The 144,179-nt window shown below is 45.0% G+C and overlaps 5 protein-coding genes and 1 pseudogene across 7 annotated transcripts in view; all 6 read right to left on the bottom strand.

The window, feature by feature from the left end:
* The window catches only part of LOC106594717 (ADAMTS-like protein 4), an 82,082-nt gene extending 48,439 nt beyond the window's left edge, over positions 1-33,643 (bottom strand). Inside the window, exons 1-4 of one of the 2 annotated variants that reach the window (XM_045718869.1) lie at positions 33,210-33,643; positions 31,620-31,683; positions 24,324-24,976; positions 23,130-23,955 (exon numbers count right to left, since the gene is read on the bottom strand). In XM_045718869.1, coding sequence (XP_045574825.1) covers positions 23,130-23,955; positions 24,324-24,976; positions 31,620-31,683; positions 33,210-33,232 — 1,566 coding nt within the window. In that variant the 5' untranslated portion in view covers positions 33,233-33,643. The remainder of the gene's footprint in view (positions 1-23,129; positions 23,956-24,323; positions 24,977-31,619; positions 31,684-33,209) is intronic. The other variant, XM_045718870.1, reaches the window with a different exon arrangement.
* Positions 33,644-46,059: 12,416 nt separating this feature from the next.
* On the bottom strand, positions 46,060-65,501 carry LOC106605803 (threonine--tRNA ligase 1, cytoplasmic-like; annotated as a pseudogene).
* A 2,653-nt stretch (positions 65,502-68,154) lies between these two features.
* LOC123743168 (regulation of nuclear pre-mRNA domain-containing protein 2) lies at positions 68,155-72,252 on the bottom strand. Its single transcript, XM_045718867.1, has 2 exons — positions 70,427-72,252; positions 68,155-70,228 (listed from the first exon to the last, which is right to left on the bottom strand). The coding sequence occupies exon 1, from the start codon at positions 72,250-72,252 to the stop codon at positions 70,507-70,509; it is 1,746 nt and encodes a 581-aa protein (XP_045574823.1). The 3' UTR covers positions 68,155-70,228; positions 70,427-70,506.
* Positions 72,253-72,295: 43 nt separating this feature from the next.
* On the bottom strand, positions 72,296-87,220 carry LOC123723768 (regulation of nuclear pre-mRNA domain-containing protein 2). 2 transcript variants are annotated; one of them, XM_045718865.1, is made up of 10 exons: positions 86,965-87,220; positions 76,067-76,196; positions 75,696-75,853; positions 75,496-75,548; positions 74,880-75,006; positions 73,872-74,047; positions 73,470-73,773; positions 73,113-73,391; positions 72,790-72,969; positions 72,296-72,577 (listed from the first exon to the last, which is right to left on the bottom strand). In XM_045718865.1, exons 1-10 carry the CDS (start codon positions 87,149-87,151, stop codon positions 72,420-72,422), a joined length of 1,752 nt encoding a protein of 583 aa, XP_045574821.1. In that variant the 5' UTR covers positions 87,152-87,220; the 3' UTR covers positions 72,296-72,419. The 2 variants fall into 2 exon arrangements, with proteins under 2 accessions (XP_045574821.1, XP_045574822.1); XM_045718866.1 differs by having other exon boundaries at positions 72,790-72,966.
* Positions 87,221-87,459: 239 nt separating this feature from the next.
* On the bottom strand, positions 87,460-100,460 carry LOC106575056 (PRP3 pre-mRNA processing factor 3 homolog (yeast)). Its single transcript, XM_045718868.1, has 17 exons — positions 100,248-100,460; positions 99,718-99,865; positions 99,378-99,508; positions 98,247-98,414; positions 98,016-98,099; positions 97,587-97,870; positions 97,350-97,471; positions 95,627-95,814; positions 95,308-95,474; positions 95,077-95,153; positions 94,466-94,618; positions 94,251-94,350; positions 93,911-94,024; positions 93,634-93,752; positions 93,330-93,407; positions 88,772-88,827; positions 87,460-88,560 (listed from the first exon to the last, which is right to left on the bottom strand). The coding sequence occupies exons 2-17, from the start codon at positions 99,860-99,862 to the stop codon at positions 88,411-88,413; spliced, it is 2,136 nt and encodes a 711-aa protein (XP_045574824.1). The 5' UTR covers positions 99,863-99,865; positions 100,248-100,460; the 3' UTR covers positions 87,460-88,410.
* Positions 100,461-121,674: 21,214 nt separating this feature from the next.
* LOC123743167 (uncharacterized) lies at positions 121,675-129,744 on the bottom strand. The gene is made up of 6 exons (XM_045718863.1): positions 129,496-129,744; positions 126,783-127,135; positions 126,531-126,606; positions 125,495-125,573; positions 125,034-125,214; positions 121,675-124,947 (listed from the first exon to the last, which is right to left on the bottom strand). The coding sequence occupies exons 2-6, from the start codon at positions 127,131-127,133 to the stop codon at positions 124,402-124,404; spliced, it is 1,233 nt and encodes a 410-aa protein (XP_045574819.1). The 5' UTR covers positions 127,134-127,135; positions 129,496-129,744; the 3' UTR covers positions 121,675-124,401.
* Positions 129,745-144,179: the final 14,435 nt, after the last annotated feature.

The raw sequence follows: 144,179 nt of genomic DNA, 5'->3' as shown, positions 1-144,179 counted from the left end.
TCAGTATGGATAGCATGGCTGATAATAATTACACACACACTCCACTGTTTCAACACAGCACAAACCAATCTCGACAAAGTGTGTGTGTGTGTGTGTGTGTGTGTGTGTGTGTGTGTGTTGGTCAGCGGGGTGGTGGCACTGGAATCCTCATCTCTCCCAAGTGGACATTCTCTCTTTCTTCCCTGACCCATCTGTCTATCTCCTCCTTTAAATTCCATGCTGTTGTAACAGTGTAGGTTCCGTCCCTCTCTTAGCCCCAACCTGGGCTCGAACCAGGGACCCTTGCACACATCAACAACTGACACCCCACGAAGCATCGTTACCCATTGTGCCACAAAAGCCGCTGCCCTTGCAACGCAAGGGGAAACCCTACTTCAAGTCTCAGAGCGAGTGACGTCACAGATTGAAACGCTATTAGCACGCACCACCGCTAACTAACTAGCCATTTCACATCGGTTACACTCACCCCCCTTTTGACCTCCTCCTTTTCCGCAGCAACCAATGATCCGGGTCAACAGCATCAATGTAACAGTGTAGGTTCCGTCCCTCTCTTCGCCCCAACCCGGGCTCAAACCAGGGACCCTTGCACACATCAACAACTGACACCCCATGAAGCATCGTTACCCATCGTGCCACAAAAGCCGCTGCCCTTGCAACGCAAGGGGAACAACCACTTCAAGTCTCAGAGCGAGTGACGTCACTGATTGAAACGCTATTAGCGCGCACCACCGCTAACTAACTAGCCATTTCACATCGGTTACACTGTCACAGTCACTAGCCCATTCAAGCTTAACATCCTTATCATTTATCGCCCTCCAGGTTCCCTTGGAGAGTTCATCAATGAGCTTGACGCCTTGATAAGTTCCTTTCCTGAGGATGGCTCACCTCTCACAGTTCTGGGTGGCTTTAACCTCCCTACGTCTACCTTTGACTCATTTCTCTCTGCCTCCTTTCCACTCCTCTCCTCTTTTGACCTCACCCTCTCACCGTCCCCCCCTACTTACAAGGCAGGCAATACGCTTGACCTCATCTTTACTAGATGCTGTTCTTCTACTAATCTCACTGCAACTCCCCTCCAAGTCTCCGACCACTACCTTATATCCTTTTCCCTCTCGCTCTCCTCCAACACTACTTACTCTGCCCCTACTCAGGTGGTATTGCACCGTCGCAACCTTCGCTCTCTCTCTCCTGCTACTCTCTCCTCTTCCATCCTATCATCTCTTCCCTCTGCTCAATCCTTCTCCAACCAATCTCCTGATTCTGCTTCCTCAACCCTCCTCTCCTCCCTTTCTGCATCCTTTGACTCTCTATATCCCCTATCCTCCCGGCCGGCTCGGTCCTCCCCTCCTTGCGACTTGTGACGGCCGGCCGCCCAACAACCTGCCCGCTTGACCCTATCCCCTCCTCTCTTCTCCAGACCATTTCCAGAGACCTTCTCCCCTACCTCACCTCACTCATCAACTCATCCTTGATCGTTGGCTACGTCCCTTCCATCTTCAAGAGAGTGAGAGTTGCACCCCTTCTCAAAAAACCTACACTCAATCCCTCCGATGTCAACAACTACAGACCAGTATCCCTTCTTTCTTTTCTCTCCAAAATTCTTGAGCGTGCCGTCCTTAGACAGCTCTCTTGCTATCTCTCTCAGAATGACCTTCTTGATCCAAATCAGTCAGGTTTCAAGACTGGTCATTCAACTGAGACTGCTCTTCTCTGTGTCACGGAGGCTCTCCGCACTGCTAAAGCTAACTCTCTCTCCTCTGCTCTCATCCTTCTAGACCTATCTGCTGCCTTTGATACTGTGAACCATCAGATCCTCCTCTCCACCCTCTCCGAGTTGGGCATCTCGCTCACTCTTGGATTGCATCCTACCTGACAGGTCGCTCCTACCAGGTGGCGTGGCGAGAATCCGACTCCACACCACGTGCTCTCACCACTGGTGTCCCCCAGGGCTCAGTTCTAGGACCTCTCCTATTCTCGCTATACACCAAGTCACTTGGCTCTGTCATATCCTCACATGGTCTCTCCTATCATTGCTACGCAGACGACACACAATTCATCTTCTCCTTTCCCCCTTCTGATAACCAGGTGGCGAATCGCATCTCTGCATGTCTGTCAGACATATCAGTGTGGATGACGGATCACCACCTCAAGCTGAACCTCGGCAAGACGGAGCTGCTCTTCCTCCTGGGGAAGGACTGCCCGTTCCATGATCTCGCCATCACGGTTGACAACTCCATTGTGTCCTCCTCCCAGAGTGCTAAGAGCCTTGGTGTGACCCTGGACAACACCCTGTCGTTCTCCGCTAACATCAAGGCGGTGACCCGATCCTGTAGGTTCATGCTCTACAACATTCGCAGAGTACGACCCTGCCTTACACAGGAAGCGGCGCAGGTCCTAATCCAGGCACTTGTCATCTCCCGTCTGGATTACTGCAACTCGCTGTTGGCGGGGCTCCCTGCCTGTGCCATTAAACCCCTACAACTCATCCAGAACGCCGCAGCCTGTCTGGTGTTCAACCTTCCCACGTTCTCTCACGTCACCCTGCTCCTCCGCACACTCCACTGGCTTCCAGTTTAAGCTCGCATCTGCTACAAGACCATGGTGCTTGCCTACGGAGCTGTGAGGGGAACGGCACCTCTTCAGTCCCTACACCCAAAGAAGGGCACTGCGTTCATCCACCTCTGGCCTGCTCGCCTCCCTACATCTGCGGAAGCACAGTTCCCGCTCAGCCCAGTCAAACTGTTCGCTGCTCTGGCAACCCAATGGTGGAACAAGCTCCCTCATGATGCCAGGACAGCGGAGTCAATCACCACCTTCCGGAGACACCTGAAACCCCATCTCTTTAAGGAATACCTGGGATAGGAGAAAGTAATCCTTCTAACCCCCCCCCCCCCCAAAAAAAAAAGATATAGATGTACTATTGTAAAGTGGTTGTTCCACTGGATATCATAAGGTGAATGCACCAATTTGTAAGTCGCTCTGGATAAGAGCGTCTGCTAAATGACGTAAATTTAAAAAGGTAAATGTGTGTGTGTGTGTGTGTGTGTGTGTGTGTGTGTGTGTGTGTGTGTGTGTGTGTGTGTGTGTGTGTGTGTGTGTGTCCTACCCAGCACATCTGGGTCTGTTCGGGACATCATAACTACTCTAAACAATGATAATTGAGTCATTGCTGGACTTTTCAGAGAACAATACTGCCGTTATCTCAGCCAAGACACTCTGAGAGAGAGGGCAGGATACGTCTCTCTCAACATCCATCTCTGTTGTGTGTGAGACCATTAACCAGGATAATACTATGCTCTGGCTGTTCAGACAGTACATACCCATTTTGTAGAGTAATTGTTGCTTCAACTACATCATATGATACATTTGACAGTACTTGGATCATGCTGTAAATCAGGGTGGATGAAGTTGCCTCCAGAAACTGACCTAAGATCAGTGGTTTAGCAACGGTAAGCTGATCCCTGATCTGTGCCTAGCAGCAACTTCTACCAGCAGTGTAACTCAAGCGGTACTTATCTTAGATCATACAGTAAACTGGACTGCTCTTAATATAGATCCTGTGATAAAGCTGTCATACATCTCTCATTATAGCACTCTCTGTGGATTAAGCTGACTGTTATAGATGCAGTCATACAGTATAGTATATTATATACATGGCCAGAAGTATGTGGACACCTGCTCGTTGAACATCTCATTCCAAAATCATGGGCCTTATTATGGAGTTGGTCCCCCCTTTGCTGCTATAACAGCCTCCGCTCTTCTGGGAAGGCTTTCCACTAGATTTCATTTCATTTTCATTTTAGTCATTTAGCAGACGCTCTTATCCAGAGCGACTTACAGTAGTGAATGCATACATTTCATACATTTTTTTTCTGTGCTGGCCCCCCGTGGGAATCGAACCCACAACCCTGGTGTTGCAAACACCATGCTCTACCAACTGAGCTACAGGGAAGGAATACCTGGGATAGGAGAAAGTAATCCTTCTAACCCCCCCAACAACAAAAAAAGATATAGATGTACTATTGTAAAGTGGTTGTTCCACTGGATATCATAAGGTGAATGCACCAATTTGTAAGTCGCTCTGGATAAGAGCGTCTGCTAAATGACGTAAATTTAAAAAGGTAAATGTGTGTGTGTGTGTGTGTGTGTGTGTGTGTGTGTGTGTGTGTGTGTGTGTGTGTGTGTGTGTGTGTGATCCAGACCAGCTCAGTATTATCATATCTCTCTACCTCAGATAAAGCTCCTCTATGGGGAATACAGTCAGCAATGTATAGCTAGATGTTGGAACATTGCTGCAGGGACTTACTTCCATACAGCCACAAGAGCATTAGTGAGGTTGGGTACTGATGTCGGCGTTCCAATTCATCCTAAAGGTGTTCGATGGGGTTGAGGTCAGGCCTCTGTGCAGGCCAGTCAAGTTCTTCTACACCGATCTCTACAAAGCATTTCTGGGGCCTCCCGAGTTGCACAGCGGTCTAAGGCACTGCATCGCAGTGCTAGAGGCATCACTACAGACCCGGCTTCGATCCCAGGCTGTGACGCAGCCAGCCGCGACCGGGAGACTCAAGAGGCAGTGCACAATTGGCCCATCATTTGGCCGCCCGGGATGTTCTTGTCCCATCACGCTCTAGCAACTCCTTGTGGCGGGCCGGGTGCATGCACGCTGACTCGTGTTGCCAGTTGTACGATGTTTCCTCAGACACATTGGTGCGGCTGGCTTCCGGGTTAAGCGAGCAGTGTGTCAAGAAGCAGTGCAGCTTGGCAGGGTCGTGTTTCGGAGGATGCAAGGTTCTCGACCTTCGCTTCTCCCAAGTCCGTACAGGAGTTGCAGCGATGGGACAAGACTGTAACTACCAAAAATCTAGAGTGTCATTGTATGCTGTAGTGTTAAGTTTTCCCTTCACTGGAACTAAGTGGCCTAGCCCGAACCATGAAAAACAGCCACAGAACATTATTCCTCCTCCACCAAACTGTACAGTTGGCACTATGCATTCGAACAGGTAGCGTTCTCCTAGACTCGTCCGTAAGACTGACAGATAGTGAAGTGTGATTCCTCACTCCAGAGAACGCGTTTCCACTGCTCCAGAGTCCAATGGCGGCAAGCTTTATACCACACCAGCGGACGCTTGGCATTGTGCATGGTGATCTTAGGCTTGTGTGCGGCTGCTTGGCCATGGAAAGCCATTTCATTATGCTCCAGACGAACAGTTCTTGTGCTGACGTTGTTTCCAGAGGCAGTTTGGAACTTGGCAGTGTGTTGCAACTGAGGACAGACGATTTTTACGCTCTACGCACTTCAGCGGCGGTCCCGTTCTGTGAGCTTGTGTGGCCTACCACTTCGCGGCTGAGCCGTTGTTGCTCCTAGACATTTCCACTTCACAATAACAGCACTTACAGTTGACCGGGGCAGCTCTAGCAGGGCAAAATTTTGACGAACTGACTTGTTGGAAAGGTGGCATCCTATGATGGTGCCACGTTGAAAGTCATTGAGCTCTTCAGTAAGAGCCATTCTACTGCCAGTGTTTGTCTATGGAGATTGCATGGCAGTGTGCTTGATTTTATACACAACGGGTATGGCTGACATAGCAGAATCCACTAATTTGAAGGGGTGTCCACATACTTTTGTATATATAGTGTATATTAGATACAGTAGACAAGGCCTAGGTGCTTGTTGTGTGGAGGCATGCTCCCTTGACACTGAGTAAATATTGACTCTAGAGTAGATGTGGGAAAGAGAGCAAGGGAAGAATGAAAGAGAGAGAAGACAGAGAGAGGGTGTGTGAGAGAGAAAGGAAGAGGTGTAGTCTTTCTTAATAGTTCCTTTCACTCAGAAGTCTGGTCAAAGTGTACTCCTCTCGCTTTTTTCTCCTTCAGTCGGTTTCTCTCCACATTCCACACTTTACTCTCCTCTCTTTCTCTCTCTCCTCCTAAAACCTCTGCTCTTCTTACACATGCACACACTCTCTTTCCGCTTGTGTACTTTCCCATGAATCCTTCTCTTCCTCCTCTGTCATATACTTCCCTTTCTCTTCATGCTGTCTCTCTCTCTCTCTCTCTCTCTCTCTCTCTCCATCGATCTCTGTCTCTCTGTCTCTATCTCTCCCTCTCTTTGTATGTCTCTGTCTCTCTCTCTCTCCCTCTGCCTCTAGCTATATTCCCCATTAACCCCAGTAACTTTCTGACCCCTATCGCTGACCTTCTACACTCATACAAAAAAAAGGGCTATCTAGAACCTAAAAGGATTCTTCGGCTGTCCCATAGGAGAACCATTTTGAAGACCCTTTTTGGTTCCAGGTAGAATCCTTTTGGGTTCCATTTCCACAACAACAAAAAATCTAAGAGTGTACTGCATTTCTCTACCCACTCTCTTTCTTTCAGCACCTTTATCTCTTTCTCTCTCTTTACCTCTGTGATCTATCTATCTATCTATCTATCTATCTATCTATCTATCTATCTATCTATCTATCTATCTATCTATCTATCTAACTATCAATCTACCTCTGTGAGTCCCCCATCTCTCTCTCTACCTCTATATCTATATCTATCTATACCTCTCTGTGACCTCTCTCGCTCTCTCAGGTCTCTCTCCCTCTCCCTGTGTTTGCTATGCCCTTCTCTCCCCATCTCCCCTCCACCCTACCCCTGCATACAGATTTCTATACACAATACCTTCTTTCACTACTACTTAAATGAGTCACTCCCCCCCTACTTTTCTCCTCTCCCTCCTTCCTCTATCCCTCTCTCAGTTCCCCCATTGCTTCTATGCAACAGAGTAAACACATGCACACACACATGATCGGGCTTAAACATAGAATGCTGTGACACACATTCACATAGTACACCCACACAAATATGTTTGCCTGGTGAGTGAACCATCACAGGACTGTTGTTAATGCCACGGGTACACATGGACAGCTGCCAACAGCTGTTTAACACTAGGAGTATAACTGTGTGTGTGTGTGTGTGTGTGTCTGTGTCTGTGTCTGTGTCTGTGTGTGTGTGTGTGTGTGTGTGTGTGTGTGTGTGTGTGTGTGTGTGTGTGTGTGTGTGTGTGTGTGTGTGTGTGTGATCCAGACCAGCTCAGTATTATCATATCTCTCTACCTCAGATAAAGCTCCTCTATGGGGAATACTGTCAGCAATGTATAGCTTTGTCACTTAATGAGCCTCAGAGAGACCTCCGGCTGGCCAACCAAACACTAACCAGGGGATCCCCCTCATAATACAATATATACACACACACACACACACACACACACAGAGAGAGAGAGAGAAACACGCACACACATACACACAAGATACACACACACAGCTCCTCTCTGATAGTTAAAATCACACAGGACAATCCATCATGATTATGTCATATTGACTGTAGAATGAGATGTGGCTGGATCAGACAGTGATGTCATACATTCCAAGGTTCCTCAGGAAGTATGTCCACACTAGGAGCCAGATGGACCTCCTCCCGGTAAATAGAACTCCATGGATTTGACTGGGACTGAGTGAAACAACACGAACCGTTGGCTCCAGGGAACACTTCCTGGTCTCTTTTATGACATTCTAGGGTCAAATCCCATCCAAAGATTGTTAACCCATCTGGTACTTTGTGACTGTACCACACTCTAAGGCTACAGGTCACAGCCATAACCCCACCCCACACACACCAACACACAACAGCTACTATACAGAGAGTAATCCAGTCGATAACACTACAATCACAAGACCTGCAAGCCCATAAGGCCAGATCTGACATTACACACACACACGCACACACACACACCACACCACACCACACACACCAGACACACACCACACCACACACACCACACACACACACACCACACACACCAGACACACACCACACACACACACACCACACCACACCACAAACACCAGACAAACACCACACACCACACACACACACCACTTTGCTTGTGTAAGCGTGAAGGATATTCCGATCATAACAGTAAAAGCCCAGAGCAGTACAAGCAGCCAGACAGTTTCCATATGACTGCCCATACACAACTTACTACTGTACAGCCAGCCGTCAATAACACAGACACTGTATCACTATGGCCATAAAGGAATCACCTCCGAGTTATCTACTGGTGTTACTAACTCTACACTCATACAGGATCCACCTCCTAGTTAACTACTGGTGTTACTAACTCTACACTCATACAGGAACCACCTCCTAGTTAACTACTGGTGTTACTAACTCTACACTCATACAGGAATCACCTCCTAGTTAACTACTGGTGTTACTAACTCTACACTCATACAGGAACCACCTCCTAGTTAACTACTGGTGTTACTAACTCTACACTCATACAGGAACCACCTCCTAGTTAACTACTGGTGTTACTAACTCTACACTCATACAGGAATCACCTCCTAGTTAACTACTGGTGTTACTAACTCTACACTCATACAGGATCCACCTCCTAGTTAACTACTGGTGTTACTAACTCTACACTCATACAGGAACCACCTCCTAGTTAACTACTGGTGTTACTAACTCTACACTCATACAGGACACCTCCTAGTTAACTACTGGTGTTACTAACTCTACACTCATACAGGATCCACCTCCTAGTTAACTACTGGTGTTACTAACTCTACACTCATACAGGACAGACCTCCTAGTTAACTACTGGTGTTACTAACTCTACACTCATACAGGAATCACTTCCTAGTTAACTACTGGTGTTACTAACTCTAGACTCATACAGGAACCACCTCCTAGTTAACTACTGGTGTTACTAACTCTACACTCATACAGGAACCACCTCCTAGTTAACTACTGGTGTTACTAACTCTACACTCATACAGGAACCACCTCCTAGTTAACTACTGGTGTTACTAACTCTACACTCATACAGGAACCACCTCCTAGTTAACTACTGGTGTTACTAACTCTACACTCATACAGGACAGACCTCCTAGTTAACTACTGGTGTTACTAACTCTACACTCATACAGGAATCACTTCCTAGTTAACTACTGGTGTTACTAACTCTACACTCATACAGGAACCACCTCCTAGTTAACTACTGGTGTTACTAACTCTACACTCATACAGGAACCACCTCCTAGTTAACTACTGGTGTTACTAACTCTACACTCATACAGGAACCACCTCCTAGTTAACTACTGGTGTTACTAACTCTACACTCATACAGGAACCACCTCCTAGTTAACTACTGGTGTTACTAACTCTACACTCATACAGGAATCACCTCCTAGTTAACTACTGGTGTTACTAACTCTACACTCATACAGGATAGACCTCCTAGTTAACTACTGGTGTTACTAACTCTACACTCATACAGGAATCACCTCCTAGTTATCTACTGGTGTTACTAACTCTACACTCATACAGGAACCACCTCCTAGTTAACTACTGGTGTTACTAACTCTACACTCATACAGGAATCACCTCCTAGTTAACTACTGGTGTTACTAACTCTACACTCATACAGGACAGACCTCCTAGTTAACTACTGGTGTTACTAACTCTACACTCATACAGGAACCACCTCCTAGTTAACTACTGGTGTTACTATCTCTACACTCATACAGGAATCACCTCCTAGTTAACTACTGGTGTTACTAACTCTACACTCATACAGGAATCACCTCCTAGTTAACTACTGGTGTTACTAACTCTACACTCATACAGGAACCACCTCCTAGTTAACTACTGGTGTTACTAACTCTACACTCATACAGGAATCACCTCCTAGTTAACTACTGGTGTTACTAACTCTACACTCATACAGGATCCACCTCCTAGTTAACTACTGGTGTTACTAACTCTACACTCATACAGGACAGACCTCCTAGTTAACTACTGGTGTTACTAACTCTACACTCATACAGGAACCACCTCCTAGTTAACTACTGGTGTTACTAACTCTACACTCATACAGGAACCACCTCCTAGTTAACTAGTGGTGTTACTAACTCTACACTCATACAGGAACCACCTCCTAGTTAACTAGTGGTGTTACTAACTCTACACTCATACAGGAACCACCTCCTAGTTAACTACTGGTGTTACTAACTCTACACTCATACAGGAATCACCTCCTAGTTAACTACTGGTGTTACTAACTCTACACTCATACAGGACAGACCTCCTAGTTATCTACTGGTGTTACTAACTCTACATTCCTACAGGAATCACCTCCTAGTTAACTACTGGTGTTACTAACTCTACACTCATACAGGACAGACCTCCTAGGTTAACTACTGGTGTTACTAACTCTACACTCATACAGGAACCACCTCCTAGTTAACTACTGGTGTTACTAACTCTACACTCATACAGGAATCACCTCCTAGTTAACTACTGGTGTTACTAACTCTACACTCATACAGGAATCACCTCCTAGTTAACTACTAGTGTTACTAACTCTACACTCATACAGGAACCACCTCCTAGTTAACTACTGGTGTTACTAACTCTACACTCATACAGGAATCACCTCCTAGTTAACTACTGGTGTTACTAACTCTACACTCATACAGGAACCACCTCCTAGTTAACTACTGGTGTTACTAACTCTACACTCATACAGGACAGACCTCCTAGTTAACTACTGGTGTTACTAACTCTACACTCATACAGGAACCACCTCCTAGTTAACTACTGGTGTTACTAACTCTACACTCATACAGGAATCACCTCCTAGTTAACTACTGGTGTTACTAACTCTACACTCATACAGGACAGACCTCCTAGTTAACTACTGGTGTTACTAACTATACACTCATACAGGAATCACCTCCTAGTTAACTACTGGTGTTACTAACTCTACACTCATACAGGAATCACCTCCTAGTTAACTACTGGTGTTACTAACTCTACACTCATACAGGAATCACCTCCTAGTTAACTACTGGTGTTACTAACTCTACACTCATACAGGAACAGACCTCCTAGTTAACTACTGGTGTTACTAACTCTACACTCATACAGGAACCACCTCCTAGTTAACTACTGGTGTTACTAACTCTACACTCATACAGGAATCACCTCCTAGTTAACTACTGGTGTTACTAACTCTACACTCATACAGGAACCACCTCCTAGTTAACTACTGGTGTTACTAACTCTACACTCATACAGGAACCACCTCCTAGTTAACTACTGGTGTTACTAACTCTACACTCATACAGGAACCACCTCCTAGTTAACTACTGGTGTTACTAACTCTACACTCATACAGGAACCACCTCCTAGTTAACTACTGGTGTTACTAACTCTACACTCATACAGGACAGACCTCCTAGTTAACTACTGGTGTTACTAACTCTACACTCATACAGGAATCACCTCCTAGTTAACTACTGGTGTTACTAACTCTACACTCATACAGGAAACCACCTCCTAGTTAACTACTGGTGTTACTAACTCTACACTCATACAGGAACCACCTCCTAGTTAACTAGTGGTGTTACTAACTCTACACTCATACAGGAACACCTCCTAGTTAACTACTGGTGTTACTAACTCTACACTCATACAGGAATCACCTCCTAGTTAACTACTGGTGTTACTAACTCTACACTCATACAGGACAGACCTCCTAGTTATCTACTGGTGTTACTAACTCTACATTCCTACAGGAATCACCTCCTAGTTAACTACTGGTGTTACTAACTCTACACTCATACAGGACAGACCTCCTAGGTTAACTACTGGTGTTACTAACTCTACACTCATACAGGAATCACCTCCTAGTTAACTACTGGTGTTACTAACTCTACACTCATACAGGAATCACCTCCTAGTTAACTACTGGTGTTACTAACTCTACACTCATACAGGAATCACCTCCTAGTTAACTACTGGTGTTACTAACTCTACACTCATACAGGAACCACCTCCTAGTTAACTACTGGTGTTACTAACTCTACACTCATACAGGAACCACCTCCTAGTCAACTACTGGTGTTACTAACTCTACACTCATACAGGACACGACCTCCTAGTTAACTACTGGTGTTACTAACTCTACACTCATACAGGAATCACCTCCTAGTTAACTACTGGTGTTACTAACTCTACACTCATACAGGAATCACCTCCTAGTTAACTACTGGTGTTACTAACTCTACACTCATTCAGGATCAGACCTCCTAGTTAACTACTGGTGTTACTAACTCTACACTCATACAGGAATCACCTCCTAGTTAACTACTGGTGTTACTAACTCTACACTCATACAGGACAGACCTCCCTAGTTAACTACTGGTGTTACTAACTCTACACTCATACAGGAATCACCTCCTAGTTAACTACTGGTGTTACTAACTCTACACTCATACAGGAATCACCTCCTAGTCAACTACTGGTGTTACTAACTCTACACTCATACAGGAACCACCTCCTAGTTAACTACTGGTGTTACTAACTCTACACTCATACAGGAACCACCTCCTAGTTAACTACTGGTGTTACTAACTCTACACTCATACAGGAATCACCTCCTAGTTAACTACTGGTGTTACTAACTCTACACTCATACAGGAACCACCTCCTAGTTAACTACTGGTGTTACTAACTCTACACTCATACAGGACACACCTCCTAGTTAACTACTGGTGTTACTAACTCTACACTCATACAGGAACCACCTCCTAGTTAACTACTGGTGTTACTAACTCTACACTCATACAGGAATCACCTCCTAGTTAACTACTGGTGTTACTAACTCTACACTCATACAGGACAGACCTCCTAGTTAACTACTGGTGTTACTAACTCTACACTCATACAGGAACCACCTCCTAGTTAACTACTGGTGTTACTAACTCTACACTCATACAGGAATCACCTCCTAGTTAACTACTGGTGTTACTAACTCTACACTCATACAGGAATCACCTCCTAGTTAACTACTGGTGTTACTAACTCTACACTCATACAGGAACCACCTCCTAGTTAACTACTGGTGTTACTAACTCTACACTCATACAGGAACCACCTCCTAGTCAACTACTGGTGTTACTAACTCTACACTCATACAGGAACCACCTCCTAGTTAACTACTGGTGTTACTAACTCTACACTCATACAGGAACCACCTCCTAGTTAACTACTGGTGTTACTAACTCTACACTCATACAGGAATCACCTCCTAGTTAACTACTGGTGTTACTAACTCTACACTCATACAGGAACCAGCTCCTAGTTAACTACTGGTGTTACTAACTCTACACTCATACAGGACAGACCTCCTAGTTAACTACTGGTGTTACTAACTCTACACTCATACAGGAACCACCTCCTAGTTAACTACTGGTGTTACTAACTCTACACTCATACAGGACAGACCACCTAGTTAACTACTGGTGTTACTAACTCTACACTCATACAGGAACCACCTCCTAGTTAACTACTGGTGTTACTAACTCTACACTCATACAGGACAGACCTCCTAGTTAACTACTGGTGTTACTAACTCTACACTCATACAGGAACCACCTCCTAGTTAACTACTGGTGTTACTAACTCTACACTCATACAGGACAGACCTCCTAGTTAACTACTGGTGTTACTAACTCTACACTCATACAGGAAGCACCTCCTAGTTAACTACTGGTGTTACTAACTCTACACTCATACAGGAATCACCTCCTAGTTAACTACTGGTGTTACTAACTCTACACTCATACAGGAATCACCTCCTAGTTAACTACTGGTGTTACTAACTCTACACTCATACAGGAACCACCTCCTAGTTAACTACTGGTGTTACTAACTCTACACTCATACAGGAATCACCTCCTAGTTAACTACTGGTGTTACTAACTCTACACTCATACAGGAACCACCTCCTAGTTAACTACTGGTGTTACTAACTCTACACTCATACAGGAACCACCTCCTAGTCAACTACTGGTGTTACTAACTCTACACTCATACAGGAACCACCTCCTAGTTAACTACTGGTGTTACTAACTCTACACTCATACAGGAACCACCTCCTAGTTAACTACTGGTGTTACTAACTCTACACTCATACAGGAATCACCTCCTAGTTAACTACTGGTGTTACTAACTCTACACTCATACAGGAATCACCTCCTAGTTAACTACTGGTGTTACTAACTCTACACTCATACAGGAATCACCTCCTAGTTAACTACTGGTGTTACTAACTCTACACTCATACAGGAACCACCTCCTAGTTAACTACTGGTGTTACTAACTCTACACTCATACAGGAACCACCTCCTAGTTAACTACTGGTGTTACTAACTCTACACTCATACAGGAACCACCTCCTAGTTAACTACTGGTGTTACTAACTCTACACTCATACAGGACAGACCTCCTAGTTAACTACTGGTGTTACTAACTCTACACTCATACAGGAACCACCTCCTAGTTAACTACTGGTGTTACTAACTCTACACTCATACAGGAACCACCTCCTAGTTAACTACTGGTGTTACTAACTCTACACTCATACAGGAACCACCTCCTAGTTAACTACTGGTGTTACTAACTCTACACTCATACAGGAACCACCTCCTAGTTAACTACTGGTGTTACTAACTCTACACTCATACAGGAACCACCTCCTAGTTAACTACTGGTGTTACTAACTCTACACTCATACAGGAATCACCTCCTAGTTAACTACTGGTGTTACTAACTCTACACTCATACAGGAACCAGCTCCTAGTTAACTACTGGTGTTACTAACTCTACACTCATACAGGACAGACCTCCTAGTTAACTACTGGTGTTACTAACTCTACACTCATACAGGAACCACCTCCTAGTTAACTACTGGTGTTATTAACTCTACACTCATACAGGACAGACCTCCTAGTTAACTACTGGTGTTACTAACTCTACACTCATACAGGAACCACCTCCTAGTTAACTACTGGTGTTACTAACTCTACACTCATACAGGACAGACCTCCTAGTTAACTACTGGTGTTACTAACTCTACACTCATACAGGAACCACCTCCTAGTTAACTACTGGTGTTACTAACTCTACACTCATACAGGAACCAGACCTCCTAGTTAACTACTGGTGTTACTAACTCTACACTCATACAGGAATCACCTCCCTAGTTAACTACTGGTGTTACTAACTCTACACTCATACAGGAACCAGACCTCCTAGTTAACTACTGGTGTTACTAACTCTACACTCATACAGGAACCACCTCCTAGTTAACTACTGGTGTTACTAACTCTACACTCATACAGGATCCACCTCCTAGTTAACTACTGGTGTTACTAACTCTACACTCATACAGGAACCACCTCCTAGTTAACTACTGGTGTTACTAACTCTACACTCATACAGGAACCACCTCCTAGTTAACTACTGGTGTTACTAACTCTACACTCATACAGGAACCACCTCCTAGTTAACTACTGGTGTTACTAACTCTACACTCATACAGGAACCACCTCCTAGTTAACTACTGGTGTTACTAACTCTACACTCATACAGGAACCACCTCCTAGTTAACTACTGGTGTTACTAACTCTACACTCATACAGGAATCACCTCCTAGTTAACTACTGGTGTTACTAACTCTACACTCATACAGGAACCACCTCCTAGTTAACTACTGGTGTTACTAACTCTACACTCATACAGGAATCACCTCCTAGTTAACTACTGGTGTTACTAACTCTACACTCATACAGGAATCACCTCCTAGTTAACTACTGGTGTTACTAACTCTACACTCATACAGGAACCACCTCCTAGTTAACTACTGGTGTTACTAACTCTACACTCATACAGGACAGACCTCCTAGTTAACTACTGGTGTTACTAACTCTACACTCATACAGGAACCACCTCCTAGTTAACTACTGGTGTTACTAACTCTACACTCATACAGGAATCACCTCCTAGTTAACTACTGGTGTTACTAACTCTACACTCATACAGGAACCACCTCCTAGTTAACTACTGGTGTTACTAACTCTACACTCATACAGGAATCACCTCCTAGTTAACTACTGGTGTTACTAACTCTACACTCATACAGGAACCACCTCCTAGTTAACTACTGGTGTTACTAACTCTACACTCATACAGGAACCACCTCCTAGTTAACTACTGGTGTTACTAACTCTACACTCATACAGGAACCACCTCCTAGTTAACTACTGGTGTTACTAACTCTACACTCATACAGGAACCAGACCTCCTAGTTAACTACTGGTGTTACTAACTCTACACTCATACAGGAATCACCTCCTAGTTAACTACTGGTGTTACTAACTCTACACTCATACAGGAACCACCTCCTAGTTAACTACTGGTGTTACTAACTCTACACTCATACAGGAATCACCTCCTAGTTAACTACTGGTGTTACTAACTCTACACTCATACAGGACAGACCTCCTAGTTAACTACTGGTGTTACTAACTCTACACTCATACAGGAACCACCTCCTAGTTAACTACTGGTGTTACTAACTCTACACTCATACAGGAACACCTCCTAGTTAACTACTGGTGTTACTAACTCTACACTCATACAGGAATCACCTCCTAGTTAACTACTGGTGTTACTAACTCTACACTCATACAGGAATCACCTCCTAGTTAACTACTGGTGTTACTAACTCTACACTCATACAGGAATCACCTCCTAGTTAACTACTGGTGTTACTAACTCTACACTCATACAGGAACCACCTCCTAGTTAACTACTGGTGTTACTAACTCTACACTCATACAGGAATCACCTCCTAGTTAACTACTGGTGTTACTAACTCTACACTCATACAGGACAGCACCTCCTAGTTAACTACTGGTGTTACTAACTCTACACTCATACAGGAATCACCTCCTAGTTAACTACTGGTGTTACTAACTCTACACTCATACAGGAATCAACCTCCTAGTTAACTACTGGTGTTACTAACTCTACACTCATACAGGAACCACCTCCTAGTTAACTACTGGTGTTACTAACTCTACACTCATACAGGAACACCTCCTAGTTAACTACTGGTGTTACTAACTCTACACTCATACAGGAACCACCTCCTAGTTAACTACTGGTGTTACTAACTCTACACTCATACAGGAATCACCTCCTAGTTAACTACTGGTGTTACTAACTCTACACTCATACAGGAACCACCTCCTAGTTAACTACTGGTGTTACTAACTCTACACTCATACAGGAACCACCTCCTAGTTAACTACTGGTGTTACTAACTCTACACTCATACAGGAATCACCTCCTAGTTAACTACTGGTGTTACTAACTCTACACTCATACATGAATCACCTCCTAGTTAACTACTGGTGTTACTAACTCTACACTCATACAGGACGACCTCCTAGTTAACTACTGGTGTTAATAACTCTACACTCATACAGGATCCACCTCCTAGTTAACTACTGGTGTTACTAACTCTACACTCATACAGGAACCACCTCCTAGTTAACTACTGGTGTTACTAACTCTACACTCATACAGGAAACACCTCCTAGTTAACTACTGGTGTTACTAACTCTACACTCATACAGGAACCACCTCCTAGTTAACTACTGGTGTTACTAACTCTACACTCATACAGGACAGACCTCCTAGTTAACTACTGGTGTTACTAACTCTACACTCATACAGGAATCACCTCCTAGTTAACTACTGGTGTTACTAACTCTACACTCATACAGGAATCACCTCCTAGTTAACTACTGGTGTTACTAACTCTACACTCATACAGGAATCACCTCCTAGTTAACTACTGGTGTTACTAACTCTACACTCATACAGGAATCACCTCCTAGTTAACTACTGGTGTTACTAACTCTACACTCATACAGGAACCACCTCCTAGTTAACTACTGGTGTTACTAACTCTACACTCATACAGGAATCACCTCCTAGTTAACTACTGGTGTTACTAACTCTACACTCATACAGGAACCAGCTCCTAGTTAACTACTGGTGTTACTAACTCTACACTCATACAGGACAGACCTCCTAGTTAACTACTGGTGTTACTAACTCTACACTCATACAGGAATCACCTCCTAGTTAACTACTGGTGTTACTAACTCTACACTCATACAGGACAGACCTCCTAGTTAACTACTGGTGTTACTAACTCTACACTCATACAGGAACCACCTCCTAGTTAACTACTGGTGTTACTAACTCTACACTCATACAGGACAGACCTCCTAGTTAACTACTGGTGTTACTAACTCTACACTCATACAGGAACCACCTCCTAGTTAACTACTGGTGTTACTAACTCTACACTCATACAGGACAGACCTCCTAGTTAACTACTGGTGTTACTAACTGTACACTCATACAGGAATCACCTCCTAGTTAACTACTGGTGTTACTAACTCTACACTCATACAGGACAGACCTCCTAGTTAACTACTGGTGTTACTAACTCTACACTCATACAGGAATCACCTCCTAGTTAACTACTGGTGTTACTAACTCTACACTCATACAGGAATCACCTCCTAGTTAACTACTGGTGTTACTAACTCTACACTCATACAGGAATCACCTCCTAGTTAACTACTGGTGTTACTAACTCTACACTCATACAGGAACCACCTCCTAGTTAACTACTGGTGTTACTAACTCTACACTCATACAGGAACCACCTCCTAGTCAACTACTGGTGTTACTAACTCTACACTCATACAGGAACCACCTCCTAGTTATCTACTGGTGTTACTAACTCTACACTCATACAGGAACCACCTCCTAGTTAACTACTGGTGTTACTAACTCTACACTCATACAGGAACCACCTCCTAGTTAACTACTGGTGTTACTAACTCTACACTCATACAGGAATCACCTCCTAGTTAACTACTGGTGTTACTAACTCTACACTCATACAGGAATCACCTCCTAGTTAACTACTGGTGTTACTAACTCTACACTCATACAGGAACCACCTCCTAGTTAACTACTGGTGTTACTAACTCTACACTCATACAGGACAGACCACCTAGTTAACTACTGGTGTTACTAACTCTACACTCATACAGGAACCACCTCCTAGTTAACTACTGGTGTTACTAACTCTATACTCATACAGGACAGACCTCCTAGTTAACTACTGGTGTTACTAACTCTACACTCATACAGGAATCACCTCCTAGTTAACTACTGGTGTTACTAACTCTACACTCATACAGGAATCACCTCCTAGTTAACTACTGGTGTTACTAACTCTACACTCATACAGGAACCACCTCCTAGTTAACTACTGGTGTTACTAACTCTACACTCATACAGGAATCACCTCCTAGTTAACTACTGGTGTTACTAACTCTACACTCATACAGGAACCACCTCCTAGTTAACTACTGGTGTTACTAACTCTACACTCATACAGGACAGACCTCCTAGTTAACTACTGGTGTTACTAACTCTACACTCATACAGGAATCACCTCCTAGTTAACTACTGGTGTTACTAACTCTACACTCATACAGGAACCACCTCCTAGTTAACTACTGGTGTTACTAACTCTACACTCATACAGGAATCACCTCCTAGTTATCTACTGGTGTTACTAACTCTACACTCATACAGGAACCACCTCCTAGTTAACTACTGGTGTTACTAACTCTACACTCATACAGGAACCACCTCCTAGTTAACTACTGGTGTTACTAACTCTACACTCATACAGGAATCACCTCCTAGTTAACTACTGGTGTTACTAACTCTACACTCATACAGGAACCAGCTCCTAGTTAACTACTGGTGTTACTAACTCTACACTCATACAGGACAGACCTCCTAGTTAACTACTGGTGTTACTAACTCTACACTCATACAGGAATCACCTCCTAGTTAACTACTGGTGTTACTAACTCTACACTCATACAGGACAGACCACCTAGTTAACTACTGGTGTTACTAACTCTACACTCATACAGGAACCACCTCCTAGTTAACTACTGGTGTTACTAACTCTATACTCATACAGGACAGACCTCCTAGTTAACTACTGGTGTTACTAACTCTACACTCATACAGGAACCACCTCCTAGTTAACTACTGGTGTTACTAACTCTACACTCATACAGGACAGACCTCCTAGTTAACTACTGGTGTTACTAACTGTACACTCATACAGGAATCACCTCCTAGTTAACTACTGGTGTTACTAACTCTACACTCATACAGGACAGACCTCCTAGTTAACTACTGGTGTTACTAACTCTACACTCATACAGGACAGACCTCCTAGTTAACTACTGGTGTTACTAACTCTACACTCATACAGGAATCACCTCCTAGTTAACTACTGGTGTTACTAACTCTACACTCATACAGGAACACCTCCTAGTTAACTACTGGTGTTACTAACTCTACACTCATACAGGAATCACCTCCTAGTTAACTACTGGTGTTACTAACTCTACACTCATACAGGAACCACCTCCTAGTTAACTACTGGTGTTACTAACTCTACACTCATACAGGAATCACCTCCTAGTTAACTACTGGTGTTACTAACTCTACACTCATACAGGAACCAGACTCCTAGTTAACTACTGGTGTTACTAACTCTACACTCATACAGGACAGACCTCCTAGTTAACTACTGGTGTTACTAACTCTACACTCATACAGGAATCACCTCCTAGTTAACTACTGGTGTTACTAACTCTACACTCATACAGGACAGACCTCCTAGTTAACTACTGGTGTTACTAACTCTACACTCATACAGGAATCACCTCCTAGTTAACTACTGGTGTTACTAACTCTACACTCATACAGGACAGACCTCCTAGTTAACTACTGGTGTTACTAACTCTACACTCATACAGGAATCACCTCCTAGTTAACTACTGGTGTTACTAACTCTACACTCATACAGGACAGACCTCCTAGTTAACTACTGGTGTTACTAACTATACACTCATACAGGAACCACCTCCTAGTTAACTACTGGTGTTACTAACTCTACACTCATACAGGACAGACCTCCTAGTTAACTACTGGTGTTACTAACTCTACACTCATACAGGAATCACCTCCTAGTTAACTACTGGTGTTACTAACTCTACACTCATACAGGAATCACCTCCTAGTTAACTACTGGTGTTACTAACTCTACACTCATACAGGAATCACCTCCTAGTTAACTACTGGTGTTACTAACTCTACACTCATACAGGAACCACCTCCTAGTTAACTACTGGTGTTACTAACTCTACACTCATACAGGAACCACCTCCTAGTCAACTACTGGTGTTACTAACTCTACACTCATACAGGAACCACCTCCTAGTTATCTACTGGTGTTACTAACTCTACACTCATACAGGAACCACCTCCTAGTTAACTACTGGTGTTACTAACTCTACACTCATACAGGAACCACCTCCTAGTTAACTACTGGTGTTACTAACTCTACACTCATACAGGAATCACCTCCTAGTTAACTACTGGTGTTACTAACTCTACACTCATACAGGAATCACCTCCTAGTTAACTACTGGTGTTACTAACTCTACACTCATACAGGAACCACCTCCTAGTTAACTACTGGTGTTACTAACTCTACACTCATACAGGACAGACCACCTAGTTAACTACTGGTGTTACTAACTCTACACTCATACAGGAACCACCTCCTAGTTAACTACTGGTGTTACTAACTCTATATTCATACAGGACAGACCTCCTAGTTAACTACTGGTGTTACTAACTCTACACTCATACAGGAATCACCTCCTAGTTAACTACTGGTGTTACTAACTCTACACTCATACAGGAATCACCTCCTAGTTAACTACTGGTGTTACTAACTCTACACTCATACAGGAATCACCTCCTAGTTAACTACTGGTGTTACTAACTCTACACTCATACAGGAACCACCTCCTAGTTAACTACTGGTGTTACTAACTCTACACTCATTCAGGACAGACCTCCTAGTTAACTACTGGTGTTACTAACTCTACACTCATACAGGAATCACCTCCTAGTTAACTACTGGTGTTACTAACTCTACACTCATACAGGAACCACCTCCTAGTTAACTACTGGTGTTACTAACTCTACACTCATTCAGGACAGACCTCCTAGTTAACTACTGGTGTTACTAACTCTACACTCATACAGGAATCACCTCCTAGTTAACTACTGGTGTTACTAACTCTACACTCATACAGGACAGACCTCCTAGTTAACTACTGGTGTTACTAACTCTACACTCATACAGGAATCACCTCCTAGTTAACTACTGGTGTTACTAACTCTACACTCATACAGGAATCACCTCCTAGTCAACTACTGGTGTTACTAACTCTACACTCATACAGGAACCACCTCCTAGTTAACTACTGGTGTTACTAACTCTACACTCATACAGGAACCACCTCCTAGTTAACTACTGGTGTTACTAACTCTACACTCATACAGGAACCACCTCCTAGTTAACTACTGGTGTTACTAACTCTACACTCATACAGGAACCACCTCCTAGTTAACTACTGGTGTTACTAACTCTACACTCATACAGGAATCACCTCCTAGTTATCTACTGGTGTTACTAACTCTACACTCATACAGGAACCACCTCCTAGTTAACTACTGGTGTTACTAACTCTACACTCATACAGGAACCACCTCCTAGTTAACTACTGGTGTTACTAACTCTACACTCATACAGGACAGACCTCCTAGTTAACTACTGGTGTTACTAACTCTACACTCATACAGGAATCACCTCCTAGTTAACTACTGGTGTTACTAACTCTACACTCATACAGGAACCACCTCCTAGTTAACTACTGGTGTTACTAACTCTACACTCATACAGGAACCACCTCCTAGTTAACTACTGGTGTTACTAACTCTACACTCATACAGGAACCACCTCCTAGTTAACTAGTGGTGTTACTAACTCTACACTCATACAGGAACCACCTCCTAGTTAACTACTGGTGTTACTAACTCTACACTCATAGACGAATCACCTCCTAGTTAACTACTGGTGTTACTAACTCTACACTCATACAGGATCCACCTCCTAGTTAACTACTGGTGTTACTAACTCTACCCTCCAACCACTGAGGCATTTGAAGACCCAAGGCCTCTTCTCTTACCTGTGAGAAGCACCGGCGATACTCATTCTCTGCTCCCGAACACCTGTAGTTCTGGGGGGGTAATCTCTGTCCCCCTGTCTCCCCCTCGGCCAGGGGGTGGGGGTGCTGCTGATGTTGCAGGGGGTAGATGTTGGGTTGGGGGGGTCCAGGGTGAGGGGATTGGAGCTGAGGGTTGAACCCATAGGGGGACTCTCTCTCTCTGTGCTGGGGGGAGGAGTGGTGGAGAGGGGGGGAGTAGGGGTGAGAGAGAGGGGGGGAGTAGGGGTGAGGCAGAGGGGGGTGGGGAGGAGGGGCGCGTCTATCAATGATTCTGTCTTGGTTGGGATGGAAGGGAGAGGGCCTGTGTGAGTGAGGGAGTGTCGAGGACACTCTCTCTCTTTCTCTCCCTCTCTCCCTCCCTCGCTCCGCAGCAGCTTGTCTCTGTCTGTCCATCTGTCTGTGAGTATCCGTGTCCCTCTGTCCATTCCTTTCTGGTTTAGCTATGGTTGTCGATATTAATGCCTTAGCGACAGGTGACTCCGTACTCTCCCCTTCTGTCTTCCTTTCCTCCTCTCTCCTCTCATGCTCCCTCTCTCCCCTGTTCCCTTTGTGGTTTTTGCCTCCCTCCCTGTCCTTCTCTCCCCTCCTCTTCTCTTCTCCTTCTCCAGTTCTGTCCATTTGGTCAATGTTAACAACAGTTCCTTCCTGCCCCTCGGTCTCTAGAACCAGGGTTGGTATGGTAGCATTGCCGTGCTCAGTGTGGCGGGCCTGCCGGTTTTGCCGGTGTAATGGCAGAGAGAAGGGAACCCTGCCGTAACCAAACTGACCCGGACGGATAGAAGAGGACCTGAGAGGGGGGTAGACAGGGAAATATTACACATGATGACAGAATTCTTATCTGCTCTTAAAATGATTGACATTCTCCACAACTGGAGCCAACAGCTTACAGCCTACAGTGAGAGTTAGAGGCAGAGCACACGAGAGTGAGAGCCCTAAGGAGTCTCTCTGTATCAAGGTTATGATACTGAGCAGAACTAGTGATGTAATGGCACAGCAACTCACACTCCCATGACTCACATCAACCGACTGACTCAACTCATACTACTAACGCCTTAACAACAACGTCTTAACATTTACATGACGTCTAAAACAACATTTACGCAACATCTACAGTAAACAGTTTCCTTGCCAACACGATCATCCAATCATACTTACCTACTAGCAGGCAGAGCCCCCCTATTGGGCAACACTGACCTTCTGCTCCCACTTCCTCCCGCCCTCCCTGTTCCAGGATTGGCTGGCCGGCGGGCGGCCTGTGCTGGTTGGCTGTAGCTGGATGGGGGGGCAGGAAATGAGGGGGAGCGGTAAACAGAACCTGGCTCCTGATTGGGTGATGAGAATTCAGGGCGATAGAGGGGAGACGTGGGATTGGAGGACTGCGCTGGCACAGCTCCTGCCCCTCCTCCTATAGGAGTGTCCCGATAGAGAGACAGTCCTGGGTTCTGATTGGATGATGGGAGTGAGGGGGGATAGAAGGGGGCTGGCTGTCTCTCTGTCCCTCCCCCACCTCCTCCCCCGTACTGGGATGGCTGGTTGCTAGAGTAATGAGGGGGGTAGAAGGGGCGGATGGCGGAGATGACAGAGCCATGGTTGGGACCCCGGGCCCTCCCTGGGAGGAACGATGAACCCCCCCAGTTTGGAGTAGAGTGGGAGAGGGGAGGAGTTAGGGGACGGGGAGGGGCTTCACACTTTCTGGTTCTCTGTGACACGCCCACTCCACAGCTCTGAGAACATCCTGACCACTCCTCCCAGGCAGACCACACCCCCTCCGGACTATTGTCCACCTGCCGAGATCTTCTGCCCGTCGCCTGGAACACGAACAGACACAAGAACACATCAGACATATGTTAAACCAGCCAGGTCACCCGTGATACAAGTCAGTACTAGACGTCCATCCATGTCTGAGGATGTCGGGAGATGTGGAAACCAGCCACTAGAGGCAACAGTGAGTGCTGTTACATTCAAGGGTGTTGCTAGGGTGTTGTGGACGGGGATGGTGGATGGGCGTCTGCCTCTGATGCAAAAGGTTGCATGTTGAAATCCAGTGATAGAAAGTTGTTTTTGAAGTTGTTGTTTTAAGCCTATCCCAAACCTTAACCCTTACCTTAACCATTCAGAGTTCATGCCTAACCTTAAGATTTCTGAGTTCATTCCTAAACTTAACCCTAACCTTAAAAATGCAGAGTTAATGCCGAAAGAGGCACAAAATTGGTTAGAGGAAAAACAAAAGAATTGGAGGTACTTATTCAAGAAGGATCAAGTGTAATGTTTTACAAGAATAAAACGAATTGGATGGAAAATTGTGAAATATGCACAAGTGTTTTCTTAAATCTTTATCATAGAAATGCTACAAAAAATAATTTACAGAAACTCCTTACAAATTATGGAGTCATCCATGATTCATCAAATTATATTTTGAAAGCTAAATATTTTAAGCATAATGTTTTCTTTTCAGTCTCCTCCGTTTCCACTGAATGATGTTAACTGTAAATATTTATTTCCTAATAATAATAATAATAATAATGTAAAATTAACACATTTACAGAAAGACCTGTGTGAAGGCCAACTTACAGAAGAGGAACTTTTTGATGCAATATTTAATTGTCTGGAAAAACACCAGGGCTTGACAGTATACCAGTAGAGGTATATCAGACCTTTTTTGATGTACTCAAAGATCCATTATTACCATGTTTTAATTACACCTATACAAAGGGTTGACTTTCAGGTACTCAACAAGAAGGTCTGATTTCATTACTACTAAAACAGGACCCCGGTGGTAAGTATAAAGATCCAGTCCATTTAAAAAAAAAACTGGAGGCACCGAAAATCCTGGTGAAATGCATAGCACATAGAATAAAAAGGTTTTACCAGATATTGTTCATCCTGATCAGACAGGTTTGGACGATATATTGGAGATAATATACGACAATTACTTGAAACAATTGAACATTATGAAACATCAAAGATACCAGGCCTGGTCTTCATAGCAGATTTTTAAACTGCGTTTGATAAAGAACAACTAGAATGTATATATAAATGCCTGGATTACTTTATATTCTGTGAATCTCTTATACAATCGGTTAAAAGTTATGTACAGCAACCCCAGATGTAAAATAGTAAATAATGGTTACTTCTCAGAGAGTATTGAGCTTTTAAGAGGAGTAAAACAAGGCTGTCCGTTGTCTCCATATCTATTTATTATGTCCATTGAAATGGTAGCTATTAAAATTAGATCCAAAAAGAACATCAAGGAGTTAGAAATCCAGGGGATAAAAACAAGTGTCAATGTATACCGATGACTCAAGTTTTTTCTTAAGTCCGCAATCTGGATCCCTGCACAGTTTCAATGAAGATCTTGATCACTTTTCTAGCCTCTCTGGACTAAAACTTAATTATGACAAGTGTACCATATTACATATTGGATCGTTAAAAGACACAGTGTTTACACTACCTTGTAGTTTACCAATAAAATGGGCGGATGGTGAATTAGACATACTTCATATTCACAACTCAAAAAATATAAATGAACTTACCACAATCAATTTCAATAAAAAGTTAGCAAAAATACATAAGATTCTGCAACCATAGAGAGGTAAACACTTGTCTATTTATGGAAAAATCACATTGATTAACTCTTTGGTCCTATCACAGTTTACTTACTTACTTACTAATGGTGCTGCCTACTCCAGACGATTCGTTTTTTAAATCATATGAGCAAAAAATATAAAATTTTATTTGGAATGCTAAGCCAGACAAAATTAAATGTGCTTATTTATATAATGAATATGAGTTTGGGGGGGCTAAAATTATTAAATATTAAAGCTTTAAACCTCTCACTAAAAGCTATACTCATACATAAGTTATATTAAAACCAAAAATGGTTCTCCAGTAGATTATTAAGAAAGGTTCATCCTTTGTTCAAAAATTGCCTTTTTGCCTTTATACAGATTACAACTTCTAATTTCCAAGAAGTTGTAATTTTCTGTAATTGAAAATGACATTTTGTTTAAAGTATCGCCCTTTCTTAAACAAGCCATACAAAGCTGGTTACAATTTCAGTTTTATCCTCCAGAAAAGATAGACAAATATTACAACAAATGTTATGGTTAAACTCAAATATACTGATTAATAAAAACACATTCTTTATGGATTTAAAAAAAAATGGTATTATATTTATTAATGATATTATGAATAGAAACGGTAGAGTTATGAGCAGGCATTCCCATATTGTCACGTCCTGACCAGTAAAGGCGTCATTTGTAATTGTAGTATGGTCAGGGCGTGGCAGGGGGTGTTTGTTTTGTGTATTTTGGGATTTTTTGGTTCTAGGGGATTTTGGTACTAGTTTTCTATTTCTATGTTTCTTTTTCTATGTGTGGCCAGGTATGGTTTCCAATCAGAAGCAGGTGTTTTTCGTTGTCTCTGATTGGAAGCCATACTTAGGCAGCCTGTTTTTTCCTTTGGGTTTGTGGGCGGTTGCTTTCTGTATAGTCTGTGTACCTTGCAGAACTGTTGATTGTCAGTTTGTTGTTTTCGTTTAAGTGTTCACTTTATTAATAATAAAAGAAGATGAGCACTATACCCACTGCGTTTTGGTCACCTTTCATCGACGCCTATGACACATATATTTTCAATAGCTGCTATTGAAAATATATGGGAATGTCTGCTCAATCCAAACTTACAACCAACTGATTGTAGCATTACCAAAAACATGGAGGAGACAAGTCGAAAAGGGAAAAGGTAGGAAACTTGTTTGCTTGCCATAAATTAAAGATACAAATTGGTTGAAAGAAATTAGCATAAATAGAAAATATACCAGTTTCATTTGAGGCCAAAAATGTTGACAGCTGCGCCATACAGGTAGAAAAATACATGGGAAGAGATGTTAGATGTGCCGATTCCATGGCACATGGTTTATGAACTGGTACAAAAAACAACACTTAGAGTTTTTCAATTTAAATTATTATACAAAATTCTTGCCACCAACAGAATGGTATATACAGTGGGGAGAACAAGTATTTGATACACTGCCGATTTTGCAGGTTCTCCTACTTAAAAAGCATGTAGAGGTCTGTAATTTTTATCATAGGTACACTTCAACTGTGAGAGACGGAATCTAAAACAAGAATCCAGAAAATCACATTGTATGATTTTTAAGTAATTCATTTGCATTTTATTGCATGACATAAGTATTTGATCACCTACCAACCAGTAAGAATTCCGGCTCTCACAGACCTGTTACTTTTTCTTTAAGAAGCCCTCCTGTTCTCCACTCATTACCTGTATTAACTGCACCTGTTTGAACTCGTTACCTGTATAAAAGACACCTGTCCACAGACTCCAACCTCTCCACAATGGCCAAGACCAGAGAGCTGTGTAAGGACATCAGGGATAAAATTGTAGACCTGCACAAGGCTGGGATGGGCTACAGGACAATAGGCAAGCAGCTTGGTGAGAAGGCAACAACTGTTGGCACAATTATTAGAAAATGGAAGAAGTTCAAGATGACGGTCAATCACCCTCGGTCTGGGGCTCCATGCAAGATCTCACCTCGTGGGGCATCAATGATCATGAGGAAGGTGAGGGATCAGCCCAGAACTACACGGCAGGACCTGGTCAATGACCTGAAGAGAGCTGGGACCACAGTCTCAAAGAAAACCATTAGTAACACACTACGCCGTCATGGATTAAAATCCTGCAGCGCACGCAAGGTCCCCCTGCTCAAGCCAGCACATGTCCAGGCCCATCTGAAGTTTGCCAATGACTATCCGGATGATCCAGAGGAGGAATGGGAGAAGGTCATGTGGTCTGATGAGACAAAAATAGAGCTTTTTGGTCTAAACTCCACTCGCCGTGTTTGGAGGAAGAAGAAGGATGAGTACAACCCCAAGAACACCATCCCAACCGTGAAGCATGGAGGTGGAAACATCATTCTTTGGGGATGCTTTTCTGCAAAGGGGACAGGACGACTGCACCGTATTGAGGGGAGGATGGATGGGGCCATGTATCGCGAGATCTTGGCCAACAACCTCCTTCCCTCAGTAAGAGCATTGAAGATGGGTCGTGGCTGGGTCTTCCAGCATGACAACGACCCGAAACACACAGCCAGGGCAACTAAGGAGTGGCTCTGTAAGAAGCATCTCAAGGTCCTGGAGTGGCCTAGCCAGTCTCCAGACCTGAACCAAATAGAAAATCTTTGGAGGGAGCTGAAAGTCCGTATTGCCCAGCGACAGCCCCGAAACCTGAAGGATCTGGAGAAGGTCTGTATGGAGGAGGGGGCCAAAATCCCTGCTGCAGTGTGTGCAAACCTGGTCTAGAACTACAGGAAACGTATGATCTCTGTAATTGCAAACAAAGGTTTCTGTACCAAATATTAAGTTCTGCTTTTCTGATGTATCAAATACTTATGTCATGCAATAAAATGCAAATTATTTACTTAAAAATCATACAATGTGATTTTCTGGATTTTTGTTTTAGATTCCGTCACTCACAGTTGAAGTGTACCTATGATAAAAATTACAGACCTCTACATGCTTTGTAAGTAGGAAAACCTGCAAAATCGGCAGTGTATCAAATAGTTGTTCTCCCCACTGTATATGGGGCATGCAACAATCTCAGCTCTGTAGATTCTGCTGCGATGATACAGAATAACTACTTCATTTATTCTGGTATTGCCCCTATGTAGCTTGTTTCTGGTCACAGGTTCAGGAATGGTTAAAAAAATCACAACATTCATTTAAAATGAACCTTACAAATAGCAGTTTTGGGCGATTTTGAATAAATAAATAACATAATACTCGTAGGAAAGGCTTTCATCTTTAGCTCACAGTCTGTGGATACTATAGAATTAGAAAGATTCAAAATGTATGTAAAACATCACAGCACAATTGAAAAATATATGGCACATGGAAATCAAACGAGGGTGATAGGTGGGATGGGCTGAGAGTGGCTGAAGGGTGGGATTAAAGATATTTCTGTTTGGTAATGTATTATTGTTATATGATTGCTTTATATAAAAGTACCATGTATGTAAAATGTGTATGTAAAATGTATGTATACGTAGCAGAAAAGCTGTAAAAAATATATATATGTGTGTATGTTTGTCTTCCTAAGAGGGGGGTTGGAGGATGGGTTAATAAAACATTTAAAAATAAATGCCTAAACTTATCCTTAAACACTTTGAAATTTGACGTTTGGAACATCTTTGAAATTTGACGTTTGGAACATCTTTGAAATTTGACGTTTGGAACATCTTTGAAGTTTGACGTTAGGAACATCTTTGAAGTTTGACGTTTGGAACATCTTTGAAGTTTGACGTTTGGAACATCTTTGAAGTTTGACGTTTGAGAAACATGGATGAACGTCTAATTCTGACGTGAGATTGTGAGAGCTTGTTGGCTAAACATGTAGTAAACATGTAACAAACATATTCAAGTATTTCCTAGACAGGCCTCTCTAGTTCTGTTGGCCCCTGCCTGAGCAAATCTGCCTTCAATTGGTGTCAAAGTTTCAGTGCCAGAATCCCTGGATGTTGTTCAGCGGGCTAGGAAATAGAAGACATCTAAGCTAAGTTCACTTATGCTGGCAGTAGCTTTAAAGCAGTTTTATGAACTGAGGAATAAAATCATCAACTGTGTGGAATATGGATGGATGGCCTTGTGGAAGTGCTGTGGCACAGCCAGCTCTGGCCTGGCATGCTGAACCCAGTGCGCATGTGTAACAGGCAAGGCTTGGATGTGTTCCTCTGTGGATCTGTTTAAATGTTTCTCATTTCATAACTCAGAGGTGTGTGTGTGTGTGTGTGTGTGTGTGTGTGTGTGTGTGTGTGTGTGTGTGTGTGTGTGTGTGTGTGTGTGTGTGTGTGTGTGTGTGTGTGTGTGTGTGTGTGTGTGTGTGTGTGTGTCTGGTTGGCAGAACAGCTAGAGAGAGACCTGAACAAAAGTTTCCATTCAGCAAAAACCAAAACATGAGTCTGCGCACCACCACTCTGAGAGAAAGAGCGTACATGCCTGTATGTGTATGTAATAGTAGGTGTATGGACATAGAATGTCCCTGTGTGTGTGTGTGTGTGTGTGTGTGTGTGTGTGTGTGTGTGTGTGTGTGTGTGTGTGTGTGTGTGTGTGTGTGTGTGTTCTATTTCTGAGCATGTCCAGGGCTACAATAGGTCAAATAACGGCCACACCTGTCTCTGTCTCTGTGTCAGGGGACCACTCCGCCACCAGGGGACTTGGGTAATGAGTGACATCACAAAAACACAGCTGCCACAGAGCCGAGACCATTACTGACTCACGACCACTGACCCGGCGCCAGAACTGACCACTGGTGCTCACACAGTGAGATGGTGCACCACTCACTACAGGCTTTCATGGGCTAATCCACCAGGACCCTAAACTACCATTACAGACACTAATCGCCTCAAATCACCATCACTATGGTAAAACCATTACTCACCTTTCTCTTCTCAGCCTTGGTCAGAGAGGATGTGACTGCCACAAAACCCCACAGCACATAAATCCTGAGAGGGGGGAGGGAAAAAGAGAGAGAGAGAGAGAGAGAGAGAGAGAGAGAGAGAGAGAGAGAGGAGATAAAACGATGAGGGGGATAGAGAGAGGAAGAGTGAAGAGGGGTTTAGTAAACAGAGCCAGATATGATGAGTTTCCTTACAGAGGATGTATTATGGGGATGCAGTGTATAGCCTCATATCCTAAAACTATCAAAACGCCTCAGTAGCTTCATAAACGATATCATTTAATAGTCAACACATACTTCTCTTTCCCTAACAGTCCAGAGCCTGTCTAGTAGCTGTTTAATAAGCGTTCTATCATGAGTAAAAGCACCGTGCGTAATGTGTTTTCTTTCATTATAGGACATACTGTAAAACTAACTCTCAGCAGTTCAGTTGACATTCTTTCGAATGTTCCAGACCTTGCTATGTTAGAGGTGCACACCATGCGTCGTTTTTTTCCCGGCGCCGCGTGTGAATTCAGGAATAACTGTTTCTTTGACCTGGCGGTTCAGCAGCGGTTCAGCAGCGGTTCAGCGGCATACATCTCAATCAATCTGACCGCGCCGAGAAGGTGCAAACAAACTAATGCGTCCAAACATCAGCAGTGTTTTTCCTCCCACCTGTCCACACCCTGTGGCTTTTAAACACACAAGCCCACATCCAGACGCAATCACTCGCAATCCCAAATCATCATGTACATTTGTTTTAATAGTTTGAGACTTGGAGAGAGGGGCCTCCGGCTTTGGTTATGGTTTATGTTGGCCACATGATTATAGGTTCATTTAAAGTGCTTTTATATAGCTACACACTCAGGACGCGGATGCATGAGCACTGGGCTAAAGTAGATCATTTGAGATACACCAACACAATTATTGTGTGAACTGTGAAGCCACACCACAATCCCATAACATCACCGCAATCACAAATCCGCAGGCCACATGTGACCGCTGTGACTGGTGCAGTTTCTCCAATGTGTGTACCGCCGCCGTCTCCCCTCCGACTGAAACCCTCCCCACAGTCCCCAGGCCCACACTAGACTAAACAATTATCCCAAAACCACAGACAAAGGTCCCGCACAGCCTGACACAACAGACCCGCTCAGCCTGAACTAACGACCCCCTACCCGCGTCCACGTTTCTCTTTACAGTGGCACATTGTAGAATAAAAACGGAAAGAGAGAGAGCGAGAGATGGGGGACAGGGAGGGAGAGTGGGAACTGTTACAAAATCTGCCCAGACATAGTGAGTTTTAACCTCAACCCCAGCCCGAGGGAAAATTCCTTCTACATATCGTGCCCATGCAACGCAACACATGCGCGTGTACGCTTCCCCTATATGCTATAGCACACACAGGATCTTTATTCACAACAGTTGACTTTTCAACAGTTTTAAATGCGTATAGATAACATATACTTACTGTACACTACTACACTTACTGTAGGCTACATCGCCACTGAAATAACATTTGGTTAGAAACCTTTCGCCCACATGAAAGCGTGGAGCAGGTTATCGGTCAGTAGAGTCCCCCCAATTTACCTGCACAGAAACCTGAGACGCATTCTCTCGGTGGCCTCGCCCTGAAGTATTTCCCCTCCGGTAACGACTTTCTGACCACCGTATATGTGTTTTTGTTGATTCCCGGGGTGAGTTATTATCCGTTCCTTTCGGTGATAGTCAGAACAACCGCTGTGTCTTCTGTGTGGTTGTGAGATAGAGTTCCTTCGCGTGCTCTCTCTCTCGGTCCCCCTCGTTCTGTCACACTCACTCCTCCCTGGATTCGGGTCGGGGAAGGGTTTCAGAGTTTTTTTTCTCTCGTTCACCCGACAACTTTTTTTGTCCTTGTTTTAAACTGGTGTGACGTCTGGCAGCCGGGGGGCCTGAAGGGGAGAAAAAGAGCGATACAAAATGGACAGATTACACAACTCTCTCTCTCTTATCGTTCTCTCTCTCTCTCCCTTCCATATCACACACGCACACACCAAACTGCGGGCACCACTCTGACTAATCTATAATTGAGTAACTGAGAGCCGCTTTCTGAGTTGCACAACAACCCTCTATAAGAATGTTCTATTGTACAGACTTGTTCTGATCACTAATAATCATCAACTCATTGTTGACAACTGCCCAAGGAGCTCAGAGTTGGCAGCGCTGACAGTAGCACCCCGTGGCGCGCACTCAACCCCCTTATTGTTTTAGAGCCAATAAATTAAATAAAAACAATTACAAGACTATTGTTTTACAACATCGACTATGAAACATGGGTCTATTGGAACTAGGGGGCTGAATCCTTCCACAGAACTGTATCAATCATGCAAATATCTTATGAGAATAGTCGACAGACCAAACAGACAAACCCACAGTTTATTGTTATTAACTTCTGAAATGTCCGTCTTTGTGGATGTTTTAGTTCTGATGTGTTTGTTATTGGCATGCATCGGTCCCAACCCGTTTTTATAACCGGTTTAATCAGGAATAGAAGCGACATGGTACAGCGCGCGAGCGTTCCCGAGGGAAGCCATTGACCGCAGTGCGTTCCAAATCTGGAGGGGCGGATAATACAAGTGGAACCAAAGCGCAGCGCGCGCGGTACCACATCAGAGAGAGTGGCGGGGGAGCGGTTGAGGAACAGAGGGGTGGCGATGATTTTCGGGTCAAAAGCATAACTGGAACTGGCGCGGCAGTAAGTTTAGTGACATTATTTGTTGTCTGCAAACACCGATAAGACTGGCCTGAGTGAATAGTCACTGCTTCCGGCTGCGTTTACCACAGGTTTATGAGTTAAACACTAGAGGGAAGGGTGGGAGGGAGAGAGAGAGAGATGTGTGTATGGGTATGTATGATCTAACACAGAGCTACTGGTCTCAGAGGACAGTGTGCTTTTCTTGGCCAGCAGAAACACAACATGACTACAGTACAGAGATGGTGATGGAGATTAGCTACATCAAACACTGCTCTAAGCCAATCTAAAGCCTGGACCACATTATACAACTGGCTTATGATTACATCTGTCACACTAACATTCTGTTGTATGAAATGATGAGGGTAAACACAGGATGTAGCCTATACTGTAACTAACTACACTGTATTAGAGAGTGGGTGAAAGACCTGCTGTCGTATTGATACTCAACACAACTGATCCATTATCAAAGCCTAACAACAGGTTGGGTGTGTGTGTGGTCACCATGGTAATCTCTCCAGTGCTGTGTGCCCTTCTCCATCGCTCTCCCTTTCTTTCTTGTTCTCGCTCTCTCTCTTGACCCTCCTGACCCTTTCTCCACACCCTTTTCTATATTCCTCTTGATTATTCTCTCTCTCTTCTTTATTTCTCTCCATCCCTCTTAATGTATCTCAGAGGCAGTAACCAGAGTGTGGGACCTATTGGACACGCACGGCCAACCACACAGCCCTGATTAGCAAGCAATCACCATATCACACAAGAGGGTGTGTGTGTGTGTGTGTGTGTGTGTGTGTGTGTGTGTGTGTGTGTGTGTGTGTGTGTGTGTGTGTGTGTGTGTGTGTGTGTGTGTGTGGTATATAACTGTAGATCTGTTATTTGTCTCGGGTGGCTGTAGTGAGTAATAGCACTGTGGTCAGGGGCAGTTCCACCCCAGGGGAACAATAACCCCCCACCCTAACTACCCTCTAACTACCTCTGCACCCCTTTGCTACCTCACACACCAACCCACACACATGGACACTACACACCTCGGGCATTCTTACTCTGGCCACATACCCTTGACCCTTTCATTGCCAGAGTGCTAAGTTTAATGAGGCTTTCTGAGACCAGGAGAGAGAGAGAGGGTGAGAGAGAGACATTTGAAATGTCTCTATTCCTTTGGAACTTTTGTGAGTGTAATGTTTACTGTAAATTTTTTACTGTCTAATTCACTTGCTTTGGCAATGTAAACATGTTTCCCAAGTCAATAAAGCCCTTTGAGTTGAATTGGGAGAGAGAGAGAGAGAGACTCAGGGTCTAGACAGGCAGCCATATCAACAGGCATGGAGAGTCTTATATAAACCTTTACCCAGGGGAAGGCTGACCTAATACTATACTACACTCACACAGAGAGAAGGGGTAATGAATTAGAGAGAGAAAGGGGCCCAACATTAGAGGGCGAGAGGGTGGAGGCAGAAAGGGGTAAAAGAGGGGGAGACAGTGACAAAGAGGGGGTAGCGAAAGAATGAATGACAGAGCGAGAGAGAGAGAGAGAGCCTTCTATTCCATCAAAAGGAAGATCAAATTTGACATACCATTAGGAACTGGCAAAAAATACTTGAATCAGTTAGAGAACCCATTGCCCTTTATGGTTGTGAGGTCTGAGGTCCGCTCACCAACCAACATTTCAGAAAATGGGAAAAACACAAATTTGAGACTCTGCATGTAGAATTCTGCAAAAATATCCTCAATGTACCACATAAAACACCAAATAATGTATGCAGAGCAGAATTAGGCCGATACCTGTTAATTATCAAAATCCAGAAAAGAGCTGTTAAATTCTACAACCACCTAAAAGGAAGCGATTCCCAAACCTTCCATAACAAAGCCATCACCTACAGAGAGATGTACCTGGAGAAGATTCCCCTAAACAAGCTGGTCCTGGGGCTCTGTTCACAGACACATAAAGACCCCACAGAGACCCAGGACAGGAACACAATTAGACCCCACCAAATCATAAGAAAACAAAAAGATAATCACTTGACACATTGGAAAGAATTAACAAAAAAACTGAGCAAACTAGAATGCTATTTGGCCCTAAACAGAGAGTACACAGTGGCAGAATAACTGACCACTGTGACTGCCCCAACCATAAGGAAAGCTTTGACTCTGTACAGACTCAGTGAATGCCTTGCTATTGATAATGGTCGCCATAAGCAAACCTGGCTCTCAAGAGAAGACAGGCTATGTGCACACTGCCCAGAAAATGAGGTGGAAACTGAGCTGCACTTCCTAACCTCCTGCCAAATGTATGACCATATTAGGGACGCATATTTCCCTCAGATTACACAGACCCATAAAGAATTTGAAAACAAATCCAATTTTGATAAATTCCCATATCTATTGGGTGAAATACCACAGTGTGCCATCACAGCAGAAAGATTTGTGACCTGTTGAAACAAGACAAGGTCAACCAGTGAAGAACAAACACCATTGTAAATACAACCCATATTTATTTATTTTCCTTTTTGTACTTTAACTATTTGCACATCTTTACAACATCTTTACAATAGATATATGATATTTGAAATGTCTTTATTCTTTTGGAATATATTTACTGTTCACTTTTGATTGTTTATTTCACTTTTGTTTATCCAGTTCACTTGATATTCACTTGAAATGTAAACATATGTTTCCCATGCCAATAAAGCCCCTTGAATTGAATTGAGAGAAAGAAAGAGAGAGAGACTTCTGCGAGTGTAATGTTTACTGTTAATTTTTATTGTTTATTTCACTGTGTATATTATCTACTTCCCTTGCTTTGGCAATGTTATGTTTCCCATGCCAATAAAGCCCCTTGAATTGAATTGAATTGAATTGAAAGAGCTGGAAAGGGAAGGAGGGAGGAGGGAGGAATTTGTCTGGGTCAGATGGAGTCAATATTTGTTCCATTCCAGAGGCATCTTATAGATGGACCGATCAAAGAGGAGGACTGTGTATTCTTAACAGAGTGGGAAAAGAGGAAAGGAAAGAATAGCTGAGTCTGAACAGAAGGAGAGGGAGGGAGGGAGGGTGGGTAGTTGGACAGTAAGTGAGGTGGCCAATAGAATGGGTGGTCTTTTGGCAGGTGAGAGAAGGCTAGGAGGGGAGGTAGTGTCTATCACAGGAAGTTGGTGGCATCTTAATTGGGGAGGACGGGCTTGTGTTAAATGGCTGGAGCGGAATCGGTGGAATGGTATAAAATACATGTGTTTGATACCATTTAATTGGCTCCGTTCCAGACATTATTATGAGCTGTCCTCCACTCAGCAGCCTCCTGTGGTTCCACTCGCTCTGTCTGTCTCCACATTAACACATTAACTCCATATTAACTCTCACACCCACCAAGGGGAGTTTGCATGGGAAGACTCAAAACACAGCTACAAGTGTAGGGTCTTAATTTGACCTATATTGTCACAGCAAAATAATCCTGCAGCAACAGGATTTGAATGTTTAGTGCATAATGTTGCTTGATCAGTGGTTAGGCTATTGGCTGGCCAAAAGTAGACTACATGAAAAGTTCAATACTGATATATAACCATGTGTTAGTGTGGGTTTTCAGGGAATTTATGTAAATCACAAAGCTGATCTGCATTTCCTGCGGTGCAGGAAAATTCTCAACAACAAAAGAGTGGTCAAATTAAGCAAGCTCCTACAACTGTGCTCACAAGAATGGTTCTGAGATGGATTAGGAGATCTTCATGTTAAGGATTGGAATATATTGCTGTATCATCTTGGCTTAATGGTCAAGTGATAAACATGCTGCACCAACACTTTCTTTGACACTTTACTGTACTGAGTGATCCCAACCTTCAACAACAAAGCTCTTCAGTACAGTTTATCTAGACAAGGCATGTGAAAATGCAATGTGGTCTCAAACAATTCATATTATTCTGTATGTAAATCTGTGACACTTAATTTAGTATGATATGTTACGTTAGGTTACATCATGAATGGAATTGCAGTCGTTCCATATCATAACACTTTGAGGACGTATAGTATCATACGTTTTAACCAGTCACACAATAGCATATGAAGCATAGAAGGACATTCTGTTGTGGTTTGGTTGGGCTAGAACATTCTGATGTGGTTTGGTTGGGCTAGGACATTCTGTTGTGGTTTGGTTGGACTAGGACATTCTGATGTGGTTTGGTTGGACTAGGACATTCTGATGTGGTTTGGTTGGGCTAGGACATTCTGTTGTGGTTTGGTTGGACTAGGACATTCTGTTGTGGTTTGGTTGGGCTAGGACATTCTGTTGTGGTTTGGTTGGGCTAGGACATTCTGTTGTGGTTTGGTTGGACTAGGACATTCTGATGTGGTTTGGTTGGGCTAGGACATTCTGTTGTGGTTTGGTTGGGCTAGGACATTCTGATGTGGTTTGGTTGGGCTAGGACATTCTGATGTGGTTTAGTTGGGCTAGGACCAGGGGCGAAAATCTGATATCAACTTTGGAGGGGACAATTACATTAAATTTTCTCAAGAGCAATTCCTGAGGGGGACACCAAAAGTAGTGCTGTAACACATAGCCTACATTGTAATATGGTAAATGAATATTGAGGAACCAAAGAAATAAGGTGTTTGCCGTACTCCTAACTACCGGTACCCAAAACTACACAACTAATCACAACAGCAATACCATTGCCTTTAACAAATCTTAGTTCAGTCACCAGTTTAACTTGAGAGTGGGGGTATCCATGGCATTTTCCAATTATGTTCCTATTTTACAAGTTAAAAAAATTGAGAACCTTTCATAATGTTGCCAAACAAAGACTCAACAAACTTACCTAAGACTCCCTGTCTCTGCCAGTCTGTCCCTGCATATCTGTCCCCAACTCTGCTGTCTGTGTGCCATCTGTTGCCTGCTCTGCCTAATGACATCATTGTGAAACATTTACATTAGAATTTCATTTCTTTCTTGTGAACATTTTATCAACTAGTCTTTGAGATATTAGGCTACTAGGGTTCTTACTATGCGTTTTGGTGTACTGAAAAATACTCTGATGTCCGTCTTTTATTTTTCTGCCATTTTTCTACCTGGCTGGTTGGCTACACACACACAGTGTGTAGGTTATTTACAGTAGGAGATGGGCTTCTATCATATCTTTTATCATTCTATTTGGGCTTCGATCTAAAAGTTAGCTAGCAAATGTGAAACGGATTAAAATGACAAGAGTTGACAGCTGTATGAGTTCACCATTTACACAACACATGCTGCAACCTTTTGTAATTTTAATAGTTTGTTTCATATTGGCTGGCTTCCAACAATAGCTGAATTTGCAAAGCTAGCGAGCACCAATTCCGTTTCAGTGGTGTTTGCTATAATCTTTGCTACCCGGGTTAAATAAAGGTGAAATAAAATAAATAAATAAAAGTTCCCTTGCGACAATTTAGCTTTTGTACCGAGACCATTAAATATATTTAAGACAATGGTAGAAGAGAGTGTAGTTCTGTTCAGTTTGGACTTCAGTTTATCGCTAACCTTATCACAGGGACTTTGAAGCACTAACTTACATCATCTGCATGCTGATCTTGGAATAAATTGACGATAGCAAAGATTCCATCTTTGACGAGGCCACATAAATGGAATAGGTACTAGCTAGCTTAATAGTTAATATTTGCGCGCTAGCTCTGCATATTCAGCTAGATTGTGTGCGCAATTGACTGGATTAACCTCACGTCAGTTACGTTCATTGAGTGCCTTTCAGACAGTAGATACGACCCCTCTGTTACCTTGCCAACTAAGGAACTGGCAGTGGATCAAACCATTGTGAGGCAAAGGGTGGGGGGGTCGCAATCTTTTGAAACTTAAAAACGCGCTATTAAGTGTCTATAATCAGCACAATTGCTTTCATTGCGTATTATTAATATTATTTAAATTACATAGTTATGTTTCAGTGATATATTGGGGGGGAGAAATCATATTTTTCCCAGGATGGGGGGTTCGTGTCCCCCCCCGTGATTTCCGCCCCTGGCTAGGACATTCTGATGTGGTTTGGTTGGGCTAGGACATCCTGATGTGGTTTGGTTGGGCTAGGACATTCTGATGTGGTTTGGTTGGGCTAGGACATTCTGATGTGGTTTGGTTGGGCTAGGACATTCTGATGTGGTTTGGTTGGCTAGAAGGACATAGTGGGAAGTTCACTGTGAAGCATTGACAGACCACCAGTCAGATCAGTCTCCAAAACTGTTCCTCACTTTCTCTCTTTCTCTGCTCTGTCCCCCTCCCTCCCCTTCTCAAAAATATCCCCCCTCTTTAAGTCTATGTCACACATTTCCATCTAATATATTCTGTAGCATTCATACAAGCACTTGCACACACACTGATCACTTGCTCCTGTTTTTACCCCCAACAAATGTAGTTATGTTATGTCAAAGGTTAAATATGCAGGTGCAGGTGTGTTATTTGTGCAGGTCTGTGTTATTTTGTCTTCTCTCACTATTTTGTCCCTCTAATCGCCACATAAATCTCCAGTGTCTCCAGCCACGAGTGTGATTTGGATAGCGACATGAGAAATATCAGATGTCAGAACACGAGGGCTTTCTACACAGGTTGGCACAGCTCACACAGCAGAATTCAAAACCGATGGCCTCTCTTTTCTCTCACTCTCCAGTTCTATCTCTCATTCTCTCTTTCGCTCTTTAACCCTCCACTTGCCTCTTTCTGTCTCTTTCATAAAGCCGGAATTTACCTCCAGCTAGCTGCTTCGAGAGGAGTCATACAGTAAATATTTATAAAGAGGCAGAAAGCAGGTTTATTGTCGCTGTCTCCTAAACTAGTCCTCGCCTCCTCACCTTCCTCTGAACTGAGAAGAGAACTCGCTCTCCCTCTTGGCATCATCTCACCACGCTGGGGAGAGAAAATAAACCAAACGCCTCTCTCACAGGGTGGTTGGAAAGAAGAGACAGACGGGCCGACAGACACACCCACACACACTCTTTTCAACTTCGATCCTTGCTCCTGTCAAATCATTCTTTCTTTCCATCTCTCCTCCTCCTCCTCTCTCTCTCTCTCTCTCTCTCTCTCTCTCTCTTTCTGCTGAGAAGAGGATAGGAAATCAGGTCAGCTGTGTGTTGTTGAACATAGCAGACATATTTGAGAGCAAAGTGAAGCCAGAGCTAGAACTGTACCTTACTGTACCAAGGTGTGTGTGTGTGAGGGTGCATCCATTACTGCCTATATGCAGGGCCTCTCCAGACCTGGCACTTTCATTGGGTTTGTGTGTGTGCAAGCATAAAGTGTGTGTGTGTGTGTGTGTGTGTGTGTGTGTGTGTGTGTGTGTGTGTGTGTGTGTGTGTGTGTGTGTGTGTGTGTGTGTGTGTGTGCCTCCACGGGCATGAAACCTTCACAGATCATGTGTGTGTGTGTGTTTGTGTGTGTATGAGGGTGCATCCATTACTGGCTACAGTGGCTTGCGAAAGTATTCACCCCCTTGGAATTTTCCCTATTTTGTTGCCTTACAACCTGGAATTAAAATAGATTTTTGGGGGCTTTGTATCATTTGATTTAAACAACATGCCTACCACTTTGAAGATGCAAAATATTTTTTTATTGTGAAACAAACAAGAAATAAGACAAAAGAACAGAGAACTTGAGTGTGCATAACTATTCACCCCCCCCCCAAAAGGCAATACTTTGTAGAGCCACCTTTTGCAGCAATTACAGCTGCAAGTCTCTTGGGGTATGTCTCTATAAGCTTGGAACATCTAGCCACTGGGATTTTTGCCCATTCTTCAAGGCAAAACTGCTCCAGCTCCTTCAAGTTGGATGTGTTCCGCTGGTGTATAGCAATCTTTAAGTCATACCACAGATTCTCAATTGGATTGAGGTCTGGGCTTTGACTAGGCCATTCCAAGACATTTAAATGTTTCCCCTTAAACCACTCGAGTGTTGCTTTAGCAGTGTGCTTAGGGTTATTGTCCTGCTGGAAGGTGAACCTCCCTCCCAGTCTGAAATCTCTGGAAGACTGAAACAGGTTTCTCTCAAGAATTTCCCTGTATTTAGCGCCATCCATCATTTCTTCAATTCTGACCAGTTTCACCATCCCTGCCGATGAAAAACATCCCCATAGCATGATGCTGCCACCACCATGCTTCACTGTGGGGATGGTATTCTCGGGGTGATGAGGGATGTTGGGTTTGCGCCAGACATAGCGTTTTTTCTTGATGGCCAAAAAAGCAAAGTTTTAGTCTCATCTGACCAGAGTACCTTCTTCCATATGTTTGGGGAGTCTCCCACATGCCTTTTGGTGAACACCAAACGTGTTTGCTTATTTTTTTCTTTAAGCAATGGCTTTTTTCTGGCCACTCTTCCGTAAAGCCCAGCTCTGTGGAGTGTACAGCTTAAAGTGATCCTATGGACAGATACTCCAATCTCCGCTGTGGAGCTTTTCCAGGTTCTTCAGGGTTATCTTTGGTCTCTTTGTTGCCTCTCTGATTAATGCCCTCCTTGCCTGGTCTGTGAGTTTTGGTGGGCTGCCCTCTCTTGACAGGTTTGTTGTGGTGCCATATTCTTAAAAAAAAGATAATAGATTTAATGGTGCTCCGCGGAATGTTCAAAGTTTCAGATATTTTTTTATAACCCAACCCTGATCTTTACTTCTCCACAACTTTGTCCCTGACCTGTTTGGAGAGCTCCTTGGTCTTCATGGTGTCGCTTGCTTGGTGGTGCCCCTTGCTTAGTGGTGTTGCAGACTCTGGGGCCTTTCAGAACAGGTGTATATATACTGAGATCATGTGACAGATCATGTGACACTTAAAGTCCACCTGTGTGCAATCTAACTAATTCTGTGACTTCTGAAGGTAATTGGTTGCACCAGATCTTATTTAGGGGCTTCATAGCAAAGGGGGTGAATACATATGTACGCACCACTTTTCCGTGTTAGAATTTTTTGAAACAAGTTATTTTTTTCATTTCACTTCACCAATTTGGACTATTTTGTGTATGTCCATTACATGAAATCCAAATAAAAATAAACTTAAATTACAGGTTGTAATGAAACAAAATAGGAAAAAACACCAAGGGGGTGAATACTTTTGCAAGGCACTGTAAATGCAGGGCCAGATGTAAACAGCTCCAGTGAAAGGTGTGAAGTCCACACAGGAGGATTAGAGACGACCAGCTGGCTGGGAGAGACGACTGGATCAAACAAAGACTTTAGGAAACCTCCTCAACTACTAGATCTGGACAGAAGTTGGGAAATATGTGTGTGGGGGGGGGGGGGATGGTGTGTGTGTATAGGGGAGTGGGCTTCTATGTGTGTGTGTGTGTGTGTGTGTGTGTGTCTAGTGATCAGTGCGGGTGGGCCCATGGTTTGGTGTATATCCAGCAGAATCCTTACAGCTGATTTATTCCCCCAGTCTGTTTCTCAATAAGGAATTCATTTCAAGGGACTGAAGCTGGGCAACTGGAGCGTGTAATAGTGAGCTATACCGCTCCAACTAAGTTTGTGTGTGTCTTCCATCCACCACACACACATCCGTCAGAAATAATAATAATATTCCCTTCACTAATTGGCTTGCCTCTATCCAAACATTACCAGCAAACCCACACGCCCACCCACACGAGAGAGAGACAGAGAGGGCTCTAGACTGCTAGGTTGTTGTCACTGTTTGCTGCAAAGACCAACAGACCTCCTGTTATTGTTTCCAGTGGCTGGACTCTCAGTCCACCTGGCAGCAAACTCTCTCTCTCCCTCTCACACACACACTATTGCATTGCTATCCCCGTGAGGACCAAAGAATTGATTCCCATACAAAATCCTATCCCTTAATCTAACATTAACCTTAATTCTGTCCCTAATTGTAACCCTAAAACTAACCCCTAAGCCTAAAATAGTATATTTCCTCAGGGGGCCAGCAAAATGAATTTTCCTTGTTTTACTATCCTTGCGAGGACTTCTGGTGCTCACAAGGATAGTTAAACATACATACACACACATACAGGAAGGGTATTTTTACAGAGGTGGAGGGGAAAGGGAGTCCAGGCACAGGGGTCTATTTCAGGTCAGTGTCCCACCAATCATTGGCTGACAGGTTCTCAGTGATACCAGCAGAACAGAACAATACCACCATGAGGACGTCACACCACCGTTCTGTTGGACTTCCTCTGGTCACGGTCACCCTGCCTCCCTGCCTCCCGGACCCCCTCCCACAGAAAGGATGAACTGAAACTGGAGTGTGTTCCATATGGCACCCTATTCCCTTTATAGTGTACTACTTTAGACCAGAACCCACAGCGCTGTGAACTACATAGGGAATAGTGTGCCATTTGGGACAGGTCAAATGGAATAGGGTGCCATTTGGGATGCATCCTGGGTCATTTATGTACCTGCCTGGACTTGTAGGCTACCTACTATATTTATAAAGAACCCCCTAAACAAATGATTTCATTTCATCCTCCTATAGCCTTGACATGTTACATTATAGCCTATAGGCAGTCCTATGACTGGAGATGGTGATCTGCACCTCCCTTTGTTGTTGTCTTTAACGTCAAAAGGTCCGCCTCTCTTTCTGCCCCCCAACCCACCTCTCTCTCAACCCCCTGGTTAAAAATAATTTCAGAATGAACTCTGTGCGACTCTGTCAAATGAAGGATGGCTTTGTGTGTTCAGAGAAAGCAACTAGAGAGAGTACAGTGAGAAAGAGTAGGGAGAAAGAGATTAGAGCGAGAGAGATAGGGAAAAGGAATGCTGTGAGGGGAGAGTGACCGACTGATGGGCTCATAGTTATCAGTAACTAATGGTTTGGGGAATGTTCACTGATACTAATGGTCCATGTCACCACTCTGGAACACTTACCGCACCAAACAAGTCCCCGACTTTAATCATTTCAGAGAAAGAAAGTCAATCAAGAGGGGGACAAGGAATTTAAGGCATTTATCCTGCGTATTGGAAATAAGCTTCATTCTTTGGTCCGTTTAAACCGCCTGACCATTAATCTGTGTGATTGGAACGTGGGGCCAAGTCCAAGCTCTCCTCCTCTGGTAATGCTCACGGTCTGGTCACCCACTTACAGTGTCTGGCTCTAGGGACCGATACACACCAAAAGCCCCCTGGCCTGAACCCAATTCAACTCCTATCGGCCTCCTTCTCTTTCTGTCTCGGCAGTGAAGTGCTCGCATAGAACTAAGCACACAAAACCGCCGCCTTTGGCCAATAGCCGTTTTGTTGAAGAGGTTCTTTGTCCAGTCTAGTCCGTGTTTGATCTGTGACCCCCCCCCCCCCGGGTTATAATGCCCCCCCTCCTCCCTGTCTCTCCGAGCTGTTCTGTCACTGTTGTGACTCATGTCCTTTCCATTCCGTCGCTCCCCCTCTCAATTAAGAGGGGAAAACTTCAAACCTTCCGACCTTCGTTCTGACTTTCCTGTTTCCACTAAACACAGGGCTCTCTCTCCTATTTTAGTCAAATCCCCCCCACGCTCCCTGCGTATCCTGCATTTCTTATTCCAGTCTTTTAAAGGTAGTGATGACAGTCTTACGTAACAGGGCTGAGCTGATTTGAGTATTAACAACCAATCACAACCGTTGCCTGAAAACCCTGATAAGACTCCTAAAATGGATGTCTCTCCAACCAGTACTGCACAATGAAACACACACACACACACACCAGCCCAATTACATGACCATGTCCATAATGAGTTACACACACACACAGAAAAAGTGTGTTCAAAAGACATCCAGAAGAGTTTTATAATTTCAATTATATTTTATTACAAAAGTACAGTGAGCAATTCTTCATCCACAACAGGTGTGTGTGTGTGTTAGAAGTCATCCTGGTTGCTCCGTGTGTCTCGTAGGTGTGAGAGTGATGCCAGGACCTCCTCTGTCGGTCTCCTCCCTAGCTGCTTCCCCCCTCTGGTCCTTACACTCACCGTGCCACTCTCACACTCCTTCTCACCAACACTGGACACGCACACACATAAACAATTACTGAATCAATATGTTTACAACCTGCGTCAGTTTATTTAGAATCTACAGTAATCTAATCCATGTTCACCCATGCACTCTTACCAAATATGTAGTTGTACTGGGCCAGCTGTGCAGAGCGGATCTTCTTATTTAAGGTGGCACCCTGGTCATCATCCACGTCAGCCATGAAGCCGGCCTCGCGGAACTGTCGGACCACCTTAACAAGAGCAAAACACACATCACTCACAGTGGTGGTAGAGGAGACAGGAACCAGGCTACGGTAGAATAACAGTAAGGACGGCACCTTTTACATTCCACCCTGAGGGCTGAGACTCTGGTGGCTGTATTTCCTGGCTATGTATCATCATGACAGACCCCAGATCAGCAGTGTTGATAGACTCTCCTCCCCTGGGTCTACATACGCATTACATACAGGAGGATGTTTTGGCAATGTTGTGACTGGCAGACTTTTCACAAGACAAGTCAAGAGAGAAATAGGAGCCGTGGCCTGATAAAGGCCTCAGAAACATTACAGGTCTATATTCCATGTTCTCCTGTGTCTGGTCTTACCTGCTGCTGGCTCATGAATCATGTGGCAGATGGAACTTGTAGAATATATTGATATGTGAGTAGTGGCATGTACGTACCTAGCTTTGTTTCATTGTTGGTTCCCATGTGTTAAATAAACGAAAACCTGATCACAAAATGAACCTGAAATCAAGTCCTTTTCAGAGTCATGATGAACCGTGTATGGGTACAGTGTTGGATTAGCCTTCCATCTCTGGGGTCACTGAGGGGTACAGCTTTTGATGTGTGCTGAGTCATGTTGTGTTTGGTCACATGTTTGGGTGTATGGGGGGGGGGGTGTTGATTTCAGCCTGCAGTACAAGGGCCATGTGTATAATGTGTCTCAGAGCAGGAGTGCTGATCTAGGACCAGGTTCCTCCTTTCCATGTAATCTTAAGAATTGAGATTCAAAATGCAAAACTGACCCTAAATCAGCACTCCAAATCTGAGACGCTTGATACGGCCCCAGAGCTGATATGAGTCCTGACCTGTTGCGCATACGACTCACTACCTCCCCCTACAGGAATAATGATGACCTGCGCTGGAGACAACCACAGAGGCCTGAAAGAGACCGAAGAGCTGTGTGGACCATCACTGGTCTGTGGGTCTCTCCATCCCCCCTGAGAGCGAGAGAAAGGGTGAAAGAGAGCAAGGGAAGAGGAGATCACTTCAGTCTTAAAGCTACAATAACAAAGCGGACACCCCACCTCTGGTTTGGTAAAAAGCTAAGGGATGAGCCTGGAGAAATGTAACCACTGTGAAATTCTGAGCTATGGATGCAAGGACTGACCATCCATGATATTAACATTTGTTTAACCTTGTTATGAGGCTATACAGTGTTTAGTTATGTTGTTTACAAATATTGTCCAGTGTCCGTTCTTTTGCCCAGTCTGAGATATGTATTTTTCTTTGCAACTCTGCCTAGAAGGCCAGCATCCCAGAGTCTCCTCTTCACTGCTGACGTTGAGACTGGTGTTTTGCGGGTACTATTTAATGAAGCTGCCAGTTGAGGACTGTGAGGTGTCTGTTTCTCAAACTAGCCATTCTAATGTACTTGTCCTTTTGCTCAGTTGTGCACCGGGGCCTCCCACTCCTCTTTCTATTCTAGTTAGAGACTGTTTGCGCTGTTCTGTGAAGGGAGTAGTACACAGCGTTGTACGAGATCTTCAGTTTCTTGGCAATTTCTTGCATGGAATAGCCTTTATTTCTCAGAACATGAATAGACTGACGAGTTTTAGAAGAAAGTTCTTTGTTTCTGGCCATTTTGAGCCTGTAATCGAACCTACAAATGCTGATAATCCACATACTCAACTAGTCTAAAGAAGGCCAGTTTTGCTAATTTAAATCAGCACAACAGTTTTCAGCTGTTCTAACATACTTGCAAAAGGGTTTTCTAATGATCAATTAGCCTTTTCAAATGATAAACTTGTATTAGCAAACACAACGTGCCATTGGAACACAGGAGTGATGGTTGCTGATAATTGGCCTCTACACCTAGGTAGACATTCCATAATTTATTTTTTTAAATCAGCCGTTTCCAGCTACAATAGTCATTTACAACATTAGCAATCTCTACACCCTATTTCTGAGAAATTTGATGTTCTTTTAAGGACAAATTCATTTTTTTTCCTTCCAAAAACAAGAACATTTCTAAGTAACCCCAAACTTTTGAACAGTAGTGTGTGTACAGTTAAAGTTGGAAGTTTACATGCACCTTAGCCAAATACATTTAAACTCATTTTTCACAATTCCTGACATTTAATCCTAGTAGAAATTCCCTGTCTTAGGTAAGTTAGGATCACCACTTTATTTTAAGAGAATGTGAAATGTCAGAATAATAGTAGAGAGAATGATTTATTTCAGCTTTTATTTCTTTCATCACATTCCCAGTGGGTCAAAAGTTCACATACACTCAATTAGTATTTGGTAGCATTGCCTTTAAATAGATTAACTTGGGTCAAATGTTTTGGTTAGCCTTCCACAAGCGTCCCACAATAAGTTGGGTGAATTTTGGCCCATTCCTCCTGACAGAGCTGGTGTAACTGAGTCAGGTTTGTAGGCCTCCTTGCTCGCACATGCTTTTTCAGTTCTGCCAACACATTTTCTAAAGAATTTAGGTCAGGGCTTTGTGATGGCCACTCCAATACCTTGACTTTGTTGTCCTTAAGCCATTTTGCCACAACTTCGGAAGTATGCTTGGGGTCATTGTCCATTTGGAAGACCCATTTGCGACCAAGCTTTAACTTCCTGACTGATGTCTTGAGATGTTGCTTCAATATATCCACATCATTTTCCATCCTCATGATGCCATCTATTTTGTGAAGTGCACCAGTCCCTCCTGAAGCAAAGCACCCCCACAACATGATGCTGCCACCCCCATGCTTCATGGTTGGGATGGTGTTCTTCGGCTTGCAAGTCTCCCCCTTATTCCTCCAAACATAACGATGGTCATTATGGCCAAACAGTTCTATTTTTGTTTTATCAGACCAGAGGACATTTCTCCAAAAAGTACGATCTTTGTCCCCATGTGCAGTTGCAAACCGTAGTCTGGCTTTTTTATGGCGGTTTTGGAGCAGTGGCTTCTTCCTTGCTGAGCGGCCTTTCAGGTTATGTCGATATAGGACTCGTTTTACTGTGGATGTAGACACTTTTGTACCCGTTTCCTACAGCATCTTCACAAGGTCCTTTGCTGTTGTTCTGGGATTGATTTGCACTTTTCGCACCAAAGTACGTTCATCTCTGGGAGACAGAACGCGTCTCCTTCCTGAGCGGTATGACGGCTGCGTGGTCCAATGGTGTTTATACTTGCGTACTATTGTTTGTACAGATGAACGTGGTACCTTCAGGCGTTTGGAAATTGCTCCCAAGGATAAATCAAACTTGTCAAGTAAAAAGGCACTGAGTTTGAAGGTAGGCCTTGAAATATATCCACAGGTGCACCTCCAATTGACTCAAATGATGTAAATTAGAAGCTTCTGAAGCAATGACAATTTTCTGGAATGTTCCAAGCTGTTTAAAGGCACAGTCAACTTAGTGTATGTAAACTTCTGACCCACTGGAATTGTGATACAGCGAATTATAAGTGAAATAATCTGTCTGTAAATAATTGTTGGAAAAATTACTTGTGTCATGCACAAAGTAGATGTCCTAACCGACTTGCCAAAACTATAGTTTGTTAACAAGAAATTTGTGGAATGATTGAAAAACAAGTTTTAATGACTCCAACCTAAGTGTATGTAAACTTCCGACTTCAACTGTATGTATGTAAACTTCCGACTTCAACTGTATGTATGTATGTATAAATAAACACTCACGTCCTCTCACTGTCAACTGCGTTTATTTTCAGCAAACTTAACGTGTAAATATTTGTATGAACATAACAAGATTCAACAACTGAGACATAAACTGAACAAGTTCCACAGACATGTGAGTAACAGAAAGGGAATAACATGTCCCTGAACAAAGGTAAGTCAGTATCTGGTGTGGCCACCAGCTGCATTAAGTACTGCAGTGCATCTCCTCCTCATGGAATGTACCAGATTTGCCAGTTCTTGCTGTGAGATGTTACCCCATTCCTCCACCAAGGCACCTGCAAGTTCGGACATTTCTGGGGGGGGGAAAATGGCCCTAGACGCGAGTCCGACCATCACCCCTGGTGAGATAAAACCGCAACTCGTCAGTGAAGAGCAATTTTTGCCAGTCCTGTCTGGTCCAGCGACGGTGGGTTTGTGCCCAAAGGCGATGTTGTTGCCGGTGATGTCTGGTGAGGACCTGCCTTACAACAGGCCTACAAGCCCTCAGTCCAGCCTCTCAGCCTATTGCGGACAGTCTGAGCACTGATGGAGGGATTGTGCGTTCCTGGTGTAACTCAGCAGTTGTTGTTGCCATCCTGTACCTGTCCCCCAGGTGTGATGTTCGGATGTACCGATCCTGTGCAGGTGTTGTTACACGTGGTCTGCCACTGCGAGGACGATCAGCTGTCCGTCCTGTCTCCCTGTAGCGCAGTCTTAGGCGTCTCAGTACGGACATTGCAATTTATTGCCCTGGCCACATCTGCAGTCCTCATGCCTCCTTGCAGCATGGCTAAGGCACGTTCACACAGATGAGCTGGGACCCTGGGCATCTTTCTTTTGGTGTTTTTCCAGAGTCAGTAGAAAAGCCTTTTTAGTGTCCTAAGTTCTCATAATTGTGACCTTAATTGCTTACCGTTCCACAGGTGCATGTTCATTAATTGTTTATGGTTCATTGAACAAACATGGGAAACAGTGTTTAACCTGTTGGGTCTAGGGGGCAGCATTTGCACGTCTGGATAAAAAAAATGTACCCGATTTAATCTGGTTACTAATCCTACCCAGTAACTAGAATATGCATATACTTATTATATATGGATAGAAAACACTCTAAAGTTTCCAAAACTGTTTGAATGGTGTCTGTGAGTATAACAGAACTCATTTGGCAGGCAAAACCCTGAGACATTTTCTGACAGGAAGTGGATACCTGATGTGTTGTATTGACTTTAAACCTATCCCATTGAAAAACACAGGGGTTTAGGAATATTTTGGCACTTCCTATTGCTTCCACTAGATGTCACCAGCCTTTACAAAGTGTTTTGAGTCTTCTGGAGGGAGATCTGACCGAACAAGAGCCATGGAACGGTGATGTCCCATTAGACACCTGGCGCGCTACTTCATGTTGGGTACCCTCGTTCCAATACGTTATAAAAGACTATGCATTCGGTCCACCTTGAATATTATTCATGTTCTGGTTAAAAAAGGCCCTAATGATTTATGCTATACAACGTTTGACATGTTTGAACGAACGGAAATATATTTTTTCCCCTCGTTCATGACGAGAAGTCCGGCTGGCTTACATCATGTGCTAACGAGACGGAGATTTTTGGACATAAATGATGAGCTTTTTTGAACAAAACTACATTCGTTATGGACCTGTGATACCTGGAAGTGACATCTGATGAAGAGAATCAAAGGTAATGGATTATTTACATAGTATTTTCGATTTTAGATCTCCCCAACATGACGTCTAGTCTGTATCGCAACGCGTATTTTTCTGGGCACAGTGCTCAGATTATTGCAAAGTGTGATTTCCCAGTAAGGTTATTTTTAAATCTGGCAAGTTGATTGCGTTCAAAAGATGTAAATCTATAATTCTTTAAATGACAATATAATATTTTACCAATGTTTTCTAATTTTAATTATTTAATTTCTGACGCTGACTTGACTGCCGGTTATTGGAGGGAAACGATTTCCTCAACATCAATGCCATAGTAAAACGCTGTTTTTGTATATAAATATCAACTTGATAGAACTAAAAATGCATGCATTGTCTAACATAATGTCCTAGGAGTGTCATCTGATGGAGATTGTAAAAGGTTAGTGCATCATTTTAGCTGGTTTTATGGTTTTGGTGACCCTGTCTTTGACTTGACAAAACATTACACACAACTCTTGTAAATGTACTGTCCTAACATACTCTAAATTTATGCTTTCGCCGTAAAACCTTTTTGAAATCGTAAAACGTGGTTAGATTAAGGAGATGTTTATCTTTCAAATGGTGTAACATAGTTGTATTTTTGAAAAATTTGAATTTTGACATTTATTTGGATTCAAATTTGCCGCTCTTGAAATGCACCTGCTGTTGATGGAGTGCACCACGGGTGGCACGCTAGCGTCCCACCTAGCCCCAAGAGGTTAAACCCCTTACAATGAAGATCTGTGAAGTTATTCTGATTTTTACTAATTATCTTTGAAAGACGGGGTCCTGAAAAAGGGACGTTTCTTTTTTGCTGAGACATATATATATATAAATCATTTATAAGTCCAAAAATGAATGCAACAACTTAAGGATTCTAGCTTTAAACCCCTCGGTCTAATAACGTTGCCAGCCATGTGCAACCCAATTAAATGTACCATCAGTTAGATAAGAGCAGAAGCTGCATCAGGGAACATCCCAGAACACACAGGTTGAACTGACATAGATGAGCGACTCACCCCACATACTGCAGGTCAAATCTGATTGGTAGCTGGAAGTCCAATTGGATGGTGGCACACTGGTGCTGTCGACCAATGGCGTCCTTGATCTGGATGTCAATCTAGGACAACAGGAAGATGGAGTGTGTGAGTGTTAATAACATGGCTCTGTTCAGGGCGGGTTGCAGCGTTACACAACGTTCAGACAGAAGGGTCTTGTGTAACTGACCTTTGGCCCGTAGAACGCTCCATCTCCTGGGTTGAGCTGCCAGCGCTCTCCAAACTGCTGCAGACTCCTCTCCAACTGCTGCTCAGAGAGAAAGAGATAGAGAGAGGAGAGCAGGGGGGGGACAAGAGGGTGGGGAGTGAAAGAGAAGAAAGTGGGAAAGAGAAAAATGGAAAGAAAGGATCTAATTTCTTCATTGAGCTTCTCCTCTCTGTGTTAATTTCCTGAGCTTTACTCCACAGAGGAAGAGGCAGGGAGCATAGACAGCAGCCACGGAACAGACAGGGCTTTGAGTTCGTCACATCCACATGGCCATTTATCAACACTGATTGGATAATTGTCCCTCATTACATGATGCCATTATGATTACAATAGAGGCTATGTGCTGGAATTTATAGACATCACTTGTGGGACAGTAAACACACATTTACACAGCTGGCTCTGTGCGTTTACATCTGTCTGTATGTTGTGTGTGATGTGTGTACCTGCTCAGCGTGGTCCCACAGTGCATGCTCCCCCAGGCAGGGTGGAGAGGAGACAGTGGAAGGAGAATCCAAATACTCGATACACTCCTCACAAAGTCCAAACACGCTATGATCTCCTCCTCCAACTGACACACACACAGAGAGACAAGAGAGAGAGAGAGAGAGAGAGAGAGAGAGACAGAGAGAGAGACAGAGAGACAGAGAGACAGAGAGACAGAGAGAGAGTGTGGGGGGGGTACAGGAAGGGATTGGGGGGCAGGAGTACAGCCAGAAAAGGAGGACAGGGTGATGAGACAGAATAGAGAATGTAAATGCAATATTGTGAGAGACAGTATAAATAAACAGATGTGAAACTGGAGAGTCCAGGGCTTTCAGGGTTAAGGGTTAACTCAGAGATGAGTCCAGGGGTTAAGGGTTAACTCAGAGATGAGTCCAGGGGTTAAGGGTTAACTCAGAGATGAGTCCAGGGGTTAAGGGTTAACTCAGAGATGAGTCCAGGGGTTAAGGGTTAACTCAGAGATGAGTCCAGGGGTTAAGGGTTAACTCAGAGATGAGTCCAGGGGTTAAGGGTTAACTCAGAGATGAGTCCAGGGGTTAAGGGTTAACTCAGAGATGAGTCCAGGGGTTAAGGGTTAACTCAGAGATGAGTCCAGGGGTTAAGGGTTAACTCAGAGATGAGTCCAGGGGTTAAGGGTTAACTCAGAGATGAGTCCAGGGGTTAAGGGTTAACTCAGAGATGAGTCCAGGGGTTAAGGGTTAACTCAGAGATGAGTCCGGGGGTTAAGGGTTAACTCAGAGATGAGTCCGGGGGTTAAGGGTTAACTCAGAGATGAGTGAGGAGGAACAGTTCATTTATTGACTGTTCCAGTGATTGGATTAGCCAAAGTAGAAAACAAACCTCACAATATCATGTGAATCAGTGTGTGTGGTTTAATGGGATAAGGGAATCATTGGATACAGGGATACAATCCAACTTTCTCCCACTGTCTGCTGTCCTAGGACTTTCCAGGGTGGAAAATGTGAGACAAATATCCCAAAAGGTTCAAATGACAGGAATCGTGTGTGTACCTGCTCAGGAGTGCAGAAGATGTGTGCGTCGTCCTGGCAGAACCTGCGGACCCTGGTGAGACCACCCAGAGCGCCGGACAACTCGTTCCGATGCAGTGCCCCGAAATCGGCCCAACGCAACGGGAGATCCCTCCATGACCTTACACGCTGCTCAAACATCAGACTGGAACAGAGAGAGCTGTTATTGAGAAGTCCTGAACAGTGTGTGGGGCAGAGTATGAGAGAGAATGTAGGTGTGTGTGTCACCGGTCACAGTAAACATGTTTCCACTGTAGTGTTCCCAGTGACCCGAACGCTCCCACAGTGCAGTGCTGTATAGAGTAGGGGTCACAACCTCATGGAAGCCACGCCTCCTGTACTCAGTCTGGGGGGGGTATGGAGAGAAGGAAGGGAGGGTGGAGAGAAAGGGAGGAACAGAGGGATGTAACAACTTAATTATTACAGACAGATTTCTTCTCTGTTCATGTGTCATCCAGGGTTATTTGGAAAACAGACAGTCACAGTGTAGTAATTGGGGTGATTTCCTGACTACAACAGGAGTGTCCTGAGGTCACCGTCAGGGTAAAGATGTCTGAATGAGCGGCTGTGTGTGTGCGTGCGCACACGGAAGCCAACTTCGCTGATTGTCGTGGCCATTCTTTTCTAAAATCATAAAAAAATAGTAAGGGGGTGTTAGTAAATTCACTCTGGAGTGCCAGAGTGTGCTCAGAGAGCGCTCTGGGCGTTCGTAAATTCAGAGCGTTGTCAGATTCTCCATTCGTAAATTCAGAGTTGTCAGATTCTCCATTCGTAAATTCAGAGTTGTCAGATTCTCCATTCGTAAATTCAGAGTTGTCAGATTCTCCATTCGTAAATTCAGAGAGTTGTCAGATTCTCCATTCGTAAATTCAGAGCGTTGTCAGATTCTCCATTCGTAAATTCAGAGTTGTCAGATTCTCCATTCATAAATTCAGAGCGGTCAGATTCTCCATTCGTAAATTCAGAGTGTTGTCAGATTCTCCATTCGTAAATTCAGAGTTGTCAGATTCTCCATTCGTAAATTCAGAGTTGTCAGATTCTCCATTCGTAAATTCAGAGCGTTGTCAGATTCTCCATTCGTAAATTCAGAGCGTTGTCAGATTCTCCATTCATAAATTCAGAGTTGTCAGATTCTCCATTCGTAAATTCAGAGCGTTGTCAGATTCTCCATTCGTAAATTCAGAGCGTTGTCAGATTCTCCATTCGTAAATTCAGAGCGTTGTCAGATTATCCATTCGTAAATTCAGAACGTTCCGCTCTAGGAGCTTGCAGAGCACACACTGGATGCCCTGACCGAGGAGTAGGGTTGATCGAGCGTTCTGACCTCACAACAGCAGTTAATCACCCAAGCTAACTGGCTAAAGTTGGTTAACTTGCTAGCTACTTCCAGACACATAATGAGAGAACACCTCACTCTGACCATTTTACTCTCCCTAGCAGAGCTGGTTAGGCTGTTTGCATGTTATCCAGAGTGTTAGTGACTAACTGTGCTGCTTGCAACAATTAAATGAAGTTAATTTGACAACGTTTACTGACACCGGTCATATTTAACGGGTGTTGCGCGTTCGTTAATTCATCAGTTATTCTGCGCTCTGGCACACTCAGACGAGAGTAGATAGGGTACGTTAGTTAATTCACTCTGGCTAAGTCAACCAAAGCAAAGTTGGTAGAATGTTTGAATTTGGAAGGTTTGGCTGATAAGATTAACAGTGTTGATTTGAAAGTCGGTCGATTTCCTTGCCATGGTCATTCTATTCATAAGAATACTTACATTTGAATATGATGATCTCACAATTGAAAAGAGCAACTTTAGAATGTTGATAGGCACCAATGTTGATATGGAACTGTTTTGGTCGCATCAACACCACGACTAGACGAGGGACTTGTTTCTGCCAGAGCCATATATGAAGATATTTCTGCCAGGTTTTAGAACAGCTGACATGTTAGCACCTTATTCTTGAGATGTTGGTGATGTAACAATACAAGAGTGCCTCTGACAGTTCCCTATGAAATGACCCGCTGTAAACAAACAAAACAGTGCAGCAAATTTAAAATACATTTTTACTGATTAGCATTTGGGATAATGTGTATCCAAGTCGGTATTGTGTTTTGGTGTCAACAAATTGCATCTTCATCGATTTTGAAAACTATCAGAAATAAACAGTATAATGTGGAAGTGTCAATGATCACTTAGCAACGGCTATAGAGGAGAAAGTGGTGCTCTCGGAACGTTCAGACAGAGACCGCATTGGCCCAACTCTCTAGATACTGTTTCACTCTGGTTTCTGCCATCTTAGATTATCAACTTTTCAAAAATGCGCTTCTACATCCAGCGATTTCAACAGTCTGTAACATGGATGGCACTGAGACATCAGTATCTTCCTGCAAGACCTTCAAATCCCATCATCAATGGTACGAATCATGGTGTACTCTCACAAAGATTTGGTTCATTGTTGAGTTTAGTGCACTTCTCAACATTCCTTGTTTAGCATGCATTTGGGTACATATAGAACTGATTTTGTGTGTGAATTTAGGTCTGGTCCTGACCGAGTTTCTCAGAGATCTTGCAGTGTGAGTGGCACTGAAAGCCCCTAAACATGGCCAGCTGCTGGTATCACAACCAGCACCTGCCTGAGCAGCACCTGCCTGAGCAGGAGAAATGACATCCGTTTCACAAGCACATGGAGCTGAAGCGCAAGGTGGAGTTTTACAGGAGAGTTAGGAGGGGGTTTTACGAGCAGCGTGTGAGCTCAGGGCCCAGTTCTGGATTTGGCCTGTCAGATAGTGTTAAATGCATAGAAATAGAATGAATAGAACTGGACTCCTAATTCAAGTTAATGGTTTGACCATTCTATTTCTATGCATTTAACACTATCCGATCGACGAAATACAGATAGACAACTTGTGAAAAACTGGGACCAGGAGACCAGTGGCATTTTTCTGATGGAGAATCTACAAGCCATTCCAGGGGTGTTGGAGTTGGCTGCAAAGATAGGCTTCCTGTGAATATCTGATCTATTTTGGAGAAGCAGTAGCTAGTAATAGGGATTGGTAAGTATAGTACATTTGTGTGTAAGTTAGTCTATTTTATATCAATAAAAATAAACAATATTTCAAGCATAAAATTGTGATGCGTCTGTGTTACCTTGATAAAGTGATAAAATTATGATGTGTCTGTGTGTGCGCGTGTGTTACCTTGATAAAGTCAGCGAGTGTGTTGTAGATGTGAGCTCCTTTAGGCAGGAAGAAGCAGCTTCCAGGACTGACGTCATTAAAGAAGAACAGCTCCTGGTCCTGGAGGCAAAACACACACACACACACACACACACCTCCCCCCATATCAGTAAACGCTCCATTTGAGATACCGTCGCACTTGCCTCACAGTTAGCCAAGATGCTAAGCTAGCCCGCTAAAATAGGTTAGTTCGTTAGCAATAGTTTCTACACTACTCGGCTAGCTACAGTAGCGTTGCCGTGCCAATAATAACCTGTCTCCAGTTGTTTATATTTCTATGCGTATTGGGCCTAGATCTTTTATCTTCTCTCCCCGTCCACCTCACCTTGCCGATGCGTCTGTGGTCTCTCTTCCATGTCTCCTCCTGTTCCCTCTCCCACTCCTCCCTCTCCCTCTCTCCTGGGAAGGCCACACCCATCACACGCATCACGCCTGACATGCCAACAGGATTGGTCAACGTTACGGGAGACACCTGAACAGAGGGGGGACAGAGTGTGACAGAGAAAGAGAGAGTAGCAGAAAAGACAAATATACTGAACAAAAATATAAAAGGCAACATGTAATGTGTTGGTCTCATGTTTCATGAGCTGAAATAAAATCATAAATGTTCCATATGCACAAAAAGCGTATTTCTCTCCATTTTTGTGAACAAATTTGCTTACATCCCTGTTAGTGAGCATTTCTCCTTTGCCAAGATAATCTATCCACCAGACAGGTGTGGCATATCAAGAAGCTGATTAAACAGAATGATCATTACACCGGTGCACCTTGTGCTGTGGTCAATAAAAGGCCACTCTAAAATGTGCCGTTGTGTCGCACAACAATGCCACAGATGTCTCAAGTTTTGAGGGAGTGTGCAATTGACATGCTGACTGCAGGAATGTCCACCAGAGCTGTTGCCTGAAAATGTACTGTTAATATCTCTACCATAAGCCGTCGTTTTAGAGAATTTGGCAGTAAGTTCAACCAGTCTCACAACCGCAGACCACATGTATGGCGTCAGGAGGGCGAGTGGTTTGCTGATGTCAATGTTGTGAACAGACTGTCCCATGGTGGCGGTGAGGTTATGGTATGGGCAGGCATAAGCTACGGATGGACAATTAACACAAATGCATTTTATCGATGGCAATTTTAACGCAGAGATACCATGACGAGATCAACTCTACGCAAAGGAGATGTGTCGCGCTGCATGAGGCAAATGGTAGTTTAAGGTATCTGTGACCAACAGATGCAGATCTGTATTCCCAGTCATGTGAAAACCATAGATTAGGGCCTAATGGTTTTATTTCAATTGAATGATTTCCTTATATGAACTATAACTCAGTAAAATCTTTGAAATTGTTGCGTTTAACAAATGATAGCCCCACTAAGCCCAAACCAGATGGGATGGTGTATCGCTGCAGAATGCTGTGGTAGCCATGCTGGTTAAGTGTGCCTTGAATTCTAAATAAATCAGACTGTCACCAGCAAAGCACCCCCACACCATCACACCTCCTCCTCCATGCTTCAAGGTGGGAACCACACATGCGGAGATCATCCGTTCACCTACTCTGTGTCTCACAAAGACACGGCGGTTGGAACCAAAAATCTCAAATTTGAATTCATTAGACCAAATGACAGATTTCCACCAGTCTCATGTCCATTGCTCATGTTTCTTGGCCCAAGCAAGTCTCTTCTTCTTATCGGTGTCCTTTAGTAGTGGTTTCTTTGCAGCAATGTGACCATGAAGGCCTGATTCACGCAGTCTCCTCTGAACAGTTGATGTTGAGATGTGTTTATTACTAGAACACCGTGAAGCATTAATTTGGGCTGCAATCTGAGGTGCAGTTAACTCTAATTAACTTATCCTCTGCAGCAGAGGTAACTCTGGGTCTTCCATTCCTGTGGCGGTCCTCATGAGAGCTAGTTTCATCATAGAGCTTGATGGTTTTTACAACTGCACTAAGGCGGTACACCTGTTTATTAAAATGCATTCCAGGTGACTACCTCATGAAGCGGGTTGAGATAATGCCAAGAGTGTGCAAAGCTGTTATCAAGGCAAAAGAGTGGCTACTTTGAAGAATCTCAAATATATTGTGATTTGTTTAACACTTTTTTGGTTACTACATGGGTTCCATATGTGTTATTTCATAGTTTTCATGTCTTCACTATTATTCTACAATGTAGAAAAAAGGAAAAAAACAAAGAAAAACTCTTGAATGAGTAGGTGTTCTAAAACTTTTGACCGGTAGGTAGTGAGTATTTTATATACACTGCTCAAAAAAATAAAAGGGAACACTTAAACAACACAATGTAACGCCAAGTCAATCACACTTCTGTGAAATCAAACTGTCCACTTAGGAAGCAACACTGATTGACAATAAATTTCACATGCTGTTGTGCAAATGGAATAGACAACAGGTGGAAATTATAGGCAATAAGCAAGACACCCCCAATAAAGGAGTGGTTCTGCAGGTGGAGACCACAGACCACTTCTCAGTTCCTATGCTTCCTGGCTGATGTTTTGGTCACTTTTGAATGCTGGCGGTGCTTTCACTCTAGTGGTAGCATGAGACGGAGTCTACAACCCACACAAGTGGCTCAGGTAGTGCAGCTCATCCAGGATGGCACATCAATGCGAGCTGCGGCAAGAAGGTTTGCCGTGTCTGTCAGCGTAGTGTCCAGAGCATGGAGGCGCTACCAGGAGACAGGCCAGTACATCAAGAGACGTGGAGGAGGCCGTAGGAGGGCAACAACCCACCAGCAGGACCGCTACCTCCGCCTTTGTGCAAGGAGGAGCAGGAGGAGCACTGCCAGAGCCCTGCAAAATGACCTCCAGCAGGCCACAAATGTGCATGTGTCTGCTCAAACGGTCAGAAACAGACTCCATGAGGGTGGTATGACGGCCCGCCGTCCACAGGTGGGGGTTGTGCTTACAGCCCAACACCGTGCAGGACGTTTGGCATTTGCCAGAGAACACCAAGATTGGCAAATTCGCCACTGGCGCCCTGTGCTCTTCACAGATGAAAGCAGGTTCACACTGAGCACATATGACAGACGTGACAGAGTCTGGAGACGCCGTGGAGAACGTTCTACTGCCTGCAACATCCTCCAGCATGACCGATTTGGAGGTGGGTCAGTCATGGTGTGGGGTGGCATTTCTTTGGGGGGCCGCACAGCCCCCCACAGTCAGGAAGCCTGACTGCCATTAGATACCGAGATGAGATCCTCAGACCCCTTGTGAGACCATATGCTGGTGCGGTTGGCCCTGGGTTCCTCCTAATGCAAGACAATGCTAGACCTCATGTGGCTGGAGTGTGTCAGCAGTTCCTGCAAGAGGAAGGCATTGATGCTATGGACTGGCCCGCCCGTTCCCTAGACCTGAATCCAATTGAGCACATCTGGGACATCATGTCTCGCTCCATCCACCAACGCCACGTTGCACCACAGACTGTCCAGGAGTTGGCGGATGCTTTAGTCCAGGTCTGGGAGGAGATCCCTCAGGAGACCATCCGCCACCTCATCAGGAGCATGCCCAGGCATTGTAGGGAGATCATACAGGCACGTGGAGGCCACACACACTACTGAGCCTCATTTTGACTTGTTTTAAGGACATTACATCGAAGTTGGATCAGCCTGTAGTGTGGTTTTCCACTTTAATTTTGAGTGTGACTCCAAATCCAGACCTCCATGGGTTGATAAATTGGATTTCCATTTGTGTGTGATTTTGTTGTCAGCACATTCAACCATGTAAAGAAAAAAGTATTTAAGATTATTTCATTCAGATCTAAGATGTGTTATTTTAGTGTTCCCTTTATTTTTTTGAGCAGTATACATACATACATACATACATACATACCAGCCATCCTTCTTCCATAGCCACCATTTTGGAACCACTGCACTACAGATAATAGGCAGGGGCTGCGTTTCCCCTTGGGACAATAAAGATTGACAGGATTTGACTTGGCGGGGGCAGGAAACTGGTGACTGACAATCACAACATCCTGTGGATATTGCTCTCCCAGCGTGGAAAGTGGAAATTCCATTCTGACCAGTACAATACCAGTATGGAAATTCCACTTCTGAAAGCAAACAGTAGTGCTGAGCGATTAACCAAAATGTTGCGTTTTTAAAACAACTAATTGACAAACGTCAGTTCAATTATTTGAATTCGATTTAGTTCATTACTTTTTCTGTGAGCTCGATGCGCAGTTTCTCTAGAGACAAACCAGATCACCAAACCGAAACTGAACAGACCTCAAGCACTAATTGCTCAGCACCAGCAAATAGGTCATTGTTGGCATCACGGGCTACCAAGCTACAGTTCTAATGCTTCTAGGGAAAAAACAAGCAGCGTTTTGTTTTCGCTTGTCTTCCGTGTGACATGTTGTTCTGATGTTGTTCTCCAGTGCGTCGTTTAACTGGCCAGTGACTGCCAAGTGATTGTCATTTACCAGTAAGGAATTTCCAGTGTGACCTGTGCAGTCCCAGTACACATTAGTATCAGGAAGAGGTCAGAGTTAATGGCTATATTGCATGGTAATGTCACAGCCCATGTTATGAGTTAAACAGTAACCAGGTTTCCATCCAACCTTTTTCAGCGAGTAAAGTACATGTTGGATAGAAAGAAAAGTCACGACAGGCCGGATGGAAACAGCAAATTTGTAGGTAAACTTTCCAAATGTAGACAAAACACACTAGACAAGGTGGGACCTTTTAGTGTCTAAAATTAAAACGGTGGTGGAAATGCTTTTATGCGCAAATATTTATATAATAACCATCATAACGAAGTAAAGTTGGAGTCAGGCGATGACAAGTTTGTGTGGTCCTCCCACTACGACACGTCAGGAAAGCATACAGTTTATTAGAGTACAGATGAAATAAGTTACTATGAACGTCAGGGTGGTGAAAACACAAGGTGATGAGCTTGATGCTCCTTTCCAAATACAAATACTGTATCAAGGGTCTGATGCTTGGCTGCCTTTTGACAAATAAAAAGAATCTTGCTCTTTTGTCCATAATAATCTCATCATGTAGCCTATACCCACACTGTATCTGCCAGCTGTTGGCTACAGCACGCGTGGCAGGACCAGAGTGGGAACGTTCACTACATAACTCAACATGGTTTGTGACATAACCATCAGTAGAGATGAAAATGCGATGGAATCCCATTTAAGTGTTGTTTTTTTATCCTGTACATTCAATTTTTACATCCAGCGTAGTTTAGATGTCATGAGGAGAAGACAAGAACTGTATATTCCACACTGAACTGATATGCAGACAGGAAGGCAGGCAGGTTGACACACAAACAAACACACATACCTGCAGCATCTTGAAGACCTTGAGGAGACCAGTGTGAGGGAGGAGAGGACCATTGCAGACTCCTATGCTGTCTCCACACCTGACCCACACACAGAACAGGAAGAGATGGACATGTCATCCTAGTGTACAGTCATTTCTCCTTAAAAACAGACCATGACTGTGTTGTATCAGGCTGTGAGATGTTGAGCAACAAACCTGTAGACTGTAACAGTAGGACCACTCATCTGTTCTTCAATCAACTGGAGTCTCAGAGCATTTACATGATAGCTCCTCCCAGGGGCTCTGTTAGAGAACAAATGCATCCTTCCTCCCTTCCCTCCCTCAAAGCAGCTTTTCTGTCTTAAAGGGGTGCCAAAAGGTGAGGGGATGATTAGTGTGGTAAAATGTAATGACTAAGTTGCTTTGGATAAAAGCATCTGCAAAATGGCATATATTATATTACAAAGAGAGGAAGATATCTTACCTGTTCTCCAGGAGGTGGTCACAGTAGAGGCCGGACTCTGACACGCCCTCTCTCCACACATCCACCCCAAACACCCTCTCTAACACCCACCCCACAACACACACTCCTGTCCTCCACACAGCCTGGGGAGAAAATGAAAGAGATGAGCGAGAGGGGATAAGAGAGAGAAGAGGTCAACCTCTGCCTCTGACTGCTCTCCATGTAAGATCTATTGGGTGAGATGAATGAGAATGTCCTTAGTAAGTACCTGTTTGCCCTCTGTGGTGTCGAAGCCTAGCAGCTGTAGTTCACAGTCAGCCTCCAGGGGGCGAAGCAGCTCGCACAGCTCTCCATTCACCCTGCACACCAGAGCACCTTTCACACTGCACAGACATGGAGTGTTGGAGGGTTAGAGACAATGTAAATATGTTTGCTTACACCTATCCAATTTCACCAAATTCCAATCTGAAAGCAAAGAGAGGGGCACATAGGTGTCCCAGGGACTGAGAAAGGCCTGTTGGACTCTGCAGGGAGTTACTAAGGCTGCATTTAGACAGGCAGCCCAATTCTGATATTTTTTTTCACTAATTGGTCTTTTAACCAATCAGATCAGCTCTAAAAACAACCTGATGTGAAAAGATCTGATGAATCAAAAGACCAATTAGTGGAAAAAAATAAGAGAATTGGACTGCCTGTCTAAACACGGCATGTGTTCTGAGGGATAAACGGTGCTTGAACTGGACAGAAGCTCAATGGGAGCAGAGTACCGGCACCTCAACATTTCTGCTGCTCGAGTTCCTGCACCTCTTACAGAATATTAGCTCAAAAGTATTGCAGAGTTCCTTTACCTAAATATAAAACAGTACCGGCACTCAATAAGTACCAGCACCTATTGAGCACTGGGGATAACCCTTCCCTGACTTTTAGGATTCTGAATAATACATTATAAAAACACACATCTGAGAGGCTAACCGTGCGTTCTGAGCGATGATTGAGGGTGTGGTCACGGCTGTGGTGCCATTCACCGTCCTGCCATCAGCCAATCGGACACTGAAGGCCTGTTTCGTGGCGCCGCTTGTCCTCTGCTGTCCCTGCCTCTCTCTGAGAGATTCAAACACCCGCACATGCTCAGACAGAGCAGGGTATGCCTGTATATAAAGGCAAAGAAATTAGGAAACAAGGGAATAGGAGAGAGCACAGGGGTCAATATGAACAACAATACAGACAAGGGGATCATACTATTACCATGTAATTGTTTTAAATCAAATCTTCGCACAATATGGTATTCATAAAACGTATGGTATTATGATCATACATACATTCGTAGTTGCATATTTCAGAGAGAGAGAGAGAGAGAGAGGACCCAATAATATGCTTAATTGAGAACTGTCCCCTCCCACCAAACACCCCTAAAAAAAAATTGAACCTTGTGGTCACACACAGAGACACAAATTACATGACAGTTTACAGCGCAGTCTTGTTTGGCCGTCAGAACACTTTCAGGGCTATTCATAGATCCATCCAATGGTTTGTCAGAGGACACGCCCACACCTATGTACCTGAGCGGTCATAGGACAATGCTACACCACTGATTTGGAGAAGGCTGGCTACACAACCCAATGATACTGTACTCAGCAGGCCAGTACAGCTACATTTCATAACAGAAAACGGTTTAATAAGGTTGCACACCTTGCTAAAGCGCCTCTGACAGTGAAGCACTGCTCGAACTGACGGCCGACAGACGGGAAATTGTAACATCACGGTCACGAGCATCCTTAATCCACCGGTTTCACCGAAAACTTTTCATAATCATAACATTTCACACTGGTTGTCCATTAAACTGCAAGCCGCCATAATACCGGAAGAATGTAGTAGATGGGGGAGAAAAGTGATTGGCCAGCAAGGGAAGAGGGCGGAAACTTGACGTTGGCAAGTGCGCGCACGTTGGTGAGCGTCAACAATGAAAGCGCGCCCACCGTTCATTTATACACCTCAGTGGCGCTCACTAATCTGTATTTAACATTCGGATAGATCACTTTCAGGTACACGAGACTAACTTCACAGCATTCATCTAAAACCGACTATCCATGAAAATGACCTGAATCTATTTAACATAGGTATGCTCAATTCCTACATTTTGTCAAATTACACCCAAGATCAAGAGTGGAGCGTTCAAGAAACCCATCCCAATATGAGTAGATCACTGCATCTGTGCAGCGCCCGAAGAGAATTGATCAACGGTGAGGCAACCGGATTGGTCCCTGTGAGAGCCAGCCAGCAACACACATCCATTCATTGATTGGCCGCATGAAGAGAGAGGAACAGCAGAGAACGTTGTAGCTCAGAGCACCGGTATTAGGCTATTACACGCGCATAGCTCAAAAGTACTCGCCTCTAACGTGGGGCAGAAATTAGGCTACTTTCAACAGACTTCTGGAAGGAATAGTATGAATAGCCTATTTCGTTTACATTGTTTTAATATAAAGTAGCATATAACTAGGATTAGTTTGAGAAGCCTTGCCACTGGCATCTTAATTCGTACATTCAAGACACCAGTAACGAGCGCATGGTGATATGATCAATAGGGTTTCGTTATTTCTTTCCACATAAGGTATATTGGTTCAAAGCTCATAGTGGTTGTAGACGTCTTTGTGTATAATAGTTAAGACATAACTTGGTCATTTTATTTTACCGATATACACGTAAATATGGTTTCATTTATTCTACATAAATGTAAAATAACTTAAGTAAAATATACTTCAAAGAGTTACATAGTGTTGATGTACTAACAAACGTTAATATGATTTTAGAGAAAAGGGGATTTGCAAGTGACGCAGACTGGCTCGTATAAGAAAAAACATTGAAAGAACGCTTGGGGGCGCTAGAGTAATTTAACTGGGGATTTAGGACCACCTGTAAAGTGTCACTGAAAATACACTGAAATGGGTAGGTCCCTGGGTAGAATGCCCGAGAGGGACCTTCTCCTCAAATACATTTGAGGAGGGGGGGGGGGGGGGAGAGATAGGACACAAGGAATCACAGAAAGACAAATTGAGTTAGAGCCCTAGAAATCAGATTGCCCTAAAATGCACAGGTTACCCCAAATACTGATTCCAAAATCTCATTAGGGGTAAAACTCCAAAATTATATTAGATCAGTGTCTAGGGGCAATGTCATTCTCATTGACTACTACCTGAAATATGGACCATTATGAAGCACAATTAAATAGTTGTTCACCGTCAATATCTCATACTTGGAACCCCACCTCCACACAGATAAGAGACGTGTGTACTCTCATAAGGTGAAACATATTTATGTTTGTATGAAGAGCATCTCAATGGCTCTCATCGCATCCTTTCCTTCATCTACACTGATCCAATGAAGGAAACCGGTGAAATAAAGACTTTTAGCACACTTCCCTACATTGCTTTCACCTATCCGGTCTTCTCAGAACAGTATATGAAGGTGATGAGAGGAAGCCACTGAGATGTGGTAATATTACAATATGATCTCAACTGCCTTTCATTAATGGGACAGGGGTAATACATTTAAAGTACTGTGCCGTGTCTGCACTGAATATTGGGTGGGTGGGTTACAGACGTCAATGCTTTCAACGCCAGACTGTGAAATCAGAGTCAAGGTGCGTCATACATGCAGTACACTGGTTTGGGAGGAACTATGGATGTGACAGCAAAGACATGTGGACTAGAGCTCTGTGCAAGGATGTGAGCTACACAACCAAGAAAATCAGTGTCAATCGAAAAGGTTGAATGTAGATGGGTATGGTAGATGCTGTTGGATGGAGTCGTGTGTGTGTGTGTGTGTGTGTGTGTGCGCATAGAAAACAATAAATGGTAACCCACTTCTGGGTTAGGATCTTCAGACTCAATAATATAACTAAACTCACAATGGGTGTAATAGCATGGCAGTGACTACCTCAGTCAACCAGAGGAGGCTGGTGAGGGGAGGACAACTCATAATAATGGATGGAATGGTATAAAACACATGGAAAACCAGGTGTTTGATACCACTCAATTTATTCCGTTCCAGCCATTACTATGAGCCCGTCCTCCCCATATAAAGTGCCACCAGCCACCACTGGTCTTAACCGATATGGTACAGTACTGTCTTCATGTCAGTGCTCTGTGGCCCGTTCCGGTCACCAAATCAACCCCTAGTCTCTACTACACACTTCACATATATGAAAGGATTGGATAGGTGCAATACGGTAATAGCTGCACCTTGCCTCTGATTGGCTTACACCCATCTAATCCTCCCAGATCGACAAGTGCCTAAAAGGTAAGGCCAAGGGGTTGATTATGAATTGAATATTCATAATTGCAGAGGCTGTGTTTAAAACAAAAACACATGCAGTAGGACTCCATGGAGTGTGGTTTAAACTGTAAAGTCTTCATATGAAGTAAATGCCTGGCTGGATGTCTAAATTGTGACAGTCATAGGTAAACATAGTAAATCCCTGAACTACAAGACGGCTCAGTGGTAGAGAGAGGAGAGCAGTAGCATCGGAAAGGATTGGACACTCAAAAGATTAATGATAGAACATCATTGATGATCATAAAAAGAATAGCAATGCATCTAAACACAAGGAGAACATAACAACCACCCCTTCATGACTGAATCATTACATAGTTAATGCATACTACACACACACACCATCAGATTCATCAAATCTTAAGCATTTTCACGCAAATTATTCAAACAAACATATTTCAAACTCAAGGGTACATTGAATGACAATATTATTTAAACAAACTGTTCAAAGAAAATGATTACATCTCTGAATCCACCCTAGTGGCTAGCTCTGTCTAACTGAGGTATGAGTTAGAAGGGATGTCATTAGTCTGCTGTACAGCAGGGAAACGTGCGCAAACCAACCTGCCTGCGTTAATCTAGTCATTATCAGCAGTGACAGAGATGCATCACATCATACATATAGTCAGAGTAGTAGCTGCTCTGTACCATTGATTCAGAACAGCATCGCTTCCATTCAGACATTTATAGCAGAACACTATAAACTCATAAACTAACACTGACGGGAAATTTAGAGGAGCATTTACATAGTTTTCCATCATCTTAATGAGTAATGAATGTTTGCAGATAATTCACTCATCACTTCGTCATCGGTGTTATTTGGTATTCTACAGTTGTAAATGTACAGCGTCAGAGGAAGGAAAGGAGGATAAATCTAGGAAAGGTAGCGAAGGGAAAAGGTCAAAAGTAACAAAACAAAAAAACTTCTGGACTGGACAGACAGTGCACTGCACATGCATAGGCAAGTATAGATATTTTACATCTGACATGAAGTTACAGCCACAACAAAAATCACAGCAAGAAATCCAAAACAACTCAGAACAAATCAGCAGTTGGGCAACAAAATGACATTGTTTGTACTGTTATAAGTAATGTTTCAGCATTTCAATTCAGCTTTGAATAACTACAAAATAACATTATCATACTGCAGCAGCCATGACAACTGCTGCGACTGGTCTTACCGGTATCCATGACTGTATCAAAGAAAGTAGTACCCTCCCCTTGGTTGGGTTGAAACTGGATTTTATTAAAGACAATACAGGTAGCGATGGCCTAGTAGAGAGACACAGCGGGTTCATAGTTCAAACTTCTAAAGCACCCGCCTCAACTACTGTGAGTCTCCACAACTCATCATTATCGGTTAAATGCGTCTTTACACTGGACGATTCTTCACTCTCCTCCCCCCTCAGATTGGAGAGATGGAGATGGACAGACTGGTGTTTTGTTAGAGCAATGAGAAGCACGAACATCTCTGCCTTCGGTGTGTAACTAAAGCTAAGGCTTCTTCACAATGGCGTCAATCACAAGTTAGCGAATAGCGATGACTCTGCTCTTTACACAAACAACCGAGGTTTAACAGTCGCAACACAGCCAACTCATTCAGTCTATACATTTAAAAGCTGAGAAATATACAGAGGGAAGAGAGACTTAAGCATGAAAACCTCTAGAAGGAGAGAAACAAGGTTATTATTTCCAATATGATGCACTGTGAGCACGTAGGGGTTATGGTGGAGAAACTCCACAACATCACTGATCATAAAGTCAGCACTCATCTGGAGAACCAAATCCTATTGAGAAAAATGGTTGTATTTAGGACACACTCTCAGTGAGCAACTTTGTTCCTCAATCAAACCCCCTGCCATCTATCGCTCCCTCCATCCATCCATCCATCCCATCTATCGCTCCCTCCATCCATCCATCCCATCTATCCCTCCATCCATCCCATCCCATCTCTCCATCCATCCCATCTATCCCTCCATCCCATCCCATCTCTCCATCCATCCCATCTATCCCTCCATCCATCCATCCCATCCCATCTCTCCATCCATCCCATCTATCCCTCCATCCAGCCCATCCCATCTCTCCAGCCCATCCCATCTATCTCTCGCTCTCTTTCTCTCTGAAAGTGTTTATATCAGCTTATTCACACAATACCGGAGGTAAGTAGAATTTTAGTGAAATAGAATAACCACCTGTTTCTATTTGATCTGTGCTTGTCGTCTTCCTTCTAGTTCACACCTCCATTACTCCCTCACTGCTTTAGTGAGGGGAAGCAGAGAACATTGTTGCTCCTGGGGATTGGAGGAGGGGAGGGGTGGCAGATTTGGTTTGGTTACCCATTTCATCCATAACACTGTGCATAATTGCTAAGCTGGTACTGTATTGTGGTGAGGTGACGAGCTAGTTTGTGTCAAGGTGCGATCAGCTAAATGTAGTAAAACAAATGACTCCACTAGGATTAACATAGTGAGGACAGACTGGGCTCATACCATAAGGGTTCTACACATCTTCTCCCTGTGTCGGGTAGCTAGGTGTGTGGGTTGCTTTTCATTCAGCATGGGTTAACATTTCAATAGCGTGGGGGTAAGAAAGGTCTCTTGGGGGGGTAGAAGGGACCTCCTCGGCCCCCGCCAAATGGAGGGCCAGGACGTTTGCCCCCGCGGAACATGGGTGGCTCTCGGTTTAGGTGCGGGTGGAGAGGGGGGCCACGAGGGTGGAGTAGAGGTCTCTGGGGGATAGAGTTGATGGAGGGGTGGGGGTTAGGGGAGGGTAGGCGCAGGAGGGACGGCGAGGGACGGTGGGGATGGTTGGGGTTTGGGTGTCGGGGCTGGGCAGGCGGGCTAGCTGGAGGGTGCTGGAGCGGAGGAGCTTGGGGGCGAGGAAGCAGGGGGTCGCCTGAGGGAGAGGGAGGGGTGGAGGAGGAGGGAGAGGGAGGAGGGAGGTTGATGCCATCCTTGACACGGCCCAATAAGGGAGGCGGGGCACCGGGGGTGCCGGGGCGGTGGAGAGGGGGTGCGTGGCGGGGAGCGAAATGCTCTTTGACTGTGCCGGGACGAGGCATCTTAGGGGGCTCCCCTAACAGAGAGGACATGAGGGGAGTGGGGCCACCTTTACCCCCCCTGGGTCCCCCTCCCATCCCCCCTCGGTCTCCTCCTCCGTCTGGGCGGACCTGGGGAGGGAGGGGCAGTTGGCGGTCAATGGGGACTAGAACCCCGCCTACCATGACTGCCGAGGGGGGGAGGAAGTTGCGCGGGGGTGGAGGGAGCTGGGGCATGGGAGGGGGTGGAGGGCGTGGGATGGGTGGAGGAGGGGAGTTGAAGAAGGGAGGAGGGGGGTGATGGTGGAGGTGTGAGGGGAGGGGACCCTGGGGGTTCTCCCCATGGTAGGGGGGCATCTGAAACTGGGGTGGGGGGCCGTGCGGATGAGGGTGGGGAGGGTGATTAGAATGAGGATGAGGAGGAAGGTGGTGGTGTGAGGTCGGGGGAGGCATGGTGGGTGAAGTCATGTCGTCAGAGCCGCCCTGAGGAGAAGGTGAGGGGGGCTGGGCATCCAGGTACCCTTCCTCATCGTACCACATCCCTCCGCCTGGCCTCCCCCCTTCTCCTCCACCCCCGCGACGCAGCCCTTGGCCAATCACGCGGATACTTTCCACCGTCTGGATGCGCTCTCCGGTTGGCTGGCGGTTTGAGAAGCCCCCCAGTGATTGGAAAGGTGCTCCCTCTGTGCAAGGCGACACCAGGGTCTCGATGCGGTGGTACTGCCCTCCCTCCCCGTCAGATGAGCCCCCACCATCCTCTCCTCCCCTCTTTCCCTTTTCATCCCTCGTTCCACTCATTCCTCCCTCCTCTGACCCGCTGCTGGTCTTGCGAGAACCTATGGACGCTCTCCTCTCTCCTTCGACTGATCTGTCGTTCCCGTGACTCTTCCCGTGACTGTTCTGTCCATCCTTCTTGACCTTGCTGCTTCCCAGTGATGAAGAGCTAATCTTCCTCTTCGAATCTTCCTCCTTCAGCTTGGCGGCCTTCTTCCCCGCTCCGTAGCCTTGGAAACGAGAAGAGGAAGAGAGGAAGTCCACGTCGCTGCTGCTTCCTGTTGGGGTGATGACGGCGTCCCAAGGGTCACTGCGGTAGGCCGTGGGTGAAAGATCATGACCTATGGATGAGCCTAAGCTCTTGGGGTCACTGTTGAGGCCAAGGGGGTCAGAGGAGACACCCCCTGGTGTGTCCATGATTTCGTCCTGGGTGGGGGTGCCCCCGCTCTCATCCCTGACGGGGGTCCCGTCTACCCCGTCTCCCCCCCAGCAGAGGGCTCCCATCCCCCAGGCCCAGACTGAACCCGGGGTTCCCCTGGAGGAAACGGTTGATCTTAGACTCTAGGCTGGGAGGAGAGACAGAGCGGCTAGGGAGAGGGGGAGGGGGAGGAGGAGGAGGAGGAGGGGAGGCCTCTCGGTTTTTCTCCCAATCCCTGGCTCCTCTGCTCCTCTCAGGTGTGTCTCGTTTGAGACTGTTGGTCAGGGGGGGGTTTGGTGTTGCTAGGAGTGGTGGGTGTGGGGGGGCCCTTGGCTGCTGAGGAGTCTGGGGAGGCATGGGAGGAGGGGGCAGAGGAGGAGGAGCTACCAGACCTCAGCAGAGAGGACAGACCTGAGGAGAGAGAAGAGAAGATGGAGAGAAACAAAGACATGGGGAGGGAGAGAGAAAGTGGGGTGGGTGGAGATAATTACACCAGCAGATACACAAGTTACTCAGCATAAAAAGTGCCCCCCAAAACAATTCCAACAGAAGCCTTGCATATCCCATCTCAAAGTCTGTCTATAAATCTGCCTATCTGGTTTACTATCTTGTGTGTGTCTCACCCTGTGTGTGGGTCTTTGACAGGGCGTTGAGGATGCCTTCAGGGGTGACGTTCACTCTGGACAGGATGCTGGCCAGGGCTGGGCTAGGAGGGGTGGGTCCAACTGGGGTTTTGGAGGAAGATGATTGGCCAGAGGGGGTGGTGGGAGTTCCAGGGGAGGGGCGAGACACAGGGCTGGCTGCTGAGAGAGACAGAGACACAGAGAGAAAGAGAGACAGAGAGAGAACAATCTTATGCAAACATGTTATAACATTTCTGTACCAGCATGTCACAGAATCCATATATTAACTCTGCTTATCTTGCCAAGTACAGACAAACACACACCTGTGTTCTTCATGGCTGATGTGATACTGCTCAGTATGGAGCTGATCTTGCCCAGGTCCACGTTGGCCAGGTTCATTCCCAGAGGAGCGGTCGGACCGCTAGGACCACTCACACCCGCGCTCGTAGGGGTGCTGGGGGTCACTGGCGTGGGGGTAGACGTGGCTGCCTTTTTGAGAGGGGACTCGGTGGAGGTTCGAACGAGTGTGACAGGGGCGGGTTTTGCTGCGGTCTTGGAGCTGGTCACCTTGGAAACGGTGGCTGATGATGACTGCTTCTCAGCTGATGGAAACACAAGGGGTTAAAGTGTACATTTTGACAAGGTTTAGTCTCCTTGAGAATTCCCTACTGCCATCTCACCTGTGTTGGCTGTCTCCATGTCCTCCTCAGACAGATCCATGTCCTCCACATCTCTGTTGTCCCCCTCTCTCACAACCCCCATATCCCTCTCGTCCATGGCACTCCCATCCAGGTCCGGGTCAAAACCCAGCCTACCCCCTCGGCCTCCTCCCAGCCCCAGGAAGGGGGAGTCAGAGCCGGTGGGTGAGGGAGCGTCCTCAGAGGGGGAGGGGATGGGAGAGTCCTCGGTCCCGGGAAGGGAGGACTTGAGGGCATCCAGTTTACGTTTGAGGTTGACCACACGGTTGGCAAAGGTTTTATAGGCCTTGAAAATTAGAACCATAGAATTAGATGTATTAGATTATTTATTTATTTGATAGATGACAATCAGATTGATTGCCTGAATGACTGGTTAATACTCACGCTGGCCACGATCTTGACTTCCTTGTATTGCATCTCATAGAAGACGTCTGCGTTTCCCAGAGCCTCCAGCAGAGGGGGCCCTACAGGCATCTGGTTCTCCAGGAAACTGACAAACTCCTGCAGCTTCTGGCTGCCCTCTTCAAAGTCCTTGGCAAACTTGTTCCCTCCGGCCTTGTCTGGGGTAGAGATAAGTAATTTAAACAAGAGTACACAGAAGCCAGCCGCACCAATATGTCGGAGCCAGCGTGCATGTGCCCGGCCGCCACAAGGAGTCGCTAGAGCGCAATGGGACAAGGATATCCCAGCCGGCCAAACCCTCCCCTAACCCAGACGACGCTGGGCCAATTGTGCACCGCCTCATGGGTCTCCCGGTCGCGACACAACCCGGGGTCGAACCCGGATCTGTAGTGACACCTCTATCACTGATCAGTGTCTTAGACCGCCGCACCACTCAGGAGCGCCACTCTGATTGCTTTGCTTTACAATGTGCTTAATATTAGGAGAGCTGAGAAATAAATATAGGAGGCCTAGCCTATAGAAAGCTGATGGGATTCTCCTCTTTTTATTAGAGGCCATCAAAACTCTGTTTTCTCACACAATTGAATAGCATAGCCTATAGAAATGTTGTCCAACATGGGCTTATAGGAACATGTACTTTATTCTATGCATCAACCAGCTATGAGCTGGCTCTCGCTACACAACAGGTGATCCTATTCCCTTCAAACTCTTAATGCCAGGGCTCTCATGAAGTGTTTCATTTGACTTTCTATTGCATTGATGTCAGAGTGATTTGAGGGTCAATAGAGCGCTGAGTACCAGGCCATTAGCAAGTTTGGTAGGCTACTAATGACCACAGGGGACATCAGAGCGCCGTTTTGGAGACGCCTAGTTACCGTGATTCAACGGTCACGTGGAATTTGACTGCAGTCATGACCCATGACTGCCGGTAATACAGTCACCGTAACCCTAGGCATGACCCCTGGCCTTAACCCTGTTTTGACCACTGACCTTTGAGTCTCTTGAGGGCCTCCGTGCTGCAGACGTCCACTCTGAGAGCTGTCAGCTGGGTCTCCCTCAGCTCCTCCTCCTCCACCACCCGTTTGAAGCCCGCCAGCTGCTCGATGAACGACTGGGGCTGGAGAGAGAGGGGGAAGGAAAGAGGGAGGGCATGGGGAAGGAGGGAAAAAGTATTATTGTGTGCATCTCCATCAAGGGCCAATCATCAGTTGAAACAATAAAGCATCATCCCACCACTGTTTGGGTAAAAAGCTGAGGGATGGGGCTGAAGAAATGGAACCACTCAAATTCATAGACAGAGCTATGGATACAAGGACTGACCATCCATGATATCAACATTATCGTTTTAACCATGTTGAGGCTATATAGTGTTCGATTACATTTGTTGTTTAGAAATATTGGAGTAAAACAAGCTTATATTTGGGGTTCTGATGGGGTGTGACAGTTGAACTAAGCTCATGAGGCATTTATAAAAGTTATATTCTTCAAGAATCAATGGGTACAAATCATTCATTTATCAAAACCAAAAATGGATGTAGCAACTGCAGATTACCCCTTTAAAAAGGGTCAAAGCAATTTAGCAGAGGACAGAATAAAATACACTTACTATGAAATCAGCCACAATCTTGGACTTCAGGGCAGCTTTGGGGTTGACTGGGGCTACAGGACAAAACCACAGCACATGAACAACACAACACACTGACCTGTTGACTCATACAGACCCAGAGGTTACAGAAATAGAGAGAGATGGCAAAAGGAAAAGATGGTGACAGAGGAGAGAAAGAAATAGGAGCATAGGAGACTGACCTGGTGGAGGAGGCGTCTCTTTAGCCTTCTCCTTCTCCCTCTCTCTCTCCTTCTTGGCCAGGTTGGCTTTGAGCTGGGTGATGAGTTCCTCAGGATAGACGTTCCTCTCCTCCCAGATAGTGAAGATCCGCTCCACCGACTTACGTACCTTCGGGTCTCTGGCAAGACAACAGGTCAAAGGGCAAGAGGTTAGAAGGGCACAGATTCAGTCAGCAAGAGATTGGTGGTCAATTTCATCATACATGGGCTAATCCTAACTTCCACCTAAATCAGATGTTCACTTAGTCACCCCATTGACAATTAAAGCGTGCCTCAAATGGAAGTTAGGATGTGCCTCACAATATTCATATAATCCAGCGCAGTTCACTCACTTGACCATTAGTGCAGCGTTGGGGAGCACCTCAGCGAAGGCTGAGCGGTAGACGATGGCGTTCTTTCTCTTGCAGTTCTGGATTACATCATTGGCTAGATAGAACAGATTCAGACGGTGGTTGGTGTCCGCTGATGGCGAGAAGGAGAGGAAGACAGGGAAGAAGAAGAATAGGTGGAGGAGGAAGAGGGTTAGTGTGTCCTCAGAAGCCTGATGTTTAACCACCTCAAAAACCTTAACCTGCCGAAGCCTAGACCGCCCAGTGGATGACCAGCCTAAACCTAGACCGCCCAGTGGATGACCAGCCTAAACCTAGACCGCCCAGTGGATGACCAGCCTAAACCTAGACCGCCCAGTGGATGACCAGCCTAAACCTAGACCGCCCAGTGGATGACCAGCCTAAACCTAGACCGCCCAGTGGATGACCAGCCTAAACCTAGACCGCCCGGGTGGATGACCAGGCTAAACCTAGACCGCCCGGGTGGATGACCAGGCTAAACCTAGACCGCCCGGGTGGATGACCAGGCTAAACCTAGACCGCCCAGTGGATGACCAGCCTAAACCTAGACCGCCCAGTGGATGACCAGCCTAAACCTAGACCGCCCAGTGGATGACCAGGCTAAACCTAGACCGCCCAGTGGATGACCAGCCTAAACCGCCCAGTGGATGACCAGCCTAAACCGCCCAGTGGATGACCAGCCTAAACCGCCCAGTGGATGACCAGCCTAAACCTAGACCGCCCAGTGGATGACCAGCCTAAACCTAGACCGCCCAGTGGATGATCAGGCTAAACCTAGACCGCCCAGTGGATGACCAGCCTAAACCTAGACCGCCCAGTGGATGACCAACCTAAACCTAGACCGCCCTCGCCCAGTGGATGACCAACCTAAACCGCCCTCGCCCAGTGGATGACCAGCCTAAACCTAGACTGCCCTGTGGAAGACCTATTAGCTAATGCATGCATTTTCTAATCAATTCTGGAAATATAGCAAAACCAACCAGTGTCCATGGGAAACTTCACTGAAATGACAAACAGTGCAGTGCTTTTACTAAGTGACAGTCAGATGTCATGACAAGCTGATATTCACTTTTCTATCTAAAGCATAATTAACGCACAGACAAAACTTCATTACTGCAGCGCACACTTTTTTCAACTGACAACTTCAACTGAAGCCCTGTGTTACAGGCAAGGCTAAGACATGGAAACCAAACAGGTTTGTCATGCAGGTAAATGGAGTCCAACATAAAGGAAGCCTGGTGGTTGGGGGAAAAACACAGCTTGAACTAGAGGTCGACCGATTATGATTTTTCAACGCCGATACCGATTACTGGAGGACCAGGGGGAAAACCCGCTACCGATTAAATCGGACGATTTTTACAATTTATTTGTAATAATGACAATTACAACAATACTGAATGAACACTTATTTTAACTTAATATAATACATCAATAAATCAATTTAGCCTGAAATAAATAATGAAACATGTTCAATTTGATTTAAATAATGCAAAAACAAAGTGTTGGAGAAGAAAGTAAAAGTGCAATATGTGCCATGTAAGAAAGCTAACGTTTAAGTTCCTTGCTCAGAACATGAGAACATATGAAAGCTGGTGGTTCCTTTTAACACGAGTCTTCAATATTCCCAGGTAAGAAGTCTTAGGTTGTAGTTATTATAGGAATTGTAGGACTATTTCTCTCTATACGGTTTGTATTTGATATACCTTTGACTATTGGATGTTCTTATAGGCACTTTAGTATTGCCAGTGTAACAGTATAGCTTCCGTTCCTCTCCTCGCTCCTACCTGGGCTCGAACCAAGAACACATCGACAACAGCCACCCTCGAAGCAGCGTTACCCATGCAGAGCAAGGGGAACAACTACTCCAAGTCTCAGAGCGAGTGACGTTTGAAACGCTATTAGCGCGCACCCCGCTAACTAGCTAGCCATTTCACATCGGTTACACCAGCCTAATCTCGGGAGTTGATAGGCTTGAAGTCATAAACAGTGCAATGCTTGAAGCTTTGCGTAGAGCTGCTGGCAAAACGCACGAAAGTGCTGTTTGAATGAATGCTTACGAGCCTGCTGGTGCCTAAAACCACTCAATCAGACTGCTCTATGAAATATCAAATCATAGACTTAATTATAATATAATAAACACACAGAAATACGAGCCTTAGGTCATTAATATGGTCGAATCTGGAAACTATCATCTCGAAAACAAAACGATTATTCTTTCAGTGAAATGCGGAACTGTTCCGTATTTTATCTAACGGGTGGCATCCCTAAGTCTAAATATTGCTGTTACATTGTACAACCTTCAATGTTATGTCATAATTACGTAAAATTCTGGCAAATTAGTTCGCAACGAGCCAGGCGGCCCAAACTGTTGCATATACCCTGACTCTGCGTGCAATGAACGCAAGAGAAGTGACACAATTTCACCTGGTTAATATTGCCTGCTAACCTGGATTTATTTTAGCCAAATATGCAGGTTTAAAAATATATACTTCTGTGTATTGATTTTAAGAAAGGCATTGATGTTTATGGTTAGGTACAGTCGTGCAACGATTGTGCTTTTTTCGCAAATGCGCTTTTGTTAAATCATCCCCAGTTTGGCGAAGTCGGCTGTCTTTGTTAGGAATAAATAAATAGTCTTCAAACAGTTCGCAACGAGCCAGGCGGCCCAAACTGCTGCATATACCCTGACTCTGTTGCAAGAGGTGACACATTTTCCCTAGTTAAAAGAAATGCATGTTAGCAGGCAATATGCAGGTTTAAAAATATATACTTGTGTATTGGACACGCTAGTAAACTAGTAATATCATCAACCATGTGTAGTTAACTAGTGATTATGATTGATTGTTTTTTATAAGATAAGTTTAACGCTAGCTAGCAACTTACCTTGGCTTCTTACTGCATTCGCGTAACAGGCAGGCTCCTCGTGCAATGTAAAGCAGGTGGTTAGAGCGTTGGACTAGTTAACCGTAAGGTAGCAAGATTGAATCCCTGAGCTGACAAGGTAAAAATCTGTCGTTCTGCCCCTGAACAAGGCAGTTAACCAACCGTTCCTAGGCCGTCATTGAAAATAAGAAAGTTAAGAACACAGACTTGCCTAGTTGGTGTACAAAAAATATTTAAAAAAAGATTAAAACATTTTTTATTGAATTAAAAAATAATAATATAAAAAAAGATAACATAAAAAAAAAGGTTAAAAATATTAAAATAAAAAAAGATAAAAACGAAAAATACATCTAAAAATGTTTTGGGCAAATCGGAGTCCAAAAATACCGATTGTTATGAAACCTTGAAATCGGCCCTAATTAATCGGCCATTCCGATTAATCGGTCGCCCTCTAGCTTGAACGGCAATATAAAGGCTCTAACATCTCCCTCCCTGAATATATGAAGATCCAGTTCAACATGTTCAAAGATGCAGCATGCAACACGGTTGTCACAATGTCAATAATAATGTTCAGCACCGCCACCTATTCATTCATGACACACTGTTTTCAGACAGATGAACAGAGCAGACAGCGTCGTCACACTCTGACACAAGACAACGTTCATGACATTCATGTAATTAAAAAAATGTAAATGAATCAAAGCTGGAGAATGTCATACATTCAAAAGCCTGCACACCCAGAGTTAAGGTATTCAAAGTGATCAGCTGATGGAGTAGGTAATACGGACACAGATCAGGTTCTGATCCAGACAAGACTAGAAACGGTATGTACGAGTCCCACAATATCAATTAGGGTCATTGAAGCCTTATTGATAAACTGAAAGTGATATTAGCCTACGCTCTACAGCCTCAGCATCTTGTGCAGGACAGCTGTGATGACTAGTGTAAACCAACTAAGTAGGGTATATCTTAGTAAATGGTAACAAAATAAACAGAGATACATTACCACCTTGTAACATAAAATAACAATACAGAAGCCTTTCATACATCTCAGTTGAGTCCAAGTGGAGAACGGTTGGCAAGTCGAAGGAGAGAGAAACGTCCCCACTGGCGAGTTGGAAAGTATACAACCAGGGGAGGAAGAGATGAAGACTGAGCACAGAACAGAAAACAACAAGCTCTATGCGGTCTACAGTACACAAACCAAACAGCATGGGCTCCCGAGTGGCGCAGCGGTCTAAGGAACTGCATCTCACTGCAAGAGGCGTCACTACAGTCCCTGGTTCGAATCCAGGCTGTATCACATCCAGACGTGATTGGGAGTCCCATAGGGCAGCACACAATTGGCCCAGCGTGGTCCAGGTTTGGCCGGGGTAGGCAGTCATTGTAAATAAGAACAAATTCTTAACTGACTTGCCTAGCACTACGGATTGAATCGAGCCCGAAGATATCCAATGAATGTAACAATGATTTCTAATTCATATCCTAAGTTTATTACATGAAACGGCTCTTCTTCGAAAAGATCCTGGAGTCAAAAAATAGAACTTGCTAAAGTCTAGGCCTGTCTGAGTTGCACAGGAGTGGTGGGGAAGAGGAAACAGTTCAAAATATCAAATAAACAATCGCTTTCAATAGCAAAAGGGTCCCAGCTTCCTTCCCTGGCTTAAGCTACAGTGGGGGAAATAAGTATTTGACCCCCTCTCAATCAGAAAGATTTCTGGCTCCCAGGTGTCTTTTATACAGGTAATGAGCTGATTAGGAGCACACTCTTAAAGGGAGTCCTCCTAATCTCAGCTTGTTACCTGTATAAAAGACACCTGTCCACAGAAGCAATCAATCAATCAGATTCCAAACTCTCCACCGTGGCCAAGACCAAAGAGCTCTCCAAGGATGTCAGGGACAAGATTGTAGACCTACACAAGGCTGGAATAGGCTACAAGACCATCGCCAAGCAGCTTGGTGAGAAGGTGACAACAGTTGGTGCGATTATTCGCAAATGGAAGAAACACAAAAGAACTGTCAATATCCCTCAGCCTGGGGCTCCATGCAAGATCTCACCTCGTGGAGTTGCAATGATCATGAGAACGGTGAGGAATCAGCCCAGAACTACACGGGAGGATCTTGTCAATGATCTCAAGGCAGCTGGGACCATAGTCACCAAGAAAACAATTGGTAACACACTACGCCGTGAAGGACTGAAATCCTGCAGCGCTCGCAAGGTCCCCCTGCTCAAGAATACATATACATGCCCGACTGAAGTTTGCCAATGAACATCTGAATGACTCAGAGGACAACTGGTGAAAGTGTTGTGGTCAGATGAGACCAAAATGGAGCTCTTTGACATCAACTCAACGTGTTTGGAGGAAGAGGAATGCTGCCTAGAACCCCAAGAACACCATCCCCACCGTCAAACATGGAAGTGGAAACATTATGCTTTGGGGATCATTTTCTGCTAAGGGGACAGGACAACTTCACCGCATCAAAAGGACGATGGACCGTCAAATCTTGGGTGAGAACCTCCTTCCCTCAGCCAGGGCATTGAAAATGGGTCGTGGATGGGTATTCCAGCATGACAATGACCCAAAACACACGGCCAAGGCAACAAAGGAGTGGCTCAAGAAGAAGCACACTAAGGTCCTGGAGTGGCCTAGCCAGTCTCCAGACCTTAATCCCATAGAAAATCTGTGGAGGGAGCTGAAGGTTCGAGTTGCCAAATGTCAGCCTCGAAACCTTAATGACTTGGAGAAGATCTGCAAAGATGAGTGGGACAAAATCCCTCCTGAGATGTGTGCAAACCTGGTGGCCAACTACAAGAAACGTCTGACCTCTGTGATTGCCAACAAGGGTTTTGCCACCAAGTACTAAGTCATGTTTTGAAGAGGGGTCAAATACTTATTTCCCTCATTAAAATGCAAATCATTTTATAACATTTTTGACATGTGTTTTTCTGGATTTTTTGTTGTTATTCTGTCTCTCACTGTTCAAATAAACCTACCATTAAAATTAAGTGGGCAAACGTACAAAATCAGCAGGGGATCAAATACTTTTCCCCCCCACTGTATATTGTAAAGACGAATCCTTGCAAATCTTCAGTTGAGAATATTGCAGAATGATTAGGACATGTGATTGGGTGTAGATGTGGGGCCTTGGATGGAACACCTGTTGCATCACTGTTCTACTACATCACTGTTCTACTACAGCTGACACCGTAGTCTAGGTGGACACAGACTCATTTCAACAGACCAAAGAACACAGACACACTCTCTGGTCAAACTGTCCACGTCTGGGGGTTTAAAGTTTCAACCTCCAAAGCCATAGTGATGGGGGGATATAGTTACATATCAGGATATTCTTTTTGATGTTGTTTTGACAATGTTGCAATATTATTTTGGGCTAGTTGGCGGCACGTGCAACAAAACTCCAGTATTTTTCCATAGCTTGTTCTCAATCATTTTAAATAGGGAACCAATTGTTTTCAGCACTTTTATTTCCATGACTGATCACAACTTTCTCATGGCCCTCTAGTGCCTCTGCAGTGGACATATGGTGAGCAATATGTTTGGAACTTCAAAATCGCAATAAAATCTTAGTATCAAAATCGCAATAGACATAGTATCAGCACCAAAGTATGGTGATAATATGGTATTGTGAGGTCCCTGGCAATTTCCAACCCTCGCAGTCTGCTTGGCCAGGCAGACTGCGATGCCACGTAAACCACCAGATAGTAATCATGGGCAAATGATGCATGTCAACTGGAATTACAACAGCATTAAGCTTAGCGTACCTCTATGAGGGACCGCCCAGTTTGCAGAAATTGGTTCCCGAAACCTTTTCTGTTCCGTGACCCACATAAAAGCTTTTCAGTACCACCACCGGGGGGGGGACCAGTGGTTCCTCCTGACCCAACACAGAAATCACTGACCTAGTACAAGCGAGCCAGTACCAGATATTTTGGGTACCTAATTAACATGCTTTTAGCCTTCCAAACCAAACCGTGATGAACTGAAGTTGTAGTGGTACAATATGTGTACCACTACCTGCACCAGCTCAGGTACAGTATGATTCACTCTGCAAGTGGAAAAAAGGTATGCGTTCAGAAACGGAACATCACATAGGCCTCTACTACTGTAAACAATAAACACTTATGTGTTTTCTCAATCTGTTATTTCCAGTTGGTCATGCAACACATTACAACAGTATTTTCTCTGGAAGATTTATTTTTCATTGGGGGGAGACCCAATAACATATGTTAAAATTATTTTAACTATTTGACCATGCATATAGCGTATGCATGGTCCATATTATCAGGTATGCTATTAGCATTAGCACCTGTAGCCCAACTGATGCAGCATAGTGGCTATAAATAAATAGGCTGAAGCATAGGGTTGCTTATCTGCATTTACCCTATTGGCCTAATCATTAGCTAGATCCTAAATGTAATCTTTTAACTAGTTATCATCCTATTAGTGAAATGTCCCAAAAAACGTGCATAAATAGTGAATATAATGTAGCCCTCCCTACCAGTTAGGGTATTCCTGCCACCCAGGGTAACGCAACCCCCCTGCCTCTACTTCTCACCGAAACCACTTCATGTCACGCCCCCCCCCCCCCAACACTTTCCCTGGTTGCCACTGTTCTTGCTCAACTAAAAATGGCATCGGTTTCAGCACAATTTTTTTTGTCACCCTCCCAAAAACAAGCGAAGTAGGGTGTCGTTTCACACTAAGGTACCTTACAATTGACTGTGTTACATTTAGCCCCACTCTCCCCTATACACTCACAGTAAATTGCAATGATAATGTGCTTAACCACTATGCTGCTAAAACCTCTGTGGTGCAGTTCGCACATATTCAGGAGTTAAGAAATAAATAAAGTAGGAATGGAAAGCTGGCAACGCCCTCTTTTTAACAAAGGCCATTAAAACTGCTTTTCCCTGCGATTGCAAGATTTGTTGTGCATCCGTTTGTCAGAATGCAGGTTTCCCTCCCTATAGCACTCATAACATGAATGAATCTCACGAGGGAAATAGATTAACTATTCTACTATGCGGTTATCTGATTTGTCTAGTCATTACATTTTGTTTGCAAGGGAAAAGTAAATGTGGACTGGACTGTTCTAGCATCAGTGTGCCTCGACAGAAATATGTATGTTTCATATTTTTGGGGCCGTGGCGCAGCGCCACAGTTAAATGAGTGCAGCGGAAACACTGCATTACAACACAACCCTAGGAGCTGAACTGTTAACACGGCCATCCAACATTCAGTGAAAATGAAAACTTTTGAGTTGAAAGTTTAACCTTGACAACGAAGCCTACAACTCACCAAGTTTCTTTGGTTGACTGAGTTTAAAAGCTAGTTTGAATGTTTGAGGACATCATACATAAAGCACAGCACCATAGACAACAGATATACATGTGGTTGAGCCAATGACAGGGACAGAGAGAGATGGGAACACATGCAACCTTGCAAATGTTAAGTCTACTGCAGTGCAATTCATTTTAAGTTAAGGAAAACTGCTTAGGGCAATGAAAGCATTGAAAACCAGCTAAACCTTTATAGCTGGAGGCAAGGAAAGTGGGCAACATCAGTTTCCATAAACAACAAAATACTGGCATATCTATTTCCATGGCATATCCATATCACACCATGCACTTCATAAAATAACCCCTCAAAAACACAATGAATGACATTGTCAAAGTTTAGGTCCAGGCCTACTCTAGCTAGCTAAGAATTTTACCCCAGTGTTTGACAAACATAGACAGCTATGCCAAACACTGGAGTTAAGATCTTAGCTTGGCCTACCCAGGGGCATTGCGAGGGGTGGCACTAGCCACCCCTGAAATATGATTGGCCACCCTTAGTGTCCCACCATTCTCATTGGGTCAGAGCGCTGTCAATCTGGCTCAGATTGGAGAGAAAGGGCAGTGAGTTTATTCTGGCGGGAAGGCTGTTTGATTGGCTGGCTGGCTTTTTGGGGACTACGGAGAGCCCAGCATGACTTCTCTCTCAGTTGAGTTGACAAAAGCAGTGCAGAGGTGGAGAATTGCTAGGTAACTGCTGTTTGACTTGACAGCAAACTAGACTAGTTTCCCAGTGTATAGCCAGTGTATAGCCAGTGTAGGTGTTTATAGCTTAAGGCTATGGCATGTGTTTGTTCTAGAATGTTATGCATGTCCCTTATTGACTGAGCTGAATGAAGCTACATCAGCCAAAGTGATAATGGCTGGAGTTATTTTTGCCATTCCCCAAATAGCATTTTAGAGCTTTTAGATTGTATTGAAACATACATCTTAAACATATAAAACATGTCTTGGATGGGGAGTTACCACTGGACATGGTGGTAGTATCTAACTTGAATACGGATCAATATGGATCACTTCACATGTATTTATTTTAATACATTTGGGCAGATACAAATGAACAGTTGAAACAGCAGAGGTGGCAACAAGTCTCAGAGTGGTAGGGCACATCTTTTCCACTGGGCCTGGAGTTCTTCCTGATCTGGTAACCTAACCAGGTAAAACACCAGACCTTATGACAGTGATTAATCAGTTGTAAAAAGGTTTTATATGGACTATAATGGGACCAGTTTTTCTAATCAGGTCAGAAAACTCCTGGCCCTGGGGAGGATGAAACCCCTGTCAGACTGCAGCAACCTTGTACTTGTTCATATGAATTATGTTTTAAAACACAGACCACTATGATTGGACAATAGAACTCTGGGCTGAGCTTGCTTTATACAGGCTTGTATCATGTAGACGGTAACTCTTATGTAATCACTATTGTGTTGACTAATTATTTCCAGTTTTAATCACATTGGATTGAAAAGGTCTAGGTAGCCTAACCAGCCCAAGTTTGAATATAAATCCAACTTGATCACATTTTCTCCTAATGCAAACAAATGGGCCATAAATACATAACGTTACAGCTTTGTTTACCCTGGCCAGGGGGATAGGGCGCATAGTAGACTGTGTTGTTAGTAGCCTACAGATTATCAGACTGAGAAATCGTCTCGTTTTCTTCACATACAGCATACCAGATAGCTAATGTTTAGGTGTAGGATGCTGCAACATTCATGTAAAGAGTTTTTGCTTGTGTCTGTCGGGTCTGATGTGTTAACATATTTGCTAAATAAATAGGCCCATGCAGGAAAGTGGTGAGCGCTTTGCTGGATGTGCGATTGGTCAAGACACACACCGAACATGCAGTTATCCGATGTGCGAGTTGACGAATCATGAGGAAAATATGCCCCCACTCTTTTGAATTGCTTTTGTCGATATTTTGTATTAAAGTAAACCAGCTAGCCACCCGTTTGCCGGCGGCACTGAAACAGTTATGCAATACGTCATATTTTTAAGCCAATTTAACGCTTTTTGTTGTACAATTTGCTAATTTCCCATGGCCACATGACTGGTGTTGGCCCACTCTTTGCCACCCCGTTAAAACAACCATACAATCGACCCTGGGCCTAACCCAGATTTCTTCCTAAAGGCCGATTTTTCAGACCACTTGCTTACCCAGCAACATGTATCACCTGTGCTGTCAACACTACCCCCATTTTAACTCTAGTTCAAACACATTTGATAGTTTGGCTAGCTAGCTAATTACCTGGCTCCTCTATCCTCTGCAGTTCTGCAAAAACATAGCGCGCACGAAACAGGTGCAATGTCGAACCATATGTGCAGACAGGTCAGGTTCGACCAAACTAAATTGATCACACGTCGCTTGCTATCGTTCATATACATATCGATATGCTGAACTGCAGCTACTGGTAGGTACTAACTACCTTACTATAACTAGTTAGTTACATTAGCTTGCAAGGCAGCTAACTATATGTACAAAGCACACGTTTTATTACCTATCTTATTTTAGTTATGCATGAACTTTATGGAGTCAACATTTTTAGGTAACACATTAGGAACATCATTGATTAGCTAACGTGTGTATAGTAGCAGGGAAAGCTAGCTAACGAATGACAAGCTAACGTTAGCTACTCACATTTCTTGAGCCACTTCATCCAGTACCGAACGATAAGGCTGTGATACTTTTTATTTTCAATGCACCAGGTCGACAGCCCCTGTATAGACTCCATAGTGTTGGAAACTCCTTGAAATCTACGGTCCAGGGTGGCCTCCAAAGCGCCGCGGCCACCGTGGCCGCTAACAGCTCCAGAACCCGCCGCCATTTTTCCAGTTCTCTCTGGTACTGCAGACACGGACACCGCAGTGAATCATGAAGGTACCAAAAGTGTGACAGACAGGCGAAAGGAGACACGCCCCCTACAGATCCAGGGTCAGATTCTGAAAACTGACCTAATAACAGTTGAGGGCCAGGCAACTTCAACAGTTTGACCAATATTTACCAGCCGAAAGGGTAATATATATATGTTAAAAGTTGGTTGCATTCAATCGCAAGCATTATAAAACGGCACCTCTCACTGTGTTACCAATCCAATGCAGCAGCTGAAAATAATTTATGAAGTGCACAAAGGTATAAAGCTTTCATTTTTCATTAAAGTGTATTGTCCTGCATGTGTTTATTGGCAACATATACAGGATCAAACATATGGGGAAGACACTTTATCCAAAACAAACATCTAAAGAAAATAAAACAATTTTGGGTCAGTCAATACTTAATGTGGTCATTCCACAAAAAACTAATTGTCCATTTTCTATAAAAATAAAATAAAAATAACAGGCCAAAAACATGACACAAAATCCAGTCAAATGTATGATCTCATACGTTTCAAAGTCTTTAGTTACTTCTACGCTGATAGGTCGGTTTTTGTTTATTCGAAACAGGGCTTTTGCTTGGGAATAGTACATTGCAGCAATATTTCAGAACTGTATTTGGACCACAGCTGGGCTTACACTCAGGAACTGTAGTCAGGTAGAGAAGCCAATAGCAAGCTATAGAACACACACAGTGGAGAGATGTCAGCCATAGTATTAAACACTGACACACAGCAACTGACAGCCTGAATGACACCCTAACTACTAGAAAGATGGTCTCACAGTTATCAACTCTTCCACAAAATGTGATTGCAGAACAGTGTACACCTCGCTCAATAATATCTGTACACACCATATATCCATCCTAATCTACGACCTCGCCCTCATCCATTCTCTAACCAGCACTTCCTTTCATTCATTCACTCCCAATCCGTCTCCCTCCCTGTCTTAAGTCAAGTCACCACACAATAACAGGCAGGCAGTCAGTCAGCCATACAAGGCTGGGTTGGGGTTGTGAATGTATCTGTAAGAGGGGTAGAATCACCCCTGACCTTTGCATGTCTCTGGTGCACGAGGTAACAATGCGCTTCACCACTGATCCAGGATCAGATAACTCCTAACCCTAACCATTATGAGGATGAACAACTATCGGACCCTGGGTCAGTGGTAAGGGATCCTTCTGCCTCCTCAGCTCTCCAGTGATGCTCTCCCTTCAGTCATCAGTGCTCTCCAGCACACTCTGACTCAGAGCCAGGTCCCAGTAGTGTTCTGTCCCGTGCTTCTTAAAGTGTTCTCTAGCCATGTTCTCTGTAGGACACTGCTTAAACTTAATCTCCCCGTAGTTACGCTCCTTAGCCGTGCCCTAGGAGGAGGGAGGAGAGGGGACAGATGGAGGCAGGAGAGAAAACAGCAGGGGGAGAAAGAGAAAGACAAGGTTAGATCAGTCTATACTGTGTTTACAATCAATCCATTTTAAAGAAGCCAGTTGTCCAAGATGAACATGATTAGTATATGAAGCATGCATTACACTCCTGGAGCGTTAGTGAAATAAGATGTAATGGTTAACCACTCACCTCCCAGACCAGGCTGCATCTGTTGTTCTTCTTGGTCTCATCGTCTGCATCTGGATCTGACAGACAGAGGAGAAAGGAAAAGGATTCAGAACCACAACAGTGAAGTATTATGTAATATAAACAGTAAGACATACAGCGTGGATCATCAACTAGATTCAGCTATGGGCCCATTTTCTCTTGAGCAGATGGTCAGGGGGGCGGAACATAATTACAAATCATTTGCAAATTGGCCGCAAGAAGCCCATACAGATATAACATTTGACTAAAACAATCATTTCAAACCATGCTTACATTTGTAAACGATCACATAGTGGCAAGAAAAAGTATGTGAACCCTTTGGAATTACCTGGATTTCTGCATAAATTTATCATCAAATTTGATGTGATCATCTAAGTCACAACAATAGACAAACAGTGTGCTTAAACTAATAACAAATTGTATTTTTGTCTATATTGAATACATAATTTAAACATTCACAGTGTAGGTTGGAAAAAGTATGAACTATGAGACTAATGACTTCTCCAAAAGCTAATTGGAGTCATGAGATATGTTGGTTAGAGATGCCTTGCCCTATAAAAAAATAAACTGATGTAAACCATGCCTCGAACAAAAGAGAAGAGATTACAGAAACCTAAGATGGAGAACTGTTGACTTGCATAAAGCTGGAAAGCATTACAAAAGTATCTCTAAAAGCCTTGATGTTCATCAGTCCACGGTAAGACAAATTGTCTATAAATGGAGAGTTCAGTAGTGTTGCTACTCTCCCTAGGAGTGGCTGTCCTGCAAAGATGACTGCAAGAGCACAGTGCAGAATGCTCAATGAGGTTAAGAAGAATCCTAGAGTGTCAGCTAAAGACATACAGAAATCTCTGGAACATGCTAACATCTCTGTTGACGACTCTACGATACGTAAAACACTAAACAAGAATGGTGTTCATGGGAGGACACCACGGAAGAAGCCACTGCTGTCCAAAAAAAACATTGCTGCACGTCTGAAGTTTGCAAAAGTGCATCTTGATGTTCTACAGCGTTACTGGCAAAATATTCTGTGGACAGATGAAACTACAGTTGATTTGTTTGGAAGGAACACACAACACTATGTGTGGAGAAAAAAAGGCACAGCACACAAACATCAAAATATCATCCCAACTGTAAAGTATGGTGGAGGGAGCATCATGGTTTGGGGCTGCTTTGCTGACAGCTTGCTATCATCGACGGAAAAATGAATTCCCAAGTTAATCAAGACATTTTGAAGGAGAATGTTAGGCTATCTGTCTGCCAATTGAAGCTCAACAGAAGTTAGGTGATGCAACAGGACAACGACCCAAAACACTGAAGTAAATCAACAGAATGGCTTCAACAAGAAAATACGCCTTCTGGAGTGGCCCAGTCAGAGTCCTGACCTCAACCCAATTGAGATGCTGTGGCATAACCTCAAGAGAGCAGTTCACACCAGACATCCCAAGAATATTGCTGAACTGAAACAGTTTTGTGAAGAGGAATGATCCAAAATTCCTCCTGACCATTGTGCAGGTCTGATCTGTAACTACAGAAAACATTTGGTTGAGGTTATTGCTGTCAAAGGAGGGTCAACCAGTTATTAAATCCAAGGGTTCACATACTTTTTCCACCCTGCACTGTGAATGTTTACACGGTGTGTTCAATAAAGACATGAAAATGTATCATTGTTGTGTGTTATTAGTTTAAGCAGACTGTGTCTATTGTTGTGACCTAGATGAAGATCAGATCAAATTTTATGACCAATTTATTTAGAAATCCAGGCATTTCCAAAGGGGTCACATACTTTGCCACTGTATACATCTCGTATGTTGGAATACTTTGGAACAGATTAAATGACAATCACTTGGAGTTGATTTGTTGCTGTTTTTAGTATGAGCCAGTCAGTTGTGTTGTGACACGGTAGGGGGGGTATACAGAAGATAGCCCTATTTAGTAAAAGACCAAGTCCATATCATGGTAGGGCAGCTCAAATAAGCAAAGAGAAACGACAGTCCATCATTACTTGAAGGTCAGTCAATACGGAAATTAGAACTTTGAAAGTTTCAAGTGCAGTCGCAAAAACCATAAAGCGCTATGATGAAACTGGCTCTCATGAGGACCGCCACAGGAAAGGAAGACCCAGAGTTACCATTGCTGCAGAGAATAAGTTCATTAGAGTTACCAGCCTCAGAAATTGCAGCCCAAATAAATGCTTCAAAGAGTTCAAGTAACAGACATCTCAACATCAACTGTTCAGAGGAGACTGTGTGAGTCAGGCCTTCATGGTCAAATTGCTGAAAAGAAACCACTACTAAAGGACACCTATAAGAAGAAGAGACTTGCTTGGGTCATGAATGATGTGCAATGGACAGACCATTATGTCCTTTGGTCTGGAGTCCAAATTTGAGTTTTTTGGTTCCAACCGCCGTGTCTTTGAGACGCAGAGTAGGTGAACGGATGATCTCTGCATGTGTGGTTCCCACCTTGAAGCATGGAGGTCGTGGTGTGATGGTGCTTTGCTGGTGACACTGTCAGTGATTTATTTAGAAATCAAGGCAAAGCATGGCTACCACAGCATTCTACAGCCATACGTCATCCCATCTGGTTTGGGCTTAGTGCGACTATCATTTCTTTTTCAACAGGACAATGACCCAAAACATACCTCCAGGCTGTGTAAGGGCTATTTGACCAAAGGAGAGTGATGGAGTGCTGCATCAAATGACCTGGCCTCCACAATCACCCGACCCTAACCCAATTGAGATTGTTTGGGATGAGTTGGACAGCAGAGTGAAAGAAAAGCAGGCAACAAGTGCTCAGTGGAAACTCCTTCAAGACTGTTGGAAAAGCATACCTCATGAAGCTGGTTGAGAGAATGCCAAGAGTGTGCAAAGCTGTCATCAAGGCAAAGGGTGGCTACTTTGAAGAATCTAAGACTTAAAATATATTTTGATTTGTTTAACCTCTTGGGGCTAGGTGGGACGCTAGCGTGCCACCCGTGGTGCACTCCATCAACAGCAGGTGCATTTCAAGAGCGGCAAATTTGAATCCAAATAAATGTCAAAATTCAAATTTTTCAAAAATACAACTATGTTACACCATTTGAAAGATAAACATCTCCTTAATCTAACCACGTTTTACGATTTCAAAAAGGTTTTACGGCGAAAGCATAAATTTAGAGTATGTTAGGACAGTACATTTACAAGAGTTGTGTGTAATGTTTTGTCAAGTCAAAGACAGGGTCACCAAAACCATAAAACCAGCTAAAATGATGCACTAACCTTTTACAATCTCCATCAGATGACACTCCTAGGACATTATGTTAGACAATGCATGCATTTTTAGTTCTATCAAGTTCATATTTATATCCAAAAACAGCGTTTTACTATGGCATTGATGTTGAGGAAATCGTTTCCCTCCAATAACCGGCAGTCAAGTCAGCGTCAGAAATTAAATAATTAAAATTAGAAAACATTGGTAAAATATTATATTGTCATTTAAAGAATTATAGATTTACATCTCTTGAACGCAATCAACTTGACAGATTTAAAAATAACCTTACTGGGAAATCACACTTTGCAATAATCTGAGCACTGCGCCCAGAAAAATACGCGTTGCGATACAGACTAGACGTCATGTTGGGGAGATCTAAAATCGAAAATACTATGTAAATAATCCATTACCTTTGATTCTCTTCATCAGATGTCACTTCCAGGTATCACAGGTCCATAACGAATGTAGTTTTGTTCAAAAAAGCTCATCATTTATGTCCAAAAATCTCCGTCTCGTTAGCACATGATGTAAGCCAGCCGGACTTCTCGTCATGAACGAGGGGAAAAAATATATTTCCGTTCGTTCAAACATGTCAAACGTTGTACAGCATAAATCATTAGGGCCTTTTTTAACCAGAACATGAATAATATTCAAGGTGGACGAATGCATACTCTTTTATAACGTATTGGAACGAGGGTACCCAAGATGAACTCGGCGCAAGGTGTCTAATGGGCCATCATCGTTCCATGGCTCTTGTTCGGTCAGATCTCCCTCCAGAAGACTCAAAACACTTTGTAAAGGCTGGTGACATCTAGTGGAAGCAATAGGAAGTGCCAAAATATTCCTAAACCCCTGTGTTTTTCAATGGGATAGGTTTAAAGTCAATACAACACATCAGGTATCCACTTCCTGTCAGAAAATGTCTCAGGGTTTTGCCTGCCAAATGAGTTCTGTTATACTCACAGACACCATTCAAACAGTTTTGGAAACTTTAGAGTGTTTTCTATCCATATATAATAAGTATATGCATATTCTAGTTACTGGGTAGGATTAGTAACCAGATTAAATCGGGTAAAAAAAATTATCCAGACGTGCAAATGCTGCCCCCTAGACCCAACAGGTTAACACTTTTTTGGTTACGACATTATTCCATATGTGTTATTTCATAGTTGTGACGTCTTCACTATTATTTTGCCATGTAGAAAATATTACAAATAAAAGAAAAACCCTTGAATGAGTAGGTGTCCCAACTTTTGACTGGTACTGTACATATAAATAAAATTCTCACCATCTCTCTTGGAGTTGTGTTCTTCCCATTTGATTCTGTTCAACATGAGCCTCTTGAACTTCTTCTGGGCTTTGGGACCTGAGAGAACAGAACATGCATGCTCAGTCATGTAGTTAACTCTGGGCTAAAGAAGAACCCATTTACAGCAACAAGTCATAAGAAATGTTATGAGATTTTCATGAGTAATTCATGGTAATTAAAGGCAGCTTGAATGGTTCAGACTCAGTGAAAGTAGACCCCATTTAAAGAGACTAATATGGTCCCTCTCCTCTCACCCCCTTCCCTCCATCCACCCCTCTCTCACCTCCCTCCACCACCACCATGTTGACGTCTCGGTGTAGCACCACGGTGCCCGTCAGGTACAGCTGGTTGGCGTTAGCTTCCACCTTAAACTTCTTAGCCGGGTTGTGGAGGTTACGGATCCTGAGGGAAAGCGAGGGGGTGAGCGAGCAAGTACGAATGAGTAGGAAAGGCACACGGACACACTAAGCCGTAAATAGTTACATGTGCACAGAGACTTACCTAAACACTATAACATGCACACAAAACCTTACGCTATCCAGAGACATACCCTAACTCACCTATAGACTGAGATGTGAACTCCAAGACTCAGGTCCTCTTTCAGCTTCTTCACCTTCTTCTCTTTTCTCTGCTCAGTTGTGAGCTTCCGGGCTGCATTGGCCTCCTCATGGGCCCTGAGGACAAACACACAGACAGCTGGTTATGTTGTGAGAGATGTCATATGGAGGGAGAGGACAGAAATGGTGAGTCAGGAAGTGGGTGAAATAGGAGCAGTGATAGATGGGAGGCAGAAAAGAGAGAGGGGGGAGAGAGAGCGAGGAGAAATGGGTTAATAGATGAGGGAGGGGGTAAGAGAAAGAATGGACAATACAGAGAGAAATGTGTAGCGGTTTGACTTACTTCTGTCTCTTGGCCATCTGTGCTCTGACGTGGGCCTCTACCTTAGTGGGATCCTGTACTGCCTCCGTGCCCAGCACTCTCATCAGGTTAGAGATGCGCACTGAAACGGGGAAGAGAGGAATACAGGCCTCAAACAGGACTACCACTCAGTAAAACTTCAAATTGAAGAGAAAAGAAAAGCAGCCTTCCTTCAACAGCCCTGATCTCTATCCTACCTTTAGGTTCTGGGGGGGGCATGAGCCCCAGTCGGACCTTCTCTTGTAGCTCTTTCTGTCCCTCCCTGCGAGTCTGTCTCCTCAGCTTCTTCTGTTCCTTCTTAGTCAGGTACACTCCCAGAGTCACTCCTGGCTTGTCTGTGTCCACTGGAGAGAGGGAGACCAACACTTAGAGCAGCCTTCTCAAGCTGAACAGTAATCTACGCCTTTCGGTCAGGTTGTCAACAAGGCGGCATGGCGCATAAAATATTTCCATAAAATATGTTTGAATTTTCAGACTAGTTTTCATCTGGAAGGCAGATAAAGGGTTTCTATCAAAACCAATCCCTTTGTCATGTGAAAACAGAATCCTAGTCATTACTCCACACGCTTAATTAGGTCACTTTTGTTTTGAGCTGAGTTCGCCGTGGGCTTTGAACAGGTCCACTGGGTCACACCTGGGCGGCAGCCCCGTTCCAAATCGAACGCAGTCAACTTTCAGCCCGTGCAAAACACGCCTACACGGGCGGCCGGGTGAGATGAATCTAACCCCCTGACTAATATCCAGGAGCCCTTTTTGGGACCTTGACATAAAAGTAACATCAAAGAAGGGATGTGTGTGGTTACCCAGGGGCTGATCTGAGCAGGGTGCTCCACCAGGTTTGTGACTCCAAACAACTCCATCGTCACAAAATTGGTCTCTGTGGATCTGAGAGAGAAGAGATGTGATCAGCTCAACAAGAAATCTGGAAAATGGTGGAGGACTTTCATGATAATTCTTGAAAAGGTATACAACTTGGATATAGATGTTAGGATGATAATATTGAGCTAGTAAAGTGGGGATTAAATGTGTAAAGACTCACAGGTCAATGTTGGAGGGGAGGATGTACGAGTCCCACCACTCAATGATGGGCACCTGCCCGTCTCCCAGCATCTTCTTGGGGGCAAAGAGGGCCAGCTTGGTGGAGGCCTGGATCCCTGTCTTCTTGGCTGCCTGGGCGATCTCTGTCTGCAGCTTCTCCAACTGGGCCTGGACAGGGGACGGAGGTGGTTTTGGTTGTTTCATTTTACACTCTACAAATAAGCTTTTCCTCTCTGTGTATTGATCAATTGTTGTGAAACGCTTTCAAAATAATAAAAGGCTATGGTGAGAGGTGGAAGGTGATGGGTCAGATTTGGTACCTTAGTTCTGATCCTCTGGGCGATCTTCTCAAAGCGTCCCTGCTCGTGGAACTTGAAGCCCTTCTTGGCTCGCTGGGCGGGTGCTATGTTAACACGCCCGTCAAAGTAGATAGTGGACTCCAGGTCCTCGCCAGGCTTCTCCTTCAACTGCTGACGGAACTGCTCCCTCTTCACCGCACGGATATTAGCTGTGGACGGAGAGGAGACGAACGAACACAGTCAGATATTAGCTGTGGACGGGGAGGAGACGAACGAACACAGTCAGATATTAGCTGTGGACGGGGAGGAGACGAACGAACACAGTCAGATATTAGCTGTGGACGGGGAGGAGACGAACGAACACAGTCAGATATTAGCTGTGGACGGGGAGGAGACGAACGAACACAGTCAGATATTAGCTGTGGACGGGGAGGAGACGAACGAACACAGTCAGATATTAGCTGTGGACGGGGAGGAGACGAACGAACACAGTCAGATATTAGCTGTGGACGGAGAGGAGACGAACGAACACAGTCAGATATTAGCTGTGGACGGGGAGGAGACGAACGAACACAGTCAGATATTAGCTGTGGACGGAGAGGAGACGAACGAACACAGTCAGATATTAGCTGTGGACGGGGAGGAGACGAACGAACACAGTCAGATATTAGCTGTGGACGGGGAGGAGACGAACGAACACAGTCAGATATTAGCTGTGGATGGAGAGGAGACGAACGAACACAGTCAGATATTAGCTGTGGACGGGGAGGAGACGAACGAACACAGTCAGATATTAGCTGTGGACAGAGAGGAGACGAACGAACACAGTCAGATATTAGCTGTGGACAGAGAGGAGACGAACGAACACAGTCAGATATTAGCTGTGGACGGGGAGGAGACGAACGAACACAGTCAGATATTAGCTGTGGACGGGGAGGAGACGAACGAACACAGTCAGATATTAGCTGTGGACGGGGAGGAGACGAACGAACACAGTCAGATATTAGCTGTGGATGGGGAGGAGACGAACGAACACAGTCAGATATTAGCTGTGGATGGGGAGGAGACGAACGAACACAGTCAGATATTAGCTGTGGATGGGGAGGAGACGAACGAACACAGTCAGATATTAGCTGTGGATGGGGAGGAGACGAACGAACACAGTCAGATATTAGCTGTGGATGGGGAGGAGACGAACGAACACAGTCAGATATTAGCTGTGGATGGGGAGGAGACGAACGAACACAGTCAGATATTAGCTGTGGATGGGGAGGAGACGAACGAACACAGTCAGATATTAGCTGTGGATGGGGAGGAGACGAACGAACACAGTCAGATATTAGCTGTGGACGGGGAGGAGACGAACGAACACAGTCAGATATTAGCTGTGGATGGAGAGGAGACGAACGAACACAGTCAGATATTAGCTGTGGACGGAGAGGAGACGAACGAACACAGTCAGATATTAGCTGTGGACGGAGAGGAGACGAACGAACACAGTCAGATATTAGCTGTGGATGGAGAGGAGACGAACGAACACAGTCAGATATTAGCTGTGGACGGAGAGGAGACGAACGAACACAGTCAGATATTAGCTGTGGATGGAGAGGAGATGAATGAACAGTCAGATATTAGCTGTGGACGAAGAGGAGATGGATGGAGAGGAGATGAATGAACAGTCAGACAGGTGACTGAAGATCAGGGAATAGAGCATGCTGATTGTGACAGTAGAGGAGAGTTGTACCTTTGAGCGTGGGCATGCGGTGTGTTAGCTCCACCTCGTTGCCGCTGGCATCCACGGTCCGACCCATATCATCCAGAATCAGAGGGGCCGGCTTGTTTGACTCACGGGCCTCTGCCACCTTCCTACACCCAACACACACACAAACTCAGATGACATACATGTGTTAAGCCTCCCTGTAGTATGACATGTATTTGTGGAAGTGTCTGAAGTCGGGGCTGTGGTGTATGCTATACTCACGGTGGTGCTATCCCCATGGCGTGTAGGTTGGCCAGCGCCACCAGGTTATGAGGTCCTCCAGTGTTAACAATGGCTCCCAGTATACCAGGCTTCATGGCTAACTGCGACTGGATGCGGGCCTGCAGCTCTGCAGCCTTCCTAGCCTTCTCGATGGCATCGTTCATGAAAGTAGCTGCCTGGGAGGGAGCGATGGACTGGGCAGAGCCCGAGGAGGGGGCAGAGGGAGCAGGGAGAAGACGAGAGGCAAAAGGGGGGTCTGGCTGGGGAGTGGGCAGGGGCAGCCTCTGGAGGGAGACAGGAGATTGTTATAAGACCGTAATAACACAAGTCCACAATATCTGTCAGACATCTACACTTTTCATTTATAAGGAGGAGAAAAGACAGCCAATCCTTCAAGAGAGGGAGAGAGTGGAGGAAGATTAGTTTCACCTGCTGGGAAGACACTGGGACGAAGCTCAGCTGTTTCTTCCTCTCCTCTATCTGTCTGGTGGCAGCCTCCATCATCTGTTTGATCTGAGGACAGAGAGAGAGAATGAACACATTGATTCATTTCACAAGGATCGTGACACGTCTGTATGTGAAGCAGGATCTTGGTACATGTGTGTTTCATATGGGAAACAGTGTGTATGTGAGTCTGTGTGTGTGTGTGTGTGTGTCTACCTGTATCTTAGTGAGCATGCCAGGGCTCTCAGTAGGGGGTGCAGGTAGGACCTCTGGTTCCTCCACCTCCTCGAAGCGGGGGACACGTTTCCTCTTCACCGGCACCCCATCTCCTGCCTCGGGGACGTCGCGCCTCGCACCCACCTCCACCTCATCACCAAACACATCCTGGGGGAACATCAGTAGGCGGCAATGGCCTGAGGCTTAGCCAGAGGCACAGCCAAGCAATCTAACCAATGCAATGAGTAATTTAAACAACCCCCTGGGGAATATCCACTCACTGTTTCCTGCTCCCAGGGGAGATATGTATGACACTAACATAATAAAGATCAAGCCTTGAGACAATGACTTTCTGTAGATGAAATCTCTGATAATGGTAGAAACTTACCTAGCCTATTGTTTACACCCATTCAATCCCTTCCGATATCTGTTCCATCTCCATGGTCTAAACATGTAGATAGCTACTGGTTACAGGCTACAGGTTAATGTGTTCCATCTCTATGGTCTAGACATGTAGATAGCTACTGGTTACAACCTACAGGTTAATGTGTTCCATCTCCATGGTCTAGACATGTAGATAGCTAGTGGTTACAACATACAGGTTAATCTGTTCCATCTCTATGGTCTAGACATGTAGATAGCTACTGGTTACAGGCTACAGGTTAATGTGTTCCATCTCTATGGTCTAGACATATAGATAGCTACTGGTTACAACCTACAGGTTAATGTGTTCCATCTCTATGGTCTAGACATGTAGATAGCTACTGGTTACAACCTGCAGGTTAATGTGTTCCATCTCTATGGTCTAGACATGTAGATAGCTACTGGTTACAACCTAGAGGTTAATGTGTTCCATCTCTATGGTCTAGACATGTAGATAGCTACTGGTTACAACCTACAGGTTAATGTGTTCCATCTCTATGGTCTAGACATGTAGATAGCTACTGGTTACAACCTACAGGTTAATGTGTTCCATCTCTATGGTCTAGACATGTAGATAGCTACTGGTTACAGGCTACAGGTTAATGTGTTCCATCTCTATGGTCTAGACATGTAGATAGCTACTGGTTACAACCTGCAGATTAACGTGGAACATGTGGTACATCAGCAGCAGTGTGTGGTGAGGTCTACCTTCAGGTCTCTCTTGCGGTTCCTCTCCCCAGCACCCTTGTTCCCACGGGAATTGCGGCTCTCCTCCAGGGCCTCAAATAGTCTCTCCACGAACCCACCGGCAGACTCATCCAGGAATGGACGCAGCTGGTCTGATGGGTCAAAGGTTAGGAGTCAAGGGTCAAATACAACATTTAAAGACTGCTGAACAGTTATCTGTTTGAGTCAGACCCACAAAAAACAGACGTTCTGGAAAAATAGGCTAGCAAAACAGAGACAAGGTTCAACACAGCTTTTCTGCCTTAATTTCAGTGTAACATGTCACACACCAACTGCCCTCATAATCCCCTCTCACACACACCTGTAGTCTTCCTCTTGTCCAGGCCCTTGCCTACACAGTGCAGGGCCGCAGTGACGACAGTAGGCTCAGAGAAACCCAGCACCTTCTTCACGGTCCGTTCCACCCAGGGCCGCAGCTCCTCCACCTCCCGTTTAGGAAGAGACATCGTCTACAACACAATGGTAGTCGGTAAACAAACAAACACACAGAAACAAACAAACTTCTTAGCTAGCCAAGCAGCTAGCGTTAACCTTAGTGGCATGGATAGGTGATCAGCAAAGTTGACAAACAGACCAACGTCACGTGTATCTGCCCAGTTAACGTTTTCTAGTTAAGTTAGCTACTAAAAGTTATGGTTAGTTTGCTTGCCATGTTAACAAACACTTGCTGTTTTTGTTTCCCTTGCCTGTTCACATTTCACCTGTCAACACAGATGTTTGCCAGTGTTGGCTAGCTAACTAGCTATGTCTCAACTACTAGCTAGCATTGAACTCTTGTAGCTAGCTAGAAAGCTACAACAGGCTGATTCCCCCGTGCGGTGAGCAACTTACCAACCAGACGATTTCGTCCTTAACAGGTAAATATATCCTCTTATATCAATTATATTCTAAAACATGAATATTAAAAGATTGAAATAAATAAATCCAAGTCGCTGTGAACAAACTTTCTGTTAGCGCGGCGTTCACACGACGTTCTGAATTCAGAACCCGGAAGCGGAAACACTTGAGGTATCTTCTTCTACTGTCAGTACTTGTTCGTTGTTGCCGCCTATCGTAAATCAATCGTAAAATCAACACGTGAATAATAGTTATTTATTTAACTAGGCAAGTCAGTTAAAGAACACATTCTAATTGACAATGACGGCCTACCAAACTGCTGGATTAAACATGTACAATAAAATATAGGCCAAAACACATCACGACAAGAGAGACACCACAACACTAAACAAAGACCTAAAACAACAACATAGCATGGCAGCAACACATGAAAACATAACATGGTAGCAGCACAAAACATGGTACAAACATTATTGAGCACAGACAACAGCACAAAGGGCAAGAAGGTAGAGACAACAATACATCACGCGAAGCAGCCACAACTGTCAGTAAGCGTGTCCAAAATTAAGAGTGAAGAGATGGCGATATAACGGTCCAGTTTGAGTGTTTTGTGCAGCTTGTTCCAGTCGCTGCAGCGAACCGAAAAGAGTAGCGACCCAGGAATGTGTGTGCTTTGGGGACCTTTAACAGAATGTGACTGGCAGAACGGGTGTTGTATGAGGAGGATGAGGGCTGCAATAGGTTTCTTAGATGGGGGGGCGAGGCCAATGATAACAAAAAGAGCCTATGCTGCAGGCAGAGTACTTTCATCAAAATACAGATTTTCCAGAAGTAGTCTACAATTTGCCCAATCACCGTGCATTTGACACAGATGATTGTCTTGTTGTAGCAGTTTGTCACTTGAGTACAAGAGTGTGTTCAGTTCGATTGAACCTTTGCTACGTTTCGTATATATTTGTACTGAACGGCACGTTCCCCCAAAACGTTCAAATCAAATGTGTCACATGCTTCGTAAGCAACAGGTCTGGACTAACAGTGACATTCTTTCTTACGGGCCCTTCCCAACAATGCAGAGAGAAATAATAGAAAATTAAAACACGTAATAATAAAAGTCATAATAGCTACTCAATGGGTAACGATAACTTGGCTATGCTATATTAGTACAGAGTAGATATTCAGGGGTGTAAGGTCATTGAGGTAGATATGTACATAATGTATAATAGGAATAAAGTGACAGATAGCCAACGCTGCTGCTACTGTTTACTATGTGATAAATCAAAATAAGTGAGTGCAAAAACGGGCAATGCAGATAGTCTGGGTAGCTATTTGATTAACTATTTAGCAGTCTTGTGGCTGGAGTCTTTGGCCGTTTTTATTGAACAGACTTTGAGGTACGTTAGCTCCGTTTTTGTGGGTTTGGCTTAAAGCAATGAGTGGCGTATTTCAAGAGAAGCCAAGCATTTTCATCCACAACCCCTCCCCGTATTTTAATTGGTCGTTCAGTACCCCCGTTTCCGTTTAATTGAACGTTACTCTACTTTGTTTCGTACTGAACGCAGCCCAGGAGTAGGAAACGCTACTTTATTGCAATTTGGATTGTCGGCCACCAGTCGGGAGTAGAGTGACGTTATAGGCTACAGCCTAGGTCGGCCTTGTCAATTGAACTTGAATTTCGAATAGAATATATACACTGTCAGACATAGATACAACTGCATTAATGCGTTTTCTCAATCACTACGGGATGCGTAAACAAACTGACATGCATTCATAGAATTGGTTGAAAACACTGGATAATGTTGAAGATGCCGCCTTGTTTATTTGGTTATTTCCTTTCCGCGCCCCCTTTTCCCTTTCTCTCCTTTTCCTCCTGGCGCGCGATGTAGGTCATCTGAGTCCAGTAGTAGTAGTTTGAGCACGAGAGCTGCAGTGTGAGCCGGGGGCTACCCCCCGTCTGCCGGATTACATGCAACGCTCTCCCGCCCCTCTCCACCCTCTAGTCTACTCCCTCCCTTCCCTCTCCACCTCTCCCCCTCCCTAGTACTACTACTGCAGTAGTGTTTTAGAACCCTTGCACTGCTGTTTTATAATGATCTAGGCCTACTACTGTAACTGTACTAAGCTGTACAGCCAAAGAGTACAAACACCACTCTTTTTCTGTGGAATTCTGTTTTTCATTATTTACTCTCTCTTTCTTTCATTCTCATTCCACCTCTTTTTATATCTCCATATTTCTCTCACTTTCACAGGGCTCTCTCACACACAAAACACACACATCTTTCCAATTCATCCTCCTCACATGCAGGGATTGACTGACTAAATGCCCTGGCAAAAAATTTGTTTGGTAAAAAATGATACTTTTTAAAAATGTTATTTCACTTTTATTTAACCAGGGAGGCTAGTTGAGAACAAGTTCTCATTTACAACTGTGACCTGGCCAAGATTAAGCAAAGCAGTGCGACACAAACAACAACACAGAGTTACATGGAATAAACAAACATACAGTCAATAACAATAGAGAAAAAAAGTCTACATTCAGTGTGTGCAAATGAGGTAAGATAAGGGAGGTAAGGCAATAAATAGGCCATAGTGGCAAAATAATTACAATTTAGCAATTAAACACTGGAGTGATAGATGTGCAGAAGATAAATGTGCAAGTAGAGATACTGGGGTGCAAAGGAGCAAAAAAATAAAAACTGTATGGGGATGAGGTAGTTGGATGGGCTATTTACAGGTGGGCTATGTACAGGTGCAGTGATCTGTGAGCTGCTCTGACAGCTGGTGCTGAAAGTTAGTTAGGGAGATATGGGTCTCCAACTTCAGTGATTTTTGCAATTCGTTCCAGTCATTGGCAGCAGAGAACTGGAAGGAAAGGTGGCCAAAGGAGGGATTGGCTTTGGGGTGACCAGTGAAATATACCTGCTGGAGCGCGTGCTACGGGTGGGTGCCGCTATGGTGACCAGTGAGCTGAGATAAGGCAGGGCTTTACCTAGCAAAGACCTATAGATGACCTGGAGCCAGTGGGTTTGGCAACGAATATGAAGCGAGGGCCAGCCAACGAGAGCATACAGGTCGCAGTGGTGGGTAGTATATGGGCTTTGGTGACAAAACGGATGGCACTGTGATAGACTGCATCCAATTTGCTGAGTAGAGTGTTGGATGCTATTTTGTAAATGACATCGCCGAAGTCAAGGATCGGTAGGATAGTCAGATTTCCGAGGGTATGTTTGGCAGCATGAGTGAAGGATGCTTTGTTGCGAAATAGGAAGCCAATTCTAGATTTAATTTTGGATTGGAGATGCTTAATGTGAGTCTGGAAAGAGAGTTTACAGTCTAACCAGACACCTAGGTATTTGTAGTTGTCCACATATTCTAAGTCAGAACCGTCCAGAGTAGTGATGCTGGACGGGCGGGTAGGTGCGGGTAGCGATCGGTTGAAGAGCATGCATTTAGTTTTACTTGCATTTAAGAGCAGTTGGAGGCCACGGAAGGAGAATTGTATGGCATTGAAGCTCGTCTGGAGGTTAGTTAGCACAGTGTCCAAAGAAGGGCCAGAAGTATACAGAGTGGTGTCGTCTGCGTAGAGGTGGATCAGAGAATCACCAGCAGCAAGAGCGACATCATTGATGTATACAGAGAAAAGAGTCGGCCCAAGAATTGAACCCTGTGGCACCCCCATAGAGACTGCCAGAGGTCCGGACAACAGGCTCTCCGATTTGACACACTGAACTCTGTCTGAGATGTCTATCTGACATCCCACTGGCCAGCCCATTATATAACAGCATCATGGCACAATGGGACTGTACCGCATACAGACCCCTCAACCCATCTCCCCACACACTCACTCACGCACACAATATCACAAGTACCCTCACCCCATACACACTCGACCACCCCCCACAAAACACACACACACAGACTCTCAATGGTGTTTTCATAGTACTCAGTAGCACCCGCAGTGCATGGCACTATTTTGTGATCGCTGGTTGAATGGATGGGCTGTGTATGAATGCAACCTCTATCCTCTGGTCTGGTTTGAGAAAAAGCTTCATCGTTATTCATCAGATAACATCACTGTCAGTGTTGTGTTTTATTCTACAGTGTTTTCATTTGAAGGGCAAATAAACTGAGTATACCAAACATGAGTAGTATTTACCTAGTATTGAGTTCCACAGGGATGCTGGCCCATGTTGACTACAATGCTTCCCACAGGTTGGCTAGATGACCTTTGGATGGTGGACCATTCTTGATACACACGGGAAGCTGTTGAGTGTGAAAAACCCAGCAGCGTTGGAGTTCTTGGAACAAACCGGTGCGCCTGGCATCTACTACCATACCCCGTTCAAAGGCACTTAAATCTTTTGTCTTGCCTGTTCACCCTCTGAATGGCACACATACACAATGGAATGGCATCAAACTATGTGATTCCCCAGCCCAGCAGATCAGGTGGCGTTTCATCATTCTAACCCAGTTGTAGTCCTGTGTGTCTGACAGTGGCTCTAAATCATTCTAGAAGGTTCCGGTACCAGGGGACTCTGGGTCACGCTGCTGTATACACTTCTCCAAACCCTGTGTGTGAGTATGTGTGTTCACTTCACACCAAACTGAGCTGCATGCCGCAGCACTGAGCCACGGCCCCTAATACACACACAGATGGGCAGAGTGTATCAGTCCTCAGGGTGCGTGTGCATGCGTGTGCGTGCGTGTGGGTTGTCAAGGTACATGCAAAATAACCCTCATTTACATACTCAGCGGAAGCACGCCAGTTTATACCTCTTTCACCATCCTGCTTTCACCCTTTCACCATTTCTCTCTCTCTCTCTCATCCCACCTTTTTCTCTTTGTCTCTCATTTAGTCACTCTGCTTCAATAATTGAGAAGCCATGTAAGATGGTGTCACTATGAGCATCGTAGCATAACTCTTCCCCAAATATCCCACATTGTGTTTTGAGAGACTTCTGTGTCCTTGAAAATATGGTCCACATCATGTATTTTAGTCTGCCCCCTGCTGATGACATCATAATGGCCACCAAGCAAGGGACAGAATTTGATATGTCTGCTATCTAAATTTGTTAATCCTTTAAAATGTGTGTCTATATATTCCTTAAACAGTAGGTTCAGTGGTGTGGAGGTTAACTCTATTCTCTCTCTTGGTATTGCAGTTCACAGGCAGGACTAGTGTAGTGATGGTTAACTCTATGCCTCCTATTGGCAGTGTGCATGTTTAATGCAGATCAAGGTTGTTTTGAGACTAGTCAGCATTCAGCCCTGGAGGATTTGGGTGAGTGCAAGTGCAAGTAAGTGTGTGTGTGTGTCTGTGTGTGCAGGTGCGGGTGCGTTTGTGTGTGTGTGTGTGTGTGTGTGTGTGTGTGTGTGTGTGTGTGTGTGTGTGTGTGTGTGTGTGTGTGTGTGTGTGTGTGTGTGTGTGTGTGTGTGTGTGCGGTCAGTATTAGAGTACAGCATGGCTTGCCTCGCGTGACTTCTAATGGAGCACAGTGAATGAACACAGCAGGCACAGAGAGAGACAGAGAGAGGGATAGAGAGACAGAGGGGCGGAGGGGCGGAGGGTGTGGAGGGTTCCAAACCAGCCATGTTTCTCAAATGTCAAATTTTGAAGTTGTTCCAAACGCCAAATTTCAAAGTGTTTAGGGTTAAGTGTAGGCATTAACTCCACATTTTTAAGGTTATGGTTAAGGTTAGGCATTAACTCCGAAATCAAAGGCAGATGCTTAGGCATTAATTACGAATTAACTCCAAAATCTTAAGGTGAGGCATTCACTGAGAATGGTTAAGGTAAGGGTTAAGGTTTGCGATAGGCTTAAAACAAAAATAACTTTCTATTGTTGGATTTGAACATGTAACTTTTGGTACCAGAGGTAGATGCTTATGTATGGCACATAACAGCTAGGGCAAAAACCAAAACATTTACCCCTTGGCGTACCCAGGACCGAGTTTGGTCAACACTGCCCTACATACTGGTCTTGACGAGAAGAAGAAAAACTGTCGGGAGGTTCTCTTCTGCACTGTTCAACCAATCCAGTAACTGTGGAGGAGGAGTTGACATGGAGTGTCACCTTGTTAGTGTCCAAAAGCAGAAGTCATGTCACAGGCTCTCTTTCCATTTCCCCTGAAAATCCTTTGCTGACTGTTTTATTTTTAAGGCAATGCTGAGCTGATCTGTGTTGGGAGGCTCTGTCTGGCATAACATTGGAGTTCATTCATTCTAGGCTGTGTGGTGGGTGGGTGGGGGAGGAGGTTATCTTTTGACTTTCTTTAATTCAAATGTTCAAAATAAGGAATAAAACTAAACACACACAAAATAAACACTAAATTCTACTTCTTGGTTCCCTAAACCCCACTCAGCAGTCATGTCATCCTGTTTCCTCTATGTGCCCTCTACATATCCACTCCTCTTTCTCCCCCTCCTCTTCCTCCTGCCCTTGCTAGAGAGGGAGGGAGGGAGGAGGCAGGGGCTTCTCTAGCTAAAAACTGCATGGATACAAGGGGGGGGCTGTGAAGAGAAGCAGGGGGGGAGGCGGTCTTTGTTGTTGTAGCTTAGAACCAGTCAGTGTGTCAGAAGAGATTAGCCCGGTACTGAATCAGCCAGTCACTATGTCAGGGGATGTGTGTGTGTGCACACCTGGGTTTTGTTACTTGTATGTGTTTTTGTGCGTGTGTGGTTTTTTGTTTGTGAATGTTGGTTGGTGGAGGATGGGATGGCAGTGCTCTATCCTGTCTGTCTGAGCTTGGAGAACCACACCCTCTCAAATTTCTGCTCCCTAACTTAACATTCAACTCCATGGATACGCTGCCTGTTGGGGAGGAGCAGGGATGGAAGAGTCCAGCACATCCGCTGGATTTAAAACGGAGTTAAAGACATGGCACACAGTAACTCAATGGATGGTTGTTAGTGTTTTTGTCAAATTACAATTTCAATAGTAATAATAATAACTTAATAAAAAACGTAATAAAAAAATAAACTTAAATAGGTATTCAGTTTTGTTATAAGAAAATAAATAGAGTTTAATTTATAATTGGATGTTTGTGTATTTGAATTAAACAGAATGTTCAGTCTCCATTGTGACCTTCTCAGCATGGAAGGTGTCATGTCTAGGGCCCTGTGTTTGGGACAATCGTCTTTAGTTAAAGCTTTTTCATCAAACTGTCCCCTTTTCTTTTTATGTCAGATAGTCCAGCACCATCCTCAGACAATTTCTTTAATTTTTGGTGCAATTCAAATTTCTGGGAAAGGCTTCAAATAAAGGTTAAAATCTAGGTCATGTGACATGATAACCCAAAATACAGGGGCTGCGTTCCACTTACCCTCGCCTTATGCCCTTGGGGGAATCCCTGCGGCCATCTTTTCCATCGGTCCAAACAATTAGCCAAGCAAGCAAAGTTGGCAATGTAAGCCCTCAGCCCGCGTTTGTGGTTGAGTGTGCAAGTATACAATTCTGTTCACTCCGGGGCCTGAAACGCCCTATAATTCAATTCGCGATGATTGTACATCTGCTAAGAAAAGTCAGCCAAAACATAGAACCAACATTAATACGGAGAAGTCAACATACAAGTGTAAGTAAAAACGAATGTAAATAAGTCAGACATTTTGCTACTAATGCACATGATGGCAAAAACAAGTATGGTAAAAGTAATAATGTTTTTGTTTGGTTAGCTTTTGGAAACGTTAGCTAGCGCATACATCTTTCCCTGACATCACAATATAATAATTTTCGATTTCAAATCAAATCAAATTTTATTTGTCACATACACATGGTTAGCAGATGTTAATGCGAGTGTAGCGAAGTGCTTGTGCTTCTAGTTCCGACAATGCAGTAATATCCAACGAGTAATCTAACCTAACAATTTCACAACAACTACCTTATACACACACAAGTGTAAAGGAATGAATAAGAATATGGACATAAAAAAATATTTGAATGAGTGATGGTATAGAACGGCATAGGCAAGATGCAGTAGTGTGGTATAGAGTACAGTATATACATATGAGATGAGTAATGTAGGATATGTAAACATATAAGTGTCATTGTTTAAAGTGGCTAGTGATACATTACATCAAGATGGCAAGATGTAGTAGATGGTATAGAGTACAGTATATACATATGAGATGAGTAATGTAGGGTATGTAAACATATAAAAGTGGCATTGTTAAAAGTGGCTAGTTGTCACGACTTCCGCCGAAGTCGTGACAACTAGTTCGGGCGGCGTTCGGCGGTCGACGTCACCGGTCTTCTAGCCATCGCCAAATGACCTTTCATTTTCCATTTGTTTTGTCTTGTTTTCCCGCACACCTGGTTTACATTCCCTCATTACTTGACGTGCATATAACCCTCTGTTCCCCCCCATGTCTGTGTGTGGAATTGTTTGTTGTAAAGTGTATGTGCACTTCAGACTGGTTTGCTACGGGTATTTCAACCCGTATTTTGTTGTTCTGGGTGCAGTTTGTTTTGCCTTATTAAACTGCTCCGGTTGTTACCCAGTTCTGCTCTCCTGCACCTGACTTCCCTGCAGCCAGTTACGCACCTCTTACAGAATTCCACACCTGAATATGGAGTCAGCAGGAGCAGGTGCCCCTGGTATAGGGGTCGAGGAGCGAGTCCGGGAGCATGCGGCGATAATCCACCATCTCGGTGCCGCCATGGACCTCGTCGTCCAAACCATGGACCGCTGGGAGAGACAGGGAGTTCTTCCAGCGCCTCCACCAGCACAACCGGGGACTCCACTACCCCCCCCCCCCCCTGCACCTGGTCCCACTGGGATTCGCCTCGCCCTTCCCCGGGAGTACGATGGGACGGTTGCACGCTGCCAGGGTTTCCTGTTGTAGCTGGACCTATACCTGGCCACCGTCCACCCGGCTCCTTCGGGACGTGAGAGGGTGTCTGCCCTCGTCTCGTGCCACTCGGGGAAAGCCCTGGAGTGGGACAACGCCATGTGGAGAGAAGGAGATGCGGCGCTGGACCATTTTGAGGATTTCACCCACCGCTTCCGGGCAGTCTTCGACGGCGGGTGAACGTCTCTTCCATCTGAGGCAGGGGACAAGGAGCACCCAGGAGTTCGCGATTGACTTTCGGACCCTGGCCGCCGGCGCGGGATGGAACGACAGGGCCCTGATCGACCACTATCACTGCAGTTTGCACGAGGATGTCCGTCGGGAGTTGGCCTGCAGGGACACCACCCTCACCTTTGACCAGCTGGTGGACCTGTCCATTCGGCTGGATAACCTGCTGGCTACCCGCGGACGTCCAGAGCGGGGTTTGTCGGTTCCATTCCCCAGCACCAACGCTCCGATGCCCATGGAGCTGGGAGGTGCTGCACTCAGGGAGACCAGAGGAGGTTCCGTCACGTGCACCATCTGTGGCCGCAGAGGTCACACTGCCGGTCGGTGCCGAGTTGGTTCCTCTGGGGGTCGAGGCAGCAGGCAGGGCACTCTGGCGTCACCCCAGGTGAGCCGGCACCAGTCTCACCCAGAACCCTCTGTTGCACACCTGTTTGTGTATGTTACTTTTCCTGAGTTTTCCCCGCATTCCCAGCATAAGGCGCTCGTCGATTCAGGTGCGGCTGGGAATTTCATAGACAGATCATTCGACCATTGTTTAGGGATCCCCATTGTTCCAGTGGCTATGCCCTTCCCAGTTCATGCCTAAGACAGTCGACCATTAGGGTCAGGGTTGATTAGGGAGGCCACCACTCCCCTGGGTATGGTGACACAGGGGGGTCACAAGGAGAGAATCTGTCTCTTCCTCATTGACTCTCCTGCGTTTCCCGTGGTGCTAGGCCTACCCTGGTTAGCCTGTCATGACCCCACTGTTTCATGGCAACGGAGGGCTCTCACGGGGTGGTCACGAGAGTGCTCGGGGAGGTGTTTAGGGGTTTCTGTTGGTGCTACTACGGTGGAAAGTCCAGACCAGGTCTCCACCGTGCGCATTCCCCCCGAATATTCCGAATTGGCTCTCACCTTCTCCAAAAAGAAGGGGACACAATTACCATCCCATCGTCGGGGCGAATTGTGCGATAAATCTCCTGGTAGACACCGCACTTCCCAGGAGTCACGTGTATCCCCTGTCACAGGCGGAGACGGCGGCTATGGAAACATATGTCTCCGAATCTCTGTGTCAGGGGTACATTCGGTCCTCTACTTCACTCGCCTCCTCGAGTTTCTTTTTTGTGAAGAAGAAGGAGGGGGGTCTGCGCCCGTGTATTGACTATCGAGCTCTTAACCAGATCACTGTGAAGTACAGTTACCCGCTACCTCTCATAGCCACAGCGATTGAGTCAATGCACGGGGCGCACTTCTTCACGACACTAGATCTCAGGAGCGCTTACAACCTGGTGCGTATCCGGGAGGAAGACGAGTGGAAGACAGCGTTCAGTACCACCTCAGGGCATTATGAGTACCTCGTCATGCCGTACGGGTTGATGAATGCTCCGTCAGTCTTCCAAGCCTTTGTGGACGAGATTTTCAGGGACCTGCACGGGCAGGGTGTAGTGGTGTATATCAATGACATTCTGATATACTCCGCTGCACGCGCCGAGCATGTGTCCTTGGTGCGCAGGGTGCTTGGTCGACTGTTGGAGCATGACCTGTATGTCAAGGCTAAGAAATGCCTGTTCTTCCAGCAGTCTGTCTCCTTCCTAGGATACCGCATTTCCACCTCAGGGGTGGAGATGGAGAGTGACCGCATTTCAGCCGTGCGTAATTGGTCGACTCCCACCACGGTAAAGGAGGTGCAGCGTTTTCTAGGGTTTGACAATTACTAGCAGAGGTTTATCCAGGGTTTTGGTCAGGTAGCGTCTCCCATTACCTCACTGCTGAAGGGGGGTCCGGTTCGGTTGCAGTGGTCGGCTGAGGCGGACAGGGCTTTTGTTCACCTAAGGGCCCTGTTTACCTCGGCTCCTGTGCTGGTCCATCCGGATCCCTCTTTGGTGTTCACAGTGGAGGTGGACACGTCCGAGGCTGGGATAGGAGCCGTGCTCTCTCAGCGCTCGGGTACGCCACCGAAGCTCCGCCCCTGTGCCTTCTTCTCGAGGAAGCTCAGCCTGGCGGAGCGAAACTATGATGTGGGGGACCGGGAGCTGTTGGCTGTCATCAAGGCTTTTAAAGCGTGGAGACATTGGCTTGTGGGGGCTAAACACCCTTTTCTCATCCGGACTGACCACCGCAATCTGGAGTACATCCGAGCAGCGAGGAGACAGAATCCTCGCCAGGCAAGGTGGGCCATGTTTTTTACCCGTTTTGTTTTCACCCTTTCGTACAGACCAGGTTCCCAGAACGTCAAGGCAGACGCACTGTCCCGGCTGTATGACACAGAGGAGCGGCCCATGGATCCCACCCCCATACTCCCGGCTTCCTGCCTGGTGGCACTGGTAGTATGGGAGCTGGACGCGGACATTGAGCAGGCGTTAGGTGCAGAGCCCGCTCCCCTCCAGTGTCCCGCTGGGCATCTGTACGTTCTGTCTGCTGTCCGTGACAGGCTGATCTATTGGGCTCACACGTTACCCTCCTGTGGTCATCCAGGTATCGGTCGGAGAGTGCGCTGTTTGCGTGGGAAGTACTGGTGGCCCACCTTGGCCAAGGACGTGAGGATTTATGTTTCCTCCTGCTCGGTGTGCGCCCAGTGTAAGGCTCCTAGGCACCTGCCCAGAGGTAAGTTACACCCCTTACCCGTTCCACAATGGCCATGGTCTCACCTGGAGGGGTACCTCATCTGATTTAGGTGTGTGTGTGTGTGTGTGTGTGTGTGTGTGTGTGTGTGTGGGGGGTGCTTGTGGCGTATCCTCTCAGAGGGGGATCGAAGGAGGCAAGTCAAAAGTGTTAATACTGTACATATACTGTACGAGTTACGTCCTAGCAGTCTGGAGGATGATACTGAAAGCACAGACACACACACCTAAATCAGATTAGGTACAAATATGTATGCATCCAGCAGATCCATCAGTGTAGTGTTATGTAACTGTACAGTGAACGTAGTAGATTTCATGTTAATGTCATGTAGTAAACAAGCACATAGATTATGTAGTAGAGGAGGCAGGCCAGGCAGCAGCAGGAAGGAGGATAAAGCCCCCCCCTCAGATTACTGAGGCTCAGTCTAATAACAGACCCATTTCTCTCTCTCTCTATCTCTCTCTCCACCTTTCCGAAATTTACAAACTCTAAATCCACACCCCATTGAGTCACATGCTGTAAACTACTCTTTAGGACTACCCAACATACCAACACAGTCTAACCCAACATACCAACACACTCTAACACAGCATACCAACACACTCTAACCCAGCATACCAACACACTCTAACCCAACATACCAACACACTCTAACCCAACATACCAACACACTCTAACCCAACACACTAACCCAACATACCAACACACTCTAACCCAACACACTAACCCAACATACCAACACACTCTAACCCAACATACCAACACACTCTAATCCAACACACTCTAACCCAACATACCAGCACACTCTAACCCAACATACCAACACACTCTAACCCAACATACCAACACACTCTAATCCAACACACTCTAACCCAGCATACTAACACACTCTAACCCAATATACCAACACACTCTAACCCAACATACCAACACACTCTAACCCAACATACCAACACACTCTAACCCAACATACCAACACACTCTAACCCAGCATACCAATACACTCTAACCCAGCATACCAATACACTCTAATCCAACACACTCTAACCCAACATACCAACACCCTCTAACCCAACACAATCTAACCCAACATACCAACACACTCTAACCCAACATACCAACACACTCTAACTTAACATACCAACACACTCTAACCCAACATACCAACACACTCTAACTTAACATACCAACACACTCTAACCCAACACACTCTAACCCAACAGACCAACACACTCTAACCCAACACACTCTAACCCAACATACCAACACTCTAACCCTGTCACGACTCCCGCCGAAGTCGTCCCCTCTCCTTGTTCGGGGCGGCGTTCGGCGGTCGACGTCACCGGTTTACTAGTTGCCACCGATCGATGTTTCACTGTTCGTTTGGTTTTGTCTTTATTGTGTACACCTGTTTTTGATTTCCCTAATTGTGTTCATTATTTAACCCTCTGCCTTTCCTGTTTGTATTGTCCGTGATTGTTCCCTGTTTTGTGGTTGTTGGTGGTTTTTTTAAACCATGTCATTTTTCTGTGAGAAGTTTATTGATAATTTTGAGTAAACACGTTTTGTTTACACTTATTCCTGTGTCCTGCGCCCGACTCCTCTACTTCTCAATAGAAACCATTACAGAATCACGGACCAGACTATGGAGTCAGCAGGAGCAGCCAGCCTTCCTATTACTGTAGAGGAGCGCGTCCAGCAGCAAGCGAGTAATATACAGAGTCTCATGACAGCTATGGATTGCGTGCTGCAGACCATGGAGAGAGTGGAGAGAACAAGATTTCCCTTCAACCCAGCCACACCACCGCCAGTCGCACCTCCCGATACACCCATTTCTACCCATCCGTCGTCAGTATCCGGTGGGATTCGGCTCTCGCTCCCAGGTGCGTATGACGGAACAGCTGCCGGGTGCCAGGGGTTCCTACTCCAGCTGGAGCTCTACCTGGCGGCTGTCCAGCCGGCACCCTCGGAACGCGAGAGAGTGAGCGCCCTCATCTCCTGTCTGACTGGTAAAGCCCTGGAGTGGGCCAACACCATCTGGGAAGAGGAAGGCCCGACTCTGGAAGACTACGAGGACTTCTCCCGCCGCTTTCGGGCAGTATTTGATCATCCACCAGAAGGGAGAGCGGCGGGAGAGCACTTGTTACATTTAAGACAGGAGATGAGGAGCGCTCAGGAGTTTGCACTGGACTTTAGAACTCTGGCGGCTGGTGCGGGGTGGAATGAGTGGGCCCTGATCGATCACTACAGGTGTAGTTTGCGAGAGGACGTTCGTAGGGAGCTAGCCTGCAGGGACACCACCATCCACCTGGACCAGCTGGTGGACTTATCGATCCAGCTGGATAACCTGCTGGCCTCCCGCGGACGTCCGGATCGGGGTCCGTTGGTTCCATCCCCCAGTCCCTTAGAACCAACTCCTATGGAGTTGGGAGGGGCTGGTACTAGGGAGACCGGAGGGAAGACCATTCCAGGCACTAGAGGTGACCGCAGAGGGCACACTGCTGGTCGGTGCTGGGGAGGTTTTCCAGGTAGTCGAGGTGGTAGGCGGAACACTGGTGGTTCATCTCAGGTGAGTAGGCACACGACTCACCCAGACCCCCCTGTTGCTCACATGTGGGTATCTATAGGATTTCCGTGGTTTTCCCCACATTCCCAGCATAAGGCGCTAGTAGATTCAGGCGCAGCTGGGAACTTTATTGATCGGTCCTTAGCCCATAGATTAGGGATTCCTATTGTTCCCGTTGATGTTCCCTTCCCTGTACATGCCCTAGATAGTCGTCCGTTGGGGTCAGGGCTGATTAGGGAGGTCACAGCTCCCATTGCTATGGTAACGCAGGGGAGTCATGAAGAGAGTATTAGTCTCTTTCTGATTGACGCTCCTGCGTTTCCCGTTGCGTTGGGTCTTCCCTGGTTGGCTTCTCATGATCCTATTATTTCGTAGCAACAGAGGGTTCTCAAGGGATGGTCCTGTCAGTGTTCAGGGAGGTGTTTAGGTGTTTCCTTAGGTGCCACTACGGTGGAAAGTCCAAACCAGGTTTCCACCATGCACATTCCTCCCGAATATGCCGATTTGGCAATCGCCTTCTGTAAAAGGAAGGCGACTCAATTACCACCCCATCGACCGGGGGATTGTGCGATAAATCTCCTGGAGGGCGCTGCACTTCCCAGGAGTCACGTGTATCCTCTGTCAAAGGAGGAGACGGCGGCTATGGAAACATGTGTCGCTGAATCTCTGGGACAGGGATACATTCGGCCCTCCATTTCACCTGTCTCCTCGAGTTTCTTTTTTGTGAAGAAGAAGGATGGAGGTTTACGCCCGTGCATTGACTATCGAGGTTTGAACCAGATTACTGTTGAATACAGTTACCCGCTGCCTCTGATCGCCAGTATGACAGAGTCATTGCTCGGGGCGCGCTTCTTCACAAAATTGGACCTCAGGAGCACGTACAACCTGGTGCGTATCAAGGGATGGGATGAATGGAAGACGGCATTTAGCACTACTTCTGGGCACTATGAGTACCTCGTCATGCCGTATGGGTTAATGAATGCTCCATCCGTCTTCCAATCATTTGTGGATGAGATCTTCAGGGACCTGCATGGGCGGGGTGTAGTGGTGTATATAGATGATATTCTAATATACTCCACTACCCGCGCTGAGCATGTGTCCCTTGTACGAATGGTGCTTGGTCGACTGTTGGAGCATGACCTTTACGTCAAGGCGGAGAAATGTCTGTTCTTTCAACAGTCTGTCTCCTTCCTTGGGTACCGTTTGTCCGCGTCAGGGGTGGAGATGGAGACTGACCGCATTTCAGCCGTGCTTAATTGGCCGACTCCAACCACGGTAAAGGAGGTGCAGCGGTTTTTAGGGTTTGCCAACTACTACCGGAGGTTTATCCGGGATTTTGGCCAGGTGGCGGCTCCCATTACCTCCTTACTGAAGGGGGGACCGGTGCGATTGCGGTGGTTGGCTGAGGCGGACAGAGCTTTTGGTAACCTGAAGGCTCTGTTTACCACGGCTCCAGTGCTGGCGCATCCTGATCCCTCCTTAGCGTTCATAGTTAAGGTGGACGCATCCGAGGCTGGAATAGGGGCTGTGCTATCTCAGCGCTCGGGTAAACCACCAAAACTCCGCCCCTGTGCTTTCTTTTTGAAGAAGCTCAGCCCAGCGGAGCGAAACTATGATGTGGGGGATAGGGAGTTATTAGCTGTTGTCGGGGCTCTGAAAGCATGGAGACATTGACTTGAGGGGGCTAGACATCCTTTTCTCATTTGGACTGACCACCGAAATCTGGAGTACATTCGGGCAGCGAGGAGACTGAACCCTCGCCAGGCTAGGTGGGCTATGTTTTTCACATGCTTTCTTTTCACTCTTTCCTACAAACCAGGTTCCCAGAACGTCAAGGCAGATGCACTGTCCCGGCTGTATGATACAGAGGAGCGGTCCACAGAGCCCACTCCCATAATTCCAGCTTCATGCCTGGTGGCACCGGTGGTATGGGAGGTGGACGCGGACATCGAACGGGCGTCACGTGCAGAACCCACTCCCTCCCAGTGTCCCGTTGGGCGCGTGTACGTGCCGTTTGATGTTCGCGATCGTTTGGTCTGTTGGGCCCCGACATCACCCTCCTCTGGTCATCCTGGTATCGGTCGGATGGTGCGCTGCCTTACGGGGAAGTACTGGTGGCTCACATTAGCCAAGGACGTGAGGGTTTATGTCTCCTCCTGTTCGGTATGCGCACAGTGCAAGGCACCTAGACATCTGCCCAGAGGGAAATTACAACCCCTTCCCGTTCCGCAACGACCGTGGTCACACCTATCGGTGGATTTCGTGATGGATCTCCCCCCGTCATGGGGTAACACTACAATCCTGGTCGTTGTGGATCGGTTTTCTAAGTCCTGCCATCTCCTTTCTTTGCCCGGTCTCCCTACGGCTCTACAGACTGCGAAGGCCCTGTTCACCCATGTATTCCGGCACTACGGGGTGCCTGAGGATATAGTGTCTGATCGGGGTCTCCAATTTACGTCTAGAGTCTGAAGGGCGTTTATGGAACGCCTGGCGGTCTCGGTCAGCCTTACCTCAGGGTTCCACCCCGAAAGTAACGGGCAGGTGGAAAGAGTCAACCAAGAGGTGGGTAGGTTTCTGCGGTCCTATTGCCAGGACCGGCCGGGAGAGTGGGCATCGTTAATCCCCTGGGCAGAGATGGCCCAAAATTCCCTACGCCACTCTTCTACTAACCTTACCCCTTTTCTGTGTGTGCTAGGGTATCAGCCGGTCCTGGCACCATGGCATCAGAGCCAGATCGAGGCTCCTGCGGTGGATGAATGGTTTCGGCACTCGGAGGAGACATGGAACGCTGCCCATGTACGTCTTCAATGAGCCATCAGGCGGCAAAAGGCGAATGCCGACAGCCACCGCAGTGAGGCCCCGGTTTATGCACCGGGTGATCGGGTCTGGCTCTCGACCCGAAACCTGCCCCTTCACCTGCCCTGCCGGATGCTGGGTCCGCGGTTTGTGGGGCCATTTAAAGTCCTGAGGAGATTGAACGAGGTTTGTTATAGGTTACAACTTCCCCCTGATTATCATATTAACCCCTCGTTCCATGTGTCTCTCCTCAGGCCGGTGGTGGCTGGTCCGCTCCAGCAGTCGGAGGTGCGGGAGGTTCCTCTGCCCCCTCTGGACATCGAGGGGGCCCCGGCGTATACAGTACGAGCCCTTATGGACTCTAGACGTCGGGCGAGGGGCCTTCAGTACCTCGTGGAGTGGAAGGGGTACGGCCCGGAGGAGCGAAGCTGGGTACCGGTGGAGGACATCCTGGACCCATCGTTAATCCAGGATCGCCCTGCTCCCCGTCCTCCGGGTCGTCCCCGAGGCCAGTGTCGGCGCGCAGCTGGAGCCGCGCGTCAGGAGGGGGGTACTGTCACGACTCCCACCGAAGTCGGCCCCTCTCCTTGTTCGGGCGGCGTTCGGCGGTCGACGTCACCGGCTTACTAGTTACCACCGATCGATGTTTCACTGTTCGTTTGGTTTTGTCTTTATTGTGTACACCTGTTTTTGATTTCCCTAATTATGTTCATTATTTAACCCTCTGCCTTTCCTGTTTGTCTTGTCCGTGATTGTTTCCTGTTTTGTGGTTGTTGGTGTTTTTTTTAAACCATGTCATTTTTCTGTGAGAAGTTTATTGATAATTTTGAGTAAACACGTTTTGTTTACACTTATTCCTGTGTCCTGCGCCTGACTCCTCTACTTCTCAATAGAAACCATTACAAACCCAGCATACCAACACACTCTAACTCAACATATCAACACCCTCTAACCCAACATACCAACACACTCTAACCCAACATACCAACACACTCTAACACAGCATACCAACACACTCTAACTCAACATATCAACACACTCTAACCCAACATACCAACACACTCTAACCCAGCATACTAACACACTCTAACACAGCATACCAACACACTCTAACTCAACATATCAACACCCTCTAACCCAACATACCAACACACTCTAACCCAACATACCAACACACTCTAACCCAGCATACCAACACAGTCTAACCCAACATACCAACACACTCTAACCCAACATACCAATACACTCTAACCCAACATACCAACACACTCTAACCCAACATACCAACACACTCTAACCCAGCATACTAACACACTCTAACCCAACACACTCTAACCCAACATACCAACACACTCTAACACAGCATACCAACACACTCTAACTCAACATATCAACACCCTCTAACCCAACATACCAACACACTCTAACCCAACATACCAACACACTCTAACCCAACATACCAACACACTCTAACCCAACATACCAACACACTCTAACCCAGCATACTAACACACTCTAACCCAACACACTCTAACCCAACATACCAACACACTCTAACACAGCATACCAACACACTCTAACTCAACATATCAACACCCTCTAACCCAACATACCAACACACTCTAACCCAACATACCAACACACTCTAATCCAACACACTCTAACCCAACATACCAACACACTCTAACACAGCATACCAACACACTCTAACACAGCATACCAACACACTCTAACTCAACATATCAACACCCTCTAACCCAACATACCAACACACTCTAACCCAACATACCAACACACTCTAATCCAACACACTCTAACCCAACATACCAACACACTCTAACACAGCATACCAACACACTCTAACACAGCATACCAACACACTCTAACTCAACATATCAACACCCTCTAACCCAACATACCAACACACTCTAACTCAACATATCAACACCCTCTAACCCAACATACCAACACACTCTAACCCAACATACCAACACACTCTAACCCAGCATACTAACACACTCTAACCCAACACACTCTAACCCAACATACCAACACACTCTAACACAGCATACCAACACACTCTAACTCAACATATCAACACCCTCTAACCCAACATACCAACACACTCTAACCCAACATACCAACACACTCTAATCCAACACACTCTAACCCAACATACCAACACACTCTAACACAGCATACCAACACACTCTAACACAGCATACCAACACACTCTAACCCAACATACCAACACACTCTAACCCAACATACCAACACACTCTAACCCAACATACCAACACACTCTAACCCAACATACCAACACACTCTAACCCAACATACCAACACACTCTAACCCAACATACCAACACACTCTAATCCAACATACCAACACACTCTAACTCAACATACCAACACACTCTAACACAGCATACCAACACACTCTAACACAGCATACCAACACACTCTAACTCAACATACCAACACACTCTAACCCAACATACCAACACACTCTAACACAGCATACCAACACACTCTAACTCAACATATCAACACCCTCTAACCCAACATACCAACACACTCTAACCCAGCATACTAACACACTCTAACACAGCATACCAACACACTCTAACTCAACATATCAACACACTCTAACCCAACATACCAACACACTCTAACCCAACATACCAACACACTCTAACCCAACATACCAACACACTCTAACCCAACATACCAACACACTCTAATCCAACATACCAACACACTCTAACCCAACATACCAACACACTCTAACCCAACATACCAACACACTCTAATCCAACACACTCTAACCCAGCATACTAACACACTCTAACCCAACATACCAACACACTCTAACCCAACATACCAACACACTCTAACCCAACACACTTTAACCCAGCATACCAACACACTCTAACCCAACACCAACATCCATGCATACACACATAACAGAGAACTCAAAAAATGTATCTTCAAAAGTGTCATTTATTAAAAGATTTTATTTTTGTATCATCAATGTAAAAAGTACTCCGAAGAGTAACACAGTGACAGCAGAGTAAGAGTGAGAAACAGAGAAATAGTGAGAGAAGTTAAGAGAGGGAGAGAAAGGGATGAACAGATATGAGAGAGAAAGGGAAGAGGGCAAAAGTAGTAGAATGTGGCAGAGACGGAGGGAGGAGTAGAGAGAGGGGGAGGGAGGGAGGAGCAGAGGGTTGGAGGGAGGGTGAATGATAGAGAAGGGGAGGAGGGAGGGCAGAACATAGAGAGGGGGAGGGAGGAGTAGAGAAAGGGGGAGGGAAGGAGGAGCAGAGGGTTGGAGGGAGGGCGAATGATAGAGAAGGGGAGGAGGGAGGGCAGAACATAGAGAGGGGGAGGGAGGAGTAGAGAAAGGGGGGAGGGAGGGAGGAGCAGAGGGTTGGAGGGAGGGTGAATGATAGAGAAGGGGAGGAGGGAGGGCAGAACATAGAGAGGGGGAGGGAGGAGTAGAGAAAGGGGGGAGGGAAGGAGGAGCAGAGGGTTGGAGGGAGGGCGAATGATAGAGAAGGGGGAGGAGGGAGGGCAGAGCATAGAGAGGGGGAGGGAGGAGTAGAGAAAGGGGGGAGGGAGGGAGGAGCAGAGGGTTGGAGGGAGGGAGGGCGAATGATAGAGAAGGGGAGGAGGGAGGGCAGAGCATAGAGAGGGGGAGGGAGGAGTAGAGAGAGGGGGAGGGAGGAGCAGAGGGTTGGAGGGAGGGCGAATGATAGAGAAGGGGAGGAGGGAGGGCAGAGCATAGAGAGGGGGAGGGAGGAGTAGAGAGAGGGGGAGGGAGGAGCAGAGGGTTGGAGGGAGGGCGAATGATAGAGAAGGGGAGGAGGGAGGGCAGAGCATAGAGAGGGGGAGGGAGGAGTAGAGAGGGGGAGGAGGCAGGGGGTGAATACAGCATCTACTAAGATATAAAAAGGCAGTTGAAATAAACAAGACATATTATTTCTGACCAATCAGCGGTGGTCTCTGCAGTAGAAAACATACATGGAAAAGAGATCACAAAAATCTGTGCAATCAGTTTCTCTGTCACAAAACAGCTGTATAAAAAACACAAGTAGGAAGAAGTGGCCCTTAACCACAGGCCCGGGGTCAGGTGTGTTTTCAACCCCTAATGGTAAACGTTAGGATTGGGGGTAGGAAAAATCTGATCATAGACCTGTGGTTAAGAGCAACTTATACCTCAAGCATAAAAACATCCCCCAGCCCCATGTAAAGACGGTAGGTAGGTAACATGGAGGCTACCAGTGATTATGTGTTCAGTTGTGGCTCTCCTTGGAGAAAGCTATAGGGAGTATGAATGCAACCATAATAACTTGTTTTAGAAGTGCTTTACTGGAAGCTCTGCATATAAACAGTTTATTAAGCATAAGTAAACTCTTTGTAAACCATGCATCATGTACACCAGTTATTTCCTCTGGAGCTCAGTTGGTAGAGCATGGCGCTTGTAATGCCAGGATAGTGGGTTTGATTCCAGGGACCACCCATATGTGAAATGTATGCACGCATGACTGTAAGTCGCTTTGGATAAAAAGCGTCTGCTAAATGGCATATATTATTATATTTCATTAGTAAATACATGTGTATTAATTATTTGTTATGAGGAATATATCAATCATGTTTTAGTCATATTATGTATAGCAGCTTACGGTGCAAAATAAATATTCATACTGTCTCCCTTTTAGCTCTGATCCTCACATGTTTTTCAAGTTTGACGAGCGCCAAGAAGCACACAGGAGATAGCAAGCACTGATCATATCCTCCAGTCAGACCTACATAATCAACTATAAAATACACCCCAGAGAAGAGGCAACTGTCAATCTAAAAACTGAAATCAATTAGCCAGTCGTTAGTTCATAGAAGACTATGATGTATATGTATAGAATACTGTCGTTAGTTCATAGAAGACTATGATGTATATGTATACAATACTATTGTGTTGTACACATGACCACTGCACAGGTTGGAGTAGAGTTTGCCTTGCTGTTGTGGGATCAGTAGGTAGCTAGTTTTGCCCAACAGACCCCTGGAAGCCAGATAAGAGATTGAAGGCAGGAATTAGGCGTTGTGTACTGTGTTTTTTTCGACTGATTGTGCACTGTGCTATTAAGAAAGACAAGCAAACTATCAAAATGCAGTAGAAAATGCTTTGAAAGAATAAAATGCTTAGTTTTTTTGTACACATCCTATTTGGTAAAGGCACAGTAGTCCAAAAGTCCAATCATCCCCCCAAAATGTGTCCCACCATTACAGTAAAAACCACAAACAAACCGTTGTACAGCAACTTTCCCAAGAGCATCGGTCAACCAATCAGTCAACCAATTGTAAGTTCAAAGAGCGAGAAACACAGCTGCCAATTAATAAATAAAGGTAATAAATAAATGCAGCGTTGTCAAGTCAACATGTGAATAAATAAACAGGGTTTATGTCTGTCTGTGAGTGGACTCTTCTCTCTGGGTGGTCTTTAGTCTTTCACTGAGCCATTTAAAGGATTAAGTTGTCCCTAGAAGCTGATCTAAGGTCTGTTTGGTATTCTATCCCCTACCGGTTAGACCATTGAAATTTGATTTATTGTTTAACGGATAACCCGCTTCACATTTCTCCACACAGAATAAAACCCAGTTGTGTTTCATTCGTTTCACAGTCATAATCGATCTTCACCCAAAACACCTTGCATCCGTCCTCACAAACAGATTGTGTCATGTTGGTGGATTGACATTGAATAGATTCTAAACCTCTTTAGACTTCCGTAGAGGTTCCTGACACGTCCTCTTAGATGTTATTCAGCTCTAGAGGTCATTCAGTAGTCTAATGGCATCTGGCTAGTTGGATTATTCCTCACTTCTATCCGTAATGCCTCGGTCTATTGAACTGTCTGTCTGCTGTTATTCACTGGAAGCATCATCTCTGAGGAGATTCCAGGAATATCATTCCAGGAATATAACTATCCTTAATCCCCAAATCTTATCCCACCTGTCCTCCTAACCATCCTCTCCTCGTCACCTCTCACCTCCTTGCCTCCACCCACCTGAAACACAAATATCCCTAAGCCAACAGCGTTTCGATTAAGTTTGCATAGTGGCATTTACCTTTTCTTAAGTGGAGTAAGAGAGTATACCATTCAGTCAATCAGAGATCCAATATTCTATAAACAAGCGATGGGCTTTAAGAGGTGTTTACCAACCTTCCCAATCTACAACCACTATTTGTGCAAAAAAATCTGATTGTTATGGAACTGTGATTATGATTCACAAGGACACATTCTGTCCTCATGTAGTAATAACTGTAGTCTCTCAGATATCATTTTCATGAATGGTCCTAATTGTGTTTAGGTAGTTGCAAAAGATCCATCATTAAGGAAACACATCAGCACCTAAAACCATGGCTGCAGTCCAAATTCAAATTAGAGAGTGATGATCGGAGAGGCAACGTCCTTGGTGGAAATCTTGAAGTTGAGCTTAAAAACAACCAACCTAAAGCTATTCATGTATCTAGCAAGCTAACGTAGCTAGCTACAGTTATCCATAGCTGGCTAGCTAGTTTTATAGTTTGGTCATTTATTGCAATACATTTCAGAATTCACCAAAATATGTTTATGAAGCTAGCTAGGTTTTATAGGCTCCTCACTACCACACTAAGCCAATTTGGCAACGCTAAAATCAATGTCATTTATATATATTTAGCAAGCTAGAATCATCATTTTGTCAGACGTGGTGAGTGAACGTGACATTCGCGGCCACCGGAGTATGATACGTGACTACAATTTGCATTGAATTGTGGGTCATATAAACCCCGCAAGTGATCAAAGTTCTTCACTCGCTCCCTCCAGCTAAATCGAGGCCCGAGGGGGCAACGTTAGTGAATTGGACCTCCACTTAAGATGGCAATCAAACTGCATCCGGTTCAAAGGGGATTCCCCCAAGGGAAAGTGGCTAGTGCAAGGGCTGAGGGGCTAAAAATAAAGTGTTTGGACTGCAGCCCATTTCTACCCGACTCTCCCTAGCACATCAGCTTTTGCATGTTGACGTAGTCACACTAGCCTGCTGGTCGGAGTGCTCAGTGCATCAGGTCTATAAAGGGGCGGGGTTAACCCTGCTCTTACACTCCACCCTTTTCAAAGGCTTTGCTGTGATTGAATGAGCCTGGACCCGCCCCTGACAGGTCTTTACGGTCTTTTTCCCAGTCTTCCCGGCAACAGGCTGGCTTTGGCACCCGATTGGCTGCGGCTGGCTTTGGAGGTTGTTGAAGGGTGTGGTGGAAGAGATTAGGCTGTCCTGCATGGCTGGACTGCCCCTGGTGGTGGGAGGTGGCATGACAGGCAGCAGCTGTTTCCCCTCCATTGGTTTCCAGGGGGAAAGGATGGGCACTACAAGGACCGAGGTGGGACCGGGTTCAGAACAGAGCCCCGCTTTGTTGCTCGATGACTCTCCCTCTGTCTCTTTGCTGTCCTCATCTTCCTTTCTCTCATTCTCTTGGTCGCTGGTGGGGTCCTGGGGGTGTGGGGGTACGTCTCCCCCCTCCTTCCCCCTCTCCTCTCCTCCACCGGCGTTGAGCCTCTTAAAGAGTACAGGAGGAGGGGTGTCAGAGTCTGTGTCTGACCAACTCAGTCTGCGCTTCTGGAGAGAGACAGAGAGAATGTTGTCGGCCACAACTTATCAACATATTATTGTGTGTGCGCGCGTGAGTGTTTGTGTGTTCTCACCTTCACAGGGATGTGCGACTGGTCTCTGTGCCTGTGTGGGGGGGTGCTGCTGAGGCTGTCCCGGGGGGAGAGGTGAGGGGGGAAGAGGGTAGGGGCGGTAGGTGGGGCCAAGGGGGACACCTGTGGAAACCACATCTTCAGCATCGTCTCAACCTGGAGAAGAGTGTTCATATACTTTTCCCTACGGAGGTGGAGAGAGAGGGAGGAGAGAATGGAGAGATAGAGAGAGGAGGATTATAATGTTTAGAAAACAATAGCATGGACATTAACATTCCTGTTCTCATCTACTAAACACAGATCCAGACTAAATCCACTTCTCTCTCTAAACATTCAAACTGGACTACTTATTATGAAAGCTCTCTTTCTGCTGTTGTGACAGAATGCTGAAACTGAGTAGTGCAGGGTTGAGTCCAGTACGCACATAAACAGGTGTGTGTGTGTGTGTGTGTGTGTGGTCTTACCCGATGTTGGGTCTCCGTAAGATCCCTACGATCCTCTGGATGCGGTCCATGGCTGCACTCTGCTGGAAACTACTCAGACCTGTCAATCAAATACATAATCCTCCAGTCAGCATTCACACTGTAACACTGTCTGACACACACACACACACACACACACACACACACACACACACACACACACACACACACACACACACACCAGACATACACACACACACACACACACACACACACACAGACACCAGACATACACACACACACAGACACCAGACATACACCCACCCACACAGATATACACACAGACACCAGACACACACACACACACACCAGAACACACACACACACACCAGACATACACACACCCACACAGATATACACACAGACACCAGACACACACACACACCAGACATACACACACACACACACACACACACAGACACCAGACATACACACACACACACAGACACCAGACATACACAGACACCAGACACACACACACACACACAGAGACACCAGACATACACATACACACACAGACACCAGACATACACAGACACCAGACACACACACACACACACACACACACACACACACACACACACACACACACACACACACACACACAGACACCAGACATACACACAGACACCAGACATCACACACACACAGACACCAGACATCCACACACACACAGACATACACACACACACACACACACACAGACACCAGACATACACACAGACACCAGACATACACACACACACACACACACATATGCACAGACACCAGACATACACACAGACACACACACAGACACCAGACATACACACACGCACACAGACACCAGACATACACATACAGACACCAGACACACACACACACACACACACACACCAATACGCCTACAGATGAAAACTACAGACATAGTAGCTGCAGACTAGATCAATACAGACTAGATCAATACAGACTAGATCAATACAGACTAGATCAATACAGGCTGCAGCATCACACACCAGTGTAGGAGAATGGTGCTTACCACGGTCAAATCGTCCCCCCTTCAGTCCATTCAGCAGCTCCAGTAAGGGCCTTACAAACCCCTGCAGCTCAGCACACTGAGAGAGAGAGAGAGAGAGAGAGAGAGAGAGAGAGAGAGAGAGAGAGAGGAGAGATGATTATTAATGGGGTACAGTACTGTGGTCAAGCTGTCTCTGAAGTTGGTTCAGTCTCAAACATCTGTAGGAAGATGATGTCTTCCATCCCAATCCCTTCATCTCTCTCTGACATTCACCTTCTGGGCAAAGAGCAGGTCTCCCTCTGTCTTCTCTCTCTCCGTCTCGCTTGTTCTCTGTCTCTCAGCTGTGACCCTGGGGTGACCTGCAGTAACCTCTGAACCCCGTGACTCCTCCTCCTCGCGGTCAGTGAAGCCGTCACACGCCCACTGGGACTCGGGACTCTCTGCCCCGGCACTGCCGTTGCCCCTGACCATGCCCCCAGTGCAGAGGATGACGGAGGGGGAGCGTTCGGACAGGAAGACGTCAGTGTCATCCTCCGCCTGCTCAGAGTGGTTGAACAGGTAGCTGTCACTGGAGCTCAGCGAATCAACAGAGGGCTGGGAGGAAGTGCTGCCCTGCGATTGCATCACTGTGTGATTGGAGAGAGAGGGGGAAAGGGGGGAGAAGTGAGAGAGCAGGGGGGAAGGGGGGAGAAGTGAGAGAGCAGGGGGAATGGGGTAAACAGAGAAAAGATTTACAATAACTGCCAAGTAACAAAATGTGTCCTCTATGACAACAGCCAAATGACATTGTAAATTCAACTGAGAGTAAGAAAAATCCAACCCATATTTATGTTTATTTATTTTCCCTTTTGTACTTTAACTATTTGCACATAATATGACATTTCAAATGTCTTTATTATTTTGGAACTTTTGTGAGTGTAATATTTACTGTTAATTTTTTTTCATTGTTCATTTCACTTTTGTTTATTATCTATTTCACTTGTTTTGGCAATGTAAACATATATTTTCCCATGCCAATAAAGACCTTAAATTGAAATTGAATTGAAAGAGGAAGAGCGACATTGCTGTGGAAATTGCTATAGGGGAGAATTTTTTTTATCCTACAACCCAAAAATAATAACACCAATTCAAAATGGTGGGTCTACCAGTGGCCTAGTTTAACATGATGTAGAGCGTGACTGGGGGCATGCAGTAGGCACACAATGGCAGTGCATGTCTGGCTCCCATTGAGGGGAGAGGAGATGGAGAAAGAGAGAGTGAAACGTGAGGGGGAAGGGTGTGAATAGAATAAGCAGTAGTAGAATCCAATAAGGCAGGATGGGTCTTTCTCTCTCTGACTCTCTCCTCCTCGGCCTCCGGGGTTCTCTCTCTCTCTCGCTCCTCTCCTCTTACTCGCTCTTTCTCTCCATCCCCCCTCACTCTGATTCACTCACTATACCACCCCCCTCCTCTCAGTTTTTCTGTCTGCCTCCCATCTCTTCCTCTCTTTTCCTACCCTGTAACCCCCTCCTCTGTAGACAGTACTCCTTCCCCTCCCCCCCTCTAATCTGGGAGTCCCTGTTGGTTTGTGACCTCAGACTACATTAAGAGTGGTAACATGAGCACACTAGTATCTCCACACACACACACACACACACACAAGGTCTAACGCCCACCACCCAAAAATACACACTTTCGTATATACACCCTCCACACACACACAACATACCGTTTAACACACCCCACACACACTGATAAAGTCTCACCACACACATTCTGCTAGAGAGCAAACCCTCTGTGATAATAGTCCCTCTGCAATGTACACACACACACACACACACACACACACACACACACACACACACACACACACACACACACACACACACACACACACACACACACACACACACACACACACACACACACACACACACGTGAATTCACTGTTTAATAGTCTGTCACAGAAGTTGTGATTTTTATAACCACACACACTTGTGTAGTTGTGTATTTTATTCCTCTGGATTTGAATGATATATTTTTAACTCTGTATTGTTGGGAAAGACTCGCAAGCATTTCACGGTAAAGTCTACACACGTCATATTCGACACATGTGACAAATACAATTTGTTTTGATTCCACACACACACACACACACACACACACACACACACACACACACACACACACACACACACACACACACACACACACACACACACACACACACACACACACACACACACAAACTTATTAATTCACTTCACTGTTTAATAGTCTGTCACATAAGTTGTGATTTTTACAAGAAAAGGACCACAGTACACTTGGGTAACATAATTATAACAATCCTAAAATCGATTATAACAGATTGATTATAACTATGGTGGCTCTTTCCTGGGACTTGTGCTGTCCCAATTACGCCTATCATTTAGATAGACTTTGTGGGAATGTAAAGATGAATGACTGGATGCATGCCAATATTATGTAATACAAAGACATAACATGGACCAATGGATCAACCCACTGAATCATATGAGCCAAAACTCATACACTCCTCAGCTTTTTCTCTCGGTGTGTCTGTGTTGGCCCGGCCCCGTGTAGGTATGTAGGCTGCAGGGGAATTTCACTGTGTCTCAGGTGGTGTGTGTGTGTGTGTGTTTGAGGAACGTGATCATGACAAACACAAACATTACAACTGACACAAATGACGCTAAGCACAATAATTATACTTCTAACGAACACTGACAAATGTAATATATTATGTTCAAGTCTGACGTTGACAAAGGTCTAGCAATTGTTCCATGCTTTTAGAATGAACGCTAGCCTCCAGCTCTATAACACTGTAACACATCAACGACGTAACAAATCAGCAGTAGGCTAGCCTACACTAAACATAACGGACGTAATTAAGGAAACGCTGTATCATGTCTCTGGTATAGCCTATCACAGTCAATTCCTTAAACCACGCAGGAATGTAGCAATGTAACATTTTAAAGAGAACACTCACCTGAAATATTGCAACTAAATAACAGCAGTAGAACCGGCCACGGTTGCCAGAAACGGCCTTGATAACGTCTCTCTCTGTAGCCCACTTGCCGATATTTGTCTCACACTCGCTGGAACATCAGGTCGGCAGTCTCCTTCCTCTCACGATCGCCGGACCTTCATTGGTTTGCCTCTTTGCTAGTTCTTTCTATCTCCACGGTTTACGAGCTTCAACATGTGCACGGATACACGTGCCCACATTAGTTCGTGCCCTATTGGTTGTTCGTCTGAAGTTACAAACCCCATTGGTGGATCCATGCAGCCAGTGAATGCTTTACTGCCTGCTGATTGGTGGGTCAGCGGGGCACTCAAAGCCCCGCCCATACATGTGGGGCTCGTGGTTCGGGCTCGTGGTTCGGGCTGAGTGGGTAGTCTACTCGTGCCTCAGTCTACTACGGCTGAGCGGTGTAAACACACGCACACGCTTTTTTAGGCCTATAGAGTTATTATAATGAATGCCTAGAATAAAATGAGTTATACTGTATAAAAGATTTAGGATAAAGGCGTAGGCCAATATGATGACTATTTTGTACCTGATGGTCTAATCCTAAATGCTATATTAGGCAGGCCTATAACTCTGAATAAACTGGTGGGCTAAGGGTTCTTTCATGGACATGAGAAGTGCGCACGTGAATACGCGGCACCATTCAAGGTCACCCCTCACACCGGGTCTGGAACAGAGTTCAGAGTTCTGTTCTCATCGTTCTGATCTAGAGAAACACACAACCACAAGTCATTATTAACGTGTGAAGTAGGCTACCGCGGGAACAGAGAGGAGAACGAAGATCATATTGATACAGTTATTATGGGCTGCGCAGCCTGTAGAATCCATGCCAGTATGTTTTTTTTGTGAATGTGGCTGTTCGCGTTGTTTTGTACTGTATAATGTCAATGTTAGTTAATAATGGTTTTCAATAAATCAGAAATGTGTAGATGTGTTTTCAATAAAGAGATGTGTGGACAGGTAACACAAAGTTCCCAACAATGCGAATATTCTCTTCACTCACTATATGTTTTACGGTCAAATAGTAAACACTTTTGGATTTGATATGGTCTTCTAGGCATGGAAAGCCAATACAGTCACAGAGGCATATAGCATACGTGCTTAGGGACCTAAAGCTTTCCATCCTCTCATACATACAGCTAAACATTAACCCAATGACCCTCTTCACCATGCAACACACGTACGCTCGCACGCAAACACACACACACACACACTTGTGTATTTAAGTATTTTTTTTCCTCTTGATTTTTTATTAAATATATTTTTTTTTACTCTGCAATGTTGGGAAAGACTCGTAAGCAAGAATTTCACTCGTATTCAGCACATGTATTATTGACTATGTTTTGTTTATTCCATGTGTAACTCTGTGTTGTTGTATGTGTCGAACTGCTTTGCTTTATCTTGGCCAGGTCGCAGTTGCAAATGAGAACTTGTTCTCAACTAGCCTACCTGGTTAAATAAAGGTGAAATAAAAAAATAAAAAATGTGAAAAATGCTATTTGTTTTGATTAGATTGATTTGACACACACACACACACACACACACACACACACACACACACACACACACACACACACACACACACACACACACACAACAATAATGTATAGGCTACTCTTGATTTAATAAAGGTGTTAATTGCTTTGATGTGAAACAGGAACTCATTTCAGATTTGCTTTTTTTTTCTGGGTGTGTATACAGTGTATAGCAAACACTATATGTAGTGTTAGGTTACTTCCTCTCCCCATACATCCAGCTCACTATGAACTCAGCAACACTCCTCTTCAACATGTGACATACATAACCTGGCCATTTCCCATTCACTGTCCCTGTTGGCGAAAACCTGGCCATCGACATTACACTGTGTATACATCTATCATCATATCGCTCTAAAAATGTATTTTTAACATGAAGTATTTAAATAGTACAGCAATGTATGAGCTACATTTTATTTAATAATATCTTAATTGGTTTGATGTGATGTGGGCATTACAGTACCAGTCAAAAGTTTGGACACACCTACTCATTCAAGGGTTTTTCTTTATTTGTACTATTTTGAATACATCAAAATTATGAAATAACTCATATGGAATCATGTAGTAACCAAAAAAGTGTTAAACAAATCAAAACATATTTTATATTTGAGATTCTTCAAAGAAGCCAACCTTTACCTTGATGACAGCTTTGAACACTCTTGGCATTTATGATGGTGGGTTATTAGGTGTGTATATATAGGCTAACGTGAGGTCCTTTATGATGGTGGGTTATTGGGTGTGTATATATAGGCTAACGTGAGGTCCTTTATGATGGTGGGTTATTGGGTGTGTATATATAGGCTAACGTGAGGTCCTTTATGATGGTGGGTTATTGGGTGTGTATATATAAGCTAACGTGAGGTCCTTTATGATGGTGGGTTATTGGGTGTGTATATATAGGCTAACGTGAGGTCCTTTATGATGGTGGGTTATTGGGTGTGTATATATAAGCTAACGTGAGGTCCTTTATGATGGTGGGTTATTGGGTGTGTATATATAGGCTAACGTGAGGTCCTTTATGATGGTGGGTTATTGGGTGTGTATATATAAGCTAACGTGAGGTCCTTTATGATGGTGGGTTATTGGGTGTGTATATATAAGCTAACGTGAGGTCCTTTATGATGGTGGGTTATTGGGTGTGTATATATAGTCTAACGTGAGGTCCTTTATGATGGTGGGTTATTGGGTGTGTATATATAGGCTAACGTGAGGTCCTTTATGATGGTGGGTTATTGGGTGTGTATATATAGTCTAACGTGAGGTCCTTTATGATGGTGGGTTATTGGGTGTGTATATATAGGCTAACGTGAGGTCCTTTATGATGGTGGGTTATTGGGTGTGTATATATAGGCTAACGTGAGGTCCTTTATGATGGTGGGTTATTGGGTGTGTATATATAGGCTAACGTGAGGTCCTTTATGATGGTGGGTTATTGGGTGTGTATATATAGGCTAACGTGAGGTCCTTTATGATGGTGGGTTATTGGGTGTGTATATATAGTCTAACGTGAGGTCCTTTATGATGGTGGGTTATTGGGTGTGTATATATAGTCTAACGTGAGGTCCTTTATGATGGTGGGTTATTGGGTGTGTATATATAGGCTAACGTGAGGTCCTTTATGATGGTGGGTTATTGGGTGTGTATATATAGGCTAACGTGAGGTCCTTTATGATGGTGGGTTATTGGGTGTGTATATATAGGCTAACGTGAGGTCCTTTATGATGGTGGGTTATTGGGTGTGTATATATAAGCTAACGTGAGGTCCTTTATGATGGTGGGTTATTGGGTGTGTATATATAGGCTAACGTGAGGTCATTTATGATGGTGGGTTATTGGGTGTGTATATATAAGCTAACGTGAGGTCCTTTATGATGGTGGGTTATTGGGTGTGTATATATAGGCTAATGTGAGGTCCTTTATGATGGTGGGTTATTGGGTGTGTATATATAGTCTAACGTGAGGTCCTTTATGATGGTGGGTTATTGGGTGTGTATATATAGGCTAACGTGAGGTCCTTTATGATGGTGGGTTATTGGGTGTGTATATATAGTCTAACGTGAGGTCCTTTATGATGGTGGGTTATTGGGTGTGTATATATAGGCTAACGTGAGGTCCTTTATGATGGTGGGTTATTGGGTGTGTATATATAGGCTAACGTGAGGTCCTTTATGATGGTGGGTTATTGGGTGTGTATATATAGGCTAACGTGAGGTCCTTTATGATGGTGGGTTATTGGGTGTGTATATATAGGCTAACGTGAGGTCCTTTATGATGGTGGGTTATTGGGTGTGTATATATAGGCTAACGTGAGGTCCTTTATGATGGTGGGTTATTGGGTGTGTATATATAGGCTAACGTGAGGTCCTTTATGATGGTGGGTTATTGGGTGTGTATATATAGTCTAACGTGAGGTCCTTTATGATGGTGGGTTATTGGGTGTGTATATATAGTCTAACGTGAGGTCCTTTATGATGGTGGGTTATTGGGTGTGTATATATAGTCTAACGTGAGGTCCTTTATGATGGTGGGTTATTGGGTGTGTATATATAGGCTAACGTGAGGTCCTTTATGATGGTGGGTTATTGGGTGTGTATATATAGGCTAACGTGAGGTCCTTTATGATGGTGGGTTATTGGGTGTGTATATATAGTCTAACGTGAGGTCCTTTATGATGGTGGGTTATTGGGTGTGTATATATAGGCTAACGTGAGGTCCTTTATGATGGTGGGTTATTGGGTGTGTATATATAGGCTAACGTGAGGTCCTTTATGATGGTGGGTTATTGGGTGTGTATATATAGTCTAACGTGAGGTCCTTTATGATGGTGGGTTATTGGGTGTGTATATATAGGCTAACGTGAGGTCCTTTATGATGGTGGGTTATTGGGTGTGTATATATAGGCTAACGTGAGGTCCTTTATGATGGTGGGTTATTGGGTGTGTATATATAGGCTAACGTGAGGTCCTTTATGATGGTGGGTTATTGGGTGTGTATATATAGGCTAACGTGAGGTCCTTTATGATGGTGGGTTATTGGGTGTGTATATATAGGCTAACGTGAGGTCCTTTATGATGGTGGGTTATTGGGTGTGTATATATAGGCTAACGTGAGGTCCTTTATGATGGTGGGTTATTGGGTGTGTATATATAGGCTAACGTGAGGTCCTTTATGATGGTGGGTTATTGGGTGTGTATATATAGGCTAACGTGAGGTCCTAAGTCGACACAAGGGCTTTCCTCCCCCATACATTCCAAAGCAGAATGAACTCAGTGATCCTCCCCTTCACAGGGTTCACTGGTGCTGATGAGTACGACCACCCACTACCTCTCTCTCTCTCTCTCTCTCTCTCTCTCTCTCTCTCTCTCTCTCTCTCTCTTTCGCTCTCTCTCTCTCTCTCTCTCTCTCTCTTAATTCAATTCAATTAAAAGGGCTTTATTGGCATGGGAAACATATGTTTACATTGCCAAAGCAAGTGAAATAGATAATAAACAAAAGTGAAATAAACAATATAAAATTAACAGTAAACTTTACACTCACAAAAGTTTAAAAGGAATAGAGACATTTCAAATGTCATATTATGGCTATATACAGTGTTGTAACAATGTGCAAATAAAGTACTAAAAGGAAAATCTCTCACTCATTATCCTTCACTCCCCTTCCCCCTCTCCACCAACCTTCCCCCTCTCCACCCTTCCCCCTTTCTACCCATCCCCCTCTCCAACCTTCCCCCTCTCCACCCTTCCCCCTTTCTACCCATCCCCCTCTCCAACCTTCCCCCTCTCCACCCTTCCCTCTGTCTACCCATCCCCCTCTCTACCCACCCCCTCTCTCCACCCTTCCCCCTCTCCACCCTTCCCTCTGTCTACCCATCCCCCTCTCTACCCACCCCCTCTCTCCACCCTTCCCCCTTCTCCACCCTTCCCCCATATCTAGGGTCTGTGTGTTTTCCGGCATTCTCAACCAGGGGAGTGAGTTCCAATAGGCTCTACAGACCCTGAGTCGGAGTCTCGCTAGCTGCTGATGACTGATTGTGTGAAAGTTCAATAACATAGTAGAGGGACGAGTTACAGAAGCGTTTCTTGGATAAATGTTCTTTAGCTGGGTGCTATGCCAGTAAGTGATCAGTGATATCAGATCGGTCAATATGAAAATCTTTGATAAAATCTAATCTTTTTCTATTTTGAGATGACTGGGTGGCTGACAGGAGGGAGAAAGCCAGGGTGAAAGATGACAGGACAACTGGTTGAGTGACAGGTGCTCTCCCTGTGATATGAGAGTTCCAGTGTAGTAAAGCTGTAGTTGGTGTAAATAAAGGGTTCTGTAGGCCTATACAATGTGTATTAATGGTGTAAGTAATGGAGGAGAGCACAGGTATAGGTGTAATACAAGCTGACTGTGACTCATGGGAACTAACATACGCCAGAGGGTCAGAGCTTGAGAAGTAAACTAGAAAGACTGGAGCCTAGAAAACTTCCTTGGTTAGAAAAGGCTGAGACATGACTGTACAACGTTGATGCACGTAGCTGTCACATTTTGGGTGTGATGAGTTTAGGTCCGTTGTTGACAGTTGTAAAAGGTCTGTCTAAAGGATATGTGTGGTAAAGGTGTGGTGGGTGTCAGGGGTGGGCTGGCCATCTGGTATTTCAGCAAATGCCAGAGGAGCTGGTCCATTTTTTGCCCAGTGGGCCTGTCAAACTTGTTTTTCATCTGGCTAATAATAAGGGCCTCAAGGGAACGAATGGGCCGTTGTGTTAGAAATGCAAGGGCCTATTTCTGGTCCTAGTCCACCCCTGGTGGGTGTCTGTAGGTAGAACTAGAGGACAGGTCAGTGAGGGCAGTAACAGCTCAGACACCATCACAGTAAGCTGATATACCTGAGGGCTATTACAAAGAAGAATCAATGAGTTAGCCAGCTAACTCATGACTGTTAATTTTCTGGTTTTTAAGAAATCTAAACCTAGATATGTGTTTTTTGTTGTTGAGTCAATTCAACCATGCCCATTTCAACCTTATCTGTCTAAAAAATATAAAGTTATGCTTTCTATAAACCCCTCTGAGGATATCACACAAGGGTCTGTGTGCTTTCTATATACCCCTCTGAGGATATCTCACAAGGCTCTGTGTGCTTTCTATAAACCCCTCTGAGGATATCTCACAAGGGTCTGTGTGCTTTCTATATACCCCTCTGAGGATATCTCACAAGGGTCTGTGTGCTTTCTATAAACCCCTCTGAGGATATCTCACAAGGGTCTGTGTGCTTTCTATATACCCCTCTGAGGATATCTCACAAGGGTCTGTGTGCTTTCTATAAACCCCTCTGAGGATATCTCACAAGGGTCTGTGTGCTTTCTATAAACCCCTCTGAGGATATCTCACAAGGGTCTGTGTGCTTTCTATATACCCCTCTGAGGATATCTCACAAGGGTCTGTGTGCTTTCTATATACCCCTCTGAGGATATCTCACAAGGGTCTGTGTGCTTTCTATAAACCCCTCTGAGGATATCTCACAAGGGTCTGTGTGCTTTCTATATACCCCTCTGAGGATATCTCACAAGGGTCTGTGTGCTTTCTATATACCCCTCTGAGGATATCTCACAAGGGTCTGTGTGCTTTCTATAAACCCCTCTGAGGATATCTCACAAGGGTCTGTGTGCTTTCTATATACCCCTCTGAGGATATCTCACAAGGGTCTGTGTGCTTTCTATAAACCCCTCTGAGGATATCTCACAAGGGTCTGTGTGCTTTCTATAAACCCCCTCTGAGGATATCTCACAAGGGTCTGTGTGCTTTCTATATACCCCTCTGAGGATATCTCACAAGGGTCTGTGTGCTTTCTATAAACCCCTCTGAGGATATCTCACAAGGGTCTGTGTGCTTTCTATATACCCCTCTGAGGATATCTCACAAGGGTCTGTGTGCTTTCTATAAACCCCTCTGAGGATATCTCACAAGGGTCTGTGTGCTTTCTATATACCCCTCTGAGGATATCTCACAAGGGTCTGTGTGCTTTCTATAAACCCCTCTGAGGATATCTCACAAGGGTCTGTGTGCTTTCTATAAACCCCTCTGAGGATATCTCACAAGGGTCTGTGTGCTTTCTATATACCCCTCTGAGGATATCTCACAAGGGTCTGTGTGCTTTCTATATACCCCTCTGAGGATATCTCACAAGGGTCTGTGTGCTTTCTATAAACCCCTCTGAGGATATCTCACAAGGGTCTGTGTGCTTTCTATATACCCCTCTGAGGATATCTCACAAGGGTCTGTGTGCTTTCTATATACCCCTCTGAGGATATCTCACAAGGGTCTGTGTGCTTTCTATAAACCCCTCTGAGGATATCTCACAAGGGTCTGTGTGCTTTCTATATACCCCTCTGAGGATATCTCACAAGGGTCTGTGTGCTTTCTATAAACCCCTCTGAGGATATCTCACAAGGGTCTGTGTGCTTTCTATAAACCCCTCTGAGGATATCTCACAAGGGTCTGTGTGCTTTCTATATACCCCTCTGAGGATATCTCACAAGGGTCTGTGTGCTTTCTATAAACCCCTCTGAGGATATCTCACAAGGGTCTGTGTGCTTTCTATATACCCCTCTGAGGATATCTCACAAGGGTCTGTGTGCTTTCTATAAACCCCTCTGAGGATATCTCACAAGGGTCTGTGTGCTTTCTATAAACCCCTCTGAGGATATCTCACAAGGGTCTGTGTGCTTTCTATATACCCCTCTGAGGATATCTCACAAGGGTCTGTGTGCTTTCTATAAACCCCTCTGAGGATATATCACAAGGGTCTGTGTGCTTTCTATATATCCCTCTGAGGATATCTCACAAGGGTCTGTGTGCTTTCTATAAACCCCTCTGAGGATATATCACAAGGGTCTGTGTGTTTTCTATATACCCCTCTGAGGATATCTCACAAGGGTCTGTGTGCTTTCTATAAACCCCTCTGAGGATATATCACAAGGGTCTGTGTGCTTTCTATATACCCCTCTGAGGATATCTCACAAGGGTCTGTGTGCTTTCTGGCATTCTCAACCAGGGGCAGGGGGTTTCTCTTGACACTGACTGTTGGCCTAGAAGGTTTCTGTAGGCTCACCCTCAGCAATTCATCCGGGATACAGCTAATACAACCTAGATTCCTTTTCCACTGAAAACCGGATGTGGGAACACCGCTCAGGCGTCTTTTTACGTCTGCTATGTTAGGTTACTATAGGCTCTACAGACCCTGAGCAGGGGCCTTGCTAGCTGCTGATCACTGATTGTGTGAAAGTTCAATAACATAGTAGAGAGACGAGTTACAGATGTAGGATCTTAATTTGATTACCCCGATACAGGAGAAATTTCCTGCAATTCCACTTTAACAATTCAGACTTGATTTTCCCTTACCAAAAATGTATCAACCCCTACAAAAATGTCCATTAATTATAATCCACATAATAATTCACATTTCCTGTTGCTGCAGGATTATTTTCCTGCTGTAGCAAACCTGCTCAAATTAAGATCCTACACCTGTACAGGTGTGTTTCTTGGTTAAATGCTCTTTGGCTGGGTGCTATGCAAAAAAAAAGGGATAAATGATATCAGATCAGTCAATTTGAAATAATCTCATATTTTTCTATTTTGGGATGAGGATGACAGGAGGGAGAAAGGCATGGTCAAAGATGACAGGACAACTGGTTAAGTGACAGGTGCTCTCCCTGTGGCGGAAATGAGAGTTCCAGTGTAGTAACTAGAAAGACTGGAACCTGGAAAACTTCCTTGGTTAGAAAAGGCTGAGACGCCATGATTGTAGAACGTTGATGCACGTAGCTGTCACATTTTGGGTGCAATGAGTTTACGTCCGTTATTGACAGTTGTAAAAGGTCTGTCTAAAGGATATGTGTGGTAAAGGTGTGGTGGGTGTCTGTAGGTAGGACTAGAGGCCAGGTCAGTGAGGGTGGTGACAGATCAGACACCAGTAAACTGATAAACCTGAAGGATACTACAAAGCAGTTAGCCAGCTAACTTTGATAAATAGCCAGAAAGTACTGTTGATGTTATGGTTCTTTAAGAAAGGTAAACTTAGATATGTGTTATTTGTTGTTAAGTCAATTCAACCATGCCCATTTCAAGTTAATCTTTTTTTTTTAAATGCAAAAGTTATTTCAGAATATTTAGACAAGTTGATTCGCTTTGTAGTATAGCTCTTGGAGGAACGCTATACAGAAGAGTTATGTAAACTGCACACTTCCTCCCCTTCCCTCTCTATCCCAGTTTAACAGTACTGTATCAAGCTCCTATTAGACAGCCAAGCCAGAGGACTAGAGGGGGACATCAGACACTAACTAGCCTTCTCTCTCTATCCCAGTTTAACAGTGCTGTATCAGGCTCCTATTAGACAGCCAAGCCAGAGGACTAGAGGGGGACATCAGACACTAACTAGCCTTCTCTCTCTATCCCAGTTTAACAGTGCTGTATCAGGCTCCTATTAGACAGCCAAGCCAGAGGACTAGAGGGGGACATCAGACACTAACTAGCCTTCTCTCTCTATCCCAGTTTAACAGTGCTGTATCAGGCTCCTATTAGACAGCCAAGCCAGAGGACTAGAGGGGGACATCAGACACTAACTAGCCTTCTCTCTCTATCCCAGTTTAACAGTGCTGTATCAGGCTCCTATTAGACAGCCAAGCCAGAGGACTAGAGGGGGACATCAGACACTAACTAGCCTTCTCTCTCTATCCCAGTTTAACAGTGCTGTATCAGGCTCCTATTAGACAGCCAAGCCAGAGGACTAGAGGGGGACATCAGACACTAACTAGCCTTCTCTCTCTATCCCAGTTTAACAGTGCTGTATCAGGCTCCTATTAGACAGCCAAGCCAGAGGACTAGAGGGGGACATCAGACACTAACTAGCCTTCTCTCTCTATCCCAGTTTAACAGTGCTGTATCAGGCTCCTATTAGACAGCCAAGCCAGAGGACTAGAGGGGGACATCAGACACTAACTAGCCTTCTCTCTCTATCCCAGTTTAACAGTGCTGTATCAAGCTCCTATTAGACAGCCAAGCCAGAGGACTAGAGGGGGACATCAGACACTAACTAGCCTTCTCTCTCTATCCCAGTTTAACAGTGCTGTATCAGGCTCCTATTAGACAGCCAAGCCAGAGGACTAGAGGGGGACATCAGACACTAACTAGCCTTCTCTCTCTATCCCAGTTTAACAGTGCTGTATCAGGCTCCTATTAGACAGCCAAGCCAGAGGACTAGAGGGGGACATCAGACACTAACTAGCCTTCTCTCTCTATCCCAGTTTAACAGTGCTGTATCAGGCTCCTATTAGACAGCCAAGCCAGAGGACTAGAGGGGGACATCAGACACTAACTAGCCTTCTCTCTCTATCCCAGTTTAACAGTGCTGTATCAGGCTCCTATTAGACAGCCAAGCCAGAGGACTAGAGGGGGACATCAGACACTAACTAGCCTTCTCTCTCTATCCCAGTTTAACAGTGCTGTATCAGGCTCCTATTAGACAGCCAAGCCAGAGGACTAGAGGGGGACATCAGACACTAACTAGCCTTCTCTCTCTCCAGGCTGTGTGTTCTCACGTGGTCTGCACCTGGCACCTGCACATTGTTTGGCTGTGGGAGATCACATTCCATAACAACAGTTTGGCAAGCAGAGAACACACAGGATTGTTATCTATTTAATCTCTGTGTTCTGACGATATGATAACGACGGCAGGAATAAACTAATGGAGGGCAAATACACACTGCTGATCAGGAAACGTGTCGCTCTGTAGATGTGCCGGGTTCTTTAAGTTCCTCGCGCTCATGAACAAGAGGCGCTCAAGCGGAGATTTGTGAATGAAGCCAATAGGCCACGCCCCCTTTACACATGTGTAACCAATGGTATAGGGAGAAAGGCATTCGCCACGCCCCCTACGATGTTGCTGAGCCAATAGAAAGCTCTTAGAGGTCATGGCAATTGCATAACATTATTCAATGTTTGCACGTTTGAACGGCCAACAACACAGTGCTGAGAGCAAACTGGAAGAGGAAAGGATGTAGGTTATTATTAATGGGCGTTGTAAAAAGAAAAATACCGTTGATACGAGAGATGAAAAGTTCTAGGCTTTAGCTCTAGGCCTAGTTGTTGAATTTACGCCTACCAAGACAACACATAGACAATAGAAAACGTCCAAATATTTTGGTGGTCCAGGCATTCACATGAATCCCAAACCAATTGTACATATCTCACAACAACAGACTTGTGGTCAGCCTTATATATAGCAATATGCTAGCCATATTCAGTGGTTTTATGGAAATAATATCTCCCCCAAATATAATATGCAAATAGCAGATATGTTTTAAAATATGTACATTTCCTGGCAAAACAGAGAGGACCCGAAGTGTCCTTTCTATTGTTGATAGAACTCCATCCACAATATTGTGTGAACAGGGCTCCCCCTGGCGTCTACAGTTGTTTTCATGCGTCAAGGATTTGCATACGTTGTACAAATGTCCTGTTGCTGCTGCACACGACGAAACACTATTGTTCTTGCCACTTACCAACGCTAGAGGGCTCTGTTCTCACTTTTAAGTTTCCCGTTTTATTAGTTGTATGTATTTTTTGTTGGTATTTAGCCTTTATTTAACGATACACGATATACACCAATATACACCGTTCATCAAAATGCTTACTTGCAGGTTCCTTCACGACAATCCAACACCAGAAATAAATAATAAAACATAATAATACGAACTCAAAGGAAATGGCTCAGTAGAATATAATACATTTTTAGCATAAGTATACAGGAAGGCACAATTTATAGTACAATATTTACACATCAGGGAAAGGGGGATTGGGGGCCAAGTGTTTAAATGGTGCAGTATTAGCAACAGTAAACAAGAGTCTGGTAACAGCAGTTGTGATGTGTATAGCATGAATCTATGTGTGTGTGTGTGTGTGTGTGTGTGTGTGTGTGTGTGTGTGTGTGTGTGTGTGTGTGTGTGTGTGTGTGTGTGTGTGTCTGTGTGTGTGTCACCGTTCCCAAGGTAACTGTTCAGGCCTGTAGTCGTTGCTTTGGATGTGGATTATTCCTATCTTTTCAAACACTAGTATATTGGTCATGGAGAAGACAATCTGGCACCAGATAGGGGTTGCCTTAGACACAGATCTAGGATCAGTGTATCTTCACCAAATCCTAACCTAAGTAGCCTAAGTGTTAGGGGGGGAACTCAGAACTGACTTTAGATCAGTGCCTATGGGCAACTTCATTCTACTCTAATATTTCTTAAAGGACCCTTTTTTTAAAACTTGAAGACACAGCGGAGCAGAGTGGCCATTACTCTGGGATCTAAAGCAGGTCTGTTCATCCCCATCCTTCTGGGTCCTAAAGCAGGTCTGTCTTTCTCCCCATCCTTCTGGGTCCTAAAGCAGGTCTGTCTTTCTCCCCATCCTTCTGGGTCCTAAAACAGGTCTGTCTTTCTCCCCATCCTTCTGGGTCCTAAAGCAGGTCTGTTCCTCCCCATCCTTCTGGGTCCTTAAAGCAGGTCTGTTCCTCCCCATCCCTCCCTCTGTCTCCCTCTGTCTCCTTCTGTCTCCCTCTGTCCCCTCTCTGTCTCCCTCTGTCTCCCTCTGTCCCCCTCTGTCTCCCTCTGTCTCCCTCTGTCCCCCTCTGTCTCCCTCTGTCCCCCTCTGTCTCCCTCTGTCTCCCTCTATCTCCTTCTGTCTCCCTCTGTCTCCCTCTGTCTCCCTCTGTCTCCTTCTGCCTCCCTCTGTCTCCCTCTGTCTCCCTCTGTCTCCCTCTGTCTCCCTGTCTCCCTTTGTCTCCCTCTGTCTCCCTCTGTCTCCCTGTCTCCCTCTGTCTCCCTCTATCTCCTTCTGTCTCCTTCTGTCTCCCTCTGTCTCCCTCTGTCTCCCTCTGTCTCCCTGTCTCCCTCTGTCTCCCTCTGCCTCCCTCTGTCTCCCTGTCTCCCTCTGTCTCCCTCTGTCTCCCTCTATCTCCTTCTGTCTCCCTCTGTCTCCCCCTGTCTCCCTCTATCTCCTTCTGTCTCCCTCTGTCTCCCTCTGTCTCCCTGTCTCCCTCTGTCTCCCTCTGTCTCCCTCTATCTCCTTCTGTCCCCCTCTGTCTCCCTCTGTCTCCCTCTGTCTCCCTCTATCTCCTTCTGTCTCCCTCTGTCTCCCTCTGCCTCCCTCTGTCTCCCTGTCTCCCTCTGTCTCCCTCTGTCTCCCTCTATCTCCTTCTGTCTCCCTCTGTCTCCCTCTGTCTCCCTCTGTCTCCCTCTGTCCCCCTCTGTCTCCCTCTGTCTCCCTCTGTCCCCCTCTGTCTCCCTCTGTCTCCCTCTGTCCCCTCTCTGTCTCCCTCTGTCTCCCTCTGTCCCCCTCTGTCTCCCTCTGTCTCCCTCTGTCCCCCTCTGTCTCCCTCTGTCTCCCTCTGTCCCCCTCTGTCCCCCTCTGTCTCCCTCTGTCTCCCTCTGTCCCCCTCTGTCTCCCTCTGTCTCCCTCTGTCTCCCTCTGTCTCCCTCTATCTCCTTCTGTCCCCCTCTGTCTCCCTCTGTCTCCCTCTGTCTCCCTCTATCTCCTTCTGTCTCCCTCTGTCTCCCTCTGCCTCCCTCTGTCTCCCTGTCTCCCTCTGTCTCCCTCTGTCTCCCTCTATCTCCTTCTGTCTCCCTCTGTCTCCCTCTGTCTCCCTGTCTCCCTCTGTCTCCCTCTGCCTCCCTCTGTCTCCCTGTCTCCCTCTGTCTCCCTCTGTCTCCCTCTATCTCCTTCTGTCTCCCTCTGTCTCCCTCTGTCTCCCTGTCTCCCTCTGTCTCCCTCTGTCTCCCTCTGTCTCCCTCTGTCCCCCTCTGTCTCCCTCTGTCTCCCTCTGTCTCCCTCTGTCATAATCTGTCCTGCTGCCCAGTGCTTTATGCAAATGCTAATGACAGCTTGTTCTGAGAAATTAATGTTGCATTAAACTGAAAACAAACAAATAAGACACACACACACACACACGCATGCAAACATGTGCACTTGTTTCTCACCGATGTACAGGAGTTATCTAGATTACCAATGGATGGATTAGTCTACTTCTGTTCAAAGCTCATAGATCAACAAACCCAGACAGAGTTTAACAATACGTCCGGCTAC

This window comes from Salmo salar, chromosome ssa05, assembly GCF_905237065.1.
Source record: "Salmo salar chromosome ssa05, Ssal_v3.1, whole genome shotgun sequence".
Lineage (NCBI taxonomy): Eukaryota > Metazoa > Chordata > Actinopteri > Salmoniformes > Salmonidae > Salmo > Salmo salar.
Note: the sequence above shows the minus strand (reverse complement) of the source record. Positions and strands in the feature narration are given on the sequence as shown.

Coding starts and splice junctions, on each gene's coding strand:
- LOC123743168 (XM_045718867.1), bottom strand. CDS start 72,252: ATGGGAGCCCTCTGCTGGGGGGGAGACGGGGTAGACGGGACCCCCGTC.
- LOC123723768 (XM_045718865.1), bottom strand. CDS start 87,151: ATGGCGGCGGGTTCTGGAGCTGTTAGCGGCCACGGTGGCCGCGGCGCT. Junction 76,197..86,964: donor GATGAAGTGGCTCAAGAAAT/GTGAGTAGCTAA, acceptor TCTCGCCATCAG/CGGACACCAACCACCGTCTG. Junction 75,007..75,495: donor AGATTGTGGCTGATTTCATA/GTAAGTGTATTT, acceptor CTCTCTCTCCAG/CCCCAGTCGTTCATCGAGCA.
- LOC106575056 (XM_045718868.1), bottom strand. CDS start 99,862: ATGTCTCTTCCTAAACGGGAGGTGGAGGAGCTGCGGCCCTGGGTGGAA. Junction 94,619..95,076: donor GCACCCTGCTCAGATCAGCC/CCTGGGTAACCA, acceptor TGGTCTCCCTCT/CTCCAGTGGACACAGACAAG. Junction 94,025..94,250: donor CAGATGGCCAAGAGACAGAA/GTAAGTCAAACC, acceptor GTTTGTCCTCAG/GGCCCATGAGGAGGCCAATG.
- LOC123743167 (XM_045718863.1), bottom strand. CDS start 127,133: ATGCAATCGCAGGGCAGCACTTCCTCCCAGCCCTCTGTTGATTCGCTG. Junction 126,607..126,782: donor ACCTGCTCTTTGCCCAGAAG/GTGAATGTCAGA, acceptor TCTCTCTCTCAG/TGTGCTGAGCTGCAGGGGTT. Junction 124,948..125,033: donor AGTCGCACATCCCTGTGAAG/GTGAGAACACAC, acceptor GTCTCTCTCCAG/AAGCGCAGACTGAGTTGGTC.